Raw genomic sequence first — 116686 nt, forward strand, 5'->3', positions numbered from 1 at the left:
AGCAGCAAATGTTCCTGCAACTGTCGCCGTAAAAAACAGCGTCCGCCGCCGTCAGAGGATGCCCTGGATTCGCTGCAACTCCGACCACTTCTTACCAAACTGCACGTAACGCACGGTGGCATGCTGGTCGCTGCAGGACTTCTGCTGATTAGCTTTGTGTTGGAACATAAACGACGGGACTGCAGCTGCGCCGTGAGTCCAGCGGCTCCTCAGCGCGTCCTCCGCCGCTCGCATCCACCTGAAGATCTCTGAGACAATTCCCAACGCACCAGCGGCGGCAGCGCAGCGCCTGGAAACGCTGAATCAATCTGAGAGAGAGAGAGGGAGAGAGAGAGAGGGAGAGGGAGAGGGAGAGAGAGAGAGAGAGAGAGAGAGGGAGAGCGGGTAGAGCGAGAGCTACGCACACTCGCTTTCTCTCTCTCTTCTCTCTCTCTCTGCTCTCTCCTCCTCTCTCTCTCTCTCCTCCTCTCTCTGCTCTCTCTGCTCTCTCTTCCTCTTAGCGTACCGCTCGGCTTGCGGCTCTGCAGTGGAATACGCGCTTATTTGAGGAAAGCTTGGAGCGACGTTGCGTTTTTTGGACTCTATGACGGCGTTAAGGGATTTTTTTAAAAATGGTAAGTCTGGATGACTTTCACTGATGCACGTTCTGTGTGATGATGACTGCTGTGCTGGTGTGTGCGCGCCGTGGCCGCACAGATAAGTGCGTATGCTCCGAGCGCATTGAGGCGCTGGGAAATTCATACCCAGGCGATGATTGCTGCCTGGCCGCCGAGCTCCAGCCGTCCTTGCTGCCTGCTCTCTGACGCCGATCTAGAAATCACACGAGTGATCAGACAGTCACATGTCAGACATATTCATATTTTCTCTCCATAATCCAAACTTTTCCTCGCTGTTTGGCTGCTTGTTTGTTTTTTTGTGCCAGTTATTGTAACCTTGGGCCATGAGAGAAGCAGCATCCACTGTTGCGCAAGCTGTTGACAGCTTCCACTAAAATCCACTTATTTAACCCCTTCCCGCTCGGGTCAGTCTGTTGCTTCTCTCGGCCCGCACCGACAACCCCAGATCTGGAGGTGGGAGGAAACGCGCAGGCTCCTTGCGGGATTTTACGCGCGGCGGGTTAAGCTTTGAGCAAAAGGAGCCCTGGTCTGAGAACAAGGAGCGGATAGATTAGAGCCGATGAATGATCTGCTGGCTCTGTCTGCAACGCTACCATGCGGTTATGAGGGGATTTAAATGTTAATGTGGAGGGTTTTCGCAGAAATCCGACCGGACTGGGACCAGTGCGGAAAGAAAAGGAGCAGCTGGATGATCTCCTGGCTTTTTTTCCTCTGTGCGGGAGGGAATAAAGATATTAGCGGGATGTTGGAGGGTGAAATGTGGCAACTGAGCAGGAATAAACTACACAAATAAGGTTCGGCAGAAGGAGGGAACGCTTAGAAGAGGATTGCATGCTTCTTAAATGTGTATTTTAATGGGATTTATGGGCCAGACCATTCCTCTGTAGCTCTGCTGTATGTTTAGGCCCACCTCAGTCTGAAAATCTTAGCTGCCTATAACAGCTTTTAGCTTCTGATGTCTTCACAGTAATTTTGACCAATTTACCCACAATCCCACAGCATGATGCTGCCTTCGCTTTGTTTCACCGCTGCTATGCGTTCAGAGGGATTACATGTGGTCAGCTTTCTGCTGCAGACGGGCCAAGAGGTTCAGATTTGGTCTCATCTGGCCAGAGGAGCTGTTTGCTGTGTTTTCTCTCTGTTTCCTTTAATTGGGATTCAACAAACTCCTTTTTTACGACTCCAGGTTCTTTTGAGAAATGTCTTTACCACGTTTTGCCCGGGTGAAAATGTTGCCAGCGGTCCTTTGCAGAACAGCTCAGTCTGAGTCAGATTGATCAAACGTTTCTGTAAACATGCGTTTTTAATGTTTTGCATCAGATACTCTATCTGGTCTGGACTGACTGGGCCTTATGACGCATAACTTGATGATTGATTTAAACCGTTGGCTCTCTTTAGGGTCAGGCTCATTTGCAGCATCTAGCAGGTTTTCTTCTGGGACTGCTCTGGTATTTCTCTTCATGCATCTTCCACAGACTCAGCATGATGATGCCACCGCTCCGTTTCCCATGTGTTTTCATCATGTGTTCGGGGCGATGCACGCACTCTTAGCTCTCTGCCACAAATGACATTTTATAGCACCTTCTTTCGTGTTCTTTCACGTCTAACAACGGCTTTTGTCTCAACACTTTTCCATGGAGGTCTGATTTGTAGATTACACAACTAGCAGTTGTCTTGTTGGCAGACCCTTCCACCTGAGCAGTGAATCTCATCTCTCCAGCTCCTCCAGAGTTACTATGGGCATCTTAGCTGTCTCTCTGACCTCTGTGAGGATATTGTTTTATATCCTAACTCAGCTTCAAAGCTTCCCTTGACTTTCCCTCTGATCTGTCTTGGTCTTCTCTAACAAGCCTTCAGAGAACAGCTGCATTTATCCTCAGATCAGATTTCACACCATCAGATGCTATTCAATGATTAGATGCCCTCTAAAGGCAGCTGCTTGCCCTCAATTTTATTCAGCGGTATCAGAGAAAGGCACTGAATACAAAGATACGCAAAGTTCAGTGTTGTGCAATGAAGCCTTCAGCACTCAGACAAAAATACATCTCCATATATATATATATATATATATATATATATATATATATATATATATATATATATATATATGGAGATGTATTTTTCTGTTCATATCTGTTCTGCAGCTTGAATTTTGCATCTTGCAGATTTTACCCACCCTGCTCTTTACAGTACTTGTAAATTTAAATACCATTCGAGCTTTATCAAGAGAATGACCACGGCATATACTATTTATGTGCCTCCACTTTACAATTTACTTCCCTGGATCCAAAGTGCTAAAACTTTAAGGTGATGGTAAGTTTTTATGCTGACTGTAAAAGCGTGCACGCTGTGCTGTGAGGAAGTGAGCCTTTGTCATCTGACGATTACGGAGCGTGCAGCAGCACCAGTCACTGCGAGGCCACAGTTTCGCGGGAAGCTTGTCACATAATATCATATTTAAGGCCAAGGTCCTCCAGCCTAGTGAGCGGTGACACCGTTTTAAGATATCAAGACATGTTTGTGCTGAAAAGCGAGGCTGAAATGTCACCAGGATTTGTTGATCTTCAACTTCCCTTCCTCCCTCTCCTCGAACCGGAGAGTTACCTAAGCTGAAATCAATTCAGAGCAGGTCGGTCCCTACGAGGAAGCCGCTGACGACAGACGCCTTTATTTTGGTGAGCACATTCCCATTTTCAGTCAGATTATCCAGAATTTCATCTTTGTATCAGAGAGAGAATTACTTTCTGGCAACGGCCATCTGGTTTCAAACCCACAAAACTTTCTGCATAGAGTAAAGCTGTGCCGCCCCTCCCCAACCTGTTGCTGTGCACTGCAGGTCACCTGGCTGAAAGAAGGCTACGACACAAGACAAATTCAGCCGTTTGAAAATGTTTCATGGATGTTTAGTGGACTGTAAAGCCAAAAAGGACCACCTGGGACTCAGCTACATTAAAATATGCTAAGCTTCATGATTTCATCAGAAATCTAATCAGTCAGCTGAAGCATTGTCTGCACATGACCAACGAGATAGAAAACTGCATTTAAAAAGTTAAAAGTATTACCTATATCTATGTTTTCCTAATATCTGTTAAAATAAATCTTCACAGAAAATCTAACAGTTTATTAAAGTCTGTCGGAAAAAGCCACATCTAATAATAATCAGTTTTTGTCTACTTACTGCTGATAAAACTGATAAAAAGACATAAAATAAGACATAAACATAACATACCCCCCAACCACACGCACATAGCAAAGGTTAATAAAAACGTACAGCTCTTTTCTCTAAGCTGATTAAAGACATAAAGTTACACCACAGTGACACAACCATGCGTCCACCAGCAGTTTAAACCATTTCCGCTGCTACAGGTGTGAATGTTTGAGCCTCCAGGCCTGCAGACGGCTTCCTGTCTGTGGCAGAGTGGCTCGCCCTCAGGAGCTCTGGGAATCTGCATCGCTCCATGATGGCACGCCAGCTGTGCACTGCGTCCACATGTGAGATTTTCTCACCAGTTGATACTCCAGAGCCAGCTGTTAGTGGTTTCAGAACAAATAACTGGCAATAATGGCAACTTGTAAAAGTCTGCAAAGGTTAACACACTTCTGCAGAGTTCAGTTATCAAAGTTAGCCTTCAGAGTTTTGTAAGAACAGCCTGAGCTTCATGACGGATTCCCCTGGCTTAGCTCTGGGCTCTGCAACCTGTAGTCTCAGGTGGAGCTTTGGACCGTCCACATTGGCTCTTAATAATCTTAAAATGGTCAAAAATCCTTTAAAAAAGCAGCCATATTTGAACATAGATAAAATAATACACATTTTAGCAGGTTTACAGCTTTTTCATGGAATGATTGCATCAGATTTTCTCAACACAATGACACTAAAAGTAGCAGTAATATCTTTTTTGATCAATTCTTCTTGTCATTAGGTTGGAAACTGTGTGCTTTCTGTTTACATTATTTTCCTCGAATAGCAACAGCTCATACAAGATAAGCTAACAATGCTTTTTGCACAAGGTTTTCATTTCCCTCTATATTAACACCTAAAAAAGAAATAAATTAGCTGTTATTTAAGAGCAACAAAAATGATCTTTTTTTCCCAAAAGTCATGTGACATTATGGCTCTAAAAGAGTTTTATTCAGCTACTTAGGACAAAAATGGCTGTTTGGGTTTTAAAGCCTAGCAGCTACATCCAAGCCTTCTCACAATGTAAAGTGGGGGTTCCAGTGGTGTAAAGCCCACCAGCACTGCACACCAAAGCAGTGGAGGTGTGTTTTCTAGAATGATGAATCAAGCTTTCTCTCTGGCAATCATGCAGTTCCAGCATATAAAGACCTATTTAGACAATTTCCTGCTCTTAACTTGGCGACAGCGTTTTGGGGTTTGGTCCCTTCCTGTTCCAACAGGATCGGCCACCGCTGCAGAAAAACAAAGACACGGATGAGCAAATTTGGCTTGGCAGAACCAGAAGAGAATAGATCAGAACAAACCTTACTGTAATTGTCACAAGTACAACAAGATTGAAAAAAGAAATCTGGTCATAGAGAAATAAAGACATTTTAAAGAATTGACTTGCCTGCTCTAGAACACCTTTGGGATCAGTTAGAGAGAAAACTGCGAGCCAAGCGTGTTGTTCAGCATCAGTGTCTGACCACACACATGCTTTCCTGCAACAAAGGATAATTTTATCTAAAAACAAACCCTTAAACCCTGTGGGAGCCTCGTATGTTACAGACGCACCGATCCGATACCCAGATCAGATATCGGCTCTGATACTGAATAATTAGCTAGACCGGATATCAGATGATTGATGCCGATCCAGCATTCCGATCCAGTCATTTCTTTTTCTTTTACTAATATCATACACAGCCATTCAGTTACGCCGATCTAGTCATTTCTATTCTATGTTTGCATCGCAGAGCAGCATAGAGCAAGTACCGGACCGAACCACGTCTGCTAGTTGGAAACATTTCAAACTTGATGCACCAACAGGTCCGACTGCAGCATGCAGCATCTGTAAGGCGTAAGCTGCGAGGGGTGGGGTGTGGGGGGGGGGGGGGGGGGGGGGGGGGGGGGGTAAGGTTGGTAGATTCAGCACCACAGACTTAAATAAGCACCTCCAAAAGCACCACGCTAAAGAACATGCAGAACTTTTTCTGTAACAATGTTTATTTCAAGCCCCATAACTTCCCTCACACGGCTAGGTACACGCTTTATTCATTCAACAGTAATATCGGATCGATATCAGATCAGTATCGGATCGGATCGGATCAGAAAAACCTGGATGGTGCATCTCTACTACCAACTCATAATGGGATGTAACTCAGGTCTAAATGTGTGGGAAGAGAGATGAGGGAATACTTTTGGCAACATAATGTGATAAAAATAAAAGCTGTTTAAGTGGTTTATATCAGACTTTTATGATATGTTAATCCAGGAGAACAGATTAAAAAGGTGAAAAAAGGGAAGACTAAAGCTTTGGAGCCACAGGATAATCCTTTAACTTTTCCATCAGAATCTCTTGGGAAAGTACAGAGAAAGTTTCCTTCCTTTGGTCCAGCTGGTGCCGTTGTTCTACCCAAACTGGATGGTTTCTGCAGACATTTGGTCTTTTAGAGCAAACCACCGTCTTCAGGATGGAGGGGATTTCTTTGGTAAAAGATTCCTGGATGTCTGGAGTCTCCTCTGTGCATTTGGCACCAGGTGACCGAGCGTATGCAGACATTTTGGGGGGGCAGGTGCTCAAGCCAACAAAACCCAGCAACTATCACACAATTTGTTAATTATTAGATAAAGAAGGATATATTTAAGTCCCACACTTATTTTCAATTTAATCAATACCTGCCTGATCAAATATGGTAACTTGGATGATGTCACTGAATAAGTAAATGAATGTTAAGCAAAATCAGACAGAACAAAGCCATATTGTGCATTATTATGTTTTATTAACCAAACAATATATTAAATAATCCTAAAAAGTATCTTGACCTGAAATGGATATAAACTCTTCTCTGAATGAATCAAATAAAAACAAAGCATCCAGGATTGTGTACAAAATCCCACTATTTAACAAAGAAGCGAGGCAGTAATTCATGTTAACAATAGTCCTTTTATTAAAGCATTCAATGTTTAAAATCTGTTTAATAAAATCAAATAGACAGATAAGTAACATATTCCTATTTATCCATCGTTTTTTGTATACTGCTCCATATATTTAGCTTTCTACATATAGTAACTTGCATTGTGTGAACTCTCAATAGAATCCCCACTCCTTCAGTGAAGAGGACTTTTCCCTCACAGGACAGAGTTTTGCTGTAATTATAAAATATTGTATGGTTTCAGTTTCAACACGTTATTGTGAGAGCTACTTGACATTCTCCGGCTAAATGGTTGAGGTTATCCTTTCTTCCCTTTTGGCTTCAACGTCTTAATAATGAAGATTTGGAATAAAACAAAGGCAGTGAACTGGTCTAATTTCTGTCATGGTTTTCAGATGACGAGCCCACATGCAGATACGAACGGGAGGCAAAACACAGTTTTAAGTTCTTTTATTAAAGGAAAAATAAGCAGGTTTATGGACGGACTACTGGTACTCGGCTGGGTCAGAACGTCAAGGCTGGAGAGACTGTAAGAGAGAGAGCACGTGAGTTCTTCATAAGGAAAGCCAGAAAAACCGACTAAGAGTTGCGCTGCTTACCATTAGGCAGGGCGGACCTAACCGGGAAGAAGTAGCGTCAGGAGAACTCTATGTGACTACTCTGATGGAGATAGGTGGCTAGTGGCTGAGGGCGGCAGATGTAGCTGGTGAGGAATCCGAGATGACCTCATCGGCAGCGGTTGACAGATGGATTGACCAGAGTGAGCACAGAACCAACAGCACCCGGGAAAGGGGATCTCAGCCCTCGCTGGGTAATTTCCAGGAAGTATGAGGGGAGCGCCAGAGCAAAATCTGAGCCGACAGGTCTGCTGGTCTGTTTCTTCGGACGAGACGTCAAGACAGGTGAGTGCATCCAAGCACCAAAATCTGGAGCACAGAGAGGTACAAAAATTACTCAAAAGGATGAGCAACAAAAAACTCACAAGCTGGTTTCCGAGAGTTGGGACTGAGGCCACGTCGTACCACGACTGGTTAAGGCTCCGGCGTCTTCCATCTGCCAGTGCTCTGCTTAAGAAGCCAGAGGAAGCCGCCTGCAACGAGCTGCAGGTGTGGACCACGCCTCCTCAGCCAACTAAGCACACCTGCGGAGTAGAGTTAGCAGCCAACACAGAGAATCCTGACACTACCCCCCCCCTCAACGGCCGCCTCCTGGCGGCCCAGACGAAGATGTGCTGGGTTGAGTAGACCAAAAGTCTCGGATCAATTCCTCATTGGCGATGGTGGCTGCAGATACCCATGAGCGATCCTCCGAGCTGCGACCCACCCAATCCACGAGGTATTGGTAACCCCTTCCACGTCGACGGGCATCTACAATCCTGGAGACGCGAGAACTCTGACTGTCCTGGGAGGGTGGAGGGGGTCCGGAAGGAGGGTAAGAATCATTGTCCAAAACAGGCTTAATCTGGGATACGTGAAAAGTGGGATGAACACGAGAGTGAGGAGGAAGACGTAAGCGGACAGTGGTGGGGTTGATGACTGTTTCTATTTCATAGGGACCTGTAAACCGGGGAGCAAGTTTCTTGGCGGATGGATTAGTCAAAACATCTCTGGATGATAACCAAACCCTCTGACCGGGGCGATAATGGGGAGCTGGTCTGCGGTGCTGGTCGGCAAACCTCTTGCTCCGCTCTGCGGTGCGAGTGAGGGCTGTAACTGTCTCTTTCCATATTTTCTGGCAGCGAGCAATATAATCGTTAACGGAGGTGAAGGGAATCCTGAGTTCGTCTGAAGGTAGGAGTGGTGGTTGATATCCTAATGCAACTTCAAAAGGTGAACGTCCCGTGGCTGAGGTGATATGAGAGTTCAGGGCATACTCTACCCAAGGCAAAAACTTGTTCCAGTCGGAAGGAGTAGATGACGTGAGGCAACGGAGGGTGGTTTCTAATTGTTGATTCATTCGTTCAGTCTGACCGTTGGTTTGAGGATGGTATCCGGAGGTGAGCGTGTAACGGGCACCCAGAGCAGAGCAAAAGTGCCGCCAGACCTGAGAAACAAACTGGGGACCCCGGTCAGAGAGAATGTCAACAGGAATTCCATGGAGCTTGAAAACATGTTTAATGAGGAGTTGGGCAGTCTGGAGAGCGTTAGGTAGCTTACGGATGGGTATGAGATGACAGGACTTGGAAAAACGGTCAACCACAGTTAAGATAGTTGACATGCCTTGGGAAACAGGGAGTCCAGTAACGAAATCGACAGCTATGTGAGACCATGGACGTTTGGGAATCGGAAGCGGATTCAATAACCCAGAAGGCGGCTGGTTAGACGACTTATTTTGGGCGCAGACAGGACAGGCTAAAACGTAGTCTCTGACGTCCTTGGTCCACGATGGCCACCAGAATCGCCGAGACACCTGAGACTGGGTTCTATAAATGCCCGGATGGGCGGAAAACTTGGCATCGTGAACCCAACGTAAAACCTCAGGACGAACAGATCGGGGAACATACTTTAATCCCGGTGGGCCCGTACCAGGATCCGGATCTAATAACAGGGCCTGATTAATCCTGTCCTCTAGGTCCCAATGCAAAGCTCCAACTGTGCATGATGGAGGAAGAATTAAATCCGGTTGTCTCTCTTGTTCCACTTGAGCAAACTGACGAGAAAGCGCATCGGGTTTAATGTTTCGGGAGCCTGGTCTGTAGGTTATGGTGAGGTTGAATCGTGAGAAGAATAATGACCAACGGGCTTGCCTAGAGTTGAGTCTGCGGGCTGTCTGCAGATAGGAGAGGTTTTTGTGATCTGTCCAAATTATGATGGGCTGCTCGGATCCCTCTAGCCAGTGCCGCCACTCCTCCAAGGCTAACTTAATAGCTAATAATTCCCGATCGCCTACATCATAATTCTGTTCAGCAGGGGACAAGCGACGGGAAAAGAATGCACAAGGGTGAAGTTTATTATCTGTCTCAGACTGTTGGGAGAGGACCGCTCCTACACCAGTGTTGGAAGCATCTATTTCAAGTGTGAATTGTCTGGAAGGATCAGGGTGAACTAGTATAGGAGCCTGGGAAAAACGGGATTTAAGGTTCTTAAACGCCTCATCGGCTTCAGGACTCCAGAAAAAAGGAACCTTGGTGGAGGTAAGAGCATGTAACGGGGAAGCTACTTGACTATAGTTCCTGACAAATCGCCTATAGAAATTAGCGAACCCTAGGAACCGTTGAAGCTGTTTACGTGACTCAGGAACTGGCCACTCTGTTACCGCTCTAATCTTTTCTGGGTCTGATCTTACTTGCCCCCCCCTCCAAAATAAGACCGAGAAAAGAAACTGAAGTCTGGTGAAAATCGCATTTTTCGGCTTTTACAAACAGGCGATTCTCTAGCAACCGCTGGAGAACAAGCCTAACATGTTGTTTGTGTTGATCTAGGTCACGAGAGTAAATCAGGATATCGTCTAAATAGACGAACACAAAAACATTCAAAAAATCCCGCAGGACATCGTTCACTAATGCCTGAAACACTGCTGGGGCATTACACAAGCCAAAAGGCATTACTAGGTACTCAAAGTGACCTAACGGAGTCTTAAAAGCTGTCTTCCACTCATCCCCCTGTCTCACCCGAACCAAATGATAAGCGTTGCGCAAATCGAGCTTAGTGAAAACTTTGGCATTCTGGACTGGCTCAAGGGCTGATGATAATAGAGGAAGTGGGTATTTATTCTTGACCGTTATCTGGTTAAGCCCTCGATAATCAATACAGGGTCGAAGGGTTCCGTCCTTCTTTCCCACAAAAAAGAACCCAGCCCCTAATGGGGAAGAAGAAGGACGAATTAACCCCGTAGCCAAAGACTCACCAATGTACTTCTCCAACGATTGACGTTCTGACCTGGAGATGTTATAGAGTCGACTCGCCGGTAAAGGGGGCCCCAGGTAACAGGTCAATCGCACAATCGTATGGGCGATGTGGGGGCAGAGAACAAGCCTGAGTCTTACTAAAGACCTGCTGCAAGTCGTGGTAATCCTCAGGAACGCGAGACAGATCAATAACGTCTCCGGAATTAGTTAGGGAAGAGGAGACCACTACGGGTCGAGCAGACTGCAAGCAACGGGAATGACAAGAAGGTGACCATGACTCTAATCGGGACTCAGCCCAATTGAACTGCGGATTATGGACCCTTAACCAAGCTATACCCAAAACCACAGGTGAACGCTTAACCGGGAAGACAAAAAAAGAAAGTTGTTCTCGATGGTTGCCGGAAACTATCACCTCCAAAGGTCGTGTGCGATGAGTAATAAGGGTCAAATTTTGCCCATCCAATGATGAGACCTGGAGTGGTTCGGGTAAATGATCCACAGGTACACGAAGCTGGTCCACAACCGCTTGATCAATAAGATTAAAATCAGAACCTGAATCTACTAGAGCCGAAACATCAAAACTCTCCTGATCAAATATTAAAGTAAGAGGTAGACAACAACGAGAACCAGATGAAACTTTAACAGTCTCCCGGGGAATAGATCCCAACTTGTCCACCGATCCCCCCGTTAAGAGCGGCGGACTCGATCTTTTGGCCGAACAGGACAATCTCTGAGGAAATGACCATCACCTCCACAATAAAGACATAAGTTCTCTGAGAATCGCTGCTGACGTTCCTTCTTGGAGGGACCCACCTGCCCCAACTGCATGGGTTCGGGAGGAGGTGTAAAGGAACGGGGTTCCCTCCTGATAGGAAAAGAAGCTGTGGAGGTGGATGGTTGCAAGGCAAGGTTGGACTTAACCCGATTTCGGCTGCGTAACCGAGAGTCCAAGCGAATAGCTAGCGCGACAAACTCCTCAAAGTCCTCTGGTTCCTCTACCCGAGCTGATTCGTCCTTTAATGACTCGTCTAGAGCCTGAAAGAAAGCTGCCTTTAACGGTCTCGGCTGCCAACCTGCAACCGCAGCAAATGTACGAAACTCCACAGAAAAATCTGAAACTCGACGACCACGCTGTTTCAAGGTGAGGAGATGTCGAGACTGTTGTGCCGAATCCAACTCCGGTGCAAAAATTGTCTTAAACTCAGTAATGAAATCCTGAAAAGTTGTCCCAAATGACTGACAATCAGGGAATCTAGCCTCAGCCCACCTAAGAGCCCTACCCGTTAACAGGCGTAAAACGTAAGATATCCTTACCTCATCAGAGGCGAAAGTCTGGGGTGAACGGTTGAACACCAGCTTGCACTGGAAAAGAAAACCTCCGCAACTTCCGTCGTCACCGGAGAATTTCTCCGGACAAGGTGACGCGCCCTCAAGTGGTGGAGTCCAAGCCTGATTCTCCATGCTCGGGGGCGTCGGAAGGCGGGGTTGCGAGACCTTGAGTGACAAGTGACGTCTTCGCGGAAGTAACTGTGTCCACTAGTAAGCTAACCTGCGCGGCTAACCTCTGAAGTTGTTCCTGAGTGGAATTCACAGCAAAACCTAACGTCTGCATCTGTTCTTGATGTGCGGCTAACTGCCGCCCGAACGTATCCGCTGGACTTTGGTGGCCGGAGCCTTCTTCTGTCATGGTTTTCAGATGACGAGCCCACATGCAGATACGAACGGGAGGCAAAACACAGTTTTAAGTTCTTTTATTAAAGGAAAAATAAGCAGGTTTATGGACGGACTACTGGTACTCGGCTGGGTCAGAACGTCAAGGCTGGAGAGACTGTAAGAGAGAGAGCACGTGAGTTCTTCATAAGGAAAGCCAGAAAAACCGACTAAGAGTTGCGCTGCTTACCATTAGGCAGGGCGGACCTAACCGGGAAGAAGTAGCGTCAGGAGAACTCTATGTGACTACTCTGATGGAGATAGGTGGCTAGTGGCTGAGGGCGGCAGATGTAGCTGGTGAGGAATCCGAGATGACCTCATCGGCAGCGGTTGACAGATGGATTGACCAGAGTGAGCACAGAACCAACAGCACCCGGGAAAGGGGGATCTCAGCCCTCGCTGGGTAATTTCCAGGAAGTATGAGGGGAGCGCCAGAGCAAAATCTGAGCCGACAGGTCTGCTGGTCTGTTTCTTCGGACGAGACGTCAAGACAGGTGAGTGCATCCAAGCACCAAAATCTGGAGCACAGAGAGGTACAAAAATTACTCAAAAGGATGAGCAACAAAAAACTCACAAGCTGGTTTCCGAGAGTTGGGACTGAGGCCACGTCGTACCACGACTGGTTAAGGCTCCGGCGTCTTCCATCTGCCAGTGCTCTGCTTAAGAAGCCAGAGGAAGCCGCCTGCAACGAGCTGCAGGTGTGGACCACGCCTCCTCAGCCAACTAAGCACACCTGCGGAGTAGAGTTAGCAGCCAACACAGAGAATCCTGACAATTTCTAAAACTCTCCATTCATTAAATCTAACAAACATCAGTAAACAACTGGACAAGGCTGTGAAACCGTGGATTTCATGAGGTCACATGGTGTAGGCTATGCCGTGCGTGGATGCAGTTCTCATGTTTCATTTTGAGAAGGCAAGTGTTTTCAGTGACCCCCCCCCCCCTTCTTCCCTTTGTTTTTTTAGAAAATGTCAAGCCAGAACCCACGCAACGCTTTCAGCCGTGCTATAATGTTAAATTTTGTACCAAACAGCGTTATTTTTAAATAATGATTAATGAAGGAAAAAAAAGGGCTTGCTTTACCTATGTGTGCACGTGCATGCAGGTGGTGCACATTAAGGGAAGGTCACAGCAGGCGTGAGGCGTGAAGAACAAAAGGCAGAATCTAGCAGAGCTTTGATCAAAAGTAGAAAATTTACCTGTGATTCTAAAATGACAAAGTGAACACAGATTGATGAGGACATGTGAGCGTCTGTGTCTACCAAGCACAGCTTCCCAGCAGCAGAGAAGTGATCATGAGGGACCGATCAGCCGAGTGCCTTTTGGTGTAACCATAGCAACAAATTGGTGGGGAGGAAAGCTTAATTACCAAGTTTGGATCTAATCACAGCATCCCAGTGACAAAGCAGCGTAATGACAGTGAGCGTAGTCACAATATTGGTGGTGAGCAAACAATAATGGTGTAAACAGAACAATACGACAGAAATAAAAGTATTATTTGCATTTATTTGGAAAGATCCTCCCTAAAGGCTAATTTAAGGGTTTATTTTGGTTGTGTGATAAAATCCAGCTGGCTGGCTGAAGTGGGCAACAGAGCAAAGACTTTACAGGAGGAAAGGTCCAGATCCAAAGGTTGGTAAGAGCAACGCAAGCTAGGAGCAGCATGGAGCAACCCTGGTGGAACGCTCCGCTAATTAACCAGCTAATATCAGCTCGTTTACTCCATAAAGAGCAGAAAAGAGAAAAGATTTAACTTCCTTCTCAATCCGAGGGTTCAACCTTTATTTATCTTCTGCTAAAATATCCAAATCAAAATAACATAAGGATAAAGTAATAATCAGTATTAAATATTATATATATATATATATATATATATATATATATATATATATATATATATATATATATATATATATATATATATATATATATATATACAGTATATATATATATACAGTATATGAGCTGTAGGGATGATGTGAATAGATTGGCTAAAAAGGGGGAAAGGTGGATTTTCTTTCTGTTCATTCCCTCTCTTTTGCTTCTGCTTCTTCTCTTTTATTAACCAAGGTAAAATAAATAGGTCTTTTTTTATTCAGTACACAGTAATTGTGTTTTGAAATTAAACTGGAAAATTTCCCCCATCTTTAACAATTAATGCAACAATTTGTTTCCAATCTTCAGAAGCTGAGCAGCAGAGAAAAAACTAAATCTACAGAAGGTGTTGAACATTTCATTAGAGACAGCATGCAGCCATCCTACTCATTTCAACTGTCAGCCGTTAAATTAAACACCAAGTCTCAGTGTCTGGTGTCACAAATTAAACGGGCCATTTCCCTCGTTTGCGGGCTCAAGCCATGCTGCTCTTTGATTTCTGTGGCTTCGCCGATGGGCTGGTAAGCAGGTAAACGTTGAAATGGTAAATTACAGCAGCACACCTGTCCTGGAGGGAAGGGTGTGACTTTGAGATAAAGCTCTGCCCCCCCCCCCCCCCCCCCCCCCCCCCCCCCCGCAGCTCCGCCGCCGCAGGAAATACGAGCTGTTATGGATTATTACTGGAGGAGATGCTGAAAAGTCGCCGCAAATCCTCCCAAAACAAACAGATGAGGTGATAAAGGTCATGAAGGGCGTCCAGCATATAAATGATTACTCTGGCCAAAGTCAAAGACGGTGAATCTCTCAAATAAAGACTCACTGGATCCAATCAGGTGAGAGTGCAGCTCGCCTCTCTGCGTCCTTTCACCATAAAAGAGCCGACGACGTTTATGCTGCTGCTGTAAAACGCAGTGAGAGTAAGCCTTACCTTAAAAGTCACGTGGGTTCAGCGCATGCAGCGACTATGTTGACTCCTGAGCATAAAGCAGTGGGGGGGGAGCGGCGCCGACATAATAGATGACACTTGAACCGCTCTAATCAGGCCAAGCTGGTTGCTGATCTCTTCATAGAGCCAGGTGTCAGTGATTGATGGCGGCACAACTTGCTGATGTGCACAGGTTGAAGGCTGAGGGGAGAGTCACTGATCAGCCAAAAGAGGCTGAAAATCCCCGGGGACTGGAGGCCTAGTGCTTACAGCAGGGCACGTATGAAAGGTTCCTGGTTTGAATCCCACAGACTGCCTGTTGGGTTGCTGAGCAAGACCCTCAGCCCCTGAATGCTCCCTGGGCATGGCACGATGGCAGCTCCCTGCTCCACGGGATGGACACATTTCAGTGAAATGTACCAAGGTACAATGACAGATAAAGATGATAATGATTATTAAATTGCAGGAACAACCTCCGTCTGTCCCTCAGTAATCCAGCAACATGAGCTCTCAACCAGATGATACTGCTGCTCTGTAAGGAATGTTCACTAATTCTCTGTCACCACATTCTTCTTATACAGAGAACATGGTTGTAGATTGGGAGAGCATTTAGCAATATCAGGCAAAGTAAATCTAGTAATGTGTCGCAAGAACACACGCATAATTTAGTCTTAAATGACAAAGTAAAAAATCTGCAACGCTGATGAATCTTTCCTGCCTCTCTTTTTTTATTTTGCACTATATTCACTCTCTCAAGCAGCTGAAAAGGTTAGAAATACTAAAAGCTATTAAATATCTTTTCCTAAAAAAGGAAATATATATTTTTTAGACTTGTAACAAGTGAGTACTTGGATATTTTACTTCACAATATTTCTGTAATTTTTGCAGCATCATTTCTATTGGGTAAAGAAAAATGGCAACACGTTGCTACAGCCTGCATTAACCTTCCATTCCTACCTAGAAGTCTGAATTTTCCACTCCAAAACTATGAAAATTGAACAGGACTACTTCATAAAGTTGGTTTTCTAAATGGTGGTTGCCTGGTCTTTGTAGTTTCTTATCAACCCCAACACTTAAAATCCAAAATGGCTGCCAATCATATACATCCTACTGCTGTTATAAACTGTTGCTTTGGATTTCTGATGGTATTTATTTAAAATAATAAGTATGTTCATGGTACTGTTCAACATCACAGTGTGGAAATGTTCCTTTTGTGTGTAAACAATATGGATTGCTGGAGTATTGCTAATAATGCAGTAGCATATCTTTCATTATTTTTACTCATTATTTTTACTGTTGTGACATGAGAACAAACAGTTTCCGTATCGGACTCATAAAAAAGTCCAGGAAATGTATTTATTTTTGAGCATTTCTCAGCTTTTTCACAAGGATCACCATGTTAAGGCGCACTTAAAAGGATCATGGTGTTCATGATGGCTGTGTGTGCCTTTCTCTCTCAACTGCCTGTTTCTGCTGCCTGCATATTCAACAGAACATTAACCAAAATGAAAACTGAGCCGCAGTTTTATAGTATTTAAAAAAAAGAATGTTATTCTGTTTTATGGACTCATGGCAATTATTATCAAATCAAAGATTTTTCAGCTAAGGAGAAAAATTAAGAGTTAAATTCTAGTTCCGTCAGACGCATTGTAAAAAGATTTAAGACACTGTCAGCTAATACAGTGCGTTGTTTTAAAATGGGTTGTGGAATGCTAAAGCTAAATATAGAAAACAAAACACTGCTATTGAATTTAGCAGAAATGTCCAGATAAACATGCATAGTGTACATAATATTATCGCCTATTATAATTGTGTCTTACAGCTAAGATTAGCTTTCTGCTTATGCAGCATTTGGCCTGCTGTTCAGATGACTTGCTGCTGTTCACCAATATCATGGTAACTCTTTTAAAAAACATTAACTTGTTTCTATGCCATGACTTTTAAAACCACCAGTTATTTTCCTCATAATAGTAGGAGTGACCCAGGCAGCGTGTATTAAAACAGGCATATGTGACGTAAGTCCCTCGAGGTCTAGACACAAACAACGATGAGACCACATGTGGTGGTGTTGCCTCCTATGTTTAGTTAGACCCTAACATTTCTGAGCTCCATGTCAGCAAAGATCAAAGTGGGAAAGTCATCAACACGAATCCCAAAATCCACATGCGGCTGCCACAAGTTCCACATGTGGTAATAATGGTTTTAATAAGCAGTCTTTTAACACTTCTGTTTTTGTCTTTTAAATCAAATAGTGCTGTTCAACATTTTATGAGTGAACACCTTCCTTTATTGCTGAAGAGCATACAATTAAAAAAATATATTTTATATTTTATATTTTTATTGGCTTGTGTTGCTAATAGAGTACACCCTCATCACTGAGCACAAAATAAAAACAACAGTTGAATGTTGTAATTTGTAATATATTTATTTTTATATATATATATATATATATATATATATATATATATATATATATATATATATATATATATATATATATATATATATATATATATATGTATGTTTACAGTGTTGGTAAGTATTCCTAAAATAAAAAAATAAAAACTGAGGGAATTTGCAGCATTTTGAGAATTTGTAAGTAGTCCACATAAATCCCATCGCTGGCTGCAGATGTTAGCATTAGCATGCTAACGCTAATGTTCACGTGCTCGGTCAGTTTATGCCTCATTTAATTATGTTTTTTATAACCTGGGAATACCAGGTTGAATTTATAATGAACTTCGTTGAACGGTGGTACCATTGTGATGTATCCTAATATCGCTGTAACATGGTGGGTGTTGTTAGCCTCGTGAGACCATCCTGATCTCGCGAGCTTTCAATGTTTCACTCGCAGATCAGTCTGGCTACTTTCCGTTAAAGAAAATTTGGAGCCGTTCACCAAACGAACGTCCAATCAGCGTTGGCTTTGAGGCGGGTTGAGGTGTGACGCAACGAGAAGCGTGACAGTTCAGTCTAAAGAACATGGCGGCTTCAGCCGATGAAACTAGCGTTAGCGTGGCTATCGAGCAAGTTTTATCGGAATTACAGAGTATTTCTTTGCTGAGCTAACGAGCCTTTACCTGCAGCAGCAAGAGTAGCTTGGCTTGTGGTTGTGTTTTCATCGTCGCTCGTAACAGAGCGACCACGAATCTGATTGGTTCATTTGGCCCGTCTATCACCAACATAGGCCAATCAGCTAACCAGTATTTTCGCCCCTTCCCAAAATTACTTCAACGGAAGGTTTCCAGATGGATATGCGGAGCAAATCTATCTGGCGGAGTCAGGTTAGGGTGTTGTATGAGCGTAGTGTGAGCGTTTTTAGCCTGAAGCAATGATTCTCTAGGTCCAAGACAGAAAACTAATAAATTCCACCCAGAAGTTGAAATCTTAGGCATATACCACAAAGCTCTTAACCACGGATCCTTACAGTTTCTATCTCTGAATAATCAACGTTTAAACTGCACAGTGAGCATAACAATCACCAAATTGCTATACTTTTTTAGAAACATTTTTGCCTGATGGCAATGGTGTTACACATTATTTAATTATTTCAAGAACGATTACAATGATTAGCTGAAACAGTTAGCATGCTAAATTGCTAACAGCAGTGCTAGCATGCCCGGTCAGCTCAGGCTGCAGAGGATTATTAGCCATTTGGATGTGCAACCTCTGTAAATGTATTATATTGTATCATTTGATGAACATACGATAGATTAAATTATTGCAGAGGGGGTTTCACTCTAAATAAGTGACTGTAGGCTGCAGTGAGCTACACGGTGAAAGGATGGATATTTGAAAAACAACCTGAGTTTCTGTTGCACATACTGCCAAGAACTCAAACCTTGACGTTGATGTTCCACCGTTTGATGGGCAGTAACCAGGGGCCAGCGGCGTGCATGTGCACTGACCCAGCGACTGCAGAAATGCTAAGCTTCCTGTGACGGCTGGGTGGGCACAATTAGCCATGATCGCTTCGCCTGAGTCTCCCGCCCAGGCCTGGGTGTCGGCCCTCTGGGGATCCTGATGGCTGTCCGGGGCATTAATTATTGAATAATAGTCGGAAGAATGGGAATGGTTAACTGCATAAAAATGAATGCTATAATCCATTGAACTGACATAATTAGAAATGGTGAGATTTCCCCTGAGGAACATATTCTCATCATGACTAAAAGTGGAGAGGGATGCCTGAAAAATGAACCGAGGAGACTTTTCCTTCCTGGTGAGCTAGTAAACGTCCTGGGAGAGGTGTTCAGGAGTGCTTGGCCAAACGTCGTTATACAAAAAACAAAAAAAGGTTAAGCAAAACTTCCAGGATGAGATTTGTTTGCTGATGTTTTAAATAAGCGAGCTGCTACTGAGTGTAGCATGAAGAAGAGATCTTCTCTCTCGGTGTATTAGTAAATGCGGTGGGGTGATGATGGCAATCAGGCCTGACCACCCTGCTTTGCAGCTACTGCTGGCACGGCTGCGTTCAGCCTCAGAGTCTTCAGGGAGTTTGTTTGGGGTCAGCGATGGCATAAGAGCTCAGTACAGCACTGCAGAGTCAGGCTGGGGCCTCTCCTCTGTCTGCATCGCTGACTGGCTCCGCTAGCTGGAGGCGCAACAGTAGAGTCACACTGATCCTGCTGCTGCTACTCACCATGTATAAATATTGATGATGTAGATGGCATGAAACAGACATGAATTACAGGGTAAACATGAAATTAGAACCCTCATAACCAAAGTGTGATGCTTAACAGGGTTTTTTTTTTACCCTGTTCCCCTCCTGCTGCCGTTGTTTATTAAAGTTTTTATTTTTTCCTCTAGTGCGTGTGATTCAGCCTGACAGAGCCAGGTTTGGTTTCCACGGTACTATAAGAGATCACAATGAGATGCCTGGAGAGAAGCGTGGGCGCGCTGTCGCACAGGATGACATGTAATCAAATGTCCTTTTTGTATCTGCTCGGAGGTTGTTGTATTTTCGGGGGCAGCGGCGGGGGCGGCGCTGATGTCACGGCGAGATGGTGGCTCCGCAGGAGGGCGGAGAGGCGTGCCAGCAGCGGTGCCGGGGGACCTGAGGGGAGGCACGGAGGAGGCAGTTAGTGGAGCCGCATGCCGTCACTGTGATGAAGCTCACATTTGGCTGTGCAGGGAGGTCGCTCCCTCAGTCTCACCAACACTGGCCACGCCTTCACACTTTGATTCACGCATCCACAAACCCTCTGCATTACGCAGGCTGTGGCCATTTTATTAGGTAGACATGTTCTGTTGCCTGTTTACACAGAAAGCGAGTAAGCTCCATGCATTTAATTCAATTCAATTCAATTTTATTTATATAGCGCTAAATCATGAAACATGTCATCTCAAGGCACTTTACAAAGTCAAGTTCAATCATATTATACAGATTGGGTCAGATTATACAGATTGGTCAAAAATGTCCTATATAAGGAAACCAGTTGATTGCATCAAAGTCCCGACAAGCAGCATTCACTCCTGGAGAACCGTAGAGCTACAGGAAGAGTCATCTGCATTGTACATGGCTTTGCTGCAATCCCTCATACTGAGCAAGCATGAAGCGACAGTGGGAAGAAAAACCACCCATTAACGGGAAGGAAAAACCTCCGGCAGAACCGGGCTCAGTATGAACGGTCATCTGCCTCGACCGACTGGGGTTACAGAAGACAGAACAGAGACACAACAAGAGAGACAAAAAAGCACAGAAGCACACATTGATCTAGTAATCTGTTCTACATTAGATGGTAGTAGCGGGTGAGCCGTCTTCTCTGGATGATGTCACAGTTAACAGAACGCCAGACCAGGTGTACCTACTATGAAGAAAAAGAGAGAGAACAGAAAGTTAAAGCAGAAATGACAACACATAATGCTTAATTGAAGAACAGTAGAACTCTATAGAGTGAGAAAATTAGATCCTGATATCCTCCAGTAGCCTAAGCCTATAGCAGTAAAACTATTTAGGCATAGATGTGGTGTAGATGAGGTTCTAAAGGGCAAGAAAGGGGATTTAAGTGGCTTTTAAATTTGACAAAAAAACAAAGATAGAAGAAGCGAACAGTTGGCACGTTCAGCTAAGAACAGGAAACTGAGGCTGCAGCTCACACACTTTCACCAAATCTGGGCAAAAAAATGCTGTCTTGTCTAAAGAGGTTTGTCTGCGGCATAAAGATGGTAGAGTGAGAATATGGCGTAGAAAAGATGAAAGCGTGCTGCTGGTTATGGTGTAATGGTGGGGGGTTGTTTTCTTGGCACACTTTGGGTCCCTTAGTAACTCTGATCATCCTTTAAATGCCACAGTCAACCGGTGGGACTCTTCAACCAGCACTATATACATCAGCACTGTAACCATCCCAGCAATACAAGTCAGACGGTTTTTGTAGATCTCAAATAGTCGTTGAGGTAATCAGTCTAATTTGTGTTACATAATTAAACCCCATGTGGTTTCCACTTTTTACCCACTATTCTGCATCAAATGCACACAGACAATTAACATGAGGCTACCGTGGAACCTGTGGACACCTCATTCCTGACCCTTAAGGTTCTGGTATATGTGTAAATGTTAATAATGATGCACCATCTAAAGCTCAAATCCTCACAAAACGGACTCTTAAATATAACAATATGACTGTGTAGTTTACTGAATTATTATTTTCCATATTAAATGTAGTTTTAAGTCATATAAGTGACATTTTTCACTTCTGTTGTTTTACACTTCCAGACATTATTAGGGAACTTTCAGGACCTTTCCTAGACCTCTTTCAGAAAACCACGGACAAAATCAGGTGTTGTTAATAACTTTTTGCATCTTATGAATTCACATATGGTTTCATCCGTCCAAGACTTTTTCTTAGTGACCGGACTAGAATAAATCTCTGCATATCTATTATAAATTATTGCTTCATACAGATTGTTTTTGTAGGTAGTATCCAATTTAAAGAATTGTTTTTGTTGGTTTCTAAGTGTACCATGGGCTGGAAAATTTCCTCTTTAAAAACATTTCACTTTATTTCAAGTGCAAGAAGTCCTTTTGTTTTTCCAACCTTTAATGTATAATCATTTAAAATTGACCAGAGTCTGCACTGCCTCCTCAGCCACCAGAACCTCTGGGATGTAGTAAGAATAGGAGATTTGCATCGTGGAATAGCAGCTGATACATCTGCAGCAACATCTGAGGAACATTTCCAACAGCTGGATGAAAATACGCCATGAATGCGTTTATTTCTGAAGGCAAAAGGCCAAGGCAGTCGGTAGAAAGTGTATTTTAAAAAGGGTCAGTGAGTATATGTCCGTTCTCACGTTGCTCTTGTGGTTGAGCTTTCGTTGCAGTGGTGAGGCGTTCAGGCTCACTGCTAAACTGAAACTTTACGTAAAAAGAGAACATTAGAGCCAGTTTTAGTCTCACCTGTAGGCCCGGGGCGACCTACAGCTGTTTGGTCAGGTGACGCTCGTCCGTCCAATCAGAACGCCGGACATTTAAAGTTTCCCAGGCCCAAAGGCACCAATCAGCGAGCGGGCCGTGACTCCCCGCCTTAGGAGGCGCAGAGCCCGGGCGGCGGGCGCCCCGAGCCCCCGCTGACGTGACGGAGAGACGCAAGATGGTGAGTGGTTACTATGGCAGGTTACTATGGCAACCCCAGGTCTCCGCAAGAGCTTCCATTTCGCACAGCGTGGGAGTGGGAGCGAGATGGAGAGAGGGGTGGAGAGAAGAACCCGCAGAGAAAGAAAGGGTGGAGAAAGCAGCAGAGGAGGTGAGGTACGGACACGAAGCCCGCCTGAGGTGTGGGAGACGGAGCGGCAGGAGGAGAGGAGGGAGAGAGTGATGGAGAGGGGCGTGAGGAGGAGAGGAGGGAGAGAGTGATGGAGAGGGGCGTGAGGAGGAGAGGAGGGAGAGAGTGATGGAGAGGAGCGGCAGGAGGAGAGGAGGGAGAAAGTGATGGAGAGGGGCGTGAGGAGGAGAGGAGGGAGAGAGTGATGGAGAGGAGCGTGAGGAGGAGAGGAGGGAGAGAGTGATGGAGAGGGGCGTGAGGAGGAGAGGAGGGAGAGAGTGATGGAGAGGAGCGTGAGGAGGAGAGGAGGGAGAGAGTGATGGAGAGGGGCGTGAGGGATGCGGCGGAGACTGAGGCCAGGGAGGACGAGCACGCCGGACTGCATCGGTGCACATGCTGGAATGTTTGGGCTCTGTCTGGCAATCAGTCTGCTGCTGCTGCATGTTCCCACTCTTTTCTCCCCTTCCTCCTCCTCCTCCTCCTCCTCCTCCTCCTCCTCCTCCTCCTCCTCCTCCTCCTCCTCCTCCTCCTCCACACCTCTCTGATTCAGCCGGCTCGGCGCTCCGCTGCGGGAGACGCGGTGTCGGTCTCTGTGACGGGGTCTCCATGGAGACGTCCATCAGTGGGTCGCTGCGTGCTGAAGCCTTATGGTGTTTGTCGCTGTGAGTCTTTATCTGGGGGGGGGGGGGGGGGGTGAGTCGTGGCCAGGACGGCCAGGCCTCAGCGGATGGGTCAGGGAGCGGCGCTCATCACGCATGCATGCGCACGCTGCTTGTTTGTTTGGGAAAGTCAAGCTTTTCTACATGAAGGTCCGCCGTGGCGTCGGGGAGCTGCAGCTGCACAGACACAGCAGCAGCTCCACCTCTGCCCTGTTGCATCAACCTGCCTGAATCCACAGCCTCTGCAACCCCCCCCCTCCCCCTAACTATCCTCCACTTACAGCCCTTTCTCTAAATCTAGCAGCTTTTCTTCCTTTAAAACCCACATCGGCTAAACGGACATTGCTACAATTTAGGTTTTTTGACTTGTTGATATAATTTTGCAACTTGAAATCCCAGTTTTGCATTTTGAATAACAGTTCATGTGTTGTTCATGATTTCTGAATCAGATATTTACAGAAATAGAAAAACTCTTTTCCGTCTCTGTCTGACAGTAAGCTGGACTAAACCTTTCCCGCTTTTGGTCCGTTAGGCTTAAGGAAATAATTTATGTTTGCTAAATACCAAAAATAATGAGAGCAATATTTTGTTTAGATATACATTTTCAATTTAAATTCAGAAGTTTACATAAACTTTATTATTATTTTGCCTTTAAACAGTTTAGGGATGATTTAGTGGCTTTGTAAGCTTCTGATTGGAAAGCAAAGTTAATATCTTCAGTGACATCATTGCAAAACTAGACAAGGTATCAGGGTGAGCATTTTGGAGCTGAAGTCAGGGCCTTCATCTGTTCAATCAGTGATACCAAGCAGAAACACCAGGGTTATGGTGAGACATCACCGTGTCCAGGAAGGAGACGGTTTCTTGTCCCACAGATGGTTGTCTTTTGGTGAAAAAGGTGCAAATCAACCCCAGAACAAAATCTTAAGACCTTGTAAAAAAAATAGAAAAAAAAAGATGCTGCTGAAGCTGGTCTGAGTTTATCGCTATCAACAGTGAAGTGAGTCCTGTACCAACCTGGGCTGAAAAGCCACTCAGAAAGGAAGAAGCCATTACTCCAGAACTGGCCTTAATCACCATTGTTACATTTGGAGACAACACAACGCTTACAAATCTGAGAACACCCTCCCCACTACGACGCACAGGGGTGGCAGCATCATGGTGTGTGGGGACCGGTGCGCCTTGCTAAATAAATGGCATGGTGTGGAAATATGGAAGATAGATTCTCAAGACATCAACCAGGAAGCCAAAGCTTGGACCCGGTCCTCCAAATGGACACGGACCCTAAGCACACAATATTAATATTTATCTCAGTCCTGATGAATATTAGATGGCAGAGCTGAAAAGGTGTGAGTGAGGAAGCTAGCCTAGAAAACCTGACTAAGTTAGAGCGGTTCTGTCAGGAGGAATGGACCAAAACAGATTCCCACCGTTCATTTTATATGGCAATTCATACAATAGACTGTATTTCATTTATATCTAAGTACAACAGGGGTGTGTTAACTTCTCAAATTGGAATAAAGTAATAAATAATGAATTATTTCATGCATTATTTTGGCATCTAGCAGAAATAAACAGTTTGCTTATCCTAACTGATCCAAACAAGCAAACGTTTAGTCTGATTTAATTTCAGACACTGAGAAAGAAAAGTGTCTTTTTTTATGTTAAAATCTGGATTCAACTAAGCTACTTTCTCAGTGACCTGTAAAAAAAAAAGCCAGCTGGAAGTAAAAGATCTGATTTGGCTTTGTCCCGTCTGAACCCGCTTTGGTCCACATGCTGAGCAGAGATGATGATGTTTGCAGAGGATCTGATCTGGAAAGATCTGGCACATCATCAGACAGGAAGCAGAATAATCCAGACAGACTGTGGCTGTCTTTAGTTTCACTGCAGACTCACCTGGAGCCAAGCTGGGAAGCTCAACCTTAGCATCGTCTGACCAAAGCTGATGGTTCCACTCAAAGTCACGGCAGACTTTAGCAAACTCCACACTTTTGGGACAGAAATATTTTTTTTCTGGTTGGCATGTAAAGTGAAACACAACATTTATTTATACCTCTTTACATTTTTGATTTTCAATATTTATCCAAACACAAAACTTGTTTCTGATAGGAAATGACACAGTATATAATAAAGATTAGAAAACAATATAAAATGTGCTCCAATTTAAACAACAATCTATTTGTTTTTATTCCCAATCAATAGAAAACATCTTTATTTGGTATTATACCAACCAGATCTTATTACTGCAGGTTTCCACTGGTATTTTCACAATTTAGGTTGAAAGGCCTCCCTGCCATCACCCTAATGTTTAGCTCCCTCCACAGATTCTCTGTCAGATTCAAGTCAAGACTTTGACTAGGCCGCTCCAAGAGGGTAATATTAACACCAGTGAGAAGAAACGGATTTGCAAAAATCAATCCATTTCTTTAAACTTATTGATTGGGTCATTGTTCAAAGGTTGTCTGCTGCAGTTCTGCAACAGTGAGCTTTGCAGATATTTTTCTACCTCGTTAAATCTCCTGAACTGCGTATGTGTTGACATTGTCAAGCTTTTGTTGGTCAAAGTTCCAGATGTTTCAAACCTCTTATTTTTTGATTTTGAAGTTAATTTGAGTTGCAATTTTCGGACTTATGAAGACCAACATACATCTGCATTACTTGATTTATGTCTTCTCTTGTCTTTTCCATGTTGAAGACTTCCGTAAAGAAATGGCTCCCTGTACTGGGCCGTATTCATTCCCCAGATTAACATGGAGTCATGACTTACTGGCTAAAAGTTCCTAGATGATCAGTTTAAAACTGTAAAGCATATTTTACAAAAAGGGTTCAGAAACATACATTTTCTAGGAATTGTTAGGGGTGAGAAACATGTAGTAATGAAAACAATTATTTCTAAGCTTGGGATTTTTCTTCCTTAGTAAATAAATGTTCTCCATCTGAAGATGTGACATGACGCCACTGCAATGCAATTAATTAGTTTAGTATTTAATTAGTATTTTCATGTGTATTTAAACTCTATCAAAAAGTTTTTATTAACTATGTTTTACAGCATATTAAAGATTCAAAGATTTTTTATTCTCACTGCATGTTACCGTGCTGAAGTTTCTTTTTGGCCACTCTGGCTAAAAGCACACATAAAAAAAGACAAACAAACAGGCAATGAATAAGAGTTACAGTGTTTTTTTCCCCTCATCATAGCGTTTAAAATGTAAAAAAAATTAAAAAGATGAGGTTTAAAAACCTCCACTGGTGCCTTCATGTACCCACCAGGACGATTGTCTTAACTCGCAAAACTGGAGAAAATGAACACAAAGTTATATTAAATTTCAAAAGTCAAGTTAAACTAATAAAACTAATCAACTGATACAATAATTATTATAAAGATCAGTCCTAACAATGTATATCTGAAATAGAAAATAAGTGATCTGGTAGTGTTAAAGACAGAATAAATACTACAAATTAATAATTAAATGAGGCCTATTATTTGACGAGAAGCACAAAGAGAACAAAAGTTGATACTGACCTCCTGTCATTTTCTTAGTTTTGGTTAAAAAAAGAGATAAAAATAAAATATATGAGTTTGGTTATTTGAGAATTTCGTAGTTTTTGCCTATTTTGTTTGCAAATTAGAAACAAGATTCTTCTAAGCGGAGCAAAATAGGCTAAAAGTGACTTCTTTATGTCACTTCTTCACCTTTAAGGCCCTCGTTTTACTCCTCGTTTCTCCTGGTTGCTTTCCTGTACATACATCAGGATATCACAATCATTTTCATCTCTGCATGTTTGTGTTGCTTCAATGTGAAACTTTGTGTTTCGTTGCAAAATTATGAATCAAATACGATATACTGACATTGATGAAACTGTTCCTGTTTGCTCCTGTTGGCTATCGTCTCACTGTCCTCGCTGCTGGTCTGCGTCAGACTGAAATTTAAAAACGACATGTCGATGGCCCTGCCCTTCACCTTTAACGCCCAATAAACACTTATAATTACCCCTCTAATTAGAAAGATGCCCTTGCCCTGCGCTCATCCCAGGCAGTTGTGCGTTAAAGCTCTGAGCGAGGCAGACTTATCTCAATGTTTAATTTAAAACTGCACCTGTTAATTCTTGAGTGCTGCTGTTACGCTGCTTTGTTGCAATGCACCGACTTCTGCGACCCAATTAGCGGAGCGGCGAGCTGTGTCCCACTATGTGGATGGGCTTGGAGCCAGGCTGCAGCTGTTAGCTTTGTACTCAGCAATCACGCCGCTCGTCCTGGTTGTTCTGCATCACCTAAACCCAGAAAAGCTTTCAGCCGAGCCTATCAGGAAGTGCATTAAACCTGCAACACTCATCAGCAGGAAGAATAAATTCTGCCCCTGCATTTCAAAACAGCGCCCAACGAGTCTGCGTCCGCCTGAAAGCTCATGATTCAAGAAGTGTAAAAAAATAGAGTTAAGAGCTTTCCTCCTATTGCATCCTTGTGCATTGGGTTACTTTTTTTTTTTTTTTGCGAAATCACAGTTTTTCTTTCTGCTAGAGCATAATGTTGGAAGGGTAACAAGGTGAGGGATGTGGATTTTATTAGAAAAGGGGTTGATTAACATTAATAAACACAAATCCAGGCGGTGGCTTTTACAACGCGTGCAGTTCTGAGGTCAAAGCTTATCTTTTAAAAAAAGTTTAAATTTACAGTTTATTTATCTTTCATTTAATTGGTATTAGTCTGTGGTTCCACTTGCTTTAAAAGCTATTAATAAGTCTGATTAATATACAAGTCATTATAATTCTGCAGCAAGGTCTGAGAATTGCAAATGCTTCCAAAAACTGTTGGAGTTTCAGCCGCACAAACAACACGTTGTAATGGTTGCGTGGGAATATTTCTAATTGCTGTTATTGCCAAGCCCAGGATGCTTTCAGGGACTGAAACATTATTCTGCATGCAGTGCTTCAAAAGAATGATCGTAATAATAGTAGTCTGGTGTTAAAAGAGGAGCATGTGCTTGTTTAGACTTCCGTAACGAATCTGGTGAGGTAGATTTATAATTTTTATCTTTATTCTGAGGTTGACGTCAAACTATGGATTAGTGATGCGTTTATGGTCTGGAAACACAACCTGAAATGTCAAATGTGAATTAACAACACTGCATTTAAAAGCAGCAGCTGTTGTTTTTTTTATTTTTTTATTATTCCCACACACAAAGTCTCTTATGTTCATAAGTTCAATATTCATCCTAAATCTGCTTTAGGATGAATATTTTATGGATCAGTAAGAAAAACACAAACACCCATCTACTATTTCACCAAAATAAGTCTTTTTTAACCAGAGCATACAAATAAAAGCATTTAGCAATTGTTTTGAATATAAGTTTGTTGCCATTATTTACTTGCAAAAGTGTTTTGTGCATTTCGTTGTTAATTCCAGAAACTCGTGTGTTTTATTGGGATTTTATGTGATAAAGAAGCAGAAAGAGTGCACAGATGTGAGGTGGAAGGAAAATTATACTTTGTTTTTTTAATATTTAATAATCTGAAAGGTGTAGAGTAGATTTGTAAAAACCACCAATCATTGCAGTTCCACCTGCAGGTCTCTGCACATCTAGAGACGGACAATTTCCCCAAAGTTCCCCAAAGGAAAAAGTTACCTTATTCTAATAATATCTATTACTGGAAATGTTCTTTGTTCTTAGATAAAAACAACAAGAATTTTGTTTGTTCCTAGTTTTAAAAATAAAATAGAATCATTATTTAATGGCCAATGAATACATTTTCTTAAATGGAAAATTCAATTATTATAGAAATTTATGTAAATAAAAAAGCATGTAGATGTAAAAAAAAAAAGTAGACAATTACTTGTATAAAAAAGAATATTCCTTAACACTAATAGTGTCAAACTGCTAAAGCTAACATGTTTTTATCACCTTTACATTTTGAAACATTGCTTAACACTTTAACGTTTTTTGCCAAAGTCATTATTAGCCACAGTGGAGAAAGAGGAGTCACATGTTGCACCAACATTTTCTTCTATGGCAAGTTTATATTTGTGAAACATAAAAAAAGCACATACTTCAACCTAATGACAAGAAATACAGACCTAAAAATATTACTGGTTATGCAAATTCAATGCAGCTAAAATTACTGAAATGTGCAATTGTTATTTTATCTATATTTAAAAATAATACTTGGTTCTTTATCATTTTTAGGCAAAGTTATCACAAACCACTGGAAGAAGCAAAGAGCCACAGAGTCTTTGTTCTGGACAGTTTTTCTTGTACGATCTACCGTCAACCTGAAGATTTTCATTTGTTCTCCTACAAAGAGAACCTTCTAAACCATAAAAACATTGTGTCTGTTTTTACTGATGGCAACAGTAAAAACAGAACAACAGAGTATAGCCTGAATTCACTTGTAATACCAGAAATGCTACATACGAGATCCTAGAGTCAGAGCTGACAGATTTTACTCTGACCCTGATAGAAATCTCTCACACATGCTTTCTTGTGATATAAAAAAAGAAGGAGAGCGAAGGCTGCGTGAAACCCAGAAATGCTGAAGCAAGCCCTCTTCTGCACAAACAGCTGGGAGCGACAAACGCTCAGAAACACGGGGAAACCTCTCAGAGCAACCCCAAAAACTGCCATTTACAGCGCTCTGTAATGGCAGAGAGACGTTTCCATTAGGGGCTGCTTTTACCCCCCCCCTCCCCCTCCACCACCTCAGCAGGCAGGAAACCAGTCCATCAGCACGCCGACCGGCTTAAAGGCGGATCAATTGTTCATAAAGTCGACGGTGAGAACTGGATTTGGCTTGAAGTTGAGAGTTGTGGAGATGTTAACATGAAGAAGCCTCTTCATCTGGGCCCTAATGACCAGTGGAGCCACGTTTAAGGCTACCACGCGCCGGGTGGAGGCAGAGCAATGTCCGTTAATGGGAGTGCTTCAGCGTGTGATGAACACAGTGACTTTTAATCTGTAGCTCTGGGCCTCCTCTGGAGGAGGAGGAGGAGGAGGAGGAGGAGGAGGAGGAGGAGGAGGAGGTGCCTGCTCTGGTGAGAGCCGTTGTGAATAGATCAGGGCTCCTCTGTGCCTCCTGCATCCTGATGAGGAAACATGGTGGGAGAGCGTGCAGAAAGGGTCTCGAGTACTTCCTGTTTGACAAGGATGAGCCGTGAATGAAACGTGAGACGCCAAATAATCCACTTTTAGAAAAGACTAATAAGGCTGTTCTGCTGTTTTCTAAAAATAAGCACATATTGTAACACGGCTGCAATAGCTACAATAACCGTTTGGCTGTTTGTCAAAAAGCAACGAGACCCGATTACGGCGCTTAAGAAATAAGAAATCTTTCCTAAATAATAGTTGATCACAGAATTAGAGACTCCAGACAGGATCAGATGAGCAAACTTTACAGTGAGATGTCAAAAACTCATGAATTTACTTCCTGGCCTCCGTCTGTGCTTCACAGTGAAGTAAATTATAAATCAAATAAATAATGATGTTGGAGTATCTGGAAGAATTCAGAGGCACTGGTTGTTCAAATCAAAGATATATTATCATCATTATTGTTACTGTATTATAATAAAATGTGTCAGACATGATTTGTTCAACAAAAAGCAGAAATATTAACTATTAATCAAGTGTTACATGATGTAAACATTGGCATGACGTATGCAAGATGTTTTAAATGAACTCAACAAAGAAACAAGTTTCTTGAGTTTTAATACTTTATCTCTTTTCTTTTGATTTATTCTGAGTAGATAGTAACAAATAAGCTTCATTATTAGACCAGAATAACAAAAATAAAATGGAAATAAACACACAAATAAGCAATTAAACAGATAAATGGAAACAATTGAATTAATCATATAACTAAAAACATGTTAAATAGAGTGATAAATGAAATCATAAGCCTAAAATTATGTAAATGATGAAAATATGTTATCAAATAACAATAAGCAAAGTAATACTATTTTATAATCTAAATACATTTTTACTTGGACTTAATTCATAATCCAATTGAACAAATATGACTGCTTTATTACATAATAACTAAATACATAATTCATAGATAATATTAATACATAAATAAGAAAAACAGCTGATAATAATACAACATTTATTTCTCAAGTAAGTAAATAGAGCATTTAGTATTTAGATATAAACTGATAAAGTGGGAAACAAAATGAAACTAATAGAATAAATCAAACTGAGAACTAAATGCATGAAACTTTATGAAGTTAGTTATTTCATAAACTGAAATATATAACTTGGACTTTAAATAAACAAATACAGAACCTGTTAAAAACTAAAGTAAATGAATAAATAAATGCAATTGTGTTTTATTAGTATTTTATTTATGGCTAAATGTCTCTCATCTGCCCCCCCCCCCCCCAAAAAAAAAAAACAAACACTTTTAATTATACGAAGAAACAAAACTTTTGTAGCTGTTATTTATCAAACAGATAAGCAGAAATACTGATAATATTAAACCATACAGTCTTCTGACTAAATTAATATTGCGGTGTGAGTTTTTTTGTTCTTGTTCTTGTCATAAAATCATGAATGTGGTTCTGCTGACGGCTGGTTCTGACCCAGCATCCCTAAACGACGCAGCCAGGACGTCATTTGTTCAGGACACAGTCAGATGAGGCTCAGAGAGGTGAGAGGAAGCGTTTAGAGTGAATTAATTTATGGTTAATTCTGTGCTCTTCACATGGAGCGATAAGACTTCATATCAGCCATGAGTATAGCAGTAAAACTCACAGAGCAGCGCCGCGGACGCAGAGATCCTCTATGCAGATGTTTATCTCACTTTCAGCGCGCTCCAGGCTCATTTCGTCAGCAAAAGGAAAGAATCGTGCTTGGAATGCTTCACCTCCGCCCCTTTCACTTGCATCACATCCTTCCTGCCTCATAATGATATCAGCCATCAGCCGCACATTGATTCCAAACATCACGTTAGGCAAAAATGTTCCTATCAACCTGTAATTGTGGATCAAATTACAGCGTGCCATATTAGGGGGAGAACAAAAATCAATGGCTGTGTTTTTACCTGAATCTTTGCTGTAACACATGGCTGGCCTTAAGAGTCATTGATTCACCTGTGCTAACATCTCAGGTGATTATTTCAGTCATCGGGGGGGCTTCAGTTCCTGGGAGCCAGACGTGAATCAGGTGGAAAAGCAAAGCAGCACTGAGGCTCTTTGTTCTGCTCTTAGTCACAGAACTGACTGTCAGTGTTGGTGAGCCGTGATGTCACGACTTCATTCATCAGCAAGGCTGGATCTCCTCCTGCTCTCCTCCTGATCTCCTCAGGATCTCCTCCTGATCTCCTCCTGATCTCCTCCTGCTCTCCTCCTGCTCTCCTCCTGATCTCCTCCTGCTCTACTCCATCTCTCCTCCGTCTCTCCTCCCGCTCTCCTCCTGATCTCCTCCATCTATCCTCCTGCTCTCCTCCATCTATCCTCCTGCTCTCCTCCTGATCTCCTCCTGCTCTCCTCCTGCTCTCCTCCCACTCTCCTCCGTCTCTCCTCCATCTCTCCTCCCACTCTCCTCCGTCTCTCCTCCATCTCTCCTCCATATCTCCTCCATCTCTCCTCCATCTCTCCTCCATATCTCCTCCGGCTCTCCTCCATCTCTCCTCCATATCTCCTCCGGATCTCCTCCATCTCTCCTCCATCTCTCCTCCATATCTCCTCCGGATCTCCTCCATCTCTCCTCCATATCTCCTCCGGATCTCCTCCATCTCTCCTCCATCTCTCCTCCATCTCTCCTCCATCTCTCCTCCGTCTCTCCTCCATCTCTCCTCCTGCTCTCCTCAGGCTCTCCTCCATCTCTCCTCCATCTCTCCTCCCGCTCTCCTCCATCTCTCCTCCATCTCTCCTCCCGCTCTCCTCCATCTCTCCTCCATCTCTCCTCCTGCTCCCCTCCTGCTCTCTTCCGTCTCTCCTCAGGCTCTCCTCCATCTCTCCTCCATCTCTCCTCCGTCTCTCCTCCATATCTCCTCCGTCTCTCCTCCATCTCTCCTCCATCTCTCCTCCGTCTCTCCTCCATCTCTCCTCCGTCTCTCCTCCATATCTCCTCCATATCTCCTCCGGCTCTCCTCCGTCTCTCCTCCTGCTCTCCTCCTGCTCTCCTCCATCTCTCCTCCATCTCTCCTCCGGCTCTCCTCCCGCTCTCCTCCATCTCTCCTCCATCTCTCCTCCATATCTCCTCCGGATCTCCTCCATCTCTCCTCCATCTCTCCTCCATCTCTCCTCCGGCTCTCCTCCGTCTCTCCTCCATCTCTCCTCCATCTCTCCTCCGTCTCTCCTCCATATCTCCTCCGTCTCTCCTCCATCTCTCCTCCATCTCTCCTCCGTCTCTCCTCCATCTCTCCTCCGTCTCTCCTCCATATCTCCTCCATATCTCCTCCGGATCTCCTCCATCTCTCCTCCGGCTCTCCTCCGTCTCTCCTCCTGCTCTCCTCCTGCTCTCCTCCGTCTCTCCTCCGTCTCTCCTCCGTCTCTCCTCCATCTCTCCTCCTGCTCTCCTCCCGCTCTCCTCAGGCTCTCCTCCATCTCTCCTCCATCTCTCCTCCTGCTCTCCTCCTGCTCTCCTCAGGCTCTCCTCCGTCTCTCCTCCATCTCTCCTCCCGCTCTCCTCCATCTCTCCTCCATCTCTCCTCCATATCTCCTCCGGATCTCCTCCATCTCTCCTCCATCTCTCCTCCATCTCTCCTCCGGCTCTCCTCCATCTCTCCTCCATCTCTCCTCCATCTCTCCTCCGGCTCTCCTCCCGCTCTCCTCCATCTCTCCTCCATCTCTCCTCCATATCTCCTCCGGATCTCCTCCATCTCTCCTCCATCTCTCCTCCATCTCTCCTCCGGCTCTCCTCCGTCTCTCCTCCATCTCTCCTCCATCTCTCCTCCGTCTCTCCTCCATATCTCCTCCGTCTCTCCTCCATCTCTCCTCCATCTCTCCTCCGTCTCTCCTCCATCTCTCCTCCGTCTCTCCTCCATATCTCCTCCATATCTCCTCCGGATCTCCTCCATCTCTCCTCCTGCTCTCCTCCTGCTCTCCTCCGTCTCTCCTCCGTCTCTCCTCCGTCTCTCCTCCATCTCTCCTCCTGCTCTCCTCCCGCTCTCCTCAGGCTCTCCTCCATCTCTCCTCCATCTCTCCTCCTGCTCTCCTCCTGCTCTCCTCAGGCTCTCCTCCGTCTCTCCTCCGTCTCTCCTCCGTCTCTCCTCCATCTCTCCTCCCGCTCTCCTCCATCTCTCCTCCATCTCTCCTCCTGCTCCCCTCCTGCTCTCTTCCGTCTCTCCTCCCGCTCTCCTCCATCTCTCCTCCATCTCTCCTCCGGCTCTCCTCCGTCTCTCCTCCATCTCTCCTCCGGCTCTCCTCCGTCTCTCCTCCATCTCTCCTCCCGCTCTCCTCCTTCTCTCCTCCTTCTCTCCTCCGGCTCTCCTCCATCTCTCCTCTGTCTCTCCTCCATATCTCCTCCGGATCTCCTCCATCTCTCCTCCATCTCTCCTCCATATCTCCTCCATCTCTCCTCCGGCTCTCCTCTGTGTCTCCTCCATCTCTCCTCCATCTCTCCTCCGTCTCTCCTCCATATCTCCTCCGTCTCTCCTCCGTCTCTCCTCCATCTCTCCTCCGTCTCTCCTCCATATCTCCTCCATATCTCCTCCGGATCTCCTCCATCTCTCCTCCGTCTCTCCTCCATATCTCCTCCATATCTCCTCCGGATCTCCTCCATCTCTTCTCCGGCTCTCCTCCGTCTCTCCTCCTGCTCTCCTCCTGCTCTCCTCCGTCTCTCCTCCGTCTCTCCTCCGTCTCTCCTCCATCTCTCCTCCTGCTCTCCTCCTGCTCTCCTCAGGCTCTCCTCCATCTCTCCTCCATCTCTCCTCCATCTCTCCTCCGGCTCTCCTCTGTCTCTCCTCCATCTCTCCTCCGTCTCTCCTCCGTCTCTCCTCCATCTCTCCTCCATCTCTCCTCCATATCTCCTCCATATCTCCTCCGGATCTCCTCCATCTCTCCTCCGGCTCTCCTCCGTCTCTCCTCCTGCTCTCCTCCTGCTCTCCTCCGTCTCTCCTCCGTCTCTCCTCCGTCTCTCCTCCGTCTCTCCTCCATCTCTCCTCCTGCTCTCCTCCCGCTCTCCTCAGGCTCTCCTCCATCTCTCCTCCTGCTCTCCTCCGTCTCTCCTCCATCTCTCCTCCCGCTCTCCTCCATCTCTCCTCCATCTCTCCTCCATCTCTCCTCCTGCTCCCCTCCTGCTCTCTTCCGTCTCTCCTCCCGCTCTCCTCCATCTCTCCTCCATCTCTCCTCCATATCTCCTCCGGATCTCCTCCATCTCTCCTCCATCTCTCCTCCATCTCTCCTCCGGCTCTCCTCCATCTCTCCTCCATCTCTCCTCCATCTCTCCTCCGGCTCTCCTCCCGCTCTCCTCCATCTCTCCTCCATCTCTCCTCCATCTCTCCTCCGTCTCTCCTCCATCTCTCCTCCGTCTCTCCTCCATATCTCCTCCATATCTCCTCCGGATCTCCTCCATCTCTCCTCCGGCTCTCCTCCGTCTCTCCTCCTGCTCTCCTCCTGCTCTCCTCCGTCTCTCCTCCGTCTCTCCTCCGTCTCTCCTCCGTCTCTCCTCCATCTCTCCTCCTGCTCTCCTCCCGCTCTCCTCAGGCTCTCCTCCTGCTCTCCTCCTGCTCTCCTCCGTCTCTCCTCCGTCTCTCCTCCGTCTCTCCTCCATCTCTCCTCCTGCTCTCCTCCCGCTCTCCTCAGGCTCTCCTCCGTCTCTCCTCCGTCTCTCCTCCGTCTCTCCTCCATCTCTCCTCCATCTCTCCTCCTGCTCCCCTCCTGCTCTCTTCCGTCTCTCCTCCCGCTCTCCTCCATCTCTCCTCCATCTCTCCTCCGGCTCTCCTCCGTCTCTCCTCCATCTCTCCTCCGGCTCTCCTCCGTCTCTCCTCCATCTCTCCTCCCGCTCTCCTCCTTCTCTCCTCCTTCTCTCCTCCGGCTCTCCTCCATCTCTCCTCCATCTCTCCTCCATATCTCCTCCGGATCTCCTCCATCTCTCCTCCATCTCTCCTCCATATCTCCTCCATCTCTCCTCCGGCTCTCCTCTGTCTCTCCTCCATCTCTCCTCCATCTCTCCTCCGTCTCTCCTCCATATCTCCTCCGTCTCTCCTCCATCTCTCCTCCATCTCTCCTCCGGCTCTCCTCTGTCTCTCCTCCATCTCTCCTCCATCTCTCCTCCGTCTCTCCTCCATATCTCCTCCGTCTCTCCTCCATCTCTCCTCCATCTCTCCTCCGTCTCTCCTCCATCTCTCCTCCGTCTCTCCTCCATATCTCCTCCATATCTCCTCCGGATCTCCTCCATCTCTCCTCCGTCTCTCCTCCATATCTCCTCCATATCTCCTCCGGATCTCCTCCATCTCTCCTCCGGCTCTCCTCCGTCTCTCCTCCTGCTCTCCTCCTGCTCTCCTCCGTCTCTCCTCCGTCTCTCCTCCGTCTCTCCTCCATCTCTCCTCCTGCTCTCCTCCCGCTCTCCTCAGGCTCTCCTCCATCTCTCCTCCATCTCTCCTCCTGCTCTCCTCCTGCTCTCCTCAGGCTCTCCTCCGTCTCTCCTCCCGCTCTCCTCCATCTCTCCTCCGGCTCTCCTCTGTCTCTCCTCCCGCTCTCCTCCATCTCTCCTCCCGCTCTCCTCCATCTCTCCTCCATCTCTCCTCCGGCTCTCCTCCGTCTCTCCTCCATCTCTCCTCCATCTCTCCTCCATCTCTCCTCCTGCTCCCCTCCTGCTCTCTTCCGTCTCTCCTCCCGCTCTCCTCCATCTCTCCTCCATCTCTCCTCCATCTCTCCTCCTGCTCTCCTCCTGCTCTCCTCAGGCTCTCCTCCGTCTCTCCTCCCGCTCTCCTCCATCTCTCCTCCATCTCTCCTCCGGCTCTCCTCCCGCTCTCCTCCGTCTCTCCTCCATCTCTCCTCCTGCTCTCCTCCCGCTCTCCTCAGGCTCTCCTCCATCTCTCCTCCATCTCTCCTCCTGCTCTCCTCCTGCTCTCCTCAGGCTCTCCTCCGTCTCTCCTCCCGCTCTCCTCCATCTCTCCTCCATCTCTCCTCCATCTCTCCTCCTGCTCCCCTCCTGCTCTCTTCCGTCTCTCCTCCCGCTCTCCTCCATCTCTCCTCCGCTCTCCTCCATCTCTCCTCCGCTCTCCTCCGGCTCCTTTTCCTTTGCTTCTTACCGAGGAGGAGGAGGCTGAGAGGAGCAGGGCTTCCTGCATCACGGCCACCTTCTGTCCTCCATGATCATTAAACAGAGAAAAGCCCTTTGCGTGACTCTTCAGAGTAAACCTCCCCCCCCTCCACCTCCTCTTTTTAACAAACAGTTTTCCATTAAATCTTCTCTCTCCTGAAGACGAGTTCCCCCTTTCATTTTTTAAAAGCCCAGCGGTCTTTGATCCTGAAGTCAGTCTTTCCTGGCAGTTCCTCACAGGCCTTAAATGTGTGGAGGTGCCTGTGAGGAGCGCAGCTTTCAGCTTTCAGCTTTCAGCTTTAAGCTTTCAGCGTGTGAGGCTACCCTGGGACGAGGCGCAGAGCGAAGGATGAAATGAGGCCAGGTGAACGGACCGGGCTCAGAACCGGTGCTGCTGGGTCTGTGGCCGGTCCGGATGGGATTATAACGGCTGATTAAAGCCAAACAGTCTCCATGGCAGGATTACAGCTTCACGCGACTGTTGACCTAAACAATGTACATGTGCTAAATGTGGCTCGCTTTATTTCTGCTGAGGCCTCTGCAGATTGTAAATTTTCTGCAAAAACAAAACTACAAATAAATAAATTGTTCTTGAAATGAATGTGTTTGTCCTGGATTTGGGCATCTAAAGATCTGCCAGTGGAGTGAGATCTTTGCACTTAGAATCAGAACAAGTCATCTCATCACCTTATTTCAAGTGCATTAATCTAATTATCTTATTTAGGGGTCACAATACTCCTTCCCTTGGCCAATCATCTTACTTACCTGCCCAAATCCAGCAGAAATACACGCATTTCAAGAACATTTGACTTATTTTTAAGTTCTGTTTTTGCAGTGTATAGACTACAAGGGAAAGCCTGTTGTCATTTTTGGTGTTTTGAAAAAAATCCTAACCAACCAACATTGTGTGGGATCAGATTAATGCTGATTTATTATTCCAAATATGCCTCATCTTTATGAGCTGTGCAGCGAGGAAATAAAGCAGCTTCACCTCATTCTGGGAATGTGTGGGAAAAAATATGAACATCATGTGAAAGCCTGCAATGCAACTCATTAATTCATTCACGATTAATTAAGTTACATCAGATGTGGCTAAATAATAAACAGACTGAATTTAAAATGACACTTCTTTAGTCATACTGACCACTTAACGTGTTTTACACTACAGCCACATTTACATAAAAAGCAGCAGGCAACTAGGGGTTAAATGCCTCACTCACATTGACATGTGCCAAGTTGGAATCAAACCCACAACCGTCCAATTACAAGGCAGCTTGTGCCATCATCACAGCCACATCATGCAGTTGCTAATCTAAATGGATTTCCTTTTAAGAACGATAACTACCAGCTTTCAACATATTTACTCCTAGACTTGCTGTTCATTATTTATCTACATATAAAGCCGGGGTGACGTCACACTGTGTGCATGCATGACAACCAGTGTCAGTAAAGAAGGCTAGTACTAATTAAACATGAAGACTAAACGAGCTGAAATAAACGCTGCTGTTAGCATTTTACCACAGCGATCATTAAGCTTAGCACGGTTAGCTCTGACTGTAAACGTCATAAACGTCTTTTCCTGGGTTAGTCACTTCCTTAGTCTTAGAATACGTTCACACTGCAGGGAAATGTGACCCATATCTAACCTTTTTCACGGCAATATGGACGGCCTAATTTAGCCCCCCCCCCCCTAAAAAAACCAAAACAAAACATTTTTATTTGTGTCACTTCCATATGTAGTGCAAATTCGGCTACGAATCGGATATTTTTCAAAGTGTCCGCAGTCTGAACTGTCATGTTGAATTTCTCTGTCTTCCATGTCTCTCTCCTGGCTCTCACTGCATTCACTGCAGCAGCTAGCGCTCCATCAGAGACCATTATAGCTGCGCTCCTTTAGCTTAATACATCTGGCTGTGATGTGGTCTTAATGTCGTCACATTGCAGCTCCTATTGCGCAATAGCTTTCTATTAATAAGAAGGAGAGATGCTGGTTGGTATCTGAGTTTGTTTTTTTTAACAAAACTTTATTGAACACTAGTCTTAGTGGAAGGACTTCAGAACCAGGTCCATGTTCTCTAGGTTCTTAGTCTTACACTGCAAAAACAGAACTAAAAGTAAGGGAAATTTTCTTGAAATGAGTGTATTTTTCCTTGATTTGAGCAGGTAAATAAGACTATTTGCCAATGGAATAAGATTTTTGCACTAAAAATAGGAACAATTCATCTCCATTGTCTTATTTCAAGTGCAGGATAACTAATTATGTTATTTTAGAGATGAATTGTTCCTATTTTAAGTGCAAAAATCTCATTCTATTGGCAAATAGTCTTATCTACCTGCTCAAATCAAGGAAAAATACACTCATTTCAAGAAAATTTTACTTATTTTTAGTTCCATTTTTGCAGTGTAGTGGGGACTTCAGAACCGGGTCCATGTTCTCTACGTTCTTAGTCTTAGTGGAAGGACTTCAGAACCAGGTCCATGTTCTCTACGTTCTTAGTCTTAGTGAGGACTTCAGAACCGGGTCCATGTTCTCTACGTTCTTAGTCTTAGTGGGGACTTCAGAACCGGGTCCATGTTCTCTACGTTCTTAGTCTTAGTGGAAGGACTTCAGAACCAGGTCCATGTTCTCTACGTTCTTAGTCTTAGTGAGGACTTCAGAACCGGGTCTCCTGATCAGTGGTTCCTAGCTGAAGCAGCTGAAGCTGTGAGCTAACTCTGGATCTCTCCTCTATTGGTCCAGAAATGATTCCTTAAAACAACCATCAGCACTTTGAGTCTTTCTTTCTGATAAGCTCAGTTCTAGAATGATCCGACACATGGAGAAAGGTTCTAGTGCAGTGCAGCAGCCAGCGGCATGTAGAAGAATCTCATGGATGTCAGGAAACAGCTTCAGCTCTTAAGTTTCTTAGTGTCTCAGCTGTTTCTGTGCAAAGGACAGCAAACGTCTCACTTTTACAGACACACTGAAAAGTTCCAGCTGCAAATCTCCAGAAGTTTCTAACGACACAATAACAACACTAAGCATTATGTATTATGGTTATTTTTTGTTATTGTCATTAAAAAGATTTTATTTGTCAAATGTTTTATCATGCTTTTCTTCTCAATAAGCAACATTTAAGAACAAAATCAGGAAATACTGTGTATTTTTTTAGTTTTATATATTCTGGTGAAATTGTTTTAGTATTTATATAAAGTATCTGCAGTTAGAAAAGTCAAGTATATTTAACAATTAGCCTGCTCATTAAAGATCTGCTGGGATGTCTACTCTCTTCTTTAAAGGGGTTTAAAATGAGGCAGAATTTGTTCTTTAAATTTCTATATTACTATATAGCAACTAAAAAAAGCAGTATATTTGTATTAATATTATGGCTTGGTGAAAAACTGGAACATGTTTGAGTAAATCGTATTTTGGGCACATTGGCCATGAAGTTTTTGCTCGTCAGTAACGTATCAAATGTTTAAACATTGAGAAATGATCATGTTTTCTGAAAAACTGCCCAGATTTCTCAGTGAAATATATCTGAACCACTTTCTGAATCAATGCCCCCCCCCTAAAACAAAGAACCAAAGAACCAAGCAGCTGTAATCAGCATCGGTTGGTTTCTAATGAGAGCTGAGGACCTGAGATGTTCTGTGTGCTGCACACTGAGTGGAGGATGAAACGCAGCAACTGCTACGCTTTGTCGCAGTCGCAGTTGTTTAAGCTCTGACTGTTGATATCAGCAACATTATTTTTTTTCTCTTAACCCGGTGCTGCTGATTGCAGATCAGCACGCTTCATTCTGCAGCATTTGGATCAGCAAACACGCGTTCTATCAACGTTCCTGCGTTGAGGAGCGGTTCTGTGAAAACGGCGTGTTTAGCTGGAAGTCAGGGATTACTTATTAAATATAATTGAATAGAAAAACGGCCTCAGCTGCATTTGTTTAATATCATTTGATTATGTCACGGCTGAGTTTGCAGCAGACAATTATTGCCTAACATGGGAAACCTGGAAACTAGTCAGGATGGCCACTTTAAAAGGTTAAAAGAAAGAATGGAAGCAGCTTGGAAGTAAAAGCTTAAGGAATAAGGGATTAATTGACTTCTTTTGCGCGTTACTGCAAATGCTGCTCTGCAAAGACTGGAGGTCAGTCCTCTGGTAAATTCCTCATATTACGTCAAATGTCTAATGACTTTCTGATGGCTCTGCTTTCTTATCGGCGGCATTAAAACGTGTCAATTTTTACACCAAAATGCAAACTTTTGTACTTGCAGCGTCTGCCGCCTCCATACGTCCATCTGGTGACAGGCTGAAGTTTCTCGCTGTGGTTTGTTGGGATTGGCTAATCGTGGGTTCCACTTCTCTTTCACTATTTAAAATGAGCTAATCAACTCGTCATCTGGCGTTAATTGGCGTGGCAAGGCATCAGCGTGACAGGGCTTTAATGAAATTACTGAATTATAGGCTTTAATCCCTTCATTGTTGTTAGAAAAAGATTAAGACTGATGTGGAAAAATGTGTCTGGTCATTTGAATTTAGGTACCCTGTACTTTTAAGTAAGCTAATCTAAAGGCTACAAAATAAAATGTTAGTTAGAAAAATATATATCTGTTACTTTAGGGACCTTTTCAGCTGGGTTTGTTAAACATTTGGACAAATAAAGTCTGAACAGTGTGGGCTGCAGGCTCTGGTGCCGGTAAGTAAACCTGGTGCAGCTAACGGCCGTCTGAAGGCACCAGATCAGCATTTAGAGTCCGTCTGAGCAGAAATGTGATTGCATGACCGAACACCTGAAAGCTCCGGCTGGGCAGGAACAGCATTTATGGGGGAAGCAGCCGAGTCTGCAGGCCTGGCTCGCTTTCAAGGAACACAGAACCTGCTGCCCCCGTCTAGCACCGGCCACAGTGACCTTTATGGACTACTCTATCACTCAGACTTTACTGCCAGAGACACGAGGGACGTTTGGAATGACGTAACCGCTGGTGAAAGACGAGGATTAGAAAGGAAGCTCCATAAAAATGTCAAACAGCGGGACGTGTCCCCAGAGAAGCGACCCCCTGGCAGCGCCTCCAGGTGCTGAGGCAGTGGGATCCTGTGTTTTTTTCTTTTTTTGTGGTCGTTCACACTGAAGCCAAAGGCAGAAGCAATGAAAGCAGGAAGACAGGCGGTGACTGTGGGTCCGTCCTCCTGCGCTCTTTATCACCCCTCCGTAACTCACCGCCTGTTGCAAGCAATTAGACTCCAAGCGTTGCACAAGACACGCTCCGCAAATTCTCTGGGATTGATTCCGAATCGTTTTTTATTACCATTTGTAGTTTGGACTGTTAGTGCCAGTATCGATGCCGTTGAGATAAAAGGAGGCAATTTGCCTCAGAATAGTATTTTGCTCTGTGTTTTTAAGGCTCTGAAGCAGCAGATATGGGGGTGGTAAAAGTCCGCCAGATAGCAAAACACTCAATTGCTCTCAAGGGAATGTGGTCATTGAATTTAGTTCAGACTGAAAGAATCAGATGCTGTCGTCAGTCTGCGCGTATGATATTCATCTTCCTCGACGTCGGCTCAGGCTATCTGAATTTTAATCAAATGCAAATTGAATAGATTGATCGAATAAAGTGACCCAATCAGCAGCTACCGTGACACACGCTCCCTGATAAAGGGCCAGCAGCTGTGGCACGGTTCAGAAAGACGCTTTCCGCGTCTCTTTTGGGCCGTTGCCTCCCGGTGGCACGGATTGAGGCGTTTGACGGCAGACTTTCCTCCTGAAGTCTTAAAGCTTCACGAGTTCACGCCCCGGCTGGAGAGGCGGCGCCTCAATCAGAGAAGGTGGAGGCTCTCTTCCCGCTGCACGCCTCGCACATGATGAGCTTCCTCGTCTTTTCTGTTTTGTTCTTCAGGCTGCATGAGCTGCCATCTTGGTGTGTGCCAACTCATTATTGATGTGCCTCCATGCTGATGTGCAGACAGGAAGCTGGAGACGAGGACTTAGTGCCCGTCTGCCCCGCTCGCTGCATGTTTGACTGTCTCCCATCTGATAGCTTGTGGAACTTTTCATTCATGCAACTTCCATCTGCTGAGTCCAGTTAGGGCCGCTGTGCTGTGGGGAACAAAGCAATCTCTGTTTCATCCCCCTGCCAATTAGTTTTAACAGATTTTATCTTTGCTAGCATAAATATGAGGGAACTGGTTTCTACGTATTGGACATTTTCAGCTGGGTTAAATGACTCCATATCTTAGATCAACACAAAGTCTCATCATTTATCAAAAGCCAGTCTTAAGGATAAAGTTTTTCCCTTTTCTGTTTATTTCTCTGGATCTAACATTAAAATAATTCAACGTTTCAGTGGAAAACGACTAAAAGAACCAAGATTTAAACTTAGCATTTATTTACTCTCTAATGTCAGCTTTCTACTGATGATTTACGCCACAGAAACGTGAAGAAGCCGTTTGCTTTCAGAGCTGCCTTAGTTACTCAAGCACAGATTCAACTTAAATCTGATCTTTCTGCCGCGGTGCGTTACTCTGCTGCAGGTAGCATCAGGAGATTGCTGCACTGTGGTCCTTAAGCGCCGGACATGATGCTAAAGGGCCTAAAGTGTACTCTGAGAGTATTCCAGTGTGTTACTGAACCTGGGCAGAAACAGGAAGCCTCTGAGCTGCTGCTGGTCCTGCAGACATCATAGGTGGAGAAAAGTTTATTTATCTGCTGTTGGCCGAGCAAATTCTTTTCACCTAAACCATTTATCTCACCTTCTGGTCATGATGCTGGGGTGTTTATGTTAATTAGTTAATTAGTTAAAGGTTTGTGTTCCTCCTGTGTCGCGTCGTCTGTTTTTGATCCCTGTTCCTACGCTGTTTACTTCCTGAGCTGGCTTCATTAAAATATTGTTATTTTCAGCCGTCGTCTTGTTGCCGCTTTGGTCCTTCAGCCCAAACCATGACACTTCTTACTCTTCTGAGTCTGGTTTTTGCTTTTTAAATCCTGCATCACCGTTATATAAATCTGCTTAAAGCTGAAAGGTCGACCTCCTCCGTTTACAAGTCAGCTGATGCTGTGATTAGCTCCCTTAGCAAGTCAGCGGTGTAACAATGCAGGTGGACTTCTACACCCTCGCTGCATCAGTGCTTTCATGAAACACATGGAGATGACCAAAGGTGCCTTAATCCTGCCGCTGTGAAGAGATTTCTGCCCACACAACAAATTTCCCTGATATTTTCTCTTTTTTTGGAACATTTTCTGTAAACCTGAATGATGGGTGATTGAAACCTTCGTAGATCAGCAGTTTCTGAAACACCCAGATCAGCCTGCTTAGCACCAAAGCCACGCTGCTTCCCATTCTGATGGTTGATTTAAACTTTAGCAAGTTGTCTTTCCTCTTTTCCAGATGTGTACGCGTGCAACAATGTGCTGCCATGTGATTGGAGATCACAGTCATAGACACAGTTGTTGGTCATGAAAGAAAATCCCACCATAGAATAAGCTGAAACTGACAAAAGTAATAATAAATAAAAACCTACTGAAAATTAACAAATGCAAATCAGTGCTTTTGAATTGTGGTTGAACACAATCATTTCAGAAGCCAAACTATTGGAGCAGGTCTGGAGACGAATGATGGTAGATCTAGAACAGATTGGAAATAATTTGACCATAGGGACATTTTCAGCTGAGTTGTGTCCTCTAATTAGCATAACAGATGTCTTCTAGCTTGTAACCAGTCAGTGGGTCTATTTAAAGGGTTACGAGTTGCTTGGTGACATGGTGTGTACCACACTGAACATGGATCACGGCGAGCGGAGGAGAGATGTGTCTCAGGAGCTTAGAGGGAAAATTATAGACAGGCATGTTAAAGGAAATGGCCACAGGAGGAAATACTACAAATAAATCTCCATCAGTGTCAGATCCCACCATCCCTCAGTGTTTGAGCCAAAGTGGACTTCACGGGAGACGCTGCTGTTGAAAGTAAAACATAAAAAACAAGACTGGAATTTACCACGAGGCATAATGTAAAGCCAAAAAGCTTCTGGGAGAATGTCCTCTGGACTCACCAGTCAAAACTGGAGCTTTTTGGCAAGCTCCATGTTCACAGGTGCAAAAACTAAAGCGTACCAAGAAAAGAACATTGTTGCTGCTTTGCTGCATCTGACAGTGGGGGTCCCAGTCTGCAGGGTCCTGAGAAATACAGGCCTATTCTGGAGAGAAATGTGCTGCCTAGTGTCAGAAGGCTTGGTCTCAGCTGCAGGTCGTAGGTCATACGACTGCCCCCCTGTGAGCCCCGGTATAAAACCTGAGCACAACTGGAGCAGATTGCTGACGAGGTGTGGCCAAGAATACCTGTGGACAGGTGCAGACGTCTCACTGACAGCTGCAGAAACTGTTCCACTGCAATGATTGCCTCAAAAGCTCGCACAAATTAACAAAATATTAATTTACAGGCGCTGCCATTTTTGTCTGCGCCTGTTTCTTTAGGTTATTTTTAAAAAAAAGATTCTGCTGGAGTTCAATTCAAAAGCAGATTTTCACTGGTTAATTTTCAGCAAAGTTTTGATTTATTACTTTTGTTAGTTATTTCAGAGACGGCTGTGGAATTGTCTTTGAATAACAGAGGGGTACCATTACTTTCTTCCATGACTGTAATGATGCCGAGAAATCAAGAAAATCACCTTATGAACCTGAACGGTTCTTAAAGAAGATCCAAAGCACACGTGATTCTGTTTCAGGTTAGACGACATGTCTAAACAGGATTAATAGTCTTTATGTGGAGCACCACAGCTGACCATACATTAGTTACATTTAATCACTTTTAGCTGAATTAAAGCATACTTTCAATGAGCTGTAAAGGTGTCAATACATCTGTCTGCATCTGTATTGTGGGAAAGTAAGCACTGCTTAGACAGATAAAACTTTATTATACATATATTCTGGGTGAGATCTTAACTTAATCAGGTTTCTTACCTGGGAATGAATGTGGAAGAATGCACATGACATCTGGGGCTTTAAGTTTTATTATGTGAATTTAATTTGCAACCTGTTGTGAAGACATTAAATGATGGCTCTTTCTTCCGTTTTATCCCCCCCCCCCCCCACACACACACACCTTTTCCAAACTAATCTCTAATATCGTCTCAAATCTATACGGGAGGTAAATATATTTGGCTTCTGCACAATGTTCCCTCTTTTTCTCTGTTTACATTTGCTGTTTCTGTGAAAAATGGAAAGAGATTAAAATGAAAATGAAGCAAGTTTTGCTGCTCTGGAAAGCAACACATAAAGATTTGGATTATAACCCACAAAACACCAAAGTTTGCTGAACAACACATTCTTATTTTACATGAGACATTGTTGTATATTTTTCACAATCCAGCTTTAAAGCATAGTTAAAAGAATTTAAATGTGTTTTTTATTTTTTTTTCTGGCTACAAAGAATACGATAACCAAAGACAACAAATTAAGAGTGAATAAGTGCATCTGAAAAAAGGGAGTTTGTGGTCTTTGTGATCTTTATTATTTAAAATTCCCCTTTAAGCAAAATCAACATATTCCTTTGATGCTCAGTTGTAACCTTTCCTCTTTTTGCATTCATGGTTGTAAAAACAATTTCTTCAAGGTAACAGGATTTGTCGACAAGTTTAACACAGTGTTTGTAGAAAAAGCTTTTTTTCTATCTATATGTGAGGCCCCACCGCTTTGAAGCCTGTGTTTTTGAGACTTCTGGACTAATACGTTACACGTCAAAACACTACATGACTTGGTTTTAAAAAGTATTTCCTTGGAGGGGTCTGCAAGTTAATTAACATTTGTAGCAAAAAGCAACAGGTGCAAAGTAAAATCTGAGGAAAAAGCGTGTACCATTTTATTTTTTTTCAGCTTTTGCAGTTTCAGCCTGTGAATATGCACATTAATTAGCTTTGAGTGCCTGAAACAAGCCCGAATCCTTTGGTTTGGCCAACAGATGAAAACATGGTTGGTGCCCATGAGTAGGAAGGTGTTTAAGAAAACTTGATGAAAACTTGAAAGAAACACTTGTGGAACCAGACATTCTGTAAGATGACACTTCCAGGTTGAATCCGTGGGTGGATTTTGCACAAATGTTAGATATCATATACAGTAAAGTGAAATATTCCTAATTAAAAAATCATTAACATCTCAAATGGTTTATTTTTTTCTCAACTTTGCCAATCCTGTGAGCACAGGATTTACTGAGGTGCCACATAGCCGCCCATAACATAGCAGCTTCCTCAGTAACTCCCGTTTTAAAGACTACTGAACAACACACGATCATTTCAGCTTTGTTGGTTTTTACATGAAAGCGTTCACATGTTGCACTGCAGGACACATTTAAACAGCTGCTGTTCAGACTTCCTCCAAGCGCCAGCTGTGCTGCAGTGCAAATTCAATTCAATTTTATTTATATAGCGCCAATTCATGAAACATGTCATCTCAAGGCACTTTACAAAGTCAAGTTCAATCATAAAGATTGGTCAAGAATGTCCTATATAAGGAAACCAGTTGATTGCTTCAAAGTCTCTCCAAGCAGCATTCACTCCTGGAGAGGCGTAGAGCCACAGGGAGAGTCGTCTGCATTGTTGATGGCTTTGCAGCAATCCCTCATACTGAGCAAGCATGAAGCGACAGTGGAAAGAAAAAACACCCATTAATGGGAAGATTAAGGCCGTGTAACGTCCCTTTCAAACAACCCTGGTCCGTCCCCGGCCCCCATCCACATCCAGGTCTACACCGTTCAGATTACCCAGCCAACCAGAGCTGCCCCAGGAAGAAACAGCCCAAACAGCCAATGACCTCCGACTTCAACACCATGAACCTCCCACCTCTCAGGAACCCCAGCATGAATTCCCCCACAGGAACACCCACAACCAGGACACAGATATCAAACACATGCCCCTGAGAAACAAAAAAACAAACAGCTAAAAATACCCCCCCCCCTCCTCGCTCCAACAACCCTCCACTGCACCTCACCGTCCAACAGACAGCATAGTCCGGCGTTATGCCACCCCAGCCACAACAGAGCAGACACCACTGGACCCCACACCAAAACGGGACCAACCCATCCACCAAGCAGACCGTGGCAGGCGGGAAACACCTCATTAGGACATTTTTTGACTCAGATCTTTGTCTATGTTAACCCATTTTGACCTGTTTTAATTATCATTGATAACTTCACCACAACTTTTACTGTACCACAAAACTAAAATTTCAGTTGGAATGACAAACATTATTAAAAAAACAACCTAATTCCCTCTGTGAATCACAAAGAATTGCAACAAAAACTTGAACACAGGTTTGGTTTAGGTTGTGTAACGTTTAGTCTCTGTTTTTCTTCATGATTACGATTATCTAGAGCTGAGAAATATAAGGAGCTATGACAGTAAATGAATTGTGCTTGGGTAATTTTGCTGCGCCTGAAAAATCTTAATACTTCTCCAGTGGCATTAGCGCTAAAATGCTAATGTTAGCATTAGCATACTAAGCATTAGCTTTGTTGGTTCAGATCGCAGATTAATTTACTAACTTAGTAGTGAATGAAATATTAATAGAGGAATTTTAAGTAGCGATTGGCTGTTTTTTCTTTACGTTCTTTGTAACTGTTATTTAAGGTGATACACATTTTTTTCATTTTCCTTAAAGAAAAGGACGCTCCTTTTTGTTGGTGTTCAGTTAAGCTGCTTCATCCTTTAGTCACCACTAGGAGCCTGCAGAAGAAAGCAAGAGAAACACATTACCAAAAACTTACTGATGTAAATCATGCTTGGTATTAATTAAAAACCAGAGTTCTGGTTCTGCTGAAGGTTCTCCTCCCTGTTAAAGGGGAGTTTTCCTCTCCACTGTCGCTTCATGCATGCTCAGTATGAGGGATTGCTGCAAAGCCATCAACAATGCAGACGACTGTCCACTGTGGCTCTACGCTCTTTCAGGAGGAGTGAATGCTGCTTGGAGAGACTTGATGCAACCTGCTGGGTTTCCTTAGAGAGGAAACTTTCTCACCAACCTGGAGGATCTGATGGAAGCTGACTTTGGAAAGAACCTTGAGATGATGTGTATCATGAATTGGTGCTAAATAAATAAAATTTAATTGAAAATTGAACTTTTCACCATGTGGTTTGCTGCTGCTTGAACTTTGTGTGGACAAATCAAATTTTAGCACCATCAGTGCAACATCCCTGCTGAAAATTCTTGGCCTACTGAGGCACTTCCTCGTGGCTTTTTGGAGAGTTGATGTCATTCAGACTTTGGTTCAGGCCTCTTGTGTATGATTGTGTGTACAGAGTGCTAATGAGGGGGGGAGAGGAAGGAGGCGAGGGGAGGATGCAGAGTCGGTGGGATACAGCTGGACGGAGCGGGAGACTGTGGTGAATAGGTAACCATGGTAACCCTGCTGGCTAAGATTTAAATGTGGAGAGAGGACGAAAAAAGGGGGATGGAAGACGGAAGCTGCAGCGTGGCTGTGTTTGCAAGAGAAAGAGCTGGGGTTAGGGGTTAATACGCATCATTGTTGCAGGTTAATTTATCACCAAACTACAAGGTCAGCGCAGTATTTACCCCCCCCCCCCCCACAATGGAGACTACAGTGCTCTAAACAGGGGAGTGGTCAGCGGTCGGCGATGATAGAAGGGGGGCAGGATTAGTGGGACTGCTGGAAACGGAGGGGCAGACGAGTTGGCAAGAGTTGGCAGAGAGAAGTAGTGTGCTCTGTCCTTTATAGTATGTCCGTTTTATATAACATGTTTCTCGTTGAATATTTTTGGTCACCAAAAACAATCTAATGTAAGACAGACTGTTTTCAAAATTAACATTTTTAAAGAGTAAAGAATGGTAGCAGAATATGCTTTTTTTTTGCCATGTTTGTTCCAACAAGGAAGGGAGTTTTATTAATCTAAATCAAGCTGAGCCTTTATTAAAGTGTGAAACTGGTCACACCCAGGCCTGATTACCAGACCAGTAGAATCATGAAATAAGCTAAATCAGCAGTATTCAATGTCAGTCCTCCACAGCTGCATTTATTTAGACATTTAGCCATTTCAACAGACACCGACAGGCCTCTGCTCACTTGATGACATGCTGATATGCTAATTCAGTCACCTACATCAGCTGGGAATGCATTTAAAATATGCAAGACACTGACCCCTGAGGACTTTAGTCAGATATCGCTTACTTAAATAGTGCCTGTCTGACAATTGAAAGACTCTTTATTGTCACCGCGTGTTAGCGTACTGAAGTTTTACACATAAAAAAGACAAACAAACAGGCAATGAACAAAGGTTACAGTGTTTTTTTTCTCATTATGGCATTCAAAAGATTAAAAAATTCAAAAGTTTGTCTGAACTACTTGTCCTTGTTGAGTCACAGATAACAAATAATCAGATAATAAGGTGCTTTTGTGCAATGATTTGAGAATTCGTTTCCAGAAACGTGCATTTAGATATTCTGAGATAATAGTGTGCAGGTAGGCAGGAACATTAAAGTCATGGTAACGTATGAGGTATGAAGTAGACTAAAAGATTTAAAAAGCCAGCAGATAATTGCCTTATTTAAAGAAATCAGAGAACAGATGAGACACAGTGTCATTCAGATCTATCCGTCTGACATGTCAGACATTTCTAAGGCTTTAGGACTCTAGAGAACCACAGTGAGAACCGTTATCCAGGAGTGGTCCGTCTACCAAAACCACTCCAAGCGTGCATCAACGGCTCATTCAGGAGGTTGCAGGAGAACCCCAAACAACATCTAAAGCTCTGGAGGCTTCACTTGCCTTAGATAAACTCACTGCTAATTCAGCAATAAGCATAAAACTGGGCAAAAATAACATCGCCAGGAACAAAACCACTGCTGACCAAAGGAACACAAGGCTCTCTCTCAGATGTGACTTTGAGGAAAATGTTTGGTGGGCTGAGGAGACAAAAGTGGAACATTGCTGTGTCCTAGGTTATGTCTGTGGAGAGAAATAACAATAAAATCAATAATAATTTCAGAGACAAATAAGTAAAACACGGTGGTGGTAGTGTGATGGTCAGGTGCTCGTCTGCTGCTTCAGGACTTGGATGCCTTCTTAACTGATCTACTCTTTAGCAAAACATCCTGCAGAATCTCTGGCCATCCATCTGGGATCTTAATCTAATTAGTTTGGCTTTCTTGGAAGTGAGATTCTCCAAAGTTATTATCATTAAAAGTGTCTTTAACAGCAGTAAAAAAGACAGTGCTGCAGCACCAAGGTGACTCTGACAGACATAATTCAGCTAAGCAGCAATAAACGTCCAGCAGTCTGTTGTAAAATTGTGTCAATATTTACCAACTCAATGTTCTGTTCCACAGTTATTAACATTTTCACTTTGAGTTGTTTTAAAAAGCTAAAAAAATCAGCTAGAAAAAACATGACACACATCTCACTAACCTATTAGCTTCCATTTCTTGCAGGTGTTTTATTTTTGCAACACACCAACGGTTAAGTTAAATTATTCTATTACGGATAATAACTTCACATAACCTCATTTAAAAAATAAAATCAGACCTAAAAGCTAAATGCACTTATGTTATGCAGCGGGACGATAATCTGAGCAGCACCAGCGAGCTGAGCTCTAAAGGCTTTGGAGCGGCCTAGTCAAAGTCAGGACTTAAATCTTGGAACTCTGCAGTGTTGCTGAATAGAAATAAAAAAAGAAATAAAAGTTCCTCCACAGTAACGTATGAGACTCGTTTGCGTGCTTTTTACAGTTTTTGCGTTCTTTTTGTCTTTGCCGGATATAAAAGTTAGCTTCATGAACTGAAACGTTTAGGTTTGAAAGTCAAAAAGTAATGAATCTATAGGAGAAAGCATTTTTCCAGCTCTGTAAGCTCTGTAATAAGGCCATGAAGGAAAGGTGGAGTAAAAGTGTTCACTGTTGCAACGTGACAGCAATCAGCCAGCCTCTAACGGCCTGTCAGCATCAACTAGCCTCACTCTGCGCCACCGACTCACTCCTCCAACATCTAAGCAACCATCTTAACCTCGCCGTTCTTTCTTCTCTTTCTTTTTTTTACACCTTTCCACTCAGATGATGTCTACCTGATAAATCTCTGGCACCTCAGAAAAACCAGAGAGAAAGAGGGAAAAAATGGTGTCTGCAAATTAAAACACGTGAAAGAGGTGATCCAAAAATAACACGGTGGCTGCAGGGCTGCAGGGCTGCATGCCAGCATACAGATGTTGCCCCCCCCCCCCCCCCCCCCCCCCCCGCTGACTGCTGGCTCGCTGCAGCCGTCCCGCTGCCCCTCCACACAGATGATGTCGCCTGCGTGATTTATCGCCGCGTCCTTGTGTGTGTTTTAATGTCATTGAACTTCAGCGTACGCGTTATTGATCCGTCGTGCCCCACCAATCAGAGCGCACCTATCCCCCCCCCCCCCCCCCCCCCCCCCCCCGGCACGTGAAGGAAAACTCCACCTGTTTCATATTCATCCCTGTGTGTTGTCTTTTACCTCCATCTCTTCTTTTTATGTGCGTCTCTGTGTTGTCATCCCTCCCTCCGTCTCTGTCGGTTTCATATTCTTCTCTCTGGTGAGCCTTCCTCACTCCTCTCCTCTTCCTCAGATTATTAATATTAATACCTCTTCTTTTCTCCTTCCTCTTTTTTTTCTACCACTGATCTCTTTTCTGCTCCCTCCACTATTTATACCTCCGTCCCTTTCACCCAGCCTTCCCTCCATCTGTCTCCATCTCCATTGCTTTCTTCCTGCTCGTCTCTATCTTTCTCCGGCCCTCTCTCTCCGCAGCTGTTCAGTATTCATCTATTACTGTAGTGTTGATAATTCCCTCCTCTGCCTGCAGCCATACAGTCATCTATCAGATTAATAATCCTTCTCTTCTTCACATTTTCTGCGCCCCCTTCCCGCTTCCCAACCCACGTCTTCTTTCTTGAGGATGCTCAGTGTGTCAAATGGGTTTGCGAGTGAAAGTCCCATCATTACAACCATCATCATTAATAACCGGCTACAGATTGCTGGATATTTGGGGTTATTCAGGTCTAAATAACCTGCAGGAGGAGCGCTGCCCCCCCCCCCCCTCCTTGGGTCTGCTGGAGTCTGTCCTGACCGGTCATCTATTAGCGGTAATGTGGACGGCGCTATTCACCGCCACTCTGCGGCCCTGCAGCACACAATGCCGCTCACTAGAATGAAATTAGCATTTTGGTCCCACCTCTGTGTCTGCTGCAGGAAAATGCCACGGGATTGGGCGGGCTTATTGTTTCCAGGGTTTGGACCTTTAATAAGTCTGAGTTTAATTGCGGTTGATAAGTGTGGCATGTTCCAACATCAATCCATCATTGTCGTATTAATTGTTATACCTTGGTATAATTAGTGTTAACTAATGAGACGGTGGCAGAGATGACTGCAAGCCTCTACCTCACACTAGTGATGTTATTAATGGATCTCAGAGTTAAGACCAAATGTCTCAGAAGCCCCACTGCTCCCTGTCAACAGAGTTATGTTTGCCTTTTTTTATTCGATGGGTTTTTATTTTGTTCACTACATGCATTTTTTTCTCTTTTGCTCAGTAACAGCAGGTTTTCTCAGTAACAACTGATGCAGAAGATTGTTCAGTGGCTTCATCAACACGACTGTTAAGAGTCTTACCTTACAGTTATCGTCAGAAATTTGGCATTTTGCATTCTTGCATATATTTTACACATTTGCCCATTAAAGAAATATATATTTTTTTTATCACAGAAGAAAAAGACTGAACCGCTCGGCTCCAATTACATGATGTATGTTTGGAGGAGGCTAAGATTGTTGGAGCAGTTCTCAAGCATGGTGGTGGCACCATCATACTCTGGGGTGGTTTTACTGCATTACATAAATATGATTGAATTTGACTTTGTAAAGTGCCTTGAGATGACATGTTTCATGGATTGGCGCTATATAAATAGAATTTAATTGAATTGAATTAAAATGGGGTGGAATAATTATTAATTAATGCGGACCAAATCCAAATTATTCTTATTTGACACAAATCCATGGCTTGCTGATTAAAACCTGCGCATAAGTAGTTGGATAATCCTCCAGGACAAGGATCCCAAACCCAGAAAGTTTCCTCTCTAAGGAAACCCAGCAGGTTGCATCAAGTCTCTCCAAGCAGCATTCACTCCTCCTGAAAGAGCGTAGAGCCACAGTGGACAGTCGTCTGCATTGTTGATGGCTTTGCAGCAATCCCTCATACTGAGCATGCATGAAGCGACAGTGGAGAGGAAAACTCCCCTTTAACAGGGAGGAGAACCTCCAGCAGAACCAGAACCAGGCTCAGTGTGAACGCTCATCTGCCTCCACCCACTGGGGCTTAGAGAAGACAGAGCAGAGACACAGAAAGCACAGAAGCTCACATTGACCCAGGAGTACTTTCTATGTTAGAGAAGACAGAGCAGATGATGTCACAGCTAACAATCGTTAGCAGGTTAGCTACAGATAGATAAGCTGCAAGCATTAAGATTCTGGAATGGCCTTCCCATAGCCCAGATCGTAACCATACCATAACTGATGACTAATATAACTGATGGCTACAAAAACGTGTGGTTGAGGTAGAATATCTTAAATATCCTTACTCAAGGGCATTTAAGTAAATATGTGTATATATTTAAGCATATATTTGAAACTGTATGTATTATTTGTCTCTGTGTGACAGAAAGGCCAAACTAATGCCTGGTACTCCACACATAGATGTACCAGTTTTCTTGTACATTATGTTGTGTCTGTTCAAACAGCAAGAACAGCACAGGAACAGATTTCACTCTGGAACATTCAGATGCCAGACGGGAACTCTCACAAAACCTCTCCAGATCACATGTGAGCTGAGAGTAAACTGGCATGGCCAACGAGGAAGAACGATGGCGATAGTTTAAGGACTAGCAGAGAGAAAAAGAGCCGTTAAAGTTAAAGGAGCTGAGGAGCCCAAACAGAGCTCTACGTTTGCTACACTATGACACAGAGGCGAGTTGTTGTGTTTTTCTTTCTCTGTGTTTCCCCCACCTCACTTTCTGATTGGTTACATGTCACTTTAAACTGGCTGCATGCTCGTTTGTCCTCGGGGAAACTCTCACACGCCAGGAGTATCTCGTAAGATCATCTTAGGATCCATTCCGTTGATTGGGGCAAATCATCCTGCCCTATGAATTCAATTCTTTTAAAAGGTGCTGCGTTCGTGTTCACACCCCTTAGAACAAGACAAATGCATGGAGTGATTTACATGTTATCCCAAAGTAAAGGTGCGATCAGGAGCGAAGTAATGTTTGCCGATGCCAACGATGAGTTTTGAGGGATCCGAATGGAGCAAACTGGACGAATCAAATCACATTACATACAGCATCGACATGCCGATAGACGCTCCTCCTATTTGATGACGATGTGAAGCGGATTCTGCAGCATTGTCGACATATTTGTGCATTTTTTTTTTGTGTGTGTGTGAGAGGCGGAATGTCAGTCGACCAACGGCAGGTGATCAAGAGAAAGATTTGTCTTGTTCGCATTCGGTGTGAACACACCTTTAAATATTTCTGTTGTATTTTGTATATTTATTTCACTTGGATGAAAAAAAAAGTTATTAAAAATGCACAATTAATTTGACATTCATGCCTAAGATGTAAACGTCTGAATGAAACTGTACACCGTGGTGGTGCGTAGCCCCAAACCAGCTCCTCTACATCTGAAAATGAAATATCTTTTATCTTTATGTGTTTGTAATGAAAAGAAAGTTCATGTGAGAAATCCCAACATTTAAGTTGTAAAGTTTTAACTAAAACTTTTTGGTTAAAGTCTGGAGATCTGTGCGAGTCAGACTTATTCTGAGTTTGTTTCTCCTCGTTTTCATGCCACCTTCTGCAATTGTTGCTGAAAAAAAACCCAAAGCAAAAATAAAGCAGAGAACCGGTCCAGGCTTGGACTGCACAAGTTATTTTCTTCTTCTTTAACAGTTGACAGGCTGAATTAACGAAGCACGCCACATACGAGTCAGAATGGAGCCTCTGTAATGTTTCCGTCTGTCAGAAAACCACATGTTTTCTATTTACTTTGCATTTTTTGTTGCCTAAACCTTTTAACAATTAGAAACAGCAAAAATCCTCTGTTACTGTGCAGCGGGATTTGATTACTGGCAGAATATCTGTTCAGGGATTATGTGGGATTTGATGAGAGCAGCGCCACAGAAGTTCTAATACTTCTGACAGATTTCTTTGACAATCCCTCCCCTGATAAGCTGTACTGTAGATGTCTCGCTATTGTTTGTTTTGTTCGATGTGTGTTGGTGAAGACACAAAGTGCAGTTTGTGTTTTGTCTCTAATATCTGCTTCCCTCTCTCTCTCTGTCTTTGTTTTGCTCATCGCAGTAACTCCTGGGCTCTTCTCACTTCACAAAACGCCTCACTCAAATCTCCCGACAGCCTGAGAAAAAAGGAGAATAACATCTGTTTATCTGCATACTGCTATGTTCAAGAAACAAGAGGAGGAAAGAGAGATTGACGGAGGACAAATGAGATCTCAGAGGATGTGGAATTAGAGGGAACAAATTGATAGTGGAGGAACGGAAGGAGAAGTCAGCCACAAATCCACCAGTGTGGAGTCACCTCACCTGTGTCTTCGGATTAAAGAGCAGGGTCATGTCCCAGTTGCCATGCGCATCGCCACGCTGACCTGCCTTCCCGGCCCTTCCCCCTTCCTCTTTCTATTGGTCCATCTGCTCCTGCGCCTCCTTCTCAGCCTCCACGGGCCGGACTTAGTGGGAGCCACCTCCACCTGCCCGTCTCTCTGCACGTGCTCCAACCAGGCCAGCCGGGTCATCTGCACCAGGCAGAACCTGGAGCAGGTGCCCGAAAGCATATCAGTCAACACGCGATACCTCAACCTGCAGGAGAACTCCATACAGGTAATTACCGCTCGTTAGGTCAAACAATTACTTCTAAATGAGCGGGCATTAAAATAAATGTAAAAAAAAAAGAGCAGGTATAGCCCAGGAACATATTTAGACAACAGAACGTTCTGCCTCTCGCAGTTTTCTTTGATTGTAACTTTCAGTTTTCTCACAGCAACACTACAGGCTCCTCCCCTTCCTGGCTCATTAAAAAGGGCGGGAATCACCGTGGCAGTCAACTATTTTTTTATTTTTTCTGTCTTTACATTTGTTTAACAAAAAGGAGCATGTATTTCAAACTCTTCACTCCAGGAGTGAATGCTGCTTGTTGGGACTTTGATGCAATCAGATCATCTCATCCTTTAAAAACTGTTTTAGCGTTCATTTGTTTGTCTTTGCCGGATATAAAAGTTAACTTCATGAACTGAAACGTTTAAGTTTGAAAGGAAAAAAGTAATGAATCTATAGGGGAGAAAGCACTTTGCAATATATAGTAAAAATTCCTGACCAATCTGTAAATTCTGATTAAATTTGACTTTGTAAAGTTCCTTGAGATGACATGTTTCATGAATTGGTGCTATATAAATACAATTTTATTGAATTGAATTAATGTCAGATTTAGCCAATAGGTTTAAGGCGAGCCTCAGAGATATAAGTTTTCAATATTTACACCGTTTCACAAACAGCTAAAGTTACTTTACAGTCACCTTTAGTGTTCTCTCTTGTCGTCTGTTTAAAAGAAGGGGGTAAAGACTTTTATAATCTTTCATATAAAAAAGAGTATTTATTTCTGAATAAATAATAAATCATGTTATGATGGAGTTGAAATCAAAAAAGGCTTTTTATGAAAGGTTTTTCATAGCTTTCTTGGAAATTAATTATATTTTTGTCCCCCTATAATTTTTGAGAGAAAAAAATGAATGCATGAAGATACATCATGCATACATATATAGCTTTTATCTGTTTAAAGATTTTAAGAAGAAATGTAACGGTTTCGGACATCTTTTTTGTTGTGATTTTTTTTAAAGATAAAGTTGCATTCAGAATAACAGTGAGGTATTGAAATAATTTACAGTTTTGAGGTTCTTACATTTTTTAAATGAGGAGTAATTTTACTTTTGTTTGTTTAAAATCAGAAACCTTTGTCAAGTAATATGCAAAAACTAATTATGAATAACAAGCAATTGTCAATAAAATATGTGAAAACAAATATGGAAAAGCAAAAGGCTTTTATGTCATGAACAAAATACAAAAACACATCATGAATCCTCAGCTGGTAGTCAGTTTCTGTTGCTGTGTAAAAACTGGGGAACGTTACATTTGCAGCACTAGATGTTCCTCACAGTGGACACATTTCCTCCGTGTGTCTGTGGCATTATGGGTAAAATAGGCTGGCACGCAGATTATTGGAGGACCAGGAGCTGCTGCAGCCGCCACAGACTGAGACTCCTCAGTTAGCTCCTTCATGGAGGAAGGTATAACTGCAGGCCCAGCCAGCAGCAAACACGCCCACAGTGGGAGGTCCCACTGTGGGTGTGTTGTTCACCATTATTGGTTCGTTGATTAGCCCGCTTCAATACTTTTCAATATTTTTTCCCTCCATTTTCTTCATTGTGCTTTATCCTTTATCAGCCCTTATCCTGACAGGACAGGATAAGGGCTTCTGTTGGAGAAACAGTCCAAATATGCGACTGCACTTTCAAAAATTAAGCTAAAAAACTGCAGCTCATGAAATTTACCAGCAACTTTAGAAAAAAAGCAAGCCCAGACGCCGAGTTGACGGCTCTGTTTCTGTCACGCCGCTGCAGAGCAGCGTATAAATTAAATGTAATCTTGAGGTAAAACAAGATCCGTGCGAATAGGGGATTGGACATTGTGCTGCAGGCAGACCAGCAAAGTTGGAAAAAAAAATCCACTCCTAAGCCTAGTGCCTCAAAAAGAAGGACAAATATGCGTCTGGAGTATTAAAAATCCGGCCTTACGCTGGACGCGTGGTCATCTACTGTAATCCGTTATTATTGTGTTCTTTCCTTTGTTATTGCAGTTTTACAGTTTTTGTGTACCGCAAGATTTCCTAATGTTTGCTTTGTTAGATTAAAAATCTAAATTAATGGAAAAAAGAAATAGTGAAAAAAAGTAAGTTAACAGCGAGCTAATTTCTACATCACATGCGATAACGACGCGCAGCAGGAACGCCAACGCTCACCGCTGCAGGTAAACCCTACAGCTTTCATGAGGGATGAATTCACAGCGACACGAGAATCAACCGTCTGGGACCGAACCAAAACCGGTTCAGGCCAATCGCGTTGCAGTGTTGAGGTTTAAGGCGGGACATAGGGGTGCGACGGAAGCTTACGGGCTGAGACCACAGCCAATCACAATAAACATGGCAGCGCAGAGGGACGCTTACTATGAATTACACGGTTAATATTAAACCGTGATTAGCTAAAACCAAGCTTTGGTAGGCGGGCACTGGGTGTCGCTTCACCCAATCAGCTCGGAGAGTTCTGCTGAATGTCCTTCTTTCCCCAGATGGATTTGATTGGAGCAGATTGATAATGTGCAGAATGTACAGCGCTACACAATATCAATCTGACTGGCCAGGTTATTCAACAGTTGTACAAAAAGCAAATCTCTACTTGTTTAAAAGATTACATGAGAATTACAGATGCTTCTTGGACTTGTTTGCATGTGTAAAAATCCCAGTGCCCTCTGCCTAAATTTAAAAATTAATGTGTGATGTCACCAATATAATTTGGGCCAAGAATGGATCCTTGTGGGACATTACTCATTCTTTCTTGTATTAACCTCTCAGAAAGTATGTCATAACCTTTTAATAAGGTTAAAGGCAGGAAGTTGATTCATTCATCAGCACGAATGGGCCTAAAATGTTAAAAGAACCTCAGAACATGATGGTCTTTGCAGTGTCTTAAGGGCCATATATATATAAATAAATATATATATATATATATATATATATATATATATATATATATATATATATATATATATATATATATATATATATATCCCCAGTTTCTGTTTGGGAAAAAACAGACCAACCTATATGCTGTCTTTGTGTGGTGCTGCTACTTCCATTAGCTATAAAACAGTGGGACAAATCCTAATCTTGATGCTTATGGAATGTTCTCGCAAACATACGAATATAAATTCATGCAGGTTTTCCTCTAAAACGTTTGGTTTGAAAAAGCCGACAGGGTAGAAAGAGGTTATAATGATAGAAAAGGACACGCGAGAGTGCTGAAATGTGAGAATATTTTATAAAACCAAAGCCCGGCACACTTTCACAACACCATGCAGCTTTTTGTATGCATTAGCAATTTATCTAGAGCGGCAAGTCCATTTGTGGCTGGAAAGGTAGGCCTTATATATATATATATATATATATATATATATATATATATATATATATATATATTTATATATATATATATATATATATATATATATATATATACATATGAGAAAACTGAACAAGTGTGGGTTGATTGTTCTGCAGTTGGTGTAATTGGATCCATCCTCATGTTGCTGACAGTGCTTTGTTCTTTTGTGGTTTTAGATTAGTTTCCACTACATTTTATCTTCTCTAATGAAAAGCCACGAATATCCTGGAGATTGTTAAAATTTTCCAGGGCATCTGTGGTAATGTGCTGTGCACACGTTGGAGAAGGCATCTTATTAAACATTATGTGATGTTAACGGAGCATAAATGGGACATGGAGCCACTTGATTTAGAATGTGAGGTTTAAAGGGAAGCTGTTAACAAGGAGGGGGGGGTAAAGAAAGAAATAATAACTGTATTTATTGCATCTTGTTTTCAGCCCAGAAAATTTGATTCGGTTTGCTGTATCCTGCAGCTCCACTTGAAATGATTAAAAATCTAAAAATGTTTTAACACCTGAAGGCATCCTAGATTCTGTGGCTTATTTTTTCCTCCACTGAGTACCCTGAGAGTAAAGCCTTGACAGCTTCCACCCCCTCTTAACATCTTCACCCCTCCTTCTTCTCGCCTCCTCCCATTGCCGCCTATCACCCCCCCCCCCCTCCCCCCCCTCTCCCCCTTCTTCTGCTCTACATACAGAAAATGAAGCGCTCTGACTCAGGCCACACATCTTAAACCTACAAAGATTTCAGGCACTTTTCCTCTGACTTACTCTGTTTGACTGAATCCTTACCAGGCTAAATGATTTTCAATGCTTTCTAGGAGGCAGGAAAGGCTGATCTTGCCTTGGTTTGTGCAGAGATGTTGTGTAAAGCGTTGGATGAGCTCGTCTGATGAGAAGTCGCCGTTTGCAGACGGCGGTTTGGGGCTAAAGGGACATTTTCCGCTCCCTTTACGCCCATTTGCTTGTTTCTAACTTTGTCAAGTGGGCCTGTCCCCTCGCCTTTAATGCGCTCATTAAATTAGCAACGTAGCCACTAGAGGTCTGAGTTAGTTTCCAAAGTCAGATAATAACAAACATGACAAAGGTGGTGGAAGTTGTGATGTATTCTCAGAAAGAGACCTGCATAGAGGCACTGCGATGCATTAATCGCCACGTTGCATGTGGATAGACATTTCTGTCATCGTCTTCTTCGTCATTGCTTTCGCTGACCGTAGGCGAGCTGCACTGCTCCACACTGCCACCACAGTTACCAGTGATAAGGCTCCATTTTGGTTCACTATCACACGCTTCCTGCTGACGGACTAAAACACGGGAGAAATGAACGGAGAAGACAGATAGAAGGCTCCGTCTCTATGCATCTGCTTTAGGCAGATATGGCTCTTCAGACTGAAGCCACAGGTTTGAGCTCATTGACCTAAAACGGTAAAAATAACATCAGCTCCTTTATTCTCACACATCAACACAAGGGTTCCTGGGCATCCTGCAGCCTGTTTATGTTCTGCACTCTTAGCATTTATGTCAGTAGTTTATATTCTTGTGTTTGATTCTGTTCCTGTTTAGTCCACTTCTTTGTGATTTCAGAAGTTCTGTCGGATCTTTATTTTCTGCGTGCTCTGTCTTAGGTTTTCCCCTCATGTCTGGCCGTTCTCCTCTGTCTCTGTTAGACTCAGTTCTCCCTCTGCCCCTGCCAGCTCACTGCCCTTCTTCCTACTCTTTAATTGCCTTTTCCTCATCTCTCCTGTGTAAATTATTCCACCTGCTGCTCCTTCCGTCTTACTGCCCTGTTCTGGTCTCATGGTTAGGGTTAGTACAGTTTTTATGTCTCATGGTTGCTGTACTCCTGCTTCTGTTTTAACCGCTACCTGTGAGCCTTTTTTCATTTTAATGTCATTAAACGACTCATAATCCGCCGTGTGGCTCCCCTGCATGTCCGTGTTTTGGTTCTGATCCATCAGACACAAACCTGACATCCAGGGTTGGTGGTGGGGGGACTTTGCCAAGTGGTCAATAGGCGAGAGGCTAACATATACTTTTATGCTTAGTAATTGGGTTTTCTGAATCAGAAAGCCCCAAAAATGTATATGCAGCTAATTTAGATGGCTGGTAGCACTGTTACCTTGCAGTGAGAAGGTCCTGGGTTCAAATCCTGGCCTTTCTGCATGAAGTTTGCTTGTTCTTCCTGTGCTTTTGTGGGCTCTCTCTGGGTTCTCAGGCTTCTACATAAACCTGACTGTTGGGTTAATTGGTGTCTTGAAATTAGCAACAAGGGTGAAGGTTAACGGTAAAGAAATAGGTTTCACTTTGCTGCAGAATAAAACGTATCAAGAAAAGTCCCCTTGACAAGCACAGCTCAAATTATTCTGACCGAGCCCAAATAAAATTAATTAAACTAAATCCACTCAAAAAGATCATCCTGGCCCACTTGGAAATAGTTTAAGAAAATCAAACAGCTTCATGGTCTACATCCTGACACAAACACAACTCATATTGTTGTTGTTGTTGTCTTTTTATCCAGTGAACAACAAATATTTTTTGTCAGCATATTTCTGTCATTGTTAGAAATACAACAATGTGGTTTCAGATTTTTGTGTATTTTTCAGCGACTTATTTTCTCTATACGGATATTTAATGTATCTTAAATGTTCTCTTAGCATCTCGGGGTATGCACATTACTTTGGCCAGCTGAGCTGTATTTAAAGTGCCATAGAACTACATTTGCTGGACCCTGCAAAAGTATTTACGCTCCTTTTTCACCTTTTCATGTTACAGCTGCAAACCTCATTGTATTTTATCAGGACTTTTTGCAGCAGAACGACGCAAAGAAGCACCTAATTGTAAAATAAAAAGTTTGCATTTTTTCACAAATCTTAGAGTTGTGGCTTTGAGTTGTATTTAGCCTCTTTACTGTAATACTCCTAAATGAAATCCAGTAAAATGGTGAATGGACTGAACTTATAAGGCGCCTCTCCAGTCATGCTGACCGCTCACAGCGCTGCACACATTCATGCACCGATACGCAGATCAGTTCTCAGACGTCTCAGCTGAGATGCAGCTGTTCTGTTTCTGGCCTCAGAGATTTGTTAGAGAACCCTGAGGAACAAACAGCACCATAAGGACTGAGGAACCCAGCAGAGAGAACGTGGTGGAGATGTTTAACGTAGAGTTAGTTAATAAACCAATATGTGAAGCTTTGAACATCTCCAAGAGTTCTGGTCAATCCATCCTCTGAACACAGAGAGAGGATGTACCAGCTGCAGACCTACCAGGACATGACAGCCTCCTACGCAGACCAGCCAGGTCTTTAGAATATGGTAACTATGGAGGAGCTGCAGAGATAGACCGCTCAGGTGGGAACATTTGTCAACACAACATATATTAGTGATGCACTCCAAAAATCCTGCCTTGATGGAAAAGTGGAAAGATGTTGAAGCAAAGTTTAACATGTACTATGTGCAATTAGTTAGAGGTCCTGTAGGAGAAGGATCTATGGTCAGATGAGTCCAAAGCAGTGGCCCTCCAGAAAGGTTTCATAGAGGGGGGCACACTGAAAAAAGCCATAATTTCAGGATTTTATTCTACTGTTGTAGTAAAGCTGCATGTAGAAAACTATCTTAAAAACTTAAGTAAATGCTTAAGTTTTTAAGATAGTTTTCTAGCTACTAAAATCTTTTGGTTTATTGTTTGATTTTTAATGTTAATAATGATCTAATGTGCATAGACCAATAACAGTACAGTTAACATTTTGAGTTGAACAATAATTCCTTTTTATTGTGTAATTATCTGGAGTAAGGTGTACATTTATTCATTTACTGAAAAACAAAACAATTACTAGGGGAAGGTAGATCCTGGCAGATACAAATAAAAGCACAATAGAAGGTCAAGAAGAGCGGCCGCCTTGCTGGCTGTGCATAATGGGATGAAATGCTAAACTGATGCTACCACAATTTACACTGGGGAGTGGGGGGCCAGTGGGGGGGCCAGGACATGTGGCAGTGGCCACCCCTGGCCACTCCCTGGTGGCGCCACTGGTCCAAAGTCCAACTTTTAAGATGCAACCCAAAGCAACGTGTGCAGAGAATAAACGGCCGCTGCAGACCGTCCTGAACTGCAAACACTGCTGAACACGGTAGAGTTGGCATCAAGCTGTGAGGGTTTAGTTCTGCAGGGACAGAGAAGCTGGTCAGAGTTTCTGGGAAGATGGAGGAAGCTACATACAAGCTGGAGGAAACCTGTTAGAGGCTGCAGAAGACTTGAGACTGAGATGGAGGCTCCAGCAGCAAGATGACCTTAAACGTGCATCAAGAGCCACAATAGAAGGATTTAGGTCAAAATACATTCTTACACTTACAACGGCCCTGACCTAAATCCTGCTAATTATCTGTGAAAAGCAGAAACGTAGCTTTCTGCAAAGAAAAAGGCAGATTTCAGTCACTGGAACTGCAGTGAAGGGGTTCATCAAAGTTCTGACCCAGGAAACTTTACGCCGCACTTTTCAGCTCAATAATCATTCGTCCATGTCGTAACATTGTGGTGGTCGCTCAAATAATACTCCAATAAGAAAAATGGACAAAAAATCAACAATCTGGAATTTCTTTTTCCAAGGCTTCTTACACGTAAACCAATGGATCGAGTTTTAAAGGTTTACTCGGTCCTGCCTGTTATACGCCGCTCATTCTGAGCCCGCTCGTTTGTTCTTCGCCCAGTTTTCTACTTGTAAGGCGGTAAGAAGCTCAAAGTTAGTTTTATTGTCTCTGAACCGGCAGAAGTCTGGACACACCTCCTCCTTCCGAATTAATGGCCACAATTAGGCGCTGTGTGGGCTGAGGGGAGGGAGGGCTGACCTGGTCGCTGTCGCTTCATTCCACATGCTGGGGGGTCTGCTCTGCTGCATCAAAGTACAGTTTTCATGTGAGAAAAGCAACAAAGAACCTTTATTTGTTTGTAATCTATAAAACAAAGGGAAGTGCTCTGTTGCAGTGGAACTGTATGGATTTGGATTTTACTGCCTCACTATTTATCAGCATTAAGGAGATTAATAAAACTTAAGTACAATTTGACTCAAACTCACACAGATATTGTTTAAAAACTTGAAAATCAATCACAATGTTTATGTTTATAGCTTCTATATTTAAAGATCAAAGATAACTATAGAAAAACAAAGAAATCTACATTGATGTACATAATTAAGTACAGAGAACATTATCTCTTTAAAAGTTGAGGTCTGATCTTTGAGGTGATGCAGTTTTGCATATTCTGCTTAAGTATGCTCATGTCGTTTCCTCCTCAGGCGCAGGCTTGTGAGGATTATCCGCGATGACGTTGTTGCTGTGCGAGCACTGAGCAATGCCTGACCTTTTGCACATGCACCACACACAAAGGTCAAGTTAGTGTGTGGTGGCGGCTGCCTGACGAATGCGTCGCCTGGCTGGGCACGGCTTCACAGAGCGAGTCACGATGGAGCTGGTCAGCGGGGGTTCGCTTACAATCCACCGGCACACAGGAAATAAAACAACAGATCATAATAATAATAAAAAAAACATTTTTAATGTGCTTAAAAAATTAAAACAGTAGGCTTTAGTATCCAAAAATGCTGAAAATATGAGCATAAACCAAGAATGTTATTATATTTCTCTCACTAATGGAGAGAAACATTTTAAGTAAACTAAAACTAATTATCTTAACCAGTCACACTGAAGTGATTTTTAACCAATACTGATTATCCTTTAAATACATAAAGAGCGAAATAAACATATTAAGGTAAAATTGAAATATAGTAAAGTCCGAAGTACATCGGCGGCTAAGCAGAATTGACATTGCTTCACAACAGTAAAACATAAATGTTTTTATGTATCCGTTTAATAGATTGCATGAACTCTGTTAGTGGTCAGCACTTTTATACGCAGCTCATTATTCTCTCTGACCTCTAAAACCTCTAACCCTTATGGGGGAGGAGACAGAAGGGGGAGCAGTAGAGGTTGGAGATTATCACACAAAGTTAGACTACTTGAATATAAACCCATCCACAGTCACTTGCGTGTCAAGCAAAATGCCGCTGTGGGGATGATTTTGATGAAGCAATAGCATCACAACATAGATAAAAACTTTTAAAAATGTTTTTTTTATGATATAAGCCTTTTAACTATCCATTCCCCACTGACAAGAGGCTCAGGTCAAATGTCTGAGAGAGATTTTTGTTGTTGTTGTCTGACTCTTCTGTTTGCATTCATTTCATTAAGTGATATTCATGCACATCTAAGTTTCCGGGGTGCTTTGATTGACAGGTGATCTTTGAAAGAAAGTTTCCTCAGTCATTCATTTCTGTGGTTCTGTGGTCTTCTGTTAAGTTTCAAGAAGTGACTTGATGAATTTCCATCTAACATAGAAAGACTCTGGGTCAATGTGAGCTGTCTGTGCTTCTGGTCCGTCTCTGCTGTGTTCTCTAAACATAGAAAGTACTCCTGGTCAATGTGAGCTTCTGCTTTCTGTGTCTCTGCTCTGCTCTCTAACTATCATAAAGTACTCCTGGGTCAATGTGAGCTTCTGAGCTTTCTGTGTCTCTGCTCTGTCTTCTCTAACATAGAAAGTACTCCTGGGTCAATGTGAGCTTCTGAGCTTTCTGTGTCTCTGCTCTGTCTTCTCTAAGCCCCAGTGGGTGGAGGCAGATGAGCGTTCACACTGAGCCTGGTTCTGGTTCTGCTGGAGGTTCTCCTCCCTGTTAAAGGGGAGTTTTCCTCTCCACTGTCGCTTCATGCATGCTCAGTATGAGGGATTGCTGCAAAGCCATCAACAATGCAGACGACTGTCCACTGTGGCTCTACGCTCTTTCAGGAGGAGTGAATGCTGCTTGGAGAGACTTGATGCAACCTGCTGGGTTTCCTTAGAGAGGAAACTTTCTCACCAACCTGGAGGATCTGATGGAAGCTGACTTTAAAAAGAACCTTGAGATGACGTGTTTCATGAATTGGTGCTCTTTTTTTTTTTTTTTTTTTTTTTTTTAAATGAATTCAATTGAAAAAAGCGGCGATTGGCTATGAGCCCAGAGAGCTGCGTCCAATGAGGAATCTTTTAGTAACCAATTGGAGCCTAGCATTAAAGCCCCACTAAGTAGCATTTCTAACTTAAACATCCTCTTTTAAGTCCCTGAATCTAAGAGTTTATGAGACGATTGAGGGGTCTGTCATTTCCCCCTAGTGTCTCTGCATGAAAAACCACACTTGAAACTTTCTGTGCTCCGACCTGAAGGTGGTTTTGTAGCTGTTTATGTTCTCGCGATATGGCGAACAGCTTTACGTCAGCCCGATGTAAGGCCATTGGCATCAAAAAAGTGTTAAAAGTCTGTTTATTATAAGCAACATCAGGCTTGTCAGTGCTATTTTCAGAAGGCCCTGTAGGGGGAGCACCACGCGAAAATTACTTAGTGCGGCTTTAAGTCGTGTTGATGCCAAAAGATTAAAAAGATACAGACAAATTCATTTTTGGCCATCCCACGGCATTGAAATATTTAAATTAGGAGGTCTATACAAAAACTAACCCAATGTGGAACGTGAAAGTTGAAAAAAACAAAAGACAGACACATTTCAAGAGAAAACAGATGTGATAACTATATTTTATTTCACAATTTATGTTTACATTTTCTACACCTTTGTCCTGCAATTTTGATGGAGGCGGCGCCTGAGCGCCCCCTATGGACAGGCTCTCACTCTGTGGGAACATTAACTTTTACATCTTAAACTGAATAATAAAGCAGTCCCTTCATCTTTCATAGATTGTGTGGATAGCATGAAGAAATTGCCTCTTATTACACATTTTTAGCATATTTATCTAACATGTTGCTACAGACTCAAGATGGAGGAGAAAATGTTCATTTAATTTGGTCTAGGTCTGGCATTTTCCATGCTTTTTAAAGCATTGAGAGCAAATTAGTTGTGTATTTCACTCTTTTTAAGTCAGAATGTGCGGTTGTTCTTTGAGAAAACGGCCAATAACTGAAAGACTGGGATGTCCTGATCTTTTTACCATGACTCTACCTGTAACCTATCTTTTCATGGCTGTTGTTCCTAACACAAAGTTATTAACCTCTAATAAAAATTTATACATTGAGTTTGTTTGGAGACCCAAACTGAAGAGTTTTGTGATTTTTAATAACTGTTGTAAATTACATGGACCCATCCGTGTATTTTTCCGTAATTCTCATTTCATCTTTCCCTGCAGGTCATCAAGTCCGACACCTTCAAGCAGCTGAGGCACCTTGAAATCCTCCAACTTTCCAAGAATCAGATACGACAGATTGAAATCGGAGCGTTCAATGGCCTCCCCAACCTCAACACGCTGGAGCTCTTTGACAACCGCCTCACGCTGGTGCCAACGCAGGCCTTTGATTACCTCAGCAAGCTACGGGAGCTGTGGCTGCGCAACAACCCCATCGAGACCCTCCCGAGCTATGCCTTCAACCGCGTGCCCTCCCTGCGTCGCTTGGACCTGGGCGAGCTCAAAAAGCTGGAATACATCTCTGACGCAGCGTTCGTTGGCCTGGTCAATCTGCGGTACCTGAACCTGGGCATGTGTGGGCTCAAAGACATCCCCAAGCTGACGCCCCTGGTGCGTTTGGAAGAGCTGGAGCTGTCGGGGAATCGTCTGGAGATCATTCGTCCCGGATCCTTCCAGGGTCTGGTGTCTCTCCGGAAGCTGTGGCTGATGCACTCGCAGGTCTCTGTCATTGAACGCAATGCCTTTGATGATCTAAAAAGCCTGGAGGAGCTTAATCTGTCCCATAATTCCCTGCACTCCCTGCCTCATGATCTTTTTACACCCCTCCACCAGCTGGAGAGAGTGCACCTGAATCATAATCCTTGGGTTTGCAACTGTGACGTACTTTGGCTGAGTTGGTGGCTGAAGGAGACGGTGCCCAGTAACACCACCTGCTGCGCCCGCTGCCATGCTCCTCCCGTCCTTAAGGGAAAGTACATCGGGGAACTCGACCAGAGCCACTTCACCTGCTTTGCTCCCGTCATCGTGGAACCCCCCACTGACCTCAACGTCACCGAAGGGATGGCTGCCGAGCTGAAGTGTCGCACCAGTACGTCTACAACGTCCGTGAACTGGATTACGCCCAACGGCACGCTGATGACCCACGGGTCTTACCGCGTGCGGATATCGGTTCTGCACGACGGCACGCTGAACTTTACAAACGTCACCCTGAGAGACACGGGCCAGTACACCTGCATGGTCACCAACGCTGCAGGAAACACCACTGCTACTGCCGTCCTGAACGTCACTGCTGCTGACGCCAACACCAACATCACCTATTTTACAACTGTTACCGTGGAAACGGATAACGGGGGAGTGAATGATTATACGCCGGTTGCCCTCGGTGAGACCACCATTCCTAATCCGTCTGACCTGCTGTCAGAAGTGGTTCCCACCACCGACTCTTCTCTGACTGGCGGCTGGTCGTCCTCCTCCACCCGGGCGACCCGACCCACTTTCACTGTGCCGTTCACGGAGCCGGGCTTCTCTGGCCTGGACGACGTGATGAAGACCACCAAGATCATCATCGGCTGCTTCGTAGCCATCACCTTCATGGCGGCGGTGATGCTGGTGGTGTTCTACAAGCTGAGGAAGCAGCACCAGCTGCACAAACACCACGGCCCTGCTCGCGCCATTGAGATCATCAATGTGGATGATGAGCTGGGGCCCGGAGCCGGCGGCCGGGGCAGCGGCATCTCCGGAGGCTCCACCGTAACGCAAAGCGCAGGCGGTGGAATAGGCGGGGGCCAGAGTCTCAGGTTGCACCACCCAGAGATTGTGAACCTACCCAACCTGGCTCGGTCGGAGCACCTCAACCACTACTACAAAACACATCACTTCAGCAGCAACATGATGAGCCTGGGGATGGGCGCAGGGCCCGGCGTGGGCCTCAACAACAACAACAACCCCTCGCCGTGCTCTCAGTCGCAGAGTATATCCTGCTCCCAGGGTCCACCCACTGGTGGGGGGATGTCCACCGGGGGCACCCTGCCCTCCACCGTGGCCCTGCCTCAGCTGGGTCTGCACAGCTCCCTGAAAGGCCTGATGGGTAAAGGCCAGAATGAGCCGCTCCTTTTTAAGAGTGGCTCAAAGGAAAATGTGCAAGAGACTCAAATCTAAAAAAAAAAAAAAAAAAAAGGTAGACTTTCGAGGTAAGACGCGGTAGATGCTAAAGAGACTATTTGAGGGAGATTGTAGCCTAATGTCCTCATGGACACTTTTCAGAAAGGCTCTCCATAACCTTTATTCTGTGATGGCCCTTTGTTAACAGATGGTTAGAGAAAAGGAGACAGTAGACCAGTTCCACCAACAGCATTTTCACAGTCCCAAATGTCAGAATTTCTCATTGTGTGCAGCTTGATATGGTCTTTGCCAGAGCTCAAAATCAAGCCTTTTCTCTCAGTGGACAGATAAGAACAATGGGCGCGTGCAGTCAACCCTTCAAGGATGTATACGGATTGCTTCGCATTTTTCCAGATGCATTCAGTGTATATATTTGGAGGGGGACATAATATTGGCCATTGAACATGTTGTCAGATTAGTGTTTGGCAAAGGCAGCGAATAGCAAACAATGATTTGTGTGAGCGAAGCGGAGCAGTCGCAGGTTTTCAGGAAAACATGGAGGGAGTAAAATAAGAGCAGAGCAGCGAGGCTGCTTGGAATATCAGAACAACAAAAAGTGGTTTTACTCCTCACTTTATCCCTTATTTTCAATTTTACACTTCACTGGTTACTGTCTTCTTTGGAAGAAAGGAAATATTGTGAAGGAATAAAGGACAAGAATAGAGAGATACAAAAAAAAGAACTGAAGATACACGTTATATATACCGTAAATATATTTTCATTCAAATAAATTATGAGAAATCTTTATCACGCTAATGAGTGACCACTACGACGACTGAAGAATATATATATTTAAAAGATTTTTAAAAACAGGCCCTGCCGTTTCAGTGGAACCAGCCCCGTTACAACTTTTCTGAGCTTGGAATAAGAAAAGCCGCCCTGACTGCTCTTCCTCTGGATACAACGACACAAGCCCGGCAAATTGATGAAAAAGAAATTATTTTGGTCTTGACTCTTTTGTTTTTGTAGCTGATTTCACTCTAACTGACAGAGAAGGCGGATCTGATACTCTCTGCAGAACCATGAAACACCACAGGAGCGTTTAACCTTTTTATTTTCCTGTATTTGGTGGCACTAATAGTATCAATAATAGTCACGGCAGTAAAAATGATACCTTTATTTGTCATCAATACACATTGCATTTAACGTGGAATTGCAGGTAATAAAAAACATTCAACAAATAATTTGAGATCGTAATGAAATGACATTATTGTTATTATTGTTCACGTGACTATTGTTGTTACTGCTAGTGCCCACAGATAACCGAGAAGTGAGTTTTTTTTCCATTTGTACATGACGCTGATGTGATGGGCGGATGGAACGTGCCACTAAATAAACTCAGCTGGAAATGAGCCCGTCCCACAGAACGGCTTCCTGGAGTCCGGCCCTCATGGGGCCCTCTGATGGGGCCCCCTGATGGGGCCCTCTGATGGGGCCCTCTGATGGGGCCCTCTGATGGGGCCCTCTGATGGGGCCCTCTGCTCTCTGACAATAAGGACCAAGACTGCAGCTTTTGGCGGAGGATTATTTCCCAGCTGTATCTCAGTGTTAGGAGTTGATTTGATGGCAGCGGGGGGCAAAAATGGACGGACATTTTTTTAAAAAGGTAAGAAATGCTTCTTGGTTGAAGGCGGCGTATTCAGTATTCAGTGGTGGGGGAATTTTTTTCTAAAGAAAAAGGACAATTAACTGAAAAAAAATATAGAATCTTATAGATCTCTTTTGAAAAAAAATGAAACAAAATTATTATAAGTGTTTTTTCATTTTTGGTTTTTATCTAGTTTGATTTTTTTTAAATTACGTGTTATCTTTATTGTAATATTGTTATTATTATTATTATTATTAGATGATTATGCTGGGTATAATTATGAGAGATGTTCTGTTAGCAGAGGTCACTTTGAAAATTAAAAAAAAACTTGGCACATAAAAAAAAGGCGGTGGAAGTCTGTGAAATACGGTGGTTGTTCCTTTTGATTATTATTTTTTGTTCATCCTGCGATCAACTTTAATTGTTGTATCACTGTTTGGCTCCTCTTCAGATGAGACGTAGCGAATGTGAGATGCTCAGCGGCGCTGCGTCTCTTTTTATTATTATTTAACGTTTTATTTCTGCACAGGGAAACAGGAAAAGGCTCACTGTGTACGTTTGTGAATGTCATCGCTGACCGTAACGCTCAGAGTCTCATTCTGCTATGTCAACGCCTCGTTGCCCTGACAACGCTCTAATGCACCAGGCGCCCCCCCCCCCCCACTTGTTAGTGGCGTTGCTCTAAAGGTGCCGCATCTCAACTTGTCGCCTGTGTTCCTTCAGTAGCAGCAAATCAACCTAAGCATCAGAACCATGTCCTCTTATTAACCCCCCACACACACACACACACACACACCCGTGCACCCCCCCCCCTTTCTCCCTCTCTTTCTCCTCATCCTCCGCCCCAACCCTCAGCATCCTGCCATCAGGTTTCCCTGGCAACTGTTGCCGCTGCGACAGCCCTTATCGCAGCGTCTTGATTTGGGTTTTGAATGCTGAGCAGACGACAGCAGACAGTTCAGAATCTCCTCTGCCACAATATCCATTTTACACAGAAACACACATTTTATTTTATTTTTTTACAAGCCAGTGAATGATGCTCCTGACTTTGGTCCTTGTAGGTAAAAGTGTTGAAGTGTGGTTCTGTTGAGCAGTCGCCATTTTCTCCTGCCAGTAAACTGAAAGACGGCCAAAGACTAAATCCTGGTTTTAAAACAGCTTCAGTCCAGACAGAAGAAATCATACAAACACCGTCATGTCTTTCCTCTGCTGTCACTCAACCGTCACACATTTCTATTCATGGACGCTGAAGCTTATTTCCCAGAAAACACTGCTACCAGTAACGTTCCTGGAGGCACACCTGTAGGAGTATGGAACCAAGGCAACAGTAATGTCACGTAAAACACACACAGTGTTGATTTGCAACGCTGTTATTAGTTTCACTTCTGCAAACTTAATCTATAAATTTATGCTAAAGAAGATGTACCACCTTTAAAGTCTATTGGGCTTCACATGTTTTGTACTTTGTGTGTTTTCTGCCTGTGATTCTGCTTCAGGATGGTGTCTCAGGTTGATGTCCTGCAGCAGCTGCTCCTCTGAGGTCATTGCTGATGTCCTGCAGCCGCAGCATTGTTGCTGCTCCACACCAACAAACTGACACAACTTCCTTTGTTTTTAGAGGTGGTCACGCTCTCTTGTGATCCTTTCTATGTTAAACCCCACATTTGGCCTTTTTACAATGAGTATGGCACATAATTATAACAAAACATAATCTCAGGGCACTTTATATGTTTAATTAAAATCCAGTTTCAATCAGTTTATTTCACTGTCACAACAGTTCTGTGCATTTTCAGTCCAAAGACTCCTAATCCACCCAGTTAAAGTGTTTTCCCACACAGGAAGGGTTTTATTCCCCCCCAGAAATAAGTTTATCTAAAGAAAAACTGACATGTTGCATCAAATATTGATTTTTTTTATTTTATGCGATCCTGAGCAAGCTAGGCATGGCAGTGGAAAAATTATGAGCAGTTGTTATCGTAGATAGATGCTGATAAAGTGAAAGAAGTTCAAGCTCACTGCCTAAAACAAATCAGATTTGTTGCATCTTCCCACAACTTCAGTCAAAACAGAAAAAAATCTGCATACTGCAGTTATGCAGTATGAAAACGTGTTCATGTTTTTATAGTTCTTCTTCCACACTAATTATTTACGTTAAATGATTGGATCTACTTCCAACTAACAAATTAAAAATAGGAGTCAAGCAAAAGTATTAACTTTTACTGATTTTATTGGAAACAACCATAATCTTCAATGCAAATAAGCAGCTGATGCAAAAAGTGGCATTTGTTGCTCTGAAAGACTTGAGAATGGAGGAATCGGGCTTTCTATCCACACTTGTTCATGTTTATTATAACTGAGTCCAGGTGAGATGCTGCCTGCCCCTAAATCTCTCCACGGAGCCACAGTTCAAATAAATTAATAAATCCAAACCTTCCTTCTAATTTGCATGGGCCTCGCACCATTGCCAAACAAATTTATGCACCTTACACTTGTGATTAACACTCATTCTCTGCACAAGCTATTAACATTTTCTTCTCCCAGCTCAGGGGAAACAAGCCCCCTCCCCTTTATTTCCATATTCATCTGCCTGTGTGTGCAAATAACAGAAATGATCATGTGGGGACGGATGTGTGTGTGGTTTCCTGTCAGTGTTTGTGCACATCACGGCTAAAAGCGAGGACTGTTATAAAAGCTATTTAGCCTTAAATTCCCGCCCTAACGCCTGTGGCTGCTGATGGCGTCTGGAAGCGCCGGGCCGCCCCCCCCCCCCCCCGGCACCTCTGAAGTGGCACAAAGCAGAGGCCGTGTTATTAAGGCTGGAGACACTGTCACATTGCTGCAGTGTCTGAGTCACGGAGCAGCGAACACGCTCCACACAATCTAATGGAAATGCTGTGTTTACCGTGCAGGAAGAGCCTGGTTCAGGGAACAGGTGAACAATCACCAGAATTTAGATGTGAGAGAGAGAGAGGCTGGGCTTCAGGGTAAAAACAAAGTTGTTGTGCTGCTTTCTAAGGCTCAGAAATCTGTACGTTAGGAGCTGTTTACCACATAAAGATGCCCACTGTGGGAGTTTTCAGGTGGGCTTCTGTGAGGACGGAGAGAGGGAGGAGGGGCGCTCAGACCTCCATTTTAGATCCCTCATTTAAACCAGCTCTCACACTTTGCTTCAGGCTCATTTTTATGATCCTCTCACTGACATTTTAAGTCAAAAACAGCATATTTCTTCCAGCTTAAGCTGCTCCTGACTCTCTGCCTCAGATGAGAGTTCTTCTCAGTCTGAACACATCTGAACACATCTGGAGGCAGCAGCTCACCTGTTGGTGAAGCTTACAAGCTTTTTGGTGAGTGCATTTATAGATAAAGGGATATTATAGACATATTAGGGTTCCACAGAGTACTAATCAGCAGTCAGCATCTTACCTGCTTAATACAGGCAGCACAACCTCGGTTCATGTGCCTTTTAAACAGAAAAGAAAAATGTTGCAGTGCAGGCTGTGGTATTAATACCAGTTCCATTGATATATCTGCAACCAGCGTTATCTACCGAGTTGTTGACATTATTTCGTTTATGAGTGATGTCGATATATTCTTTTAGCTTTTAACTAAATCTGGCTGATAATCAGAGGTGGGTAGAGTAGCCAAAAACTTTACTCAAGTAAGAATAGAGTTACTTCAACATATTCTTACTCAAGTAAAATTTAAAAGCTGTCAGCCAAGAAATCACTCAAGTAAGAGTAAAAAAGTACTCAGTAAGAAGGATATTCAAGTACTGAGTAACTAATCATAAGAGATGATGAATTGATATTTAAAAACTCTGTAATTGGACAGACAAAAATTATAAGGTTATGAGCAAATTCTTGTATTTTAAAGACAAAAGAAACACTTTTCTAAATCATTGTTTTTCAACATTGAACCTGAAATCAACACTTACAGCAGTTAATGTATATCTAGTATGTTAGAACATGCAAATACTTCCAATAACAATATCTACTGTTTACTGAATGTTCATCTGACCTCCAAATGTCTCAATAATCTCAGCAGATAGAAAATAACATTAAAATAATAAAGATTGTGTATTAATAAGAAGTCTCACTTCAACATAAACTCCAGGTTTTTGTCTCTCTGGAGCATTTTGGTTAAAACTAGTTTGTTCTTTATTCATGAAGTTACTCACAGCAGGTAGAGCAGCCAGAGATTTACTCTAATAAGAGCAGAGATACTTTAGTAATAATATGACTCAGCGCAGTAAAACTACTAAAAGTACATTTTCTTCAAAAGTTACTAAAGTAAATGTAACTGAGTAAATGTAACTAGTTACTTCCCGCCTCTCATTTACCAGTTTATTGGAGCAGTAATGGACGATCAGCTGCTGTAAACTGAGAGACAAACTTAGCTTCTTCCTGCAGATATTTAATCTTCAGGACTTCTGGTTGTCTGCTGTGTGTGAAACCAACGGTCAGACTGTTACTCATCCATAAACCATTCTCTTCTTTCTGCATCTCCTAACGTTTCTTCTTTCTGGACAGCATGCATGCAACGCATAAAGGAGCAAACTACATTTCTTTAGCTTGAATGCACCTTTTCAGGTTGCATTCCAGAGAAGATCAATACAGGAATTTTATTTATGTTGAGCGTCAAACTCCTGGTGCTTTAAAACTAAAAGGACACAAATCAGTCCGAATTCACGGTCATTTATTTTGTTTTGTGAAGAAAGAAAAATAGGAAACTTCTGTAAATGCACTGAGGAAGGAACTGGCAAAGCATTACAACCTCCTTCAACTTTTGCAGCTGTATGTCTCACACCATTCGCTTTATTCATGCAGGAGATTCAGGAAGCAGGTTGCACTGAATAAGAGCAGTTGCATTTGCATTTTGCATTTATTTTTGTCAGATTGCAGCTGTCCTCTCTTTAGCCGCAGACGTAGTAAAGGATTAGAGAAAGAAAAATATACAGCTTTACTATTACTGTAATTAAAATTGAAAATATGAAGGAAAGAAACACATCAGGATAGTTCTAAGACATTTAAGGAATGTACCTATTAAGATTAAAAGCATTGCTTAAATATTATTTTAGCAGTTTATACAGATATACCGTATTAACCGGACCAACTACTGTTGTCCCTCATCTAACGCACTGAGATGATTCCTGGATGCAGCTCAAATATCGCTAGCAGGACAAATCTTTTTGAATTTATCTGAGTACCGTTTCTGCGTCTGTAGGAACATTTTAGGTCTAGATGCAGCATAATCTTAAACAATGCTCTGACAAAGTATCTAAGAAGAACATTTCTTTGCAAACATCTGACACAACCCCAGTAGAAAAGAGGAGGAACTCTTCTTCTCCTGTCCTGAAGCTGAGGCCTGCTCACAGCAGAAGTTTTATTTTAGTTTCTGCTCCATCTTGTGAATGCGAAGACGTCTGATCTTTGAGAACACAAACATGCTCCAACTTTAGTTTACTTAAATGTGCATACATGTGGCTGGGCTGGCTGCTAAATAAACATATAACATATGTTATACTAAGTTAAAAGAAGGCAAAGAGAGCTTTTTTTTAGGAGCAGATCTGTCTTTGAATGCAGGTTCAGAATTGGAAGGATGATTAAAACAGAGATTTGCACAAATTATGGACCTGCAGATAATTTAATACATTTGTCTGAGAGACTTTGAGACTTTATAAAAAGCTAAATAAACATGAGCCTCTGTTTTTGGTCAAACACTGTATATTAGCCAGTATTTGCTTTAACTACTTGATCACTTCTGCAGTTTGATGTTTAGTGAAATGTGCTGCGGGGTGGAACTGTTGGCCTGAATCGTCCGTAAGGATTTTCTCCTTGATTCACCAAATTCAGATGGTTCTGATTCTTCCTTTAATTGTGTTGACACTAATGTGTGTTTAGTCATAACACTGCATATGAAAATGATTTGAAGCTGCTCCCCTATGGCGGGGGGGGGGGGGGGGGGGGGCAGACCCAGGCTGTATGTGAGCCGGTCCTGAGGGCTGCAGAGCACACATGTTAACCTCAGCTCTACGCGTCCTGTCTGAACCCTGAACAACTTCATTTCTCCCTCCTCCCTTCCTTTAAAATAGCAGTGAAGCGATAGCAGAGCTTAATGCATTATTGATACATGCGGTGTCAATGAGGCCCCGGTGCTAATCTTCTCCACATTGCAGCCAGCCGTGTGATCTATATGCATCGTTGTTACATTTATGTCTCACAGACGCTCCTGGAAGCCAAATGTTGCAGCTTGTCTTCTCACATGACGGCTGCTGTGATGCTGAGAAGTGGAAGGAGTGTTTTCTCTGCCACTGTGTCGCCAAGCCCCCCCCCCTTCAGCACCCTCGGCAGTGCCCCCCCCCCCCCCCCCCCCCCGCCTCACTGTGCTTCGTCAAGGCCTCCTCTGCGGCTGTCAGAGGCCGGCTGTATCGCCGTCACGCCGGCTTGATGCTGATTTGATGACGGGTTTCTTTTCGTGCCCCGGTCACTCTGTTCAGTCACATCACGTACAATAAAGGTAGTTAGACGTGAAAGTTTTTTTTTCTCTGTCATTACCGTGAAAGTGAAAACTCTGCCCTAAACCTTAACCGTAGAATACATGTAAGAAGTGCAAACACGCTCATTCTGCTCCCTGACGGCGAATGACTGAGTGATTTATCGATTGAGCAACAATTTGCAGCCCAGTGCTGTGGAGGTTAATGCAAACTTCTCTGCTGCTGCTGCCTCTGAGCTCTGAGCTCTACGCCCTGTGAAGGTGTCCTGACTTTGAGAGTGGCCAAGAAAGCACTTCAGCATAAAGACGTCCATGCTGGGATGAAGAGTTTCTCCTGTGTGTCACCGGGCTGCAGGTCAAAGAGCGTCTCAGCTGCAAAAAACGGACAAAAATAGTAAAGATGGGAGATGCTGACGCACCATGAGTTTGTTAAATACTGCTTACTGGAGCTAGTTACCATAGCTATGTTCAAAGGGTTTAACAAAACATTTATACTATTATTATTATCATTATTGTTATTAATAATAATAATAATAATGATAATATTATTATACTTTGGGAGCACTGCATGTTCTAATCCACAAAAAAATATACAATTTGGTTATTGGTCTGCAGAAAGGGAAAAATAAAAAGTAAAATATTCATTTTTTGATCGCTCTTCTGCAAATGCATTCATGAGGTCAGACACTGATGTTGGACGAGAAGGCCTGGCCCACAGTCTCTGCTCTAATGCGTCCCAAAGCTGTTCTGAGATCAGGTTAAAGCATAAATAGTTTTATTCACTGGTAAACCACGATCCTCTGTGCGTCAAACTTTACCTCTGACTCAATGCCGTCAGCGAAGTGCCACTCTGCTGCAGAGCCAGACGTGACCATGCAGTGACTGCAGGGAACACATCCACACAGCTCTAGAGTCCAGCGGCAGGATTTACACCACTGCATCTGAGGCTTTGTGTTACAGTCGGTAATGTCAGACTAGGAAGCAGCTGTTCACCCATGCAAACACATTCCACACAGCAGCTCCCTGCAGCATGGTGTATGAGTTCATCAGAAGGCTACGTCATGTCTGTAGGTCTGCAGCAACTCCACAAAGAGTTGGTGGCCTCTGTGCATCGTTCTCCTTAGCCTGCATGGCGGCTGAATTTTACAAACCTGTCACCTTAAAGGAGCAGTGAGACACCTAGTGGTTAAAATCAGAACAACACATACACCATGTCTTTCACGGAGGCCCGCCTTCTACCCCATGGTCCTGCAGCTGTGAAACTCCATTGAATTATGTTGTGTCCTGGTCTGGTTCTGGTTCTGGTTCTGGTTCTGGCCTACTTCTCTTGCTGGCTTCCATGTCTGCCGGCTGCTGCTCTTTTGTCAACATAAAATACCAAATGCTGCGCTCTGTTTTGGGAAGCCTGGGAACTCTCATATGATTGGCTCAGGAACCAGGAAGTAAACACGGGCTACACACTAGTAGTTTCACACCGTGACCTCTAGGTTTGAAAGGAGAAAAACGTTCTAAGACGTTGTTGATGGAGAGAACCGACTGTTTAGAGGGAGTGTTACTAACATCCTGGGAGATAAATGAGAATGATTTAGGTTGATTTTACAGTAAATATCTGACTTACAGCTCATTTAAAGGCATTTAGATCACCAGATTAAATGACATGGACAGCTGAGCCAATTCTGATAGAGATCACTTACCAACGTGTTTTCAGTAATCGTGCATCCTGTTTGTGCCGAGGATCTTTGCCCTGGGAGGAGTTTACAGCAACAGAAACGTTGCTCCAGTTCTATTTAGGCCATTCAATTCAGTTTTTATTTATAAACACATGTTGTGTCAGGTCTCTTTCCAAAGTCAGCCTCCATCAGATCCTCCAGGTTGGTGAGAAAGTTTCCTCTCTAAGGAAACCCAGCAGGTTGCATCAAGTCTCTCCAAGCAGCATTCACTCCTCCTGAAAGAGCGTAGAGCCACAGTGGACAGTCGTCTGCATTGTTGATGGCTTTGCAGCAATCCCTCATACTCAGCATGCATCAATGTGTTCTTTGGAGAATTGTAAACCCTCTTCAGCAGGCTTTTTTAAAAACATGCTTCACATAGGCCTCTTCTAACCTTTACAGAACTCATAGCTGACCGTTGGAGCTGATCATTGGTCGAGTTTTTGTTCTATTTTTGGGTTTTCTTCAATCCTTTAAAAGGAAGGTTTACTCTTCATTTATCTTGTTTCGGTTCTAAAGCGTTCATTACAGGAGAGCTTTACACTTTCTTGCCATCTTTTCCTTCTCTCTAATCATTTTCTAAACCACACTCGTCTTCTAGAGAATGCCTTTCCTGCTCAGATTTTCAGGCAGGAATGTTCTGTGACCCGGCTGTAAAGCATCAGCTGCCTTCGTCCTGCTATACTGAACATGATGTTACAGTTAGCCAGAACGAAGAGCATGAATGTCATGACTGTTGGTTTCCTGTTACTCTACCAACCAACCATCTGTTGTGTACTCCTGCTTGTCCCTTTTATCCATGCGGGGTGGTGGGGAGCTGCTGGTGCCCCTACCTCTGCACAGACAGTCTCTGGCCGTGATGCAGGGAACACCCTGGGCAGCTCGCTGGTCTATCACAAGGCAACACAGAGACAAAGCGTGCATGCACACTCATGTCCAAGTGTGCATGCATATTCTTTGGATTACGGGAGGAAGCTGGAGCTCCTGGAAAGAACCCACACATGCACAGGAAAAACAGAAATGAGGCTGGGACTTTAAACCCAGGACGTTGTTGCTGCAGTACAACCGTGCTAACCTCTACTGCAGCTGCTTGAGATTATTGTCAATGTAGAAATATAATTTCTACCAAACAGCCTCTGTGTTGCTGCGACTCTTTTGTAACTAAACTAGGGGGAGAAAGCAGGTCCTCAGATGATCAAAAGATGTAGAATACCAACTCAGTGCTGCGGTTAGATTCCCCCCTCCCTCCAATACCAAAACATTGTGATTAATGTAATTTTGATGCATTTCTGGCATTGCAAAAACAGGTTAAGGAACTGATCCTGGTTAACAGCGTCTTGCAGCCTAGAGTGATGGGATGTGTTGGTTTTGCATCCTTGGTCTTCAGTTTTAGTCTCCTCTGACCACAGCGCCCATTACAGATAAGGATATTTTTTAATAACCCCACCCTGACTTGTTTGTAGAGCTTCTTGGTCCTCATGCTGGGAAGCTGCTTGCTGAGTGGTGCTGCAGCCTCTGCAGCCTCCCTCAGATTGCACACAGCTGGATTTCATTTCATTTATGGGACTCTTGAAGGAAATTGGTTGCAGCAGAACTTTTTGTGGCTTCTCAGCAATGGGGTTGAAACGTGCATGTTAAATTTCCATTTTATTGTTTTGTTTATATTTTTATTCTTTAATATACTTTGTTCTCATTTCACTTAACCAGCTTAGACTATTTCATACAGATCAATCACATAAAATAAGATTACAAAACATTTAAATTGTAGGTTGGAATGCAACAAAATAGCCAAAAAGCTAATAGCCAATCTATTTTATTAAATTGTTTAAACTTTGTTTAACAGCTTTAAAATTCTCGATACAAACCTCAAGTCTGAGAAACGCCTTGCATGCAGAGTTTATTAAACTGATTCTATAGAACAATATTGGAACAAAATTAACTCCATATAGAAAACAGCAAAGTTACTCTCAAATCCTTTTTTTATTAAGAAGTTTTGCAGTTTAATATCTGGATTTATTTTCCTCAAATTTCCCTTTACAAAACGCGTTCTTTGCTTGCAACAATATATAAAACAAAGCTCACTCCATATGATTCCAACTAAATGAAGTTTGTAAAGCGGATCCGCTCTTCGTCTCTGCTCCTCTCAGCGTGTCAAAGGTGCTTAGAAATCAAGAGACAACATTTTGATTTATCAAGGGGAAAATTAAAAGGATGCACAGTATTCTGAAATAATTATAAAAGCTATTACATATAGTTGTGTGATCTGCATTACTTTAATCAATGCATTTTATTCGTAATGAATCAGTTTAACAAAATGCATTACTCCATTTGGACTGCTTGGGGTCCCTTCATTTAGTGCTCCCCCTGTTTCTCTTAGACAGAAATGTGCCATTTTGAAGATAAAACTATGATGTATGAACACATTTTCTATTATTTATATGAGGAATGCTAATATTTAATTCAGTTTTTACCATACAAACCCACCATTAATATTTGTTTGAACGTATTTTTACTGGAAATGAAAGCGTTAAGAAATTAAAATCAAATCTCAATAGTAGTTTGTTCAAAATGCATTTTAAATAGGAGTTGGTAGGACAAGCATTTGCTGAATAAGCACAGACTGCTTCAGTTAGTTTAAAATGTATCTGAAAGATACAAAAAAAAAAAAAAATCAATCATACAATCATTAAAAATTCATTTTCACCCTAAAACACACACCTGGCCAAATGTTAGACCATTAGCATCAGCAAAGTTCTGAAGAGTTCTGCAAAAAATAAAATGGATCCAGGGGGGTTAGTCACAGTTTAAAGAATAGTTTTTGTGAGTGAAGAATAAATAAGAATAAGTGATAATAAAAGTGAGCTGATATAGAAATAGGTGCAGAAAAAGGCTCTCATCTCCTGGTGGACGGGTTTCCTTTGTGTGCATTTAGTGTCATAAATGGTGGTGGCAGCATCATGCTTTCCTTTAGCAAACACGGCGAAGCGGCTCAGAGATGCTGGGAACACGGACGAACCCAAAGGCAAGACGATCCTGGAAGGAAAGCTGTTAGAGGCTGCAGGAACCCTAAAAACATCAAAACCAGCGTCACAGTCAGATGGTTTCAGATCAAAGCATTTGTTATGTGTTAGAATGGCCTAGTCAAAGTCCAGAATCTTTGACAAGACATGATAACTGATGCTCACAGATGTTTTCAATCCAGTCTGAGCTTCACTTGTTTGGTAAAGAAGGACGTGCAAACGACCTAAAAAAAAAACCTGCAGCAGTAATTAGCCTTCACAGTTCTGCTTTTTTCTGTGCTGGTCTAAAACATAAAATTACAATAACATACTTTAAAGTTATAACGTGATTAAATGTGAAAGGCTTTTATCTGGGCTTATCAGATGTTGGCAGATAACAAAGTCCTCTTTCCTCACCAAACCGATGGAGGTGTTAGTGAAACCTTGTGGTGGGCGGGGCAAACAGGAACCAGGAACCAGGAACCAGGAACCAGCGTGGCTTTCTCTCCATCCTGGTCCTACAGGGACGTTCTAAGCTGGTTGTTTGAGAGCGGAGCCGTCTGATCCCTGCTCGGCTGCTGGGCTGCTGGGGTGGCAGAGGCCTTGGAGGACATAAGGCCAAACGTACGCTTGCTGTCAACGGCACGGTTCAGAGGCTGTCTGCTCTGTGAAAGGTGAAACTGGAGCAAAAATCCTCATTGACCCAGATAAGCCTCCCCAGCTGAGCTGTGAATCAGAGCCACAGCCTCCTCTCTGTGAAACGTCTCTGAGACGCAGAGAGAAACACCGGCAACCGTCATCCATATGTAAGAAACCTTTACTGGCAGGATGGATTTTTATTTACCCTTCGCTTTTTTGTCTCCATGCTGAGGGAAGCGGCTTATTTATTCCTCCGCTCTGGCCCTCGCTGCCCTCCTCTCATGCTCGTTCTGATTTCTGCCCACAGTTCATGTGACGCAGACACACGCTCTCACCCCAGATGCTCACCAGTAGCCATGAGCGACGTTGGCTTGGAACGGCTCCCCGCTGCATCAACCTTCTTTTGGCCTGTTTTTCATTATTTTGTCCTGCTGTTGCACGTCTTGGTCGGTTCCTGCTAACCACAGAACAGCTTCTGTCGCCTCAGGCTTCCTCTCTCCAAGCCCAGAAGAAAGCCAGGAACAGCGGAGAACAGGGCAGCAGGAATGACTATGGAGGGAATCCTGTCTCTGTGTTCCTTCATAAATCTGTGTGAAATTCAGATTATTCCCCCTAAAGCAGGACTAGAAGCCAGTTTCTGTCTGTAAAAGAACGGCGCTGGATCTGCAGCTCAGAACCACATGGTTACCTCACAGTGAATGTGCATGTCTGATCCTGGGTCAGTTTTATTCTGACTTTTAGCCGAGGGTTGTCTCACGACTCGTGGCGTTGGCAGCATCATGCTGTGGGAAAGCTTTTCTGCTTTTCTTGTCAGAGTTGATGGGAAGTTAGTTGGAGCTAAACACAGGACGATCCTGGAGGAAAGCCGGTTAGGAGCTGCAGGTTGGACACTGTGGACCATCAAAGCCCACAGAGGTGATTAATCTTCACAAAATCATAGTATTTATAGCAACATGTCCACAAATTGATGCCTAGATATTGTTAGCTTTGTAACATTATTGTATTTGTGAATGTTTCACTCTCCAAGCAGATTGCTGAGGTGTTCAGTACCAGCAGTAAAGCAAGCAGCAAAATGGTGGCTGAAAACTAACTTTAACCTGAAAGTGCTGTTACCATGCTAAGGTACGGCGGTGGTGGCATCATGCTGTGGTGAAGCTGAACACATGAGCCTGGCTTCACCTTTCAGCTGAGCATTCAACAGGATGCTTTACATCAAAGCCTGATAATGTGTTAGAATGGCCTAGTCAAAGTCCAGCGTGAATCCAATCCAGAATCTATACCAACATTAAAATTTAATCTGACCCCCTTATTTCTGCCACCTAGAGCTCGTTTTAATCTGAATTTATGAGGAAGGTTCAGATGCAGCTTAACCCCCACAAGTTAAACGATTTATCTGAGCATCCACACAAAGGCGCTAACATCATCAGCTTCACTGATCTCCTCTGCTTTAAGACGAGTGTGAACATTTCACAATCCCCAGACCTCTAATCAGGCTGGAGCAGCTAAACTCAGCATTTAGGCAGAAATTATGGGCTGTACCTGCATTCTCTGTGGTGCAGGAAGCGTCTAAGCTCAGTGAGAGCTGAGAGAAGCAGGAAATCCCGTTTCTCCAACTTCTTGTTCATGTTGAACCACATTTGACTCATTCCTGACTGATTCTTAGACTCAGACCAAAAGACTAAAACTTTATTTTATTTTGTTAGAACAGTAGAGGTTTGCCCGTGCGTCTGGTTGGTGCGCTGTGTCCATGTTTGTGTGTCTGAGCGCGGCTGAGATGAAGATGTGAAGGAGGAAGAGCTGCTTGTATGTCACCCAGAGCCAGGAGGCAAATTACTCCTCTCTGTCCCCGAGCCGGAGGACTCAGAGGAGGAGCACGGCTCATTACTCCTGCTCCTCGGCCCCTCCACCCCCAGCCCCTTCTTCTTCTCACCCCTCCAAAATGTAGCTAAAGCCTCTCCCTCTCCTTCTGACTCACTCATGTACTCTTATGCTCGGGGGGGGGAATGTCTGGCATTATCCTGCGTCTCCTCCCTCCTGAGCTCCTCTTCTCCTGCTCTGCTCCATCTACCTCATCCTGCCTCCTCCTGCCATGTTTCTGCCCCCGCCTCCCCCTGCAGCTACATGTCAACTTATGGTTCATCCCCACAAACAGGCGCAAGCATGCCCCCCCCCACCCCCCCACCCCCCCACTGCGCAGTCCTCTCTCAGGAAAACGGACAACAAAGCAAGAAGCAAGGCCTCTGATACTTCCTCTCTTCTATTAAACATGGCCTCCATCTGCTTCACTTTTCCTTCTGCAGAGCTGACTCTGCTTCTCAGTCTTTTAACCTGTTCTGGCCACAGATGTGAGCATCAACGCTGGAGGGACACGCTAACGGGGGCGGCCGTCCGTGTGTCTGATTGTGTGAGTACGTGTGAGTGTTTGGAGGGGGGGGGGGGTTGTTCGGCTTTAAGGTTCTGTGCCAAATCCTTTTCAGAACGTTAAATCTCTGTTCATGTGCCAAACTGAGACATTTCTGAAACAATAAAAGAAAAGTTTTGCATAAATTTCAGCGTGAGCTTGTCTTGCTTGTCGCCTTCTTTAACTCCCGTTTTCCTCTGGGTCGTGTGTTGGCGTGCGGGCGTTGCCGTGCGGGCAGCGGGGGGGCGTGAGAGCGGCGGTGGTTCTAAGAAGTCAGCTTCTTTCTGCTTCTGACTCCGGGTTACTGTTACTGTTACTTCCAGTGTTTGTGTTTGTAAAGGAGGAAGGATTGAGGTTAAATGCTTCCTCTCTAGGTGTGTTTCGATGGCGCAGTGTTGGTGAGCATGACCCATGACCCATGACCCATGAACGGTCTTAGTCCTCGGGTTCGATGCCGGCCTGAGGGCCTTTACCGCATGCCCCCCCCCCCCCCCTCTTTCCTGTCAGCATACTTTGGAAACAACACACGAGCAACTAGTGACACAAAAACACCAAGCAGAAAAAAGGCTTCCCTCCTGTCTTGGCATTTTATGAATTGATGAATAACTCTCTCTACCTGGGGGACTGGTGGCGGGTATTACCAGGCCAGGCGGAGCTTGAGAAGAGAAAGCTCTGCCTCTGGTCGTTGCAGGACACCTTAAGCTCAATCACTGATTCTGGAAGGATCGTTGGAGGATCATTTCAACCCAATCCTTCATCACATACACATGGACAGTCTTTATTGTCAAGCATCTGGACATTCTCACCGTACAACAGAGTGAAACTTCGCTGCAAGTTATTCACATGGCTTTACCCAGTCAGGAATTGTGGGTAAAGTCATGTGAATAGAGCAGGTAGCAGCAGGATGGTGCAGACAGTCCGCTTCACAGTGACCATGTAAAGAGTAAAGCGTGTGTTAAGGGGGGAAAACTGGGGGTTTAGCAGTCTGATGGTGTGTGATATCTGGTTGTTCTGCATTAGGAGCTGCTGACCTCCTGCCAGAGGGCAGCAGGCTGAACAGTCCATTGTGGGGGGGGGGGGGGGGGTTATGGTTGTCTGAGCCCACACCAGTCCACCAGGTGTTTCACCTCCTCCCTGTAGACCAGCTCGTCATTTTCCCTCTTAGACCCCCCACTGCTGTGCCATCAGCAGACCTAATGATGAGGCTACTGATCCTGGCACAGCAGTGCTGGGTCCTCAGGGTGGTGGGCTCAGTACGCAGCCCTGCAGGGAGATGACAGTGGAGATGTTTTCACCAACCTGAGATGGATTCCAGAAGCAGCACACACATGTTGGTGTTGGTCTCCTCCAGGTGTTCAGCGCTCAAAGCGAGTGCAGAGGAGGTGGCTTCCTCTGTAGAGCGGAGCGCCTCTCTGTCTCCTCACCAGAACGCTGCGTTTCATCTCCTCAGAACTACGCGTACCTCGTTTTTCATCCAGAGTGTCTGATTTGTCTGGGTGGTGACGATCTTGGATGAAAACGTTAGACTACAAAGTTGCTGTTGGTGACTTCAGTGGTTTATGGTAACATGTATGCTAGTGTTAGTTCAGGTTTAGGGGTTAAGGGATGGGTTAGTGTTAGTTTGGTGCTTGCCACGACCTCTCGTGATGCACCCTCACTCAATAGATAACGAGAGGGTTAACCTCCTGATACTGACACGTGGGGGTGGGGGGGGGGGGTTGCCCAGCATCCACTTTTGATGAGTTGGGAGTGAGACTGAGTTGAGTTTCAGCATATTCCTCTACATCGGTGTGTCAGTTTGCAGTAGCAGCCTCCCTACACATGTTTCAGACCGTGCACCAAAGAACAGTCCTGTAACACAGACACAGATCCTGCAGAGGCCTGCTTCTCAGAGGGGGGGGGGGGGGGGGGGGGGTATGTAATTATGAGTCCACAGATGAGCTGCAGAGGCAATGGAACGGCTGCAGTTGGTGGTTGGGCTCTGAGTTCATTTCACTGGGTTGGGTTGACTTTGTCCTTTTATTTAGAAAACCAGGGGAGACCCACAGAGTGCAGCCCCAGTCTGACTGCTGTATCTTTGTGATGTGTAAAAACAAAACTATAGTAAATGATTAAAAGCTTTTTTCCACCTTCACCGTGACAAATAAAGTGTCAAATGTGTCAAAATGTTTAAAAAAATAAGTGGAGCATTCACCTGGAAACGAACAGGAGCGTATCTGGACTTCTTTGGCCGGACTCTGTCCACACGCATCAAACATCTTCATCAATATTGTCCCAAAGCAACATTTGTAACTTTATAACTTAAATTTCCCCCCACAATTTATGAATCCCTTTATCTTTGATGTGACGTGTGCTAAGATTCCCTATGCTGATGAAAAACTAAAGCCTTCATGACCAGCTAACACTAACCCACCACACACACACACACACACACACACACACACACACACACACACACACCTGGACCGCTTTCAGTCCTGTCGGAGCATCAGTTACAGAAAAAAATCCAGTTTTAGTCATTTTAGCTCCTGTCCTACATTTTCTCTAATTATTTACTCATCTCTTCATAAAATATAAATAATGCTTTAGGATCTGTGTTGCAAGCTTCTCCTGACTGATTCCTTTGTATATTAACATCAATTTGATCATGTTTAACTTCTCTGCCAGTTCAGGTTTAGTTATAGGATATAGGCAAATATCAGGTAGATCCTTTTAGAACAGATTAACTTTATGTCAGCTTGATTAGATCATCTGCGTAAACTTTGCGAGGCTGAATGCCACCATTAAAATAAGAATGTGCTACAATAAAGTGTTATTTTAAGGCTCTGCACACTTATGCAACCTTGCTGTTGCATAATTTTTTATCTTTTTTTCTCATAAATTCAGCAATTTTCAACATAAATTGTGGAAATCATACATATAACTAATTTATAGATGCCTCACCTGCCTTGATGCACCCCCCATGCCTTCTTGGCATCAGAAAATCTAACATGTTAGACTGAAAAGAAGGAATTAGATTTTTCCTGCTATGAAACATTAGACCCGTGCACACATTAAAATCGAGCAAATACAGCAACTGAGCCCCATTTATTGAAAATGGGCTAAAACATGTTTCGGCTCCCTCATTTTTTGGCAGAAACGTAAAAAAATGGATCACCTCCTGCCTTCTAACCAACTTATAATGTCTGATATTAGACGCTTTTAAGCTTGCAAACTAAGAATAGAACTGTTTAATTTTGCTCCCATCCTCTGAGTTGGTCCGTCCAGCTCGCGCAAAGCACAGGCCTCTGATTTGGGAATCAAAGTAACTTCATCTGACCAATCAGACAGCAGTTCATGTAAAGGAATCAGAATCAGCAGATTTAAGGGTTTGTGGTCTTTACAATAGTTAAAGAGAGCGTTATAATCGTAAAACCCAACCATCTGATTATTGGATTATTGTCTCTTTTTCCATTTTCAATTAACTCTCTATTCAATCTATTTTTTTCTTTATCTTGTCCCCTTCATTCAGTTTAAAATGTATTTTTAGAAAAAGTGTCTGGTTGAATGCTTCTTGATAATTTTAATAGTACTTTTGGAATAATAAATGAACAAGAGAGCTTGTCGGATTTATTAACCATTAGATGCCAACTATGGAGGTAAATCAGGGTGAAAATGGATGTCCTGTCTTTCTCAAGAGTTATTGAAATGATAAAGGTCAAACTTAAAGAAAAGAAATTTAATTTTGAAATAAAAAATGAAAAATTTAAATAACAATTGAAAAAACAAATCTGTTTTGATTTATTATTAAAAAGGGAAACGGCTGAAGCTGAGAGAAAGTAAATCCCAGAAACAGACAATATGTAAAGATATTTATTTTAAGAAAAACAATTCTGCAGAGAAAAACTGCCCAATTAAACTCGTTTCAGTTTGGTCAGTTCAAGATGCAATTTTTGACTTTTAGTTTTAGCCTCTAGCTCATTGCAGGATTTAAAACTTGACCATTAAGATCCTGATTTAGCTCCTTATATTTGCTTAGTGCTCTGTAGCATTTGTGATGCAAATTATCCCCTTTAAACAACATTTTGCTATGAAAAATAAGGATAATCTTAATTCATTATCTTTTGGGTTTGAAACCAAATTGTGTTAAAAATCATAATTATTGTGATAAATTTTGTTGCAGCATGTAGAACAACCTTAACAGGGCTTTCCTGGTTACAACTCACAGCTACCATTGTTTGGAGTTTGCTAAGAATAAACTTTAAAGGTACATAGCCATGGTTATAAAAAACACCAAAAAAAACATTTGATCAGGATAAAATGAGGTTATTTACACCAAGCCTGCATCTTGGTAGTGTTTTAATTTTCCTTTTTGAGCCAAAGAATAATTTGCTCTCAGGCACGATTAGCAGAGATAAACAGACGTGGCGCCATCTAGTGACAGCATCGCAGAACTATGATAATGCCGGTTTGCTTAATTAATAAATCAGTATTAAATAATGTCAAAATGAGCCTGACCCTCTGTAATGCCTCACAGTAAAACAGCAGCTCGGCGTGATGAAGACCAAAGTTATTAATTAAATAAGCTGATCTACAGCAACTCTAAGAGCCTCATATCAGAACATTTACTCAGGTCAGTCAACTCTGCGTCACATCTGAGCCTCGGCAGGTTTAGCTTCTGATTCAGTGAACACCAACGATCAGACTGGATTCCCAGAGACATTCCTGGCTTTTACCTCCTGGAATCACGTTTTGTTTTAGCTTTTTTTCACTGGATCTTGGATGATTCTTCATTGTATGGCTGGGAGATGCTAATAGCCGATTCCTTGTTTTAACTCCTGCTGCACATGCTCAGTACGTACTTCCGTTAATATCATAAATAATTTAAAAACTTTATTTACTAACAAATTGAGCAAAAACAAAACATAAAACACCAAAATAACAACCAATATACCAGCAAGACGTGATAATCTTTGATAAAACTTTGTATGAAACCAGAGTGAGCTACTCGCGTATAAATACATAAAAAAGTAAAATAACGTGGCTATGCACCTTTAAGTTATTATTTCACAAAATGAACACGTTCCTTTGGCCATGATCCATTTCAAACCATCTATAGGGTCAATTCTTGTATTCAGACCAACCTTTTCCTTCAAATTGCTTTTATTTGGAAACCAGGAGGGACATTTTCACTTTTCCAACGCTGGAAGTCAGAAAGTTTAGCTGTTTTGTCTGTTTTGCCAAACATTCTGTAAATTCCCTAATCAGATTATTGTAATCCAGTTACAAATTATGTATCACTCCTCCAGTTTATGTGTGGGAGCATGCATGAGAAACAGCGAAAGGCAACTGAAATGTGAAACAGTTTGAATCTCTGTGAAAGCACACAGATTCAAAATGCACATACATGTCATTTATATCTCTAATTTAAGATAAGGCTAAATATGAGATCTGGCAGAAAGTTATCAGAGAGAAATGTAAGTGCTCCTTTCTCCAGAAGCCATTTGTGAAAACTTCAAAATGCTGATGCGACAGCACCTCCACCGCATGCGCGCTATCTAGGGTGCAGTCCGCAGTCTCACTGAGTAGATTATGCAAAGTCGCCCTGCTCCTCTCATTTTCACCTCACCGACTCGTTTCCATGTGACCCCAGGGCGCAGAGGGAAGAACATGGAAGATAAGAGCAGCCCTCATGAAATCCAGGCTAATTCAAATCACAGAACAGTGAGGCTGAGAGTGCAACGCAGCGCAGCGCTCTGTTTCCGCTCTCACCTCCAGCTCGGGTCAAACTTTGAGCTGAGCAATAAAAAGCAGAGGAAAGCCAAACAAAATTTACCACCTCCTTCCATTTTTTAAGCATTTGGCACGTGTTAAAATGCTTTTAGGCATGTGTGATGTAAAGATTGAGATCATAATCAATCTTTTCAAACCATTTTACATATTTTACATAATTATTACCCGTTATAATTAAACTGTAAAACAAGCTAATCTCATCAGGGGAAATTTAAAGAATAAAAACTTTCTTTAACATGGTTGTAAAAGTGTGCACACTCTTAAACTAATGTTGGATTCCTTGTTGGGGTCTTTGGTAGGTCGTGTAAGTAAACCCTCCTCAGCTCACCCCACAGATTTATTTTAGGAGTTTCCAAAGCGTTCATGTTTCCCTCGTTAAGATTTAGATTAGGTTGAACGTTTGGACGCTCGGCTGTAGGTCCGTGGTCAGAACCGCCGTCTGGAACGGTTGGTAAATTCATCCGTTTCAGCTAAAAGGCAGCGAGCCCAGAGCATGATGCTGCCATCACCATGGTTTCATTGTGGTGAAGTTCTGCTTTTTGTGTTGTTGCATTGCTGTTTCGCTTCTTTGAAATGCAGCCCAACACTTTGGTCTGGTTTGTGGGAGATATTAGTCACTGCTAGACTAGTTAGTCTTCATCTCTCAGTCTGCCTGACCAGGTTCCATCTTAACTTTTAATAAATGTAAATGACGTGTAAATTTGACCCTTTCTCTGATTGATGCCTTTGTAAAATGAGATACTTTTCATCCTTTACGCAAACCGTGGCTTGAGCGTCAAAAATGGGGATTAAAAAAAATTCATATCAATTCAATTTAGATTGTTTAAATGCAACAAAAGCCATCTCAGGTGCATTTAGAAGACAGACATGCTATTGTATAAACAGAATTTAAAAAAGTAAATGTAATCTGACGTCTTCAAAGTCAGTCACGTACATATAAATTCAGCCCCAGTCCAAAACTTTGTTTGGCCATTTAAAGGTTTTCTATCTTCGTAAACCCAGCCGACTGCATCGTGTCCCTCAGTTTGCAGCAATCCCTCCTGAACATGTGATGACTGCGGACAGGAAAACACAAACTACCTCCCATAAAGTTAGACTTTATTTCCAGTTAATTAGATTTGCCTTGACTGGTGGCAAGTGTGAAAACAGGATGAATCACTTTTTCTTTTTTTTACGTGTCCTGTCTGCCAGTGTAGCATTAAGAATTATTGTCTTAGTGCCAGAAAGAGCCCAACAGATTTACTTTCACCAGTGGAGCATTACTGCTTTCACCATAGAGCTCTGCTTGATTAATATATGTAGGAAGCGTTAATAGATTTTATCCTGGGACTATTTCATGTTTAATGGACACAGAAACAGGTAGAAGAGGAAAAAAGGAGAGAAACAGACAAAATACTAAAAGGGAGAAAAGGTGAAAGAGAAAGAGGAGAGGTAGAGAGTGATAGAACATCCTCTGAGTCTGCTTCTACACCTGCAGAGAGAGATATAAAGAACAGCAGAACCAGCTGATAAAGTATTACAGGAACAACCAACACCTTGATACCATCACTGAAGAATATACAGGATTAATTAATACGACATGTAGAAAGTGACAGCTGGAGGTAATAACAGGAGTTTTCCATATAATCATTTCTAAATCAAAAAGTGCCAGAATAAAAGGTTGGTTCAGACAGATCCAACCAGGTTGTTGAAGCTTTATTTGTCTTTTACATGTTTCCCTCTAACAGATTTGCTCGTTCCTCAGTTGAGTTCTGCAGGATGTTTGTCAAATATGTGGAAAAACTTTAGAAATCCTTGTTTTACATGGTATAGTCATGGCTTTATAAGAGGTTTACGATGTGCACTCTTTGGCAAACGGCAGCATGTCACTTTCCTCGCGTCCTGCTTCTCCTCTGAGCCGTCCATCTCTGGCTCTCTGCTGCAGGACGCTGCCGCTGCAGGACGCTGCTGCTGCTGCAGGACGCTGCCTGCAGCAGGACGCTGCAGGCAGCGTCCTGCTGCAGGACGCTGCCTGCAGCAGGACGCTGACGCTGCAGGACGCTGCTGCTGCTGCAGGACGCTGCTGCTGCAGGACGCTGCCGCTGCAGGACGCTGCTGCTGCTGCAGGACGCTGCCGCTGCAGGACGCTGCGTGTCCAGTAGCATGGTGACCTCTGTCTGGAGGTCAAGGCCGCCATCAGTCCTGGATGTGAAGGTCAGAGGCAGAAAAAGTGTCTGTGTCGTCTTTAATTTGGTCTCAGGTGATGAACGGCCCGTCCCCCTCACTGTCCCGCTCTGGACACATACAGCTGTTGTAAAGCGTAACCTTGGAGACGAGGGTTAATCATCCGTCCCCTCTCCACCCCTTTAATCCATCCCCCACTACGTCTCGGCCTCCCACCCCACCACCCCCCTGACAGCAACAGGCTGTTTTGGTATTTGGCTGGGTTTAGAGTATTTTCTGTTGTAGCTGCCATTTTCCTCCTCTCTTTTTGTTTGTCCTGTGGAAGGACATTTGTTTTCCTGTGGGGGTAGAGGGGGATCGACATCCAGAGATGAGTTATTGATTAGAAAGCAGGTTGCAGAAGCGAGGTAATCCGCCTCAGAGAGAGCAGGAGAATGAAGACAGGATGACACGTACAGCCGGTGACACATCCTGCATTTCATATAAAGACTCCAGACCTAAACAGAACCCTCCACCCATCCACTGTCTACAACTGTTTACTCTTGCAGGGCTGCTGGTTCCATCCCCAACGGTCATTCAGAGAAGGAGTTCATCCTGGACAGATGATCAGTCCGTCACTTTTAACCTGACAGTCGTGTTTTTAGGACTGTGGGAGGAACCTGTAATCCAGATGGATTTGCTCCGCATATCCATCTGGAAACCTTCCATTGAAGTAATTTTGGGAAGGGGCGAAAATACTGGTTAGCTGATTGGCCTATGTTGGTGATAGACGGGCCAAATAAACCAATCAGATCAACGAAGCATATGACGTACTAACAGCGACGACGAAAACAGAAACCAGTCTGGAGAAGAGCAAAAACATCTTTTCCTCTGAGAAAAGCCTCCAGAGCAGAGTTTTGCTCTTCTTTCAGTGAAGAAATACTCTGTAATTCCGATAAAACTTGCTCGATAGCCACGCTAACGCTAGTTTCATCGGCTGAAGCCGCCATGTTCTTTAGACTGAACTGTCGCTTCTCGTTGCATCACACCTCAACCCGCCTCAAAGCCAACGCTGATTGGACGTTCGTTTGGTGAACGGCTCCAAATTTTCTTTAACGGAGAGTAGCCAGACTGATCTGCGAGTGAAACCTTGAAAGCTGGCGAGATCAGGATGGTCTCACGAGGCTAAGGAACCTGTGTATGCTAAGGGAGAACATGCTAAAACACCCCAGGCTGGGATTTGAACCTACAACCTTGTTGCTGTTCCAACATGCAGCCGTGCTCTAAAAGTCATCCAGCTACATTGAGGCATACGTATTCCTGCTGCAGTCTGTTTGGAGGGGCTGAACAGACTCCTCGGAGGATAACAGCCACATCTGTGCTCTGTAAAGACAAAGTGGAGTGGTGCCTACCAGCTTAGGGACCAACGTAACCCAGGTTATAGCAGAAATTTACATTAATTCCCTCTCCACCAAACATTCACACCAAAGGCAGACGCTGCAGTTTCCTCTTGTTCTCTAGATGCAGTCCGTGTTTGTGAACGCGTTAAAAAGCAAAAAGAAAATGCTTCTTCATAATCTGCTGTTTTAAATGAAAGAAAAATGATTATGGACGTATTGAGTGACCGAGGATGTGAGCCAGGGGACCATTACTGATGCTGACTGAAGTGGGAGTGACATGTACATTGCTCTCCTGTTGTGCCCCCCCCCCCCCCCCCCCCCCCCTCCTCGGCATATTTATTCTTTTTGCTTTTTGTCACATTTAAATGTTTTAGATCATTAAAGCAGTTTTTTAAAACAGACAAAGATAACCTGAGTAAATACAAAAAGCAGTTTGCAAATGATGATTTATTAGGAGAACAAAAGCTGTTTAAAACCATGTGAAAAAGTAATTGGCCGTTAAATCTAATTACTGACACCACCGTGTCGCTCTTAGCTGCAACAACTGACATCAAGTAAACATCTCTGTGGAAAAAGCCTGACCCACCATGCTTTGCAGAGTAGTTTAAATGTAGCTACATTTAGGGGTTTCAGGAAAAACGGCCCGTTTAGCATCGTCTCAATTGGATTTAGGTTCAGACTTTGACTAGGCCGTCTTAAAGGCTCCCACATACTCAGGCACACTGTGAGCCGCGCAGAATGTCCACAAACTTTTTACCCCTCATGGCCGCACATACCTATTCCCCCACAATTCTTATTCCCTACATAATTCCTATATTTACCACATTTTCTGCCAGTGGGACGAAGCAGGGAAATGGATAGTAGCATGTTTGATGAGCTGGTTGAGCTATTCCTTCATCAGCTGATCCAAAATGCTGCAGCAAGAGTTCTGATGAAAATCAACCAGAGGGATCATATTTCTCCTATTTTAGCTTCCCTTCATTGGCTTCCTGTTAAATCAAGAATAGAGTTTAAAATTCTTCCTTCTAACGTATAAAGCCCTTAATAATCAAGCTCCATCATATATCAGAGCTCTGATTACCCCGTATGTTCCTAACAGAGCACTTCGCTCTCAGACTGCAGGTCTGCTGGTGGTTCCTAGAGTCTCTAAAAGTAGAATGGGAGGCAGATCCTTTAGCTATCAGGCTCCTCTCCTGTGGAACCAACTCCCAGTTTTGGTCCGTGAGGCAGACACCCCGTCTACTTTTAAGACTAATCTTAAAACTTTCCTTTTTGACAAAGCTTCTAGTCAGAGTGGCTCATGTTACCCTGAGCTACCTCTATAGTTATGCTGCAATAGGCTTACCAATCAACCAGGTAATGATTTAAACATATTTGACATCAAATTATAATTCAGGGTTGATCAACTTTTGGTCCACAAGGACAGAATTATTTAAAAGAAGGAAGGAAATCAAAGGATGCAAATCCAGAAGGACTGAAAAAAGAGTGGTAGGACTCAAGGATGAAAGGACAGAAGGAAAGAAATAAGTAAGGAGTGGACAATGAAAAAAGATGGAAGGACACAAAAAAAGAAACAGAGGGTATAAAGAAACCTGAAAAAATATGAAAGAAGAACAAAGAAATTAGGGAATGTTGGAGACAAAAAAAGGATAGACGAGAATGCAACTAGAAAGGATGGGAGGAAAGGAAGGATATAGGGAAGAAATGTAATTAAGAAAAAGAAATAAAGGAAGGAAGGACACAAGGAAAGATGTGATGACAAAAGGAAAGAAAGAAGAAATGAGACAAGGGAGGAATGAAGGACACAAAGAGAGAAGGTAAGTAGACCAGGAAGGAAGGAAGGAAGGAAGGAAGGAAGGAAGGAAGGAAGGAAGGAAGGAAGGAAGGAAGGAAGGAAGGAAGGAAGGAAGGAAGGAAGGAAGGAAGGAAGGAAGGAAGGAAGGAAGGAAGGAAGGAAGGAAGGAAGGAAGGAAGGCAGCAGCATTCTGCGGTTAGACAGCAGAGAAGATGTTTTCCCAGGAGAAGGTCAAGAAAATCAGCAAAGAACACGAGGCGTAATTTATGTGGCGGATTCACCGAGGGACGCTATTTCATGCACAGCTATCCATGAAGAGACGCTGTTTTCCTCCCCTGGAGAGAGAGCATATGTTCTGTCAGACAGCGGCAGCGCATCACCATAAAACAAGTCTGCCAGCGACGGGGCGCGCATTAAAAGAGGCGCCGCTGCTTTAACGGACGCGCCGCGCCGCTTTAACGGACGCGCCGCGCCGCTCCACCTCTGCGCTGCGCTCCCAGCACGTTGACGTGCGCCGTGGCACCGTGGCGCCGTCACTCGCTCCAGAATCAGAGCTCCAGTCCGCCGTCTTCCCTTCACAGTGGAGGCCTTGTGCCGGGCCTCACGGCAGAAAGAGACGGGAGTGCTGCGGCTGATGGGGTCAGGGCGGCCGGCGTTGGATGATTATCTGATACATTCAGCATGTCAGGCTTCTGCAGGGTGGAGGAAACGGGACAGAATGTAAAGAAACGTGATGCAATTAAGAATGCATTACTGTCCTGCAGACAGGCAATCAGCGTCCCGTGCCTTGTTACACAGCTCTGCAGAATTAAGTGTTCTCAGGGTTTTCCCCAGTGGAGAAGACTCACATGTCTCCTTGTTTTATGTCTCCTTGTTTTATGTCTCCTTGTTTTTTGTCTCCTTGTTTTTTTATGTCTCCTTGTTTTTTGTCTCCTTGTTTTTTTATGTCTCCTTGCTTTTCATGTCTCCTTGTTTTTTAAGTCTCCTTGTTTTTAATGTCTCCTTGTTAGGCTTCCTGCGGTGGGCCGGCACCTACATCTTCCCAAACACCTGCATCTCTGTCACAATGCTGCAGCACCAAATAGTTCATGGTTACCACCACAGACTAAACCGTTACTAATATTTTATTTAATCGACTCACGACTGGTCAATGGGAAACACATCTATGGTTTCCAACATTTTTGAGGCTGAAATCAGAAAACGTATGGCGTGCATTGGTAACAATTTGCAGCACAACTCTTTACGTCATAGCAACAAAACTGCAGCAGGTATGCACGTCTCCACACTGTTTACTCTTTCTTCTAATGTTGGGTCTCTGTCCACCACTTTTAAAGTCCTGCCACAGATTCTCAATGTGTTTTAGGTCCGTACTTTGACTAGGCCATTCTAACACATGACTATGTTTTGAGCTGAATGCTTCCACTGTAGCTCTGGCTGTATTTGTAGAGTCAATGTTCTGCTGAAAGTCACAATCTGAACTATTTAGCTTTTTTCCCATTATTGTCCTGTAGATTGTGTCCCCACCCTTGGCTTGTGGCAAACTGGAGAAAGCACCTTTCATGGCTTGATTTCAGAACGGGCTTTCTTCTTGCCGTTCTTCCATTGTCGTGGTTAAGCAGGTTTTTGGTGCCTTTTCCTAGCAGTTCCTGAAAGATGCACTCGCTCTACCCAAACTATCCTGCGTCTGCCTACATTTAAACTTTGTCTAGCTTATTCTAATCTCTACATAAGTTTAGTTTTTATTGCAACACTGATTCTGGAAGCCCTTACTGCATGTGCAAGTGTTTAGATTCTCCTAGTCTCCTCTGGGGTTTTGACTAAATATAGAAAATCTGATTTATTTGGATGTTTTGCCTGTGAATATCTGTGGATTCTCTCGCTCTGCATTAACCCATTTTCCAGGAATCGTTCCCCTCTAACTCTGGCCATGTTAGGAGCTCCTCACCTCCCTCTTCTGCTTCTCTCTCTGTCGTTATGTGCCGCCTGCTGTCGTCCATCCAGATCCAGCCAAGTCCCACATCCTTAAAAATCCATTTAAAGTTCTAGCTTGCTGTGTCCATACTGGCTCACACTTAGCCACACTGCTGCATCCAGATTTAGGGAGGGCCGACTATTACCTGTCCTGTCAACAGATTACACCTGAGCTGGGAACTTTACAGCTCCTCCAAAGTCAACATGGTCTTCTTGATTGCTTCTCTGATTAACGTTGCCTGGCTCGTGATTCTAGGTGGACGACTGCGGCTTGGCAGGTTTGCAGCTGCGCCACGCTCATTATCTCTGGATGACGGCTCGATTAAAGCTCTGTGGGACGTTTTAGAACCGAACACGGCCTAATACGGCCTGAACTGTCTCCTGGGTTCTTTAAGCAAACCTCTGAGGCCAGAAACTGAGCAGTTGTGCTTTTGTCAACACTAGAGTGACTTCCTACGGCATTTGCCTTTGCAAACAGGGAACTAAAAGTAAGTAAATTTCTCTTGAAATGAGTGCATTTTCCTTGATTTGAGCAGGTAAATAAGATTATTTGCCAATGGAATGAGATTTTTGCACTTAAAGTAGGAACAATTCATCTCCATCATCATTTTTCAAGTGCAGAATATCTGATTATCTTATTTCAGGGGTAGAACTACTAATCCCATTGGCAAATAGTCTTATTTATCTGCTCAAATCAAGGAAAAATAGACTAACTTCAAGAAATTTTTACTTACTTTTAGTTCCCCTTTTTGCAGTGCATGTAGTGGTACCAGAAGAAAGGTGCTGAATGCAGATGAAATTTAAACCAACATTTGTAAAAAATAATTTGAAAACCATATATCTATATAACTAGTTGCTCTATCACAAAAACAGAGTCCCACCATCTCTAACCTCGGTATTGCTTTCTTGCACAATGTGAAACTGATGCATGGATGCTTTAGATTTGTTGGAGCTGCAGCGAAGGCCTGCTGACAGAACGAGAAGTCCAGGTGAATTCGTCTGTTTTCTCTAAGCCCAACATCTCCTCTCCACGGATCAGGCACAGCAGCGACTGCAGTCCTGCATGACCGTGTCTGTGCATGCAGACGGCAGACGTAGCAGAGCCTAAAGCGACTCAACCCTCTCTGGCGCTCTGACCCTCCTGTCTGTCCACAGCTTGCACCTCCAAACATTTGAAGGTTTCTCACCATGCACCGTGTCGGACCTGTTTACGGACGGACTCACGGTGGCGGGGCCTAACGAGTAAAGATCATTTACAGTCCGGCGTGACAGCGACCACGTCTCCGTCAGACTCAAAGTGAGGCACTGGGATATTGATGGATGCGTGTCTGTATTCACCAAAGGACCAGTGACGCCTCTCTGGATTGCTGGGTGGGGGGGTTAAACCACCCAGTAATAAAAAATAATAACAATGACAGCTCTGTTCAGAGGTTGAGCTTTGAGAAACCGCAGGGAAAAGGACGGCAGCCAGGGCGCGGCGTTGATGAGCAAGGCAGGACAGTGATCCAAATGAAGGAGGACAATGAAAGTGGGAGAGGAGGGATGGAGGAACATGCGATCGATGATCAGTGAAGTAGCGTTAGCATTGTTCGCACATCCCCAGCCTAACCGCCCCTCCATCCTCCTTCTCCTGCTGCAGCGTCGCCATGGCGACCGAGGAAGGTGGGGATGCTGTCCTTCAGAGAGCGAGACAGACAGAGGGACAGACAGGTGAGAGGATGGAGACGGGAGGATGAGAGGAGAGCAGGAAGCATGGATGACCCGCCTGAGCCGGTGGCTGAGCTTTCAGAGGCACCATGTGGACCAGAGGTGGTACCGCCGCGTCACCTGACCCGCCTAACCAATCACAGCGTCAGACATTACAGAAACAAGGAGCTGAGCACCTGTTGAGCAAACAGCTTCATGCTCCCAACCTGGAGTTTTATTCAGCACCTGAACCTGTTTTTTCTTTCTAATCTGACTCACAGCATCTCTTCTCCTCTGTACCGGTTAGTATGGGGGGGGGGGGGGGGTTCAGACAGACAAATATCAATTCACTCCAACCCAGAAGATGTTTTCTGCCCGCTGTGGCATCCAAGGATCTAAAACCATTTTCTATATTCACCTCATGCTGGAGGAAAATTCACTTTGAGTCTCCAATGCCTAACATCTATCAGAAGGAAGTCTCTTTTATTTATTTGCTTTGAGCAGGAATCATAATCTCCCGTATATTTCATATAAGTCAGCTCAGCCTAAATAATAATAATTAAAAACCAGTGTGTAGCAATAGTTTAACAACATAATTCGTTAGAATACTTAACAACAAAAGCAGACAAACACAATGATTAAATATGGTTATAAAAGTGTTTGGGATACAAATAGAGGTAGGAAAGGCGTAAAAGGCAACATGTGAGTACTTAATGAAAGAAATAAATTAATGACGGCTCAAACTGAACCAGTTTTTGTTTTTTTTGCAAATAAAGGAGTTACGTTTCCAGGTTTGGGCCTTATATTCATGCACCCTCGAGTAAAAGTAGATCAAACTGCCTTTTAGCTGCTTTGTTGGTCCCATCATCCACACCGGCCCGATGCTGGAGCACCATGGAACCACAGACACCATCAGGCTGAGAATTTTAACAACATAACCATCAGGATTCATGATTCTCAACACGCTGAGAATTTAACGACATAACCAACGCGCTTCATGAAAACCAAAAACCCGACCCGGTTTTCACAGCCAGCCGTGGTCAGGTGCTGGTCCAGCGTGTGAGGAGGTCCCCGCTGAGTCTGCTTAGCTTCTCTCACCGTTTGGACCGACTGGGGGTGCTGCAGCCATTTAGACCCTCAGGTTGCTGCTCTGTGCCTCCATCAGGGGTCTGCACACCTTAAACTGGGATTATTTAGCTGTTTAGAGTATTTAGGGGTTTATTTTATCATTTTACGCACGGCCCACTATATAATGAGCCGGGCATTTTGTCTTGGTGTTAGTCATTTTAGCGACATGCTGTTTATATGTTTAAACCAATATTGATTGTACTACAAACAGATTTAGATTTAAAATTATTTTGCTTTAACCAAGAAGTTTGTTTCTGTTCTCAGAAAAACGACAGAACAATGTGAAAAACGACAGAACAATGTGAAATGTTTTTATTCAAATTTTTATTAAAAACCACATGTCAGAAATTAGTTATACCGCTCACAATAATAAATATATTTTTTATTATGTGGGAAGATGAAGCAGGAGAGCGGCAGACAGATCGGTGCCGGCGCCGCACTGATGCGTATTCTACATCGATCCATCAGGATGAAGAGAGCTGAAAGCTTCATTCACCGCTCCTGAATCCAAAGCTTCCTCCACAGGGTGGCTGGCCAGTCCGTTAGAGACAGAGAGAGGAGTTCAGCCATGCAGGGGGGCCTCAGAGTAGAGCCGCTGCTCCTCCGCATCGATAGCAGTCAGCTGGAGGAGTTCCAGGTCGCTCCAGGAGGAGGCCCAGGAACCTCTCAGGTTCCCCCAGCGGTTCTGGAGGTCTCTGCTGAGTCTGCTGCGCCCGCCATCTGGTCCCGGATAAGAGGAAGACGTGTGGATCTGTGACATATGCTACGTTCACACTGCAGCCTGAAGTGACCCAGTTCTGATTTTTTTGCCCATATGCGACCTGGATCTGATCTTTTTAATGACAGTCTGAACAACACAGATCAGATTTTTTCAAATGCGACCCAGGCCTCTTGGATATGTGGTCCTGAATCCGATACGTATCTGATCTTTTAAGACTGCATTAAGGGTCACATTAATCCCACCTGTATGTCATTGATACTCGACAGACGTCACTATTCTGCATCTTGCTATGCAGAAGCGGGAAGAAAAACGACAACAACGAGGAGAGCAGTCAATGGAGAGAAAGCTCCGGTTAGAAAAGAAATTAAATATCGCAAAATACGCAGCAGCATTATAATCCATGTTTACTTCTGCAAACACTGAGCATGCTAGCTAAATGTGACGTCATCACGTCTACTGGGCATGCGGGACACTTAGGTTGTATGAATTCAGTCCACACAGGAGATCACATATAAGTCGCATATATCAAGGCCTGCAGTGTGAACGTAGCCGTAGTTTCTAAAGTTAATTTGAACAAAAAACAAAAAAACTGACATGAATTCCAACACTTATTGTGTAAATTTGCAAACTTAGGCAGAAATAACTCTGCTGCTGCCGTTTAGCAGGAGCTTCCAGTGTCTTGGCGCGTGTTGAAAATGCATCACGCTGCGTCTGATCAGCTTGGAGCTGCTGGCTTCTAACCGTCTCTGAGAACGTTTTATTATTCCTGGGTGGAAAGGAAGGGCCTTTATCTGTTGGCGCGCCAACAGTGATTAGGTCCGTCGAGCTTAAATAGAATTTTCTTACAAAAATAGGAGACTTAATATGCTTTATTGTCCAATATTAAAGCGACGTGAGGTTGTGGGCATAAAAGCACTTTTATGTTGCAGAATGCATTTAAATGGACTTCATGGCCTGAACTAGGAATCACAGATCTGGACCAATGAAGATGCAGTTTGGGAACGCTGGCTGTGTCCGGTGAACATTACTGGACGAGTGAGTGAGGAGCGTGCACGCTGCCGCTGTAGTGATGCATCAGCTGTAAACAAAGGTGCGTCAGAGTCTCAGAGTGACGGGCAGGTATGATGTTTTACACACGGCCCGTCATCACCTGCTCCCCTGGTGTGAGGCGGCAGCTACGTTTTAGCTTGGCCTCTATGTTTTAACCCAAACCGTTGCCGGTGACCTGGGGGTCTGCAGCGGGTCCCACGCCAACACTTGCCCCCCCCACCCTCTCCCACTCCGCTCTCACCTTCATGCCAACCTGCTGCAGCAATCCTCCTCAGATTCATTTTATTGGCAGCTAGCATTTCCATGGAAACATCTCGAAACCATGGCAACTGTTCCCAACCGAGCCAAGCTCTTTCAGAACTGCTGCCCCCCCCCCCCCTTCTCCTCTCCATCGTGCTATTTTTACCCCGCTTCAGTCTACCTGCTCTCACACACACCCCACACGTGTGGGTTTACCTGCACACACACATGGAAGGCTGTGAGGAGTGATGCACACGCAGCGTTTAATGCACCTGCCGCTTTAAGGCAACGTCTGCGTCTGCATGCGTCCTTCTGGGCGCTGCGTGGAGCTAACGGGATTATGGACGAGCTCCTGCTGCCCGAGCCTCCTCTCCTCATCTGCTGCGCACCTTCAGCTTCTAACCCCCTCCAGTGTTTGAGCAGCGAGGCTGCCTGTCAGCCCCCCCGACTCCTCCCCTGAGGCGCAGCTTGATGATGTGAACTGGAGTAAGAGTGAAACTTCTTAGAGAAAAATCTTTTATGGTTTTAAAGCTGCGCGTGGAGAAGCTCTGCAAGCCGGGGGGGGGGGGGGGGGGGGTATTGTATTTTTCTTTTTACCTTTCAGTTGAAAATCATGTAAACTTACCAAATGGAATTGAAAAGAGGATTTTGCTAGAATGAACCACACCATGAAAGCATGAAACATCTGCATCAGTGCGTCTCCATTCCTTCACAGATGTTCAGGAAATCTGCAGGAATAGATGCTTGATTTTATATATGTTACAGGTGAAATATACAAATTAAAACACATAGGTTAACTTCATTATCTGCTTACAGAATAGTTTGAACATAACTTTGAAATTTACCTCTGAATAATGAGCTTCACAACTACAGATAGAGCTAAAAAAAAGAGCCATTATCATCAACATGATGACAAATGAAGTCTTGAAATTATTCATTCAGGTGTAACGAGTATATATATATATATATATATATATATATATATATATATATTTTTTTTTTTTTTTTTTTTTTTTTTTCAAATTTGAAATATATATATTCAATATATATATTGAATACTTTTCAAAACTGCAATCACAAATAAAGATTTCTTTTCTCTTCATACCACACAAGAAAAATAATGCAGTTATTAAGAATATTTACTCAGATTAAAGAAAAGTGCAACGGTGTAGGTTTAAAAACTGTCCATGCATATTTGTGCATAAAAACAACAACCGACTACATAACAAATAGATAAACTGTAACAGCAGGAGAAGGATCTGTGACTGCGTTCCTTTGTGCACATCAGATCCAGCAGTTTGCACTGAAGCAGCTCTGCAGCTCTGCAGTCACAGAAGATCTTCAAGAGCGCCCCCTGCAGTCAGAAAGATCTCAGTGTTTCGACTGTGTCTTCTCTGCCTGCAATATTTATAACCCTGAACGACTAAAATCACTGCATTTTTTGTTCAGAGAGGATAGAATTAGCATAATTGTTTTAATAAAAAGACCTCTAGGCGTTTCTTGTTTTTTTTTATTTTACCCTTTGGCAGCAGACGACTCCCTCTAACCCTGAGCGAAAGAATGTTCCTGAATCCAGCAAGTAAGCAGGAAAGTAGATGCTCAACAACAGCAAACTCTGAAATAATAACACTATTACTAAACATAATGCAGATGAAAGCACAGCCACATACACAAGTCTGTTCCCCACAGACCTCGGGATTTGCTCAGTGGGAAAGAAAAACAATTACAGTGGCATGAAATGAATAAAAGGTATATTCAGCTATCTGCTTCCTTTGAAGATTGTTGAGGACGACTAAGCAAATCTAATTCAACGGCGAAGCTTTCTGGTTGCAGAGGAGCCTGCGAGGAGAAATAAAAAATCCCAAAGTGCAGAGATTAGAAGGCACCACTGCCAGCTTCTTCTTCACCGGGGAGAGGTGTGTGTGTGTGTGTGTGTGTGTGTGTGTGTGTGTGTGTGTGTGTGTGTGTGTGTGTGTGTGTGTGTGTGTGTGTGTGTGTGTGTGTGTGTGTGTTGGATTGCAACAGACCAATCTGCTGTGCAGAAAAAGAAAAAAGAAATCCACGTCTGCAGGATTCATGGGAGCTGCTGATGAGGAGCCAGCAGAGGTGAGGACATTATGATCAAACGCATGCAGAGAGAACAAATGAACACATTTGAAAGGGAGCAAGAGAATTTAACAAAATAGGTAAAGCACCCCCCCCCCCCCCCCCCCCCTCAGCTCTGCTGGCTCTGCAGCAGCTTCTAGGTCCTTCCTGGGATCTTTTATTCTTTGTCTTGGTCCACATTAAATTGCATAATGCAGCTCCTCAGAACCCAAAAATGGAAGAATATTCTAAAAAGGTGAAGGTTTGGCTGCAGCTACTCTCAATGCATTTCTAAAACGTCTCCGCTTTAAAAGTGTCACACAGTCTTAGATACAGATTTCATTCACAGTGTGAGGTTACGGTCTAATGCAATTAAAGGTGCGATGCCTGGATTTGTTCTTATTTCAGTAATAAAAGGTTCGTGTTAGTCTTGAACTTTTTCCGTCTGCATCTGCTCCTCTTTCTCGCGGCGTTCCTCAGGGCGTAGTTCTACGTCCTGTTCTGCGTTCTCTTTACTCTCTCTAAACTCCCCTTGGGTCCAGATTTAGAAAACATCTGCTTTCCTCGCCATGCAGAGATTTACCTGCCTGGAACACCTGAAGGCCCGAGCTGAATCCGCCTGCTGTCACATCACAGCTCAGATGGCGCTGAAGATTTTTTTTGCTCCAATGAAATCAAAGCAGCCTAATTTATCTGGGCGTAACCCACAGCCCTCCTATTGAATTCAGTTCCCTCGAGTCGTACATCCCAAAGAATGTAACAATTTTAGGAGTAATTATGGACTGGACAGAAAAATAAGGAGCAAATTTAAGCCAGATTTGTTGAGCCATGACTCAGAGAGAATAAAACGAGCCTTTATATCAACTCCTCTCAGCTGCTGTAATGCAGTTTATGCTGGTGAGACTTAAGCATCTCCATCACGTGTTCAAAGTGCTGCTGCCATTCTTCGTACTGACACAAAGCAACACGAACGCGTCTCAGCTGTCCCAGCCTCTGACATCTGTCACAGAATTAGTTTAACACTTTATTGTTAGTTTGCTCCTCTTTACCTCTCAGATTGACTCCAGGCTCTTCCTTTGCCGCCTTTAGATCAGCCGACCAGATGCTTTTAGATGGCCCAGAAACTAAGGCAGAAATTTGCAGAAATTTGCAGTAAGTTTGCGTCTTTGCTTCCTGTTTTTAAGTCTCTTTTAAAAACATCTTTTTTTTCTCAATATCATTTGACCAGTTGTGAGTTGAGTTCCAAGCTGTGAGTGTTTTATGTCTGTTGGACGTCTTGCTTTTGTCTTTTATTCAAAAATCTTAGTACACTGCAAAAAGAGAACTAAAAGTAAGTCAATTTTTCTCTAAATTAGTGGATATTTCCTTGATTTGAGCAGATAAATAAGATGATCTGCCAATGGAATAAGATTTTAGCACTTAAAATAGGAACTACTCATCTCCATCATTTTATTTCCAGTGAACATGTCTAATTATCTTATTTTAGGAGCAAAAATACTCGTACCATTGACAGATAATCTTGTTTAATAGCTCAAATCAAGGACAAAAAACACAAATTTCAAGAAAATCTGATTTACATTTAGTTGCCTTTTTGCAGTGTATGTATGCCAACACCATGGCAAACTTGCTGATTTTAATTGTGCTTTCTAAATAAATTGGATGTTGGGTTTAAGTTCTGAAGTTTGTTGCAGTTTCCCATCAGCATCCATGATGGATCTCCAGTCAGCTTCTGTCTGCGGCGCATTCAGGTCATCAGCGTTACTTACCAAAGCCAACAAATCAGCCGTAAACGTCCCTGTTAGTGTCGGCTCATGTTTGTCCATCTTCTCTTTATCTTCCATCTGTTCTCATCACCTTCATCACATTAGGCAACCTGAGGTTTATGACGCAGAAACTTTGTAAACCTTTGTGTTTTGGTGAAATCCTGCATTGGAAATTCTAATTATCTTTATGTTTTTGGATAACTGTGCAGTTGTTGAAAAGAAAACATCATTTTTTTTATTGGTAAAGCTGTTGTTTGTATCTAAGCCTGTATTTAAGATTTTATATTCTAACTTAACTTTTCAGTTTCTGCGCTTATTAAGCGGATTTCTTCCTACGAAGGATCTCTCTTGACGACTCCTTGTATTCGTCAGCCCTGTTTAGACCACGGTTCTCATATGTTTTTAGGATTTTTCAGACTGTTATCTCTTTCACACTGCGCAGATGGATTTACATACACAATATGTGAGTCATTTGTGTGTGTCAACACATTTAACACCTTCACACATTTGCATGCGTGTGCACACCCACACGTTACTTATGCAGACCTTCTGTTGCTCATATTTAGAAATGAAAACCTGAAACTGTCACAGCTACATCACAGCTGCCCAGAATTGCTTTTGTTCCTAATCTTGTATTTTTACAGATTCGTCTCCACCTGGTTTTAAAATCAGAACAAAATGTATAAATCATGGAAAAGGCTTTGACTGCAGCCAGAAGGAGAAAGGTTAGTCAGTAAAGGAGAGCAACCGACCACCTCTGAGAATTTCTCTCATATTTGTCCTTCTTCTGGTAGTTTTGGTTCAGTCTGGTGGTTGAAATACTAAATGTGAATCTGAATGTGAACCAAACTTTAAAATAATTAGATACTTTAACAAACATGCTGATTTCTGGATATGTTTCATTCCAGCGGGGTACTGGACCATATCTACTTTACTCCAGCAGTTTCCACACATTTTAGCTGGAGATGGAAATCCCAAGTTGGTGTTTTGAAAAAATTTATAAAAAAAAAAAAAGACAATCTACCTGTATTTAAATACAGATGGCTCATTTAAATATAGGACATACAATAAATATAAATTCCAAAAACTCCAACAGCTAGGTGGCTACAAACAAACGTGATTCTTGGTATGTGTAGAATATGCATCAACAGGCATGCATTATATAAATATATTTATGTAAACTCCAGAACATTTTTGCCGTACTGTTAATAAAAAAAACATGTAACAATACAGTAAAAAAATTAAATTGTTTAGCTGTGTGGAGACAGTATTAACCACTGGATCTAACCTGCAGCTCTTTTCAGTTTTATCTTCTAAAGCCACTGAAGAACCCTCTTTAGTAGATATTTGGGGGTTATTTTCTGGAAACCAGCTATTTCCTTGGTGTGAATCAATAATATTTTTAAATTATTTTAAATGATTTGTTTAAACGAGAGTACAGCGTAAATACATAGTTTCAATACAAAGCTAATTTGCTTCCAATAAAAATCTATGTTGGGTTTTTGTTGGCCCCTTTTAATGCAGATAATAACCATTTTAGTCCTTAAACATCATCAAAATGTTGAAATTTGCTGCCACATTTTCTACTAGAAGTTCCAAACCTTGTAATAGGGACTTGCTTAGACTTGCTATTCCTTCTCCACCGTCAAAATCTTCATTCAGATTACACCATGGAGCAATGCACAGTAAATCTAACGGCATAAGAGTGAATCCAGATGTGAATCCACACTCTGGGAGAAACCTCCACCGTATATAAAAATATACGGCCTCTCTGACCAGGGAGTACCTTGGGAAAAGGAGGTTCTGGGGATGAGCAGCGCTAGAAGAAAAGGATGTCTTGGGTCGCCTGCTTCTCCAGGTACTCAGACCAAGTTTCCAGAAAATAGAAGGTGGCACTGAAACAAAGTTACTCCAAATTACAAAGACAAAAGAATCCACAAACCTGATTTTCATGCTTTGTTTTCTGTGGTTATTTTCCCATCCATACAGTCTTAATTGAAGAAGAAATTCCAGATAAGAAATGCATGTAAGAAAGAAAAACTCTTGTCTTTTAATGCACAGTTAAGTTTTACTGAGGTACAGTTCCAACATGGCAAAACTACAGATGGGCAAAGTTGAGTTTTCTTCTGATTACCTGACAAAATGTCTCTGCTTATTATCAGAAATAGACGGACATTTGCTTTGCTCTTCCTGTGGTAAAATGTTTCAGGTCACAGTGTTTCCATCTGATGTGTGTCAGTTTGCAGTATGCTGCTGATTATGGACAGATGGTCATGTTGTAATGCAGTGTTTGTTCCTGCTGGGCCGTCGACACGACCACACTCTGCAAAATCCAGCAGCCGTGACTGATCTCTGGCCACATTGTGTGCAGATAGAAATGAAAACTGATAATGCACTTTCTTAAAACCATCTTAATCCTGTTGGTTATTCAGATCACTTCAATTCAATTGTAATTATACAGCACCAATTTATGACTCACGTCATCATCAAGGTTCTCTCCAAAGTCAGACTCCATCAGATCCTCCAGGTTGGTGAGAAAGTTTCCTCTCTAAGGAAACCCAGCAGGTTGCATCAGGTCTCTCCAAGCAACATTCATCATTTTAATTTATTTACACAGTTTTGTAGGGTTTCTACAACATCTTCATGTCAGAATTATACTGCTTTACACACTGAATTTAACATTCCCTTTTGGTCTGTTTTATTATTTATGGCAAGTATTTCTACTCTATTCATGTGTTACATATGCAAACTATAAAAAAACTGTGAGGAGATGGATGGATGGATGGATGGATGGATGGATGGATGGATGGATGGATGGATGGATGGATGGATGGATGAAGGGATGGATGGCTGATGGAAGAACAAAGAGATGGATGATAAGATGAACTCATTTGTGAATGGATGATAAGACAGATGGAGGATGAACAGACAAACAGATGGATGACAGGAAAGACAAAAGCACAGAGTTACAGGATGGATGGATGGATGAAGGGATGGATTGGTTGATTGATTGATTGATTGATTGATTGATTGATTGATTGATTGATTGATTGATTGATTGATTCCATAAATAGTTGGAAAGATGGATGAATGATAAGACAGACGGATGATGGATGGACAATAGCGCAGGCAGACAGACAGACAGACAGACAGACAGCAGAAAGGGGGGGCAGGATGTGTTGGTGGAATGAGAGATGATAAAAGGATAAACGGATGGATGGATGGATGGATGGATGGATGGATGGATGGATAATAGGAAAGAAGACAGAGAGAACTGATGAGTGACCTGAATAAAGTATTTTTTCTAAGTGAATACTGATCCTTTGTGAGGTGCTGTCTGATTCTTTGTCCCGTCTTTCCTCCTCCTCGCTGTACTTCTCCTTATTTGTGGTTGTTTCTGTGACATTTGACTAAAACCTGCACAGGTTTAGTTTCACGGGTTCTCCTGATTGGCCGTTGCAAGGCAGCAAAGACGAGCAGGTTAACCTGCACTTGACCGAACGCCTGTGAAGTTTAGATTTCATTGGCACAGTTCGCCTGATGAGAGGCTCTCCTGCTCTCTTCACCTCTGCTACACGGATCTTAGGGACCAATTTGTCTACTTTCCACAGATAGAATGAGCAAAATGTGGGAAGTACTCTGAATCTTTGGGGAAAGGGATAAAAAGCTTTTGTGGTGTGGTCCAAAAAGAGGCAACTCGTCATGTAATTAGCATTTTGAAACATTTTTGTCCTCGGTGAAAAAGCCTGTTCCCTGGTTAGCACAATGATGCAGTTAAACACTTGCAGCCATAAAGAAATCATTGTGCAGTGGAAGGGCAGCTCTCTCCTTTAAAGCCTCAATCCATCCTGAGATACATGGGGCTCATTATGTGGGTCATGAGCCCAGGGAGGGGTGTGGGATCCTCAGACAATGACTATGATATTACTATGATAACACAGAACATAACAGGCTTCCATCAGAGCGAGCACTAAAAGGCCGTGAGTTTAGGAAATGCCTCCGCTGCATTCTGGAGTCCGTAGAAATATTCAAAACTCTTGAGTAAACTTTTTTTTTTATTATTCAGAATTTACTTTCTAACATACCAGACTTGCCTTAAAGTGAGCTTGATAAAAAGTATTCATCTTCATCTGTTCTGATACTCCTCTTCTATCCAGCTCTCATACCTGAGCATGGCAACATGTGATGCTTAAGAAAGATGGTGTACTTAAAAGATGAGGGATGTGGAGGAACGAAGCGCCCGGCTCAAAGAACAGCATCACTGAGCCATCGGACAGTTATAGCTATAAAAACGAGAAAAAAGACACTTGACACTCAAAATGCTGCTTTCTGTCTGTGAAACCTTATTTTATTTAGTATTTCCCCGTACATTCAACTAAAGCAATAGGAAAATGTTTGTTCTGGACAGAGATATTGCTGGAGCTATTGCTGCCGTTACCTTTGTGTACTCATCTTTTGTTTCTTTCCCATAGAAAGTACCCCTGGCTCAGCATTCCTGTGTGTAGCTGGGTCTTTTTTCTGAACAAAGCTATTCTGAGAAGCTATTTGTGCGTTTTCCCAAAGACAGTCTGACTCTGTTTTATTTTACATGTGTGGTTTTTGTGGATACAGCCTTTGATTGATCTATGGTTCATTGCTACTGACCTGTTTATTCTAGATGTTCTTTTCTACGGAGACGGTATACCAAACATGTTGGCACATGAAACAGAAGAAGTAGATATGAACTATTCTTATACGATCTGTTATTGTGAGATGGAAACGGGTCCTACGTCCTCTGAACCACACAAAACTGCAGTTTTGCCATTTGTGGGATGAAAAACGTGAAAAAATGGCTTATTGTCAGATTTCCAAGTCAGTAAAGTGAGTTCTTGCATGTTGACTGAACTGGACTCTAAATCTGACTACGTCACTAGAATGTGTCAGAATAAACTGCATCCACTTGTACTGTGTTTGGATTTCTAATTGAATATGAACTGGGTCTGTTTGTCTTGCAGCATTTGTTCTGCACCGGCGGCACATAATAAAACTATATTATATATTGCACACAGCACAGGGCAGACCGAGGGGAACAGCAGCCAAAAAAAAGTTTTCAAAGATCTCCAATAAGATAATAAGCTTCTAATCAAGAGTGTTTAAATAGATAGGCAAATATTTGATGTATTTTTTTTAATTAGGGCTGATTCTGTGCTGTACATTAAAGTAATTGAACGTTTAGGTTTGGGAGCACAGGTGAGAGGTCCTGGTTGTGTGTGTGTCTGTTTCATTTTGTTCCTATACTGTAATTACTCAGATGGGACTCACAGCGAGCCTCTCTCCCTCCACCGCTCTCTCTTTCACTCCAAGTCTGTGATTTCATGTATAATTACTTGCATAATTATAGTTCCCTCCGTCCTACTGTTTCAGGAGGTCTGTTTCTGTCTCACTTCGCTCTCACACACACACCAGCGCTCACCCCCTCATAAACCCCCCCTCCCCCCTCCCCCGCCTGCTGCTGAGACTTGTCACTTGTCTTTGTGTCGTCGTGGTCTCAGCCAGGCCTGTTCTAATATTGGAGGAAGAGCGGAGCAGATACAGTGGAGCTTACCCTGCGCTGCCATGCTTCCTCATTAATTATGCAGTCACACATCACAAACTTGACGAGCCTTAAGGTTTGTCAGGGGGAATGTGGGCAAAACAAAACACTCCATTATTTCTGTTTCCTTTTTTTTGGGGGGTTATATTTCTCTAAGTGCTCTAAAGTTTTTGCACGCACACCAACAGCAACAGCAGCGCTGCAAAGCCAACGCCGGCTGCTGTTTGGAAAGTTTTGAAAGGCTTGGGGATGATGCCAGCAGACACAATTAATGTGATTGCTTAGCAACTGACTTTTAAGGTGAGGAGAGCTGAAACTGAATATTGAGGTTATGCGCTGTCTCTCTGAAGGATCTGTTCTTTTTTCTCCTCTTCCCTAAGCCTCCATGCAAAGCACCGTGCGGCGGATCCCCGGTGTTGCTTTCATGTGTCAATCAGCAGAGGAACACGCCACGCTGCGGCGAGGGTTAACTGACAAAAACGTTGTGTCAACATCCTCACACACGTAAACATGCTTGCAGAGTGGAGGTTGGCGCTGCGCTGTGCTTTTAGTCAGCCACCAGCCATGGCCCACTTTCAGCCGTCTGCAGGATGTTTCTGCAGGATCTGGGCCTGGAGGCACCAGAAGCAACGCTCCAAAGAGGAGGAGGGAAGGCAGAAGGCTCCAGACCTTCTGATTTTACAAAGGTGTTCTTCATGTTTAATTTTTTAGATTTTCACTTTATTTTAAATCTTTAAAATATATATATAAAAAAAGCTTATGATCTTTGGCTTTCTGAGGGTCTTTCCAAGTTTTTAAACATTCATGTGGGTTTTTATCTGATCTGTTGTTACTAAAACAGCATGTTTCTCAACACTCAGTGAATCCCTCTTAATAATAGTTGTTTTCTGACTTTCTACGCTGTTGTTTGGTTCGGTGGACAAATGCGTTGCTTTTAGACCCGGCTGTTTTATCCTGACCCGGTTGTTTTCTGCTGTTTGCTTTTATATCTAGTTGTTCTGATTGTATCGTTTTTATTGCATGATCCTGTGTCCATCTTGGATTCTAACTCCTTGACTGCAGCGTACACAGCAGAGATCAGTACTACCAGCAGCAGAGGAGGAAGGGCCCAGCAGCAGGACCTGGACCAGGACCAGTACCAGAACCAGAACCAGGACCAGAACCAGGACCAGGACCAGGACCAGGCCCAGGACCAGAACCAGGACCAGAACCAGGACCAGAACCAGGACCAGGACCAGAGGAGAGCCTGCAGGATGCATGCAGCAGGGAGAGGACGTGCAGCAGCAGTGGCAGCGGTCCTTGCAGGGAAGCTGTGGACCTTTGGGAGCAGATCCAGTCTAGGGATCTGCCTCTGAGTGAGGAAGACTGGTCCAGCTCTCGATTGCCCTTCCACTTTCATTCATATTAATGATCAGGGTTAGGGTCTACCACCACGCCAACCATGCTCTGGAGCTATGCAACTGCTGTGAAACCCCATGCCTGGACACTTTCTCCTCTCCCTTGGAAACTCGAGAAGTAGTTAACATCCCTGCTGTTAACTGTGTAGTTTTTATAGGAGTTTTTTTTTTGTATTGCAGATTGTTGATGGTTTTTATGCACAGTCATGCGTGTAAGTGTTAAACACTTTCAGGGTTCCCTGCTCAGTTGCATAAATTCAGCAATTTTTGTGCAAATGTAACTAAGTCCCTTCTTGAATAACTACGCATGCACAAGACCGTCTTACCTTCTTCCTCTCTTCAGGGGGATCGCATAGAAAAAAATCTCCTAAATCCTCTCTGGTCTTATTTCTTTCTGCTGAGTCTTTCTTCTTCTTCTCATAAACATGAACGCGGTTCGCTTCATGCGACTCTCAGCCATGTTCAGAGTCTACGGTGAGAGCAGCGGAGCTACAATGAACAGCTAACACTGCAGCTAACAGCTAACTTAGCTGCTAAGCTAACTGCTAACTTAGCTGCTAAGCTAACCGCTAACCTAGCCGCTAAGCTAACCAGATACATAAACACTAGTAAGAGGAAACCAAGAAGGAACGAGCACGGACACTATCGTTAGGTGAGCGTGTCAGAATGACCGACATGTGGGACGACCAATAGAACTTGAGGGACAGAGGACATGAGAGCGGGACAAAACTGACCAATCACTGCCCTCCGGACCGAACAGCAGGGATTGGTCAGTTTTACAGGCTTGCAGCACCCACAGGGGAAAAAATGTAACCTAATTTTTCTGAACACATAATGTATCGACTACTTTCAGGATGGAAGGACCATTTTATCCAGTATAACAAAACGTGTTTCTGACCAGATTTACCAACTGTCACTTTAAATCTGAGGCCTTTTTTTTTTTTTTTTTACCAGATTTTAAGCTTCATCTGCAACTTTATGTTTGTGGATTTTTGTTGTTTTTCTTAAACCTTTTTTTATTGTAAAAAGTTTT

The 116686-nt window shown here is 43.4% G+C and overlaps 1 protein-coding gene across 4 annotated transcripts; it reads left to right on the forward strand.

Moving 5' to 3' along the window:
- Positions 1 to 514: 514 nt before the first annotated feature.
- On the forward strand, positions 515 to 72702 carry lrrc4ba (leucine rich repeat containing 4Ba). 4 transcript variants are annotated; one of them, XM_012872003.3, is made up of 3 exons: positions 515 to 614; positions 57027 to 57562; positions 69166 to 72702. In XM_012872003.3, exons 2-3 carry the CDS (start codon positions 57311 to 57313, stop codon positions 71098 to 71100), a joined length of 2187 nt encoding a protein of 728 aa, XP_012727457.2. In that variant the 5' UTR covers positions 515 to 614; positions 57027 to 57310; the 3' UTR covers positions 71101 to 72702. The 4 variants fall into 4 exon arrangements, with proteins under 4 accessions (XP_012727457.2, XP_036004033.1, XP_021177107.2 ...); XM_036148140.1 differs by lacking the exon at positions 515 to 614 and adding an exon at positions 22722 to 22806; XM_021321432.2 differs by lacking the exon at positions 515 to 614 and adding an exon at positions 22747 to 22811.
- Positions 72703 to 116686: the final 43984 nt, after the last annotated feature.

Source organism: Fundulus heteroclitus, chromosome 16, assembly GCF_011125445.2.
Source record: "Fundulus heteroclitus isolate FHET01 chromosome 16, MU-UCD_Fhet_4.1, whole genome shotgun sequence".
Taxonomy (NCBI): Eukaryota; Metazoa; Chordata; class Actinopteri; order Cyprinodontiformes; family Fundulidae; genus Fundulus; species Fundulus heteroclitus.

What these genes read in the sequence shown, in the direction of transcription:
- lrrc4ba (XM_012872003.3), top strand. Translation starts at nt 57,311, where the DNA reads ATGCGCATCGCCACGCTGACCTGCCTTCCCGGCCCTTCCCCCTTCCTC. An exon ending in TGCAGGAGAACTCCATACAG is followed by an intron (nt 57,563 to 69,165) that starts GTAATTACCGCT and finishes CTTTCCCTGCAG; the next exon opens with GTCATCAAGTCCGACACCTT.